General features: G+C 38.7%; 1 long non-coding RNA gene and 1 pseudogene across 1 annotated transcript; both read left to right on the top strand.

Annotated features, from left to right (window-relative positions):
- The first annotated feature begins 26,624 nt into the window (after positions 1-26,624).
- LOC115029398 (uncharacterized) lies at positions 26,625-51,865 on the top strand. The gene is made up of 3 exons (XR_003834948.2): positions 26,625-26,694; positions 43,834-43,966; positions 51,817-51,865. It is a non-coding gene; the product is annotated as an uncharacterized LOC115029398 (long non-coding RNA).
- A 495-nt stretch (positions 51,866-52,360) lies between these two features.
- Positions 52,361-81,920, top strand: LOC147000768 (uncharacterized; annotated as a pseudogene).
- Positions 81,921-137,133: the final 55,213 nt, after the last annotated feature.

Genomic DNA, 137,133 nt, shown 5'->3' with positions numbered 1-137,133 from the left:
GAACTCTGTCAAGGTAAAGCTACATTGGTATAAGCACATTAGAACTCTGTGTTGGTACACAACTGTAAGTGCTTAGGATTTCAGGCCTATTCTCTACAGGAATTCTTTAGTTCTGGGACTATCACTACCTCTCCATAGTACCACACTTTCGAACCAATTCAGGTATTAAACTAATTTACTGATAAGGCTGGGCAAAAGACTTTGTCAGTTGGTTAAACTTTACTGAGTCATTAATGAATGATCCTCTGTGAACGTGGATGGCTGACTTCTCTGGACGATATTGACAGCTGAAGAGTAAGCACACACCTTTCTGTATGTTATATGGGAATTACCTCCATTGCTCTGGGTAATATTCAGTGCCCTTTATTGTACTGCATAGGTCACCCAGGAAACATGTTTGGAACTTCATTTCCCAATTACAGCTTCTGAGCAAATGTTGAATTTTTAACTTAAATATTTAATATAGGAATATTTTATAGAAATATTTCTATACTTTTCCACTAATCCTTAAGTGAAATAATTCATTGATAAGGGAGAATGCCCAGAAAATTTACCAATCAATAAATTTCATGAAGTCACAGATTATACTTTTCTCAATAACCCTGTATGCATCTACCCCTTGATGGGAAAAAGAATCTTATAAAATAACAGCAACCAAAAAAGCTAAAGCCAGACATCTGGAGCTTGAATAAATGGTTCTGACTCTGGGAAACAAAATATCAAAATACATTTTAAGAGGGCACTGTTCCTGCACAGAAGAGTGCAATTCAAAGTCGGGTGTTAATAGCATGAAAACAGTTTTCATACAGCATTTAATTCAGAGCAAATTGCAACCCTACCTTCAGCAGGAACTTTTGCACTTTCCTTCCCAAAGTGATGCCTCGGGCTACAGAGAAAAGGCATCCCTTCTACCCAGAAGATTGGAAACTGCCTTTGAGTGAAATTAAATTTAGAGTGAGGTCTTGTTCCTCATGGTTCTCTGTTCAGATTTACCAAATATGGCTGGAATCACTTACGTTGGGTAAAAAAGAGCAAATGTATTATCTGTTGGGATTCAACACCTCACACTGTGAGGGAAAAAAAAAAAGAGTAGACAGAAGTCTCTCCGTCTCTCCTTAGCATGGTGGCTCAAAACAATAAGGAAACAGGAGGAAACATCGTCAGGTAATGGCTTGCAGGAAACATCCCTCTTACACACCAAATGCTGCTCTAAGCACTTCATTCTGAGCACCTCTAATGGATATTGACTCCGGTGGTATACCATTGTCCCCATATTACAACTGTGTTAAGTCCATGTAAACCAATGATTTATCCAAGTCAGGAAACAAAAACATAATCAGCAGTTTGTTGAATGACTATGTAAATACTTTGACTTTGTGACTGAGAAGCAATAGCTCGAGTGCTGAGGAGCCAGGTTGTCTGCAGACCATCAATCATGCCTTGTAACTCGCGAGGATTTGAGTTCTTCCTTTTGAATTAGATAACTACATGATCTTAAAGGGTTCTACTGACTCATATTCCTTCAATTCGTCGTCACATGACAGCTGTTTTGCTGTCCATTTTTTTTTAATAAAGGTGTTTCTTGGATTGCTTCTAGAAATTTCTAATATCATTGAGAATGTAATTAGACCACATTAATGTAAAGTTAAAGTAATTGTATCATAAGTCTGAGTACCTTCTATGTAGTTAAAGATGCTACCACTGACCTCCTTATAAAGTTTTCACTGTACTAGAAAGAGTGGGTACGGTCCCTGACTCTGTTGTCTGCCATTGGATCTCCTCCCCTCTAGCTGGACGGCTTTGTCTGTCCACAGTGGGAGAGAAGGCACTTAGTTCTGCTGCCAACTTTATGTCTCAGATTGGGATGGTACCCAGTGGAGACCTCCCCTTTTCTGAAGAGAAGGAGGGAGGTAGAGGGGAGAACTTTGTGGGAATGGGACTGGAAGGAGAGGAAGGAGGGATACTGCAACTAAGATGTAAAGTGAATAAACAATGAAAGAAGAAAAGAAGAAGTCATAAAAGCAAGCAAAGAAGTAAAATGAAGCTGGTGAAGATGATTAAAATAAAAGAAAATTCAGAAAACAAAAAAGGTACACAGTATAGGGGAAGGGCAGATCTTTATCATAAGGAGACTGAAAAATCACGCTGACAAAGTGAGAAACTGAGCCACATTGGTAGTAGGAAGAAAAATTGCACAGTCAAGGGCATGTAGTGTAAAGCTGTGGGGAAGAAAAAACAACTTGGTGAGTCGGAGGAGAAAAGGAAAAGGACTGCAGCAGTATGAGTTTAAGGGATGTTGTGTGACATGTACATTACACTGACTGCTACAATAAAACTAGTGTAAGGCCAGGATGGAAGCAGGGTTGCCAGGGTGACAGCCATTCTAATTCCTGCACTGTGGATGGGTTTTCAGGTAGTTGCTATCAGTGACAAGTCCAAAGTTTATCCTAGAGTAGAGTGCAAAGCTTCCGGCGCCTGTCCAGGTAAGAGCTGATCACAGATAATGGAAAGCACACATGGGATTTTTCAAATTTACTAGTAAAAGCAAAAGTCAGTCTCCCCACTTGCTGCTGAAGTAGTCTTTCTACTTTGTTTTGCTCTTTTGGAATCAATGCATCCATCCTAGGACTATTATGTTGCAGTTCATAAATTCCTAATTTGTTGAATCTCAGCCTTAGTCTGTGAGTTTCACATCCATGTGATTGAGATGAGGCTGTGGGCATTAGACTTATGGTCCTTTTCTATGATGAGGCTATCTGCATAGAATAGATATATGTTTCATGTCAGAAAGACTCTGGAAGAGGAAGAGTGAGGGCGGCCTGAATATAGCTCTCCAAATTATATGTAGAATAATAATTACCAAGATACTGTTGCAAGGCAGGGCTGTAGAGAAATGATTAAGTCATGGAGGAGAAGCCCTCTTGAGTGGACTCAGTGGCTTCATAAAGGGGCTGGAGGTAGCACCTTGTCTGGTCTCTGTCCTCTGTCCCTTCTATCACATGGCCACTCTGTGTTTCATTCTTTCCTCACTAGAGCTTCATTAGGAAGCTCTCATCTTAAACTCATTGGTCAGGCCCTTTCTAGGTGCCAAATCAACTGGAGCCTTTACCTTGAACTTTCAGTCTCCAGATTTGCCAGCCATAAATTTCTTATATTTATAAATTAACTAGTCTCAAACATTTTGTTATGGCAACAGGAATGGTATACATAAGCATAGGGCTGCCGTACTGAAACTTTATCTGGATGCAGAGAGTAATAAAGCAGATACATTAAAGTAGGAAATGAGGATTTATCACTTTCCAAAAGGGTTTATAATACCTAAAGAAGGGATATCAACAGTAAACCTTGTGGTCATGGTTTAGACTCAGAGACACCAGGATGATCTAAAATTTCTTAATATAAATACAGATATTAGTGGAAGCATATTTAAGTGTGTGTATACTGAAGATGCATACGTGAATTGTTTCTTAACTCCATTGTTTGAGCTAAATAACAGTTAGTATGCATAAAATTTGGACTTTAGTTATTTCCACCTCTCAAAATTATCAAAAATCACATAGAAGGAGCCTTTAATAATCTGGAATAATTGTGTGCACTGAATAGACAGCAATGGATTATAATCCTTAAAGATGAACATAAATACCATCTGTTTATGTAACGCAAAACTTAGAAAATGCACAACCAATAGAAAAAAATGGAAAACTACTGTAGCTAAATTTTGGTTAATAAATGTAGATGGGAGAAAACATTTGGGGAACAGCACAGTAATGGTTACAAGAATGAACATTAGTGAGCAATGAAATCAGTCTGTACAAGTCTAATGAGAAACAGGCTATATTCACAGCCTCAAAAGATCTCCCCACAAAGTGGTTATTAAACACAAAGAAATTGCAACTATACAACGAAGAGTACTTTTGCAAATATTGTTTTCATTAAATCACTAATACCGTGGCATCAGCCTCATGTCAAATACCTGCACTGCAAATGGGATTCACTGACCAACAGGGCTTCACGTCGCCTTAATGGTGGTGTATATATATACATTTACTAGAAATTAAATCACAGCAATATGCATACTGACTTTTGCTGAATGAATATTCCAAAACAATTAGCACGAACTTGAAAGATGTCCGTTGATGAAAGACAGCTGAAGATCAAGGTGAGAGAGATCTCAGATGAAATTCCCAGCTCCAAGAAGCACAAGAAGACATGACACATAGGCAGAGTCATGAGTGTCTGTTTGGTCATGGCACAGCATGAACATGCATGTGGCACCCAGTGGTCAATGACAATTGTCTTGTGCTGTTACTATCACTGAACTTGGTGCTCCTATTCAGCTACACTGGCTAGCTAAAGCCAGAAGCATCCTCCTATCATCTCCTGCCATTGACAGGGATAACAGTGCTGCTGTTGTGCCTTCTTCTTCTTTTCTTTCCTTTTTTTTTATGTATGTTCTAGATATCCAAACTCAGGTCCTCATGTCTGGTTGACAAATGCTTTACTGACTGGGCCACCTCACTAGCCCTTAGCATTTACTTTAAAAATAATAACGTTCATCATCCAGGTAAAGCTCTCATAATGGCCTATTTATTTTTCCCATCCAAATAATTTTTAATATGAATATTTAAAAGTCTGACATTTACCAAGAATGATTGATATAAGTGATCAAGAAATATTTAGACAACTGTTTTGTTTTGAGACCAAAACTGCTGGCATCTATAAATATATAAATTCTCTGTATGCATTTTATTTTCCATGTTTTAAGCTTTCAGAAATGATTAACAAATGCAATACCTTTGGGACAAGCAAGCATAGAGAACATTTTATAATTTGCTAAGGTAATTAACTTCTAAATATATTTTAACTCAATTATCTGACATTATTTTTTAATTTGAAAAAAATGTAGTATTTTATACATTTTATTTCTGAATGTACTTTACTCACCAGCTCTACTTGTACTGGACTAAATGGCAGAAGAGGAATATTGCTCTCCCATGATTGAAGGCCTGTTTAGAAGTTCTGTTATAAATTACCAAGAAAGCCAAGCCATACACCAAGCTATTGCATGTTTAACTGACTTGACACTTGGGCATGTTTGTATAACATCAAAATGATATGACTTTATAGGTTGTAGCTTACAAAATTCTGTACATACAAGAAAGGGGAGGGACCAAACAAACAAACATGCAGCTAGTGTTTGTAATTTACACTGGAATGACATTATCTGTTTAAATTACTGTTGTGAAAAAAAAAATGATGCTTATTCTTTTTTGTAATTCAAGGAAGTAAACACCAGATAGATTAAGTAGTTGAGTAGTGTTATGTAAAACAAGAACACAAAGTCAATATGTGGATGACTATGATAAGTATGTAGGAATACTTGAATAGACAGAGGTAGTTTTATCAATCCACCCTGAATTTCTCCCATCAAAAATGATAATTTCTTTTCCCTTATACATTCTACTTCTGGATATACCTGCTATATTTCTTTACTGGCCAGAACATTGAGCATTCACATTTGCATTCATATTCTCTCATTCATTCTCATTCTCATTCTCATTCTCATTCTCATTCTCATTCTCATTCTCATTCTCATTCATATTCATTCATTCATATTCATTCTCTCTCTCTCTCTCTCTCTCTCTCTCTCTCTCTCTCTCTCTCTCTCTCTCTCTCCCTCCCTCCCTCCCTCCCTCCCTCCCTCCCTCCCTCCCTCCCTCCGTAGTACCATGCAACTCATAACTATAATACTGACCCTTTCCATTCCATACACTGACTCAGAATTATAACTGAGACAACTTTTGGCTCAGGTTACTATGGGTGAAATATTTTATAGTATGATGAAAGCTGTACCACCTTCCTTCAAGTCACCTCCTTTCCTTTTCTGTAGTCCTTTTAGTAAGTTCTCTCTTTTCACGAATTTTCTACAGAGCCACCAGTAGAGATGGTTTGAGCTGGGCATCCAAGGTCAAAGATCTGTAGCTTATAGCACCTTAAGAATAGAACAGAAAATTCTCTACACAGAGACTATTCACTTCCCCTTCTTCTCCTTGATCCTTTGGTGTTACTGATGTGAGCTGCTTTTCCTACTGTTTGACTCCAACATACACTGGCTATTTATAGACCACTTATGCAATCTGCAGGGACTTTTCCACACAGTAACACATTCCATCTGCACAAGCAGCCTGCAGAGTAATTATTATGAGCCACACTTCAAAGATGAGAACATGCAGGAGGCTCCAAAAGGTGATGATTTGCTCCAAGATCAATGATTCATAAATGGACAGTCATGATCTGACCTGAGAGTTTTGTGTTTTTGAACATACCATGACCTTCTCACTATGGTTACCATGAATGTGACCTATAGTAGGCATCACACACTCAACTCAATGACAGATCTGACTCTGATCTTGGTTTCCAAAATGAACCTTTGACAGAAACTCTCTCTCTCTCTCTCTCTCTCTCTCTCTCTCTCTCTCTCTCTCTCTCTCTCTCTCTCTCTCTCTCTCTCTTTCTCTGACAGGATGTTTCAAGCTATAGGGAAGTTGAAGCTAAGATTGTAATGATTGTAGACTCAGATTGTAATGATTGAGCTAGCGTATGTGATAGCAGCCCTGTGAAAGCACTAGACACACTGACTTTCTCAATGACTAATGCTAATCCTGGATATAATGTGTTTTACTTAGTGCCCTTGATGAAGAGAAGGAAAATAAGTGCACATAGCATTCTGACTTGGAGTTACAGGACCCAGTGTTGCCTTTTGAATTTCATGAGGTCTCTAAGTCATGTGACTATTTAGGTGCCTTGTGCATGAAGCAGGAGAGCCACTGTATATTAGGTGCATCTCCTGCTCTGCCACCCTGGTTTCTGGGCAAACAGCAAGGACTATGCCTCTGAAAGTGTTTTAGCCATGAGTCACTGAAGGCTAAAGAAAAGAAATGAGGGGCACTTAATTAGACTGCCTGACTTCAGTTCAGTTCTTGAATTTTGTTTTAGTCCTAAATTAGTGTGAGCATGTCCCTGAAGGAGCTATAAATCAGTCTCACAAATGGACTCAGCACACAGGAGAAGAAGCACAAAGAACAGCAGACTGTGAGCATGTTAGCATCTGGGCAAGCATGGACCAGACTGATTCTCCTTGGATTTCCTTATAAGGGTATGACTGACCTTAGGAATGCCTGCGAAGCTTAGTTTAGCTCAGCTCAATAGACATTTATTGAGATCCACTATCCTCTAACATCTGATGTGGGATCTGGCAGTAATAGCATGAGAATAATGATAGTAGTGATTGCTCTTTATTTAGCACGTTCTACTTTTAGCCAAGCAATAACAAAAATATTAAAAGTGTTGTCTTATTTATTCATTACAACAACCCTATAATGCACATTCTGTTAATATCACAGGAGATGTAGGATTTCAGCAATTGTCTATGCAAACACATATGCCTAGAAATATAGGCAAGTCCAATTCCAATCTAGATTTTAGTTCTTAATATTATGTGTGAGGGTTTGCCAGTTTGCTAGCTGTTAACCAAAACTCATCTCTACACTTTCCAAAGCACATAGCAAGGCTCCATCTCCTAGCTTATTCTCAATTAGTTCTATTCATTTGTGCCTTCTCTCTGGTGGATCCTAAGTAGGAATGGCAATAGCATGCGTGCTACAAAGACTGAGATTTACAAATGATACAGCTTTATTGCATTCCATATCCTGGATAACTGAAAATCAGTGCTAACAGATAACACCAGAAACCAGGAGCCTGGTGGATTCAATCATAGCACCAAAAATATCCAGACACCAATCAGGAACATTATTTTTGTTATGCCACAGAAAATGGAGGGGTTGTACAAATTTATGAACTATCTAATATGAACAAATCATTATATATATCTTTGATTAAAATAAGCCATCAGATAGTTTTCAATTGTTTATGTTTATTTGCTGTCTGGCAGTGCCAGATTTTGAAGTTAGGGACTTACTCATTCTCACAAAATATCCTGGCATAGAGCTACATATAACTACATAAGAACATGTTTTATATGCTTTTGACACATTACACACACACACACATACACACACACGTACACACACACACACACTATATATATATATATATATATGTATATATATATATATACATATATATAACATATTTGTGTGTGTGTACGTGTATGAATATGTACACAAAATTATATATATATATATATATATATAACATATTTGTTTGACTGCCTTTTCTTTCTTTATACTATTTTATATCACTAAAACCTCACCTCTGAAGACAGAACTTGAACTCATTTTATGAAGCAAGTGCTCTTATACACTAAGCAATCTTGTCAGCCCCATGCAGAGTCATATTTTAAAAGAAATATTCGAGACAATTAGAATACTTGCTTTGGATGAGAAAAAAATGAAGATACCTTTTCAAATAAAGGGCTGCCAAAACTAAGACACATTTTCCAGAATCCCTGTTAACTAAAAAATCAAAATGGGGCCAGTGGATAGAATTTTTAAGGAGTCAAGCTTTAATTTGTTTTGTGAAATATATATGTTCTCTCTATTCAATGTGCTCAGACATAAAAAGGCACCTTTAGGAGACAAAGTTTCTAACACCAACCATCTTGAAGCATCTGTGAGACTGGATAGTCATTCAATCACATACTGGATCAACATGGCAGGGACATGGAAATGCCCACGTCACTGTCTCCTCTTATTAGAATACCTTTAAAGCCATTTAATTTCAAGTATCTGAGTCATATTTCATGGCTCTGCATTCCTAGGTCTCTTGTGAAGAGAAAATAATACAAAATACGTTAATGATTCATTATATTGTTGGCATATTCGAATAATAACATATTTTGACATACAGAGATTCAACACACCATATCAATTAGCTTCAATTGTCATTTTATTTTGTAAATGTTGACTACCTAAAAGTTTCTCATATGCTTTTTGGCATATTTTGGCTGTGTAGTGCTTCTACTAGCACTCCAAAGAGTGGAATGATCTTTCATTCATTCTTATATTTCTAGGTTCAAGTATCAAATAAATGATGTGAAGGAGTGACACAGTGGATGACTGTCTCATTTGATATCTTGCACTGTGACTCTCATAGAAGACGGTCAGTACCCCAGAGCTCTTGACTCTAGCTGCATATGTATCAAAAGATGGCCTAGTCGGCCATCACTGGAAAGAGAGGCCCATTGGACATGCAAACTTTATATGCCCCAGTACAGGGGAACATCAGGGCCAAAAAAATGGGAATGGGTGGGTAGGGAAGTGGGGGGTGCTATGGGGGACTTTTGGGATAGCATTGGAAATGTAATTGAGGAAAATACGTAATAAAAATATTAAAAATAAAAAAAGAAGAAGGTCACTAAATTCTGGGCCATTTGGTTGATATAATATCTACAGTGTTGAATAAGAATTTGTATCCAAAGGAAAGCATCTTTTTTTTTTTAACAGATTTTAATTGGAATAGAATTACAGGGTTTTTACCTCACTTTTCTCCTCTAACAACTCCAAGTGTCCTTTCTTTGAATGACTCTTATGATCTACTTCCTCAGGTCAAAAGCCTTTTTTTCCCTATTACTGTTAGATACTCTCTCTCTCTCTCTCTCTCTCTCTCTCTCTCTCTCTCTCTCTCTCTCTCACACACACACACACACACACACACACAAGTCCATTTCTGTTGGGACTGTGTATATGGTTTTAAGGTTTACCACTCTGCATTAGACAAGCAATAAGAGGCTCATCCCTGAGCAAAACTAATTTTCTTTTTTTTTTAATATTTTTATTACATATTTTCCTCAATTACATTTCCAATACTATCCCAAAAGTCCCCCATAGCGCCCCCCACTTCCCTACCCACCCATTCCCATTCTTTTGGCCCTGGCATTCCCCTATATTGGGGCATATAAAGTTTGCAAGTCCAATGGGCCTCTCTTTCCATTGATGGCCGACTAGGCCATCTTTCGATACATATGCAGCTAGAGACAAGAGCTCCAGGGTTCTGGTTAGTACATCATGTTGTTCCAACAATAGGGTTGCAGATCCCTTTAGCTCCTTGGGTACTTTCTCTAGCTTCTCCATTGGGAGCCCTGTGATACATCCAATAGCTGACTGTGAACATCCACTCCTGTGTTTGCTAGGCCCCGGCATCATCTCACAAGAGACAGCTATATTTGGGTCCTTTCAGCAAAATCTTGCTAGTGTATGCAATGGTGTCAGCGTTTAGAAGCTGATTATGGGATGGATCCCTGGATATGGCAGTCTCTAAATGGTCCATCCTTTCCTCACAGCTACGAACTTTGTCTCTGTAACTCCTTCCCTGGGTGTTTTGTTCCCAATTCTAAGAAGGTGCACAGTGTCCACACTTTGGTCTTCATTCTTCTTGAGTTTCATGCGTTTAGCAAATTGTATCTTATGTCTTGGGTATCCTAAGTTTTGGGCTAATATCCACTTATCAGTGAATACATATTGTGTGAGTTCTTTTGTGATTGTGTTACTTCACTCAAGATGATGCCCTCCAGGTCCATCCATTTGGCTAGGAATTTCATAAATTCATTCTTTTTAATAGCTGAGTAGTACTCCATTGTGTAAATGTACCATAATTTCTGTATCCATTCCTCTGTTGAGGGACATCTGGGTTCTTTCCAGCTTCTGGCTATTATAAATAGGGCTGCTATGAACATAGTGGAGCATGTGTCCTTTTTACCGGTTGGGATATCTTCTGGATATATGCCCAGGAGAGGTATTGCTGGATCCTCCGGTAGTACTATGTCTAATTTTCTGAGGAACCGCCAGACTGATTTCCAGAGTGGTTGCACAAGCTTGCAATCCCACCAACAATGGAGGAGTGTTCCTCTTTCTCCACATCCTCGCCAGCATCTGCTGTCACCTGAATTTTTGATCTTAGCCACTGGTGTGAGGTGGAATCTCAGGGTTGTTTTGATTTGCATTTCCCTGATGAGTAAGGATGTTGAACATTTTTTCAGGTGTTTCTCTGCCATTCGGTATTCCTCAGGTGAGAATTCTTTGTTCAGTTCTGAGCCCCATTTTTTAATGGGGTTATTTGACTTTCTGGAGTCCACCTTCTTGAGTTCTTTATATATATTGGATATTAGTCCCTTATCTGATTTAGGATAGGTGAAGATCCTTTCCCAATCTGTTGGTGGTTTTTTTGTCTTATTGATGGTGTCTTTAGCCTTGCAGAAGCTTTGTAGTTTCATGAGGTCCCACTTGTCAATTCTCGATCTTACAGCACAAGCCATTACTGTTCTATTCAGGAATTTTTCCCCTGTGCCCATATCTTCAAGGCTTTTCCCCACTTTCTCCTCTATAAGTTTCAGTGTCTCTGGTTTTATGTGAAGTTCCTTGATCCACTTAGACTTGACCTTAGTACAAGGAGATAGGAATGGATCGATTCGCATTCTTCTACATGTTAACAACCAGTTGTGCCAGCACCATTTGTTGAAAATGCTGTCTTTCTTCCACTGGATGTTTTTAGCTCCCTTGTCGAAGATCAAGTGACCGTAGGTGTGTGGGTTCATTTCTGGGTCTTCAATTCTATTCCATTGGTCTATTTGTCTGTCACTATACCAGTACCATGCAGTTTTTATCACAATTGCTCTGTAGTAGAGCTTTAGGTCCGGCATGGTGATTCCACCAGAGGTTCTTTTATCCTTGAGAAGAGTTTTTGCTATCCTAGGTTTTTTGTTATTCCAGACAAAACTAATTTTCTTACAACAATTATTAGCTACTGCAGTTCTTTTTCTAGGTATGGAACACTGAATTTTTCCCTCTTTCCACATTAACATCTCGACTGATATTACTCATGTTCTGGACTTACTTATACAAGTAATTTCTAGGAGAGACTATTTCACAGAAGATTCATTGATATTCTGACTCTGACTGGCTTCCTTGCCCCTCCTCTGTCATGTTCTCTGAACCAAAGATGAAGGATCTTTGCTCTAGAAGCTTCTTGTTGAGGGATGGTAGTCACCATTCTCTTCATTATAAGGCTAAAATGTATTCTGGTCTAGACAGGTCACAATAATACATTCTTTTCTAACATCCATTGCCACTTTCTGGTAGACTTGAGTTTTCATCACTTGGAGGGATTATAATGTCAAAGTAATAAAATAAACCACAAGTTTCTATAAGAGAGCTTAGGATTCTTTTCTCCTTTTAATCCAAACTCACCTTGTAACCATCAACCTGCATTACCCTTTTTTGCATGAAAACTTTCCCTTATTTGTATGTCCTACCATTTGCCAGTCTTGTATTATTAGAGGGTGTATTTAACAAGGTAAATAGGTCAAGGAGAGTTAAGGACTGGAGTGATTTAATTAGATGATACATTTTAGAAAATGGATCTGATTCCCTACAAATCTTCCAACAATCAACTCAACACTAATGTAAGTGCCTTTGTAGGGTAATGCATACCAGTTTCTTTCCCTACATCCATCCCTTCTATATATCTGTAGACTCCACATTCACAAGTACTTCGTTACTTCTATGCTTGTCATAAAAGGCTGGAAAATTATTTAGGACATTTAAACTTAAATGCAACTAGTGCCATTTAGGGCCTAGACACTTTGTCTCTTGCATATTTTCTCCTTCTCTTATAGAAAGAAAAGACTTGCCCCACCCATTGGTTGCATAACTTGCACTGGTCAATTAAATATTAGTGGATATTGTATGTGTATACCAAGTCCAAATTGTAAGTAGGTCTCTGCATCTTTGCTTGAGTGGATGCCATCTGTAACTAACACAGCATGTGCCAGATGTCTGTCATTCGTTTTAGAAAGGACCCAAAGTAAGAAGACAACATGTTGAGAATGAAGAAGCAAACTTGGAACAGCTACTGACATGTAATCTAATGCAATAAAGACAAAATGCAAGCCACACTTATCCTTAAAAGCCATTAACATTTGGGGGTTGCTGAACAACAAAACTGTGCTAAGTAGCCTACATCTCACAGACATAGCAGACCTTCTAACTATATTTTGAATTGAAAACATAAGATGCATTTAAGCACTGACTAGACATAAGTTTAGGAAAGACATATAACCATTTAACCCTCCTATTTTAAATGTTAGCCTACTCAATGACAGGCCAAATTTATGAATCAAAACAAAAGATTGGGATTCATCTTGTTCTGAACAAATGTTAAGACTCCATAGTTGCAAAGTGAGCTCCAGAAGTAGTAAGTTTGAAGGCATGACCATTATGACCAAAGCAATTTGAGGCCAAACTTAATAGAAGATGAAAATTTCCCTTAAAATCATCCAGTTTTTAAAACTGATCGTTAGCATAGTGTTATCCAAATGCTTTCCTTGACTGTTTAATTACAGAGGAGGCAGTTAAGCTGATCAAGAGACACCATTAAGAGACAAATCCCAAGCAAATATGATGAAGTGTAATTAGAGGGAGTCAATGGTCTGGAGTTTCCCAGGGCTTCCCAGAACACTGAGAAGGTTCTAAACATGATTTATGCCACCACAAAGTGAGCCTGTCGTTACCATTCATTTTCTCCATAATCTGCTAATTGTGCTAAATAGGGATGCACACTCATTTGGATAAAATAACTGTTCTTTGCACAATGATATAGGACTCTAAAAACCTCTTCCTTCTTTCCACTTGTAGGTATTATTATAATTGGTATCTTGGGAATGATTTTACTTTTTCAATTTATAAAGTGTTGGCCACACATGCTAAAGACCTGAAGACCCCTGAAATAAGGGGAAGAAGCTAGAAAATTAGTGTGATTCTGGTACTAGGAATTTTGACAACCGTTCAGGTTACAGTATTCAGACTGTGGATCAAAGTTGGTTTATAAATAGGCTGGCATTGCTTTTAAGGGTCTCTTACATTAACATATGCATATATATATGTATATATATGTGTATATATATATATATATATATATATATATATATATATATATGTATATAGCAGTGGTTTAGTTCCATGAGAATCAGTCTGCTATCAAACATGGACTTTATAATCACAGGTTTGACTGCAGTTTATTAGATATGGTGGTATCTAAGGTAAAGGGCACAAAGATGTAAAGTCAATTCTAAATTCTTATCCATTTGGTAGCAATTGGGCTCTTATTATATAGCAGGTATCAATTACTGATACTCTAGACAAGAATCTACCCATAAATAAAGTTGGTATGTATACATAGGTGCAAACAACATCAATTAAGAAGAATGAAACTAGACTTTATGTTTCAAAAGGAAGAACAGCTAGAGTCAATCTACTTACTTACATGTCAATATACTTCGCAAGAATGTCTTTCTCTTTCTCCTACTCTACTATATTCCTATGGTTCAAATAGTCCCAGAAGTTACGAAATTAACCCTTGTTGACAAATGCCTTCAGAGCTTACTAAACTTTTGCAGCTGTTTTGTAATATTGGTTTTATAAAACTCATTTCAGTAAAGAAATAGAAGCCTAGAAGCTTTCCCTGTATCATGACTAAGTTATATCAATTTTGGAATCCATACCCCCATCACTGACATAGAAATCTATGAGAGGATATGAAGAGCAACTTCTGCCTCAGTAGCTAATTATAATTATTAAATTACTCAAAGCATGATCTCATTGATTCCTACAGTAAATTGGGAAGAAAATAAAACATGCTAGTTAAACCCCATAGTTCCCTGCCTTCTGCCTGGCATTCACCATGAACATGGAGGACACAGAATGAAAGCTACTTGGAAGGTCCATTTGCAATTCAAAGAAAATTTATTTAATTGAAAATCAATTTTTTGAGACAGGGTCTTGCTGTATAGTTCAAGCCAACATGGAGTTCATGATCTTCTTGTTTCGATATTCTAAATGCTAGAATAGCAGGTACATTCCACAAAGCCCAGGCTGAAAATGACATTTTAAATATTTCCTTCTGATATGAAGCCAACTGCTAAAATAGCATTGATTCTACATTCTACTGAGTAACAAAGAGAGTATTTGAGAAATGTTAGGAGCTATGAATTGGCTCTGCAAGTAAAATGCATGACTTACAATTGTGAAGACATTTGTTTGCATAGCTAGAGCCCATGTAAACACTGGGTAGACCTGAGGTTTGCCTACAATCTCCAAATGGAAAGCAGGAACAAGAAATTTCCAAAGCAATTGCCTCTGGATTTTTAGAATAGATGAGCACTGGAATCAGGCAAAGATCCCATCTCAGTAGATAAGATGGAAAACAATTGAGAAAGACACACAATGTCAACTCTGAACCTTCACATCCATACACACACACTATACATATACATATGCTTATGCATATACATACACACACACACACACACACACACACACACACACACAGAGATAAAAAGAAGTAAGAAACCATTTTTTTTTTCATCCTAGATTCAAAATACATGGCTGTGTTCCTATTTTGCTTCTGGTATATCAATTCAAGTCACAAGTATTTAAAATAACTTTTTTTCAAAAATGAAGAAAACTATAAATGGTGGAAACAGATGTTATTTTCAAGTTTTCTTTGATAGATTTTCTAGCATATATTGAATGGAATGCATTCCTAATCTGACTCATTTAAACCATTGTTTCTTTACTTCAGCAAATAGAGACACATGCATATAATTGTTATGTATTCTAGACAACACAGATCTGACTTTTCAATCAAACAATACAGAGCAAATTAATTGGAAAGATTGGATGAGTGGTCCATACTATATTTTCACATTCATATATACAATTATTTATTATATACTCATATATGCATATACTTAAAAGGAACGTACAAAACAATGAGTATTAATTATACAACCTTTAAGGAGCTAGTCTCTGTCTCCTCTATCACAATTGGCTATGGTTTTTAAAAATTGACCTTAAATTGCTCTTAGACATCTCTTTTAAGTGATGAAAAATTGAAGTAACAGAATAAATTAGAGTTGGATCAAAGGATATTAGATTAGTAAGACCAAGAGGCTTCCTAACTCAGCTCCTTACTTTAAAATCCCTTGTAATTTATCCTTGTAAAATATTTGCTTCTTATTTAAATAGCTGCAATCTTTATCTCATTTGAAGACTACCTTTTCGCTGTAGTATGTTAGAAAGTTCTTTCTTGTGTTGATCCAAGGTCAAACTCTACCTACTGGTATTCTTTATTCATTATAGAATATGTTCTTCTACATTAATTATATTCATCACACCCCCATATTTTGTAAGATGGCTCTGATAATTCTTTAAGATAAGCATAAAATAATCCATTTGCTTTGTTTAAAAATTATATTTGAGGACCCTGTGCTATGTCAAATGGATGATTGTGAGCATCCTATTCTGTATTTGCCAGGCACTGGCAGAGTCTCTCAGGAGACAGCTATATCAGGCTCCTGTCAGCAAGCTCTTGTTGGTATCTGCAATAGTCTCTGGGTTTGGTGGTTGTTTATGGGATGGATCCCCAAGTTAGGGCAGTATCTGTATGGTCATTCCTTCAGTCTCTGCTCTGAACTTTGTCTCTGTAACTCCTTCCATGAGTATTTCGTTCCTCCTTCTAAGATGGATTCTGAGCTTCTGGGCTTATATCCACTTATCAGTGAGTGCATATCATGTGTGTTCTTTTGTGATTTGGTTACCTCACTTAGGATGATATCCTCCAATGAAGGAGCTAGTGAAAGTACCCAAGAAGCTGAAGGGATTGTAGCCCCATAGGAGGGGCTCATAGGAGGAGTTCAATATGAACAAACAAGCACCCCTAAAGCTCCTTGGGACTAAACCACAAATCAAATAAAACACATGGTGAGACTTGTGGCTCTAGCTGTATATGTAGCAGAGGGTGGCCTAGTCTGCATCAATGGGAGGAGAGGCCCTAGGTCCTGTGAAGGTTCTGTGCCCCAGTATAGGGGAATGCCAGGGCCAGGAATGGGAGTGGGTGGGTTGGGGAGCAGGGGGAGGGGGAAGGGGATAGGAGACTTTTGGAGGGAAAACTAGGAAAGGAGATAACATTTGAAATGTATATTAAAAATCTAATAAAAATTATATTTGAATTATTTACAATTTTTTTGAAAATTAAATGATCTCCTTGTAACATACTTTGTAAATTCAACTTGGAAAAATAGAATTTGTCTGTTGAGCAAAGTAATTGCAAGTTTTAAAATTATAACATCACTTCAAAATGTTATCTTCATGTTGCTATAAGAAATGTACAGAAGTTTTTAATAAGCTCTACTCCATTCTCAAATACCCTTTTAAAAACTTGTGGGCAATTAATTCACCTTAAAATTGTGTACAGATAAGCTCCAACTTCTCTGCCTTATAAGAATTAGCAATAAGAAAATACTACAGTATATTTTTACTACAGCAGAAAATACTACAGTAAAGATTTTAAGAAGAAAAAGATACAAACAAAGAAATAGTTGCATTAAAACCTTCCTGAAAGACTAGAGCAGGAGACTCATTTGGGAAGAAGCGCTCTCCTCCCCATTTCTAAGACTGGGATTCTTCTAAAATGAGGAAGCAAAGATCATGGGAGCCTATACTTTATCTCAGAACTAACAGCCATGACTCCAGTTAGAACAAGATATCTGTTTGTATCTGTAAGCTATTCTCAGTGAACACTGTGGTTCAGAGTGCATCTCCCCTGTCCACCAGCTGCTCCTCAATCCCACCAAACTCCAGAATGGATTCTGATTCCTCCACAGTCCTCCTTGAAAACAAGAAAGACTAGACTGCTGCAAGAATGCACTGTCTTCTGCAATTTTGCCTTTCAAATTCCACTCCCAAGTACAAGAGTATACTTCCACCAGTACACTAAGTAACTGAGGTTGAATGTGATACAGATTCTGAACATAGGTTCTAGCCTGTGACATTCAGTAGCATGGGATGAGCCAGGAGGAGATGGTGGGAATGGAAACTGAGAGCAGTCACCTGCCCCCTGAGTAACAATAGCTAAGCATTTGATCTTGCTGGAACAAAACACATCAAACTGAACTTTATCGGATGACAAACATGTTTGAAACATGATGTTTCCACGTCTATCACACAGTTTCACTCCATCAAAAAACTCTATGAAGTATTACTATCACTTTGTAAATAACAAAATAGATTCAAGGACACTAAGTCATTGGTCATTCATTGCTACACTCTCCAGTCAAGTCAACTGGACAAGCCAAGAGGCTTAAAAGTCACTCATGAGGCAAAAGAGTTTCAAGGAAGCTCTCCTCCTGGAGTCTAGCATTCCCTACCCATACAGTAATTTTTCATTCCTGCGTTCCATTCCCGCGTTAGTCTAGTGTATGGATCCACGTGCTCTCTTTCAATATTTTCCTATCATAAGTGTCTTTTAAGATTGAATTCTGACATAGCTAAAGCCTTCTGCCAGTGTTCCAACAGTCCTAGAACGTCCTTGAACCAGACAGTGACATTCAGAATAGCCTCTGGTATTACACTATCAATAAAAGCCAAGTCGCTCCCATATACAGGAATTTACAATGGTTTAGGAAGTAGATCGGGCTGTGGTTTTAGAGTATTGCATTATTCATGAGATGGTTAGCTAGAAAGGAACTCCCTAGTTAGAACCATGACTTGGGTGTGAAAGCCCTTGCCCTAGGAGTGAAAAGTTCTCACACTTGGCTTCTAAGACTATAGCTGACCTTAGATAGGGCTGACTTCGTCTCAGTTATTTATTGCCCAGTTCCTGCCAGTCTTTGCGTTTTCATTCCTCTGTTCTGTGTAAGAGTCATTAAGCATCCGGTTACCTCATTTTGTACCTTGCGAATATGTCACCCGACTTCCTTATTGTCCTCTGCATAAAAAGTCTGATGCTCGATTCAAAAAACACACTCAGATTCCACACGACCTCTCCTGTCTGTGTCTGCTTGTCACTCATCCACGCTTTGCCCACCCACGTCAAGAGACCCGTTCCACGCAGACACAGGGACCCAGAGGGTCTGCAGCAATTCCTTTAGGTTCATTCAGCTAGTTAGTGTCAATCCTTGTTCTCCTTTATTCCATCCATCTTCATGGTCAGGAAAATGTTTCTTCCATCATCTTTTCATTGGGAAAAAGACATTTCTCAAAATGATGATAAACATCCTTTTCCATCCTTGGGGGGTTATATTTTATTAATTATCAATATCAGTATTATTGCTGGTCCTAAGATTTCATTTGTGTGCATGCCACTCTTTGGACACACATTCCATGAACCTTGTGTACCTTCATAGGTAAACATTCCTTGTGAGAGCATACTTTATCAGGCTTGCTGATTTCCTTTCTTTTTTTCCCTGGCTGCTGGGACTACAAATAATTCCATAAATAAATAAGTCCCTACTCAAATGTCTAGCCCAAGTCTACACTTATGAACCAACATTTTATTATGAAGTATGACTGTGCTTAAGGTACCCAACCCAGACAAGAGATATGGATGAGGGAATTTGGGGAGACAATGGATATAAAACAAACCATTGATTTCTTTTGTAGGTTCCTCAGAGAAGATGTATATCTATTAGGCGTCATAGCCCAATCACACCGTAAGCTTCTCCTAGAGGAAAACAAAATGAAAACACACACACACACATACACACACACAAACACACACACACAATGCCATGATTTGTTCCTTAGACAGAAATGCACCCAATACCAGCTGTTGCAATGGGCCGTGTAGATTGCAAGCATCTCTCTCCCTGTAATTATACTGCAACAAATGCTCTAACTAATAAGCAGACAAATGACTGTTGCAATGGTTTTCAGCAGCCTGCATTTTAGACAGAATATTTAAAACCCTGATTCTTTTCTAGGAAGATTTGTTTGAACTTGTGTCCTAAGCCCAGAGCTATTAACTGTTCTTCCAGATAAACACCATCATCACCATATAGCCATCATTTGATTTTTCTGAGACCATTTGAGGCAATGGACTTGCAGCTCAGCCATATTGCTGCTTATGTGCAGACAGCTAATAGAAGCTCTTTATATACTTGTCACCAACAAAAAGGTACTGTTTTGTTCCTCTGCAGCAGAAAAATGTCATTTCCCTTAGATTAAGTGAAAGAAAACAACGGAGATGAAAAGAATAGTCAAGCTTATAGGGGAAAGTCTCCCAAATCAGCCTGTTCTTTACGTTAGCAAGCCATTAAGACTTTCCTTCTTAAATACATCCCCTTACAGCAACTCAGTGAAATGAAAACTGAGTCTAACCAAAGCCCATATTACCTCACACTGCAACATCCAGATTTGTAGAGAAACACTCTAGTTAAATGCAGCATAAGCTCTTGTCCAAAGGGAAATATGGATGTTAAGTGCATGCTTGTCAGGGGTTCAAATTCAGTGAGAGTTTGCAGATTTTTGGATTAGAAAAAAATAAAAGCAAATGCTAGAAGAGAGAGAGAGAGAGAGAGACAGAGACAGAAACAGAGAGACAGAGAGAGACAGAGGGGGGCAGTCAGGCAGGGGGAGCAAGAAGGGTAACTGGACAAACAGGATCTACAGGATGAACCTTCAGAGGAATATGTAGATGTGTTGAATAACCCCTTCAGAAGGTAACTCAAGGGACTTTTTGCCTTGCCTTGTAAGAGAGTAAATCTGGACAATAGAGAAATCAAATTAGAGACTTTCAGACTCTGAACCATGAAAATCCCACACCTGGTGCCTGATCTCTGAGAAGAGCAGTGAGCAGTAGCCTCACTGTGTTCTCCATTATTCTACCAAATATAGCTCACAAGAAGATACACGCATGCCCTGCTGCAAAGGAACTCATGCTAACCTTGTTCAGATGGATTTTCATTTGTATTTTATGTACATAACATCTTTATTTGTATTTTCTGTTTTGCACTGGATTTAAACAACTCTAATTGAGATGGAGAAGATTTTTCTGAAGAAAAAGAAAAATTGTGAATAGTGTGATGGTTTATATATGCGTGTCCCAAGGAGTGGCACTTTTAGGAGGTATGGCCTTGGAATGGGTGTGGCCTTGTTGGATTAGGTGTGGCACTGTGGGCATGGACTTTAAGACCCTTGTTCTAGTTGCTTCTAAGCCATTATCACCTAGTAGTTGTCAAATGAAGATGTAGAACTTTCAGCTCCTCCTGCACCAAGCCTGCCTGGATGCTGCCATGCTCCCACCATGATAATAATGGACTGAACCTCTCTACCTGTAAGTTAGCCCCAGTTAAATGATGGCCTTTTAAGAGTTGCCTTGGTCATGGTGTTTGTTCACAGCAGTAAAACCCAAAGTAAGACAAATAATTTTAGGATTTTTTTTTTCTTGACAACTTTAAAAATAGGTCTGTTGAGAACTTGAAATGAGTTGCTGAAATAAATGAAAAGGTGAAGAATTAGGTTTCCAAAAATGGGTCTAGAGATTTAGTTAGAAGAATCCAATGGGCATTCTCTTCACAATGGCATGAGTAACATGATTCCACAGTGAGATTTCTGGGTATGTATGAGTCCCACATAAGCACAAAACAACAAGGTGGCCTAACTTAAGTTCAACCCACTCCTCCTCCAAAGTCAGGAGAATTTGAATGAATGTCTCTTAATAACACTATGACATGTCAGTGATCCCCTAAGCAATACAAAGTGTGTTTGCAGTGAAAAGGAGAAATAACACTTGGTTAGAACAGCAAAGATGCTGCTAATGAACAGAGGTTATTGCTTTAAAAAAAAAAGTGAAGGAGAAGGAACATCTACATCAGAAAAGAAGTCCTAGTATAGAAAGAGAAGACCTAGAAAATCAAAAGCAGAGTAATAGAAAAGAGGCAGAGTAAATAGAAAAAGAAAACGACAAAGCAGTTGAAAAGAAACCCATTTAGTCTGTCCCTTAAGAAATGTCTGACACCAATGGAATGGCTTCCTTTTGACTGAAGTGCCTGGGGTTTGGTAAGAGTGCCCTGTTAATATATCTTCAAAAGTGTCCACAGAATTGGGTAGCACAGACTTTCTATTGTGAAGTTTTCTCGTTGTAGTCCTTCTTTTCTTTATGATCCATAAAAGAGATCTTCAAGCATCAGGCTATTTGGAGGACCAGATACCCATTTTTCATTGGTTTTATACTGACTAGGAGACAGACCACCCTGGTCAGCAACTGGCTCAGTGCAGTTCTGTACTAAGATACAACAGCTGTTCTAGTGAATTGCTGGACAAGGAAGTGAGATGTCAAACTGGGGCCAGTTAGAGGGAATCAATACAGTAGAATGAGCAGACTACATTCTTTGGATGGCAGCCAGCAGAAACTGACTTAGGCTAACAGAGGGAAAATTTAAAGCCCCAGGGGGATGAATATCAGAGGTCATTTTGCATGTATGACATAGGTTAAGGATGCTAATTGGTGGTTTGGCACCAATACTGAAATTGTACATGTACAATGTACATATGACAAAATGCTATCAGGCCATTCATAGATGAAATGAACTAACAAGAATACTTATGATTTTAATAGCCTTCAAACAACAAACTGAATATGAGAAGGAGTTATGCAGTAGTTGTATGAGTCATAATATCCCATGTACTCTCTGAGACCTCAAGTCTCTGATCAGCCCGACAACATTATCTTGGAACCACAAAACAAAGTCAACTAGCATTCAATTAAACAAAACAAATGTCCATAATGAAGAAAGGGTCTATATCACCCAACAGGAATTCTATTAATTAGCTGCACTTAAGTCCTTTGCAATGATTTGAATAATAATAGCCTATCAATGCCTTAGCACCTTGTCTGTTTATAGTGTAATATCCAACCAAGGACCAAGGATGCAGTGAGCATAAATTTGGCTCCCAAGGAAATCTAATTGGCGGTATTTGTTCCAGAGGCTGCAGTTTGTCTCAAGCACCTGAAATGATTGAATTAACTCTCACTTGAAGAATCTCCTATTTCCTGCCAGTTGTGGAGTATGATCCCTCTGGACATAGAAGAAGAAGGGTCCCAGAGAAGTTATGTCATTTAATCCTATCTTCTCGGAGGAAACGGGGGATTTGAGAGAACTTATTTCCTGGACTGTGTTGAAACCAAAGCTGGAGTTCAGATGTAACTGAGAAGTCGATGCTCTTCCCATTACTTGCCTCTTGCAACAACATCCTCTGACCTTAGCATACTGCCAGCTCCCTGCTTGCTGCTTTTTCTGAGTGTAGACCAACATATATATAGAAACAGCTTCCCAGATTATCCAAGCAGAAGTCAGCACAACAGATTGCCTGACTGTATTATAAGATTTTTTTTCTGTAGAAATTCTTTTCTCTTCTCTTTTCTTTTCTTTTCTTTTCTTTTCTTTTCTTTTCTTTTCCTTTCCTTTCTTTTCTTTTGTTTTTTTCCCTGTTTAGTACATAAAGGCACTTCTCCCATTTGATCAAACTATACGAAATGCAGATTTTCTATCAATGCCCTGGGCTCCAAATAAATCCGATTATATCCAATGGAATATAGGTAGCTCATCTAATGAAAAGCAGGCAGGGGAACTAATGGGAATCAGGAAGCCAGTCTGAAAGAAATGAGCTAGGTTTGTTTCATTTGGGTTTGCATTTCAGTAGAGGTAATGTTTGGAAAGCCACCTTGATCTGCTTCCTGCTGCAAAGTAATAACATGCCTTCATCTCTCCTTGCTTCCCACTCCCTACTGATCCATTCATCTTCCTGGACCTCTGTCATTATTTAGTACTCTCCTTACCTATCATGCCTCCAGGGAAGCCTTCCTGGCTTACATTGGAGGAAGAGGATTTCCTTTCAGAACCTTGTATTTCCCTTTACAGTACTTGTCTCAGTTTTATTTTTATATTATGGCTGTATTGGGGGGAGTATTATTCCTAATACATTTCCCATCTATTCCAGACCAGTGGCGTGAAGGACTGAATCTCTGAGATACCTATTTCCCTGACACCTTGTCTGGTTCCAGGCAAAGTATTGGTAAAGTTTGGAGAGAGTGAATGTTTAGCTGAAAGAGTTAATATGCAAATTAAATATTTTAATTTAATCAACAGAAAACTGTGCCTTAGCTGGAAACCAGTTCGTTTTGCTTAGACCGTGAAAAATGAGAAAAATCCCTGCAAATAGACAGACAGATAATGAACTCAGTCACAAAATATTTAGAAAGCTGTATATTGCAAAGCAAGATTAGTTCTATTATTTTTGCTTTTAGGATGCCAGTTTTGCATGAGCAATATTAACAAACATTTCTTTAGAAAATCTAGTCAGCATTTATTTTGTACCTTGTCATGGTGTCAGCCCCAATACTGCACACTAGGAACACGGAAATGCAAATTTTTCTTCCATATTTGGAAGTTCAACAGGCTTCTCTTGCCATAGGAACGTAAATCAAAACAAATGTCAGCTGTTGCTGAACCTATTATATAGTCAAGTAATATAGATACTTATTAAGAAGAAACAAGGGTTTCTTAGACTCTTCAAAAGGCAAAAGGAATTCTAAGCGTCATGAAAAGTGTTGAGGATGAAGAAAATGGAGACTCCTGTGATCCATAAGTTGATATGAAAAGAGAAGAAAGAGTGGGATAGGAACTAGATCAGGGTTGAGAGATTGACATTTGTCTTTCACAGAAAATCCCCATAGGCCTAGGACACAGTGCCCTATTCATTCATTTCCCTGAGTGGGTAATACAGAGGGAAGCATCACTGTGTTTAGACATGGATGCCGAATAAGCAAGTCACAGTGAGCAAATCCTAAGAGTGTAACACGTATTAAGCACGTTTCTGTCAAAATCACAGTTGCTGCAAAGTGCTTAGTATTTATCCTGTGTACTAACACAGAAATCAAGAGTTCTTCACACAACTTATACAACAAGATTCTTAAGGCCTTTCGGTGGGTTAGAGACCAGCCACAAATTGCATGTTAGATGATAATGACTCTACAGCCTAGGATCCCAGTGGGATGACTTAGCATCAGTTCAGAGATGGTTCTGGTCATGCTACCCAGACAATAAATGCATTCTTGTTCATTTAATCATTCTACAAAGAGTCTGCTATTTAAAAACACTCAAAGTGATAGCACTTTTTTCCTCTTTAAAAATTAAGTTATTGGGACAATTCTAATAAAAGCAAACACACACACACACACACACACACACACATACTTGCCCACGTTGTTGTATTTTCTCTTTTGGAATGGGTATTAAATGGTATAAATAATTCATGGAAGGTGTAAAGAATTGACTGACCTAATAGCTTCCAACATGACCCTCTTAGTCAGCTGGTTCCCTTTCTCCACTTAATTCTCTTTGGCATACAGAGTAAAAGGTCAAGGATAAAACTTGTGGTGTTTGGGGCTAAGGAAAGACTCCATATCTCTTCTGAAAGAATGCTTGCTGACAGCGCAGATGAAGCCACTCGGCTTCCCTTGGATTGCTGCACTGTCACTTCTGATCTTGCTTTCATTTTAAGCCCATTTGTGCAAACTCAGCGCACCGATGTGAAACACATTGTGCTAGCATATTTACTCAATTTTGGTGGGCAAGTCTTACCTGGCAAGGAGTGAAGATGAATTATCTCTCTCAGACTCCAGGAGATTTCAGCCAGTAGTTTGTGTTTATTTGATTTTTTTTCATATTATTTCCTTATTTCACTTATTGCTTTCTGTGTGTTGTTTCAAGAAACTCGATGGGACTAGACCTTGAAGACTTGATCAAAGGTTTTCTCTAGTTTCTTACTCATTAAAATAGTGAAAATCATCCCAGTGCTGTTCTCCATTCCAGAACTGATCTCTTGTAATATAAAGTTAATACCAAATACGGGACTGTGATGATTTCAGAGCTGGGAACAAAACCGAGACATGTATGTACAGTTGACCTCCTGGTTGATATTGAGAAAAAATACAAATCAGAAAGGATAAGACACCTTTCTTTCAGACCTTTGCAGATAATGCCAAGGCCTACATGAGGCAGTGATTATGTATTGGAAGTGTATTATTAGCTAAACACCATGTATGCCAAGTCCATAGGTTATAGAGATTTCTTTGAGTTTAGCAGGAGGGCAACTTGTAATTTCTCTCCATGTCAGATGGACAGTTTTCAGCAAGTATCTTAACACCTAGGCAAAAATTCCAGCATCTATGGGGAGAGGCCTAGAAAACCTTACCCATAGTTGAGAAGCTATTGGGAATTGGTGGCTCCATGGAACAAGAGAAAGTTTTCTTCAGGGATTCAGCCTATAATAGCCTGCTAATGCTCAAGTACATGGCCCTACAGCCATGTACACAGCAGCATTAACAGGACTTGATGGAATTAAAAGGAAGCACATATAGTTGGGAAGAAAAGTGGTAGAAGAAATGTGCGAGGAATGGATTTAATCAAAACACATTGTATATGTATGTGTGTGTATGCATTTATGTGTGTATGTCTGTATAAAATTCACAAGTAAAGCATAAAGGAGATTTTAATGTGGTTACTTAATAGAGTTTACTTTATAAGATTCTCATAACATCTGGCACACTGAAAAGGGTTACAACTCAGTATTTGTAGAACCTGCAGTTTGTCTCTGATTAAAATTATTAGTCCTTGCTAATTGATCAGAAGCAGTCTTTTAGCACTAAAAACATTGAATTTAAAAATGAATACAGCCAAGATTCTGACTGAGTCAGAGTCCAGATTGTGAAATGACCAGTGCTGTTAATGTGTGTATGTGGTAGGTCGGGTTGGGGGAGATAACTGTGCGCTCATTCTGCCTTGCTGAACAGACCCGTGGACACTCTTTGATTTGAATATGAGCTACAGGGTCGAGTGAGGTTAGTAAGGTGGGATAATGACTTGAACTATGGTCTCCTTTGGAAATTCAACTTTTTTATTCCTCTTAGAGCTCGTGAAACTGAAATATTTCTTGTGTAGTTCATCCTTGAAAGTTTCCAGATGTACTGAAAGCAGTGACTCCTTCCCTCTAGGAGTGAGGTGCTGCCCCTTCAAGGAGACACGTCTGGATCTGTGAAAGATATAGTTTAGTTGCCTCATAATCCGGTCCAACAAGCATTTCATGTCTTATCGACAGACTTTCTCTTGTGCTTGGTGGAGTAGCACATTTGCCACAGGTCAACATCCCAAGGCAGCAAGGCTTAGAGTCATAACAGTTGCACAATGCACTGTGCGTCATTGTGACATTTTGAAATGTTAAGGTCCCTCTATCATCTTGCTATTGCTGCTATAGCTGAAGAGTAGCTTTCAAATCTTTATAAATGTCTTTTCCAGTCTCTTCAGGACCTCAAAAAAAAAAAAAAAAAAAAAAAGCCAAGAGGACAGATAGTAAAAGAAAGGTTGGTGGATAGATCTTTAGAGGCATATCAACCAAAACTAAAGAGTAGGGAGTCTCTAGTCAGTCATCAGTGGAAAGAGAGGCCCATTGGTCCTGCAAACTTTATATGCCTCAGTACAGGGGAACGCCAGGGCCAAGAAGTGGGAGTGGGTGGGTAGGGGAGTGGAGTGGTGGTGAGAGCGTATGGGGGACTTTTGGGATAGCATTGGAAATGAAAATGAGGAAAATACCTAATAAAAAATTTTAAAAAGAATTACTGAAAGTGGCCGCCAGACTGAAAGGGCACACACAGTGATGGGAAAAGGAAAAAAAAAAAAAAGGAGTAGGGAGGAAGACATAGGGAGAAGGGCCCACAAAATAGATTTTCAACTAATGTTTAAACATGGATTGACCCTGCTCTGGTATATTAAGTGCTGAAAGAGCAAGATGAGTGAGATAGATATAGGTATCACCTTGACTAGGCCACAGAGAGCTATTTCTGGATGTGTCTGTGTTCCTTTATGTGTTGAGCATGATCCTGTCTCTTACCTTATGAACAGAACTACAGAGTTCCTTAAGTTCATCATTTCACTTCATGTCCTCAAGGCTTAGGTTTCACACCACCGGTTCTTTGCAATTCAAAGCCCTTCACACTCAGGCTAAATTACATCATTGGTTTGCATGGGTCTGTCTGTAGCTTATAGAAATCAGGCCATTATACTTTCAGCTCCCATAAACTAGTTTCTCAGACTAAATATGTGTGGAGCTATTTTTATGTGTGTGAACTACATATAGAGTGCACATTTGAACATTTTCCTACAGACTGTATTGAGAGAAAAAGTGGCTTTTGATGTAGTAATGTTTGAATGACAAAGATGCTAGGCACATAGGCTGCATGGGGAGAGAATACTTCCCTTTCCATTCTAAAACATTACTGTGTGAGAAATGAGATGAAAGAGGCCACTGGGAGAACATAAAAACTGCCTCTACTTGGGCGAATGTCTCTTCAGAAGAGTGCAAGCCTTTGCTAGCCATGTGATCTCAGAATATGACGGCAGAACTATTTCTTTTGGAACCAAAGAAATGAAAGAAGTCTTGAGCCCAGAGTCTGCCAAAGAGTGGCATCCCTCATTTCACATTTTTCTTCCAGAAATCTCTAAATCTGGCTGGAATATAGATATTCCTTTCTAAACGAGAGCTGAAAACAACTTATGTAGCTGAGCATAATAATAATAGCTGTGATGTAGTAAGCATATTCTATGTGGCAAATACTATATCTGGAAGTTCATAGGAAGGATTGCTAATCATAAAAAAAGTGATGAACAAACTATTGTCAGCCCTGACATAAGCATGGGATAATGGATAAACCAAAATCCCAAGGATGGGTCTCAAACTGAGACTCAGTGCACTCCAGGTATTCATTCTTCTCACTGCAATATAGCAGGGAGCAGAACATAATGATAGACCTACTGGGAGATACAGTCCATGATCACAGACCTTTTTGTTTGCCTTAGTTACCTCAACCCTTGGCATAGGACTATAACAAGCTTGCAAGCAAGGTCTACTTTTGGAGCTCATAAGCAAATTTTCAGGAAGTCATTTGTTTTGGCCTATAACAGTGCCAATGAAAAAAGTAGCCAGATAAACCAATGGCTGGCATGGCTTGTTTGAATAGGATGTGACTTACAGGCAAGATTTCACACTAAATCACCAAAGCAGACAGCAAGTCTTTCACAGTAATCATGACTAAATGGATGCTCTATTCATTGAATGGGGATTTAGAGGCACAGAAATGGGACTTGGGCTGGTTGTATTCAAGAGTTAATTAATAAATGAGAAAATGAGCTATTTGTCTCAGTCTAGCAAAACATTTCTGCCACATCCAAGATGGAAAAGTGATTTGAAGGAGCTAGGAATACATATTTTCTGACTCTTCCCTCAGCAAACCAAGGAGGCAAGGAACTGTTGGAGTTGGAGCTGGGATTCCAAGCCCTGTGCATGTTCTGTGACACCACTAATATAGTACAGTGATTGTAGTAATAACATAACAAAATAGGAAAGGGGTAATAATGAGAGCAAGAAGAGGGTGAAGAAGTGATAAGCAGAGGAATATTAAGGATAGAAGGAAAATAAACTATTTATGACTACCATTTAGTGAGTACCTTCAGCCTGCACAGGTGTATACATACCACTTTGTGCAGTGGTCATTTCAATCTTTATTCAAGGAATGAGACAAAGCCAGGATGCTATGTGGTCTATACAAAGCCATGCAACAGGTTATTTGTAGAGCCAAGATTCAGAATACAAAACTGGTGACCTTTGTTTTTTGTTTTTGTTTTTGTTTTTGTTTTTTAAATGCCAACCATTTCAGACTTTTGTTCTGAGAGATCTTGTACTCTAGCTGCCCAAGGGCTTCAACTGTTATGTGTCCATTTGACAGATCAAATGGTGAAGACATAATAGGTCAAATAAGTTTATTAGTTAGTCATGTATACCTAATGTGAGGCCAGGATTGAACAATGGATCAATGTCTACAGTCTGTTCTTTACAGATCTCTTGTCCAACCCTTCTTGTGTAGGAAAAGAACTAAGAAAATACTGTAACTCATCCAAGGTGTGTCATCCTTAAGATAATGCCTTTGTGTAAGCATCTCCTGGAACTGTAGAAACATCAGTCATGGAATGGGAGAGAGAAACCAAGCATAACTCTATCAGGAAATAAAACAAGCAAGCAAACAAACAACAAAATGATACCCTCTTTTATGGAATGAATGGGTGCATTGCTGATTTTCCTAATATATCAGAGCCTCTGACAGGTTGAAAGGAAAGGTTTCCTGAAGCCCAGAAGGAGAAGTCAGATCCCAAAAGTCTCAAAGATGATTCATTACATGGGTAACTCAAAAGGGATGTCTGGCAGTGCCCACAGGGATTAAGTTACAACAACACTGATACTTAGAGTACCTGACTGATTCTAGTGATGGATGAGTGAGCACAGTGGGAACGTGAGAGCAGGAGAGTGTGTGATGTATTCAGAACAGTGGGATACAAATGCCAAAACATCAAGTTTCACTTGGTTGCAACTCTACTCTATGTTCCACCCACCACTGTTTCTACATTTAGTAAAGACGTGAATGCTAGAGATAATACAGTTGGATGGAGGTTGCTAGACTGGGTCTCACATAGAGTCAATTGGATGCAAGGATAAGGACATAACTGTGGTGATTGTTATAAACCAGGTAATCTCCCAGCCTGCCCTCAGGGACTCAGCAACTAAGAGTTACATCATCACTAGATGCCAACCCTTTAAAAGGTCTCAGGTACCCCAGATCTCTCCTTCCCCCCTCTCTTTCCTTCTCTCTCTCTCTCTCTCTCTCTCTCTCTCTCTCTCTCTCTGTATATATATATATATATATATATATATATATATATATATATATACACACACACACACACACACACACAAACATACACATACACACACTGTGTGTGTGTGTGTGTGTACTGTTCATCCTCTCTGTATCCAAGTCTTACTTTCAGTCTGTCTCTGACCATTCTGTCTCTATATTTCTCTCTTACATCCCTACTTCAAAATGGCCTTTCACATTTCACCCCAACAAACCTCTTACATTAGATTTAGTGTGTGGTGTAGCATGATCTCTTTGTAGCACAGCTTTGCCCATACCGTGCCAAAGGTGCCAACAGAGGTAGATGTGGAGAAAGAATGAATTGCTATATTATCCAGCTTCCCATTTGTAACAGAGAACTCCCTTTCTTCTGCATAGTTAAAGCTCTAAGCCCGGTCATGATACTGATCCATTTACTGTCTTATGGACTCTGGCTCCTGTAAGAACTTCACTAGACTACTAAACATTTTTAATATATATATTGGAACCTGTATTTTAATTTCTAGCATGAGTGTTCCTCTCTCCTGCCTCCCACCTCACAATTACAATACTTGAAGATGGTAAGCTGTATCTTCTTTATTGTTTTATCCTAGAATAGGCAAAAATGTAGGCATGCCATTTCTAAGTAAATATACAGATATATTTGCATAGAGTGGTTCTCAAGTATGACTATGATGTATTGTGCATAATTTGACATTATTGATTGAGTTTTCATGTGTGGGCAGGCTTGCTGCAGTGTACAGGTAGAAGACAGAGGAGATCTTGAGTTGGTTTTCTCCTTCCACCATGGGAATCCCAGAGATGAAAGTTAGGTCATCAGGTATAATGGTATTTACATTTACTAACTGAGCCGACTAACTAGCTGAACTCATCAGACCCTGTTACATAATTTTGGTGATTTAGCCTATGGAATAAAATAGCAAGGAACATCCAACAGCATAGCCCAGAGCTTTGCTGAACTTTGTTTTATTGTTAGTGTGCATTCCTCTTTCATGCATCACATGACAAAACATTGGTGAATGGGAGGATAAGGTAAATAAAATATAAAAGTCATGGTGATCAGGGCACAATTTTCTTTCAATATGTAGACATCTTGCAGTCATCAAGTACAACCTACCTTTCAATTAAAGGGAAGGATCTGCGGTAACAACTGAAAATCTATATGAGAACCATTTTGTAGTGCAAGCAGTGCCTATTTTAATACCACCCTGAACTGCAGGTTTTCCAGTGTGTTAACCTAACAGGGAAGGGCATGAGTACAAAAATAGACCCACATAGACAGTTGCCTCCAAATAGAAACATAGGGCAAATGCAGAAAGCTACGTTTGGATCAGACTTTTCATTTTGGTCATTCTGTTCACTGTAGAGGCAAATGACCTACAAAGCCCTATGTATCTAAGGACAAAGCTTATGCCTTATATTCAAAGCTACAAAATGGGATAAAATTAACCATGTACTGTTATTTCTCAGTTAGGATTGTTGCTGTTTTTATTAAGAACCTGGTGTGTTCCTTGCATTTTTAAGTTATCTTATTCTGGCCCGATTTATCTTATTATTTTATGATTAGTGAGTAATTTTGAAGAACATGATGGCTGTTTATTTCACAACATACATACAATGTAATAGAAAAAAAATGGGGTAGCACTGGAAGTTAAATAACAGAGATTGCCAAAGATGGTAAAATTCTTTATAATTAGGATTCCTTCCAAGGATTGTCTTATTAGTGACCCAAAAAAGGATGGTTGAGGAGAAAAATCAAGAGTAGAAGAAATAAAAGACTAGAATATGTAGCCAGCAGCAATGATGGGGTTACTATTCCTACATGACTATGACAAAGAACGATTAATTAAATGAGTCCAGAAACCAAGGTGAAGTTGATGAAATAGTTTGGCCCATGCCAGTTGGTAGAACATAATTATGACTCCCACTCAATTTCATATGTTGGCACACTTACCCTCAATGACTACATTTGTAGAAAGGGGTTCTATGGTGGTGATTAAGATCAAATGAGTTTGTATGTATGGATATGGATAGACCAAGGCTGGCATCTTCATAGAAAGAGGCACATGGGAGCAATTCTTCAATCGGAAGCACTCTGGATGAAGACAGCATAAGGTCAAGAAGAATGTGTCTTCTGCAGAACAGTCACAAGAGTCAAATGACATGATCTCAGATTTTCCAGTGTTTTAACACTGAGAAAGTGAATGTCTGTTCCTAATCCACCGTGGTTCATATTCTGCAATGACAACCTGAACGGACCAACATAATAGCACCTTAAGGCAGTTTGGTTGCCCTGGGATTAGGTATTATTTAAGACATGAATGTGCATTGTCCTTATAATGTTGTATGGGCTTTCAGAGGGGTTCTAATGGGGAGAAGAGGCGAGTATAAAGGAATTTCTTGTAACCTCTGCATCTTGTACTTTTACAGACAGTTGTAAACTACAGTAAATATATAGGGGAGAAACAAGTCATTTAAGCACCACATAAAAGGTACTGAGGGATGAAGAGATGGCTCAGTGGTTAGGAGTATTTGCTGTCTAGTCATGAGGACCATATTTGCTTCTTAGCAGTAATTAACCAAGTCCAAGCCAGAATAAGCTAGTGACTGCTTGGACACCTGTAACTCTAGATTAAAAGGAGGCTATTTGTTCTCTTATGGCCTACATGCATGTATGCCCACATAGACAGACATGCAGATAAGCAGGAGATAATTCATATATGTGTACATATACATGCATACGCACAATAAACCACATACTCTTTTTCAAAAGGCACTGACATATATCTAAGTTGTTACAAAGAAATAGGAGAAATAAGACCTTCTGTAGTATTAATAAAAATCATATAGAAAATTGCATTTTTCTCATTCTTTAAAACATCAGTATGGGGTTGGAATACCTCAGTGGTAGAGAGCTTGACTGGTATATGCAAGACCATGGGTTCAATTGCAGGAACCACACACAAAATTTAAGGCCACTATAGACACATATAAACTTTCTATATACTTAATTAAAGAACATGATCTGCCCATGTATCTTTTTATTGTAAATTAATTTTCATACTAAAATGTGCAGTCACTAAACTTTATATGTATATATGCTCACAGAACTGTCAGCTCGAGTAGATAAAAATATATGGCTCCAATGGTTCTCATAGCTTTCACTGGGGGATATATTCTTAATCATTATTGTTTCAAATTATCAGAGACTAATTTAATTTTCTTCAATATTTATCAAGATTTTGCAACATAATATTCTAACTATTGCAATCAACTATGCTGGTAGGTATCATAGGAGCCACTTCTTTATTCCTGTATAGTTTTCAGTCACATATATATTCATAGCATTTCCAAATAAAAATACACAGGCTTCTACTTTAGTATTGCATTAGTGAAGTGATGTACAGGGACTCTTTTGGCATAAATTAATATTTACCTAACTGAAAATAATGATGGATGGATAGATAGATAGATAGATAGATAGATAGATAGATAGATAGATAGACAGACAGACAGATAGACAGACAGATAGACAGACAGATGATAGGTAGATAATCTTCCAAGGGAGACTACAGGCACATATATGTACTACTACCAAAGAATTGAATGATTGTGTTACATTGTGTGTGTATGTCTAGCTTCAGGAAATACTGCCAATACTAATTCTTCCAGTTATCCTGTATCCTTGGTTACATTTAATATTATCATAATAATGTCAATCATTCCGCACAAGGACAGAAAATGTTTTAAATAGTGGATAAATAGTATATTTGATAGATTTCTTACATATTATAGTACATAATGATATCAAAAATTTTATTAGATCCATCTATACTCATGGTTTGCTTACTATGATGCTTCTTTGAGTATATTTTTAGGGTATTTTCTTAATAATTATTTGGACTTTAGTATAGACTATATTTAAAGATATATATATATTCTATGTAGAATATATAGATCTGAATTTTAAAAATTGTCTTCAAATTGGAATTTTATAAGAAGATCATCTCTAAAGTTTAGATAAATATAGGATTATATGGATTGATTGGTTTTTGGGAATTTAATATCCCAATACACAAGGACAGAACGAATGCAGTGATTGTCACATCCTCAAAATATGTTCTGTTAATTTGCTTCTATGTACAGTACTAAGTCTCTGTTATTGAGATGATTTAAGGCATTCAGCAAAAGACTTTCTCAAGCATCTCAGTGGACAAATCTTCTCTGACCATCAATGATGAGTGGGTGCTCTAAGTGACATGTTTAGGAATGATTAATAGGTCTCAATCCCATGTCCTAAAGAAAAGATGCTCCCTGGCACATTTATTAAGTATTCCAAAGCTAATATTGCCTCTTAGATAAATGGTTGTTCTATCTTATGGTACATTTAGATTTCCATGCCAGTGCCCTAGGTAAGCCATTTAGATACACATCCTAGTGGCCTAGCAAACCATTTAGATTCCCTTCCCAGTGTCCCACTGAAGCCATTTGTTGTCTGTTCCAGTATCCTAGCTAAGCCATATTTTCATAAAGCCAGTCTGTATTGCTGAACCCTGACTACATAGCAAGCACAAGGTTGTATGCAGGAGGTAGTGCACAGATGTAGCTCAGAGAGATAGCAGTTCACATTCCAGGACAAGACAGTTAACTGAGCAGTGTAATATGTGTGTGGGATAGGCTTGAAAGAGCTGGAAAAAAATGTGTCCTCAAAACAAGACATTGTGATTTAAACTCCTGTCACATATAAACTCAGTGTCCTTCAACAAGTTATTTAGGCTCTTTGGAGTATACTTTTATTGACTCTAAACAACAGTGGTGCTGCTTCATAGAGATTCATCAAGTAAAATACCTGGCAGTCGGGTGCCACTTGATCCACAACTGCTCCTATTTTTATGACCAGATGGGACAACCCAGGGATGGCTGTTACCTACATAGGAATACAGCTCCTCCTATCAGGGTGACAGCCACTCGCTAAATCTTCTGACATTTTTATCTTCAACACTGAACTTTCTTGGCCTTCCAGGAAATGAGATGTAGGTTTTGAAGGATACTATGAATGCCAGATCTTCTTAGGTATCATTCAAAGAAGGAAAATGGAGGACATCAGAAAATACTAAAAAGTGGGAGTCTTCAAACCATTCTCAACATCTATGGACTCAATCCTGACTGGATTTCTTAACAGTGCATGGCTTAGCCAGAAATAGGGATTGTCTTATGAAGTATGCAGCACTGACTGTAGACTGGTAGGAAATGGAGCCATACAGAACAGGGCTCTTGCCACTAAAATATCAATCAGTCCTTGAAATCAGATTAAATACTAGAGTCTTTTTTTTTTATTTTAGACTGTTATTCTCTACTTAATATTACTTGAAGTTGTGTGGTACCCAGAATGATGCCTTCCTCTAAAGATGCCCCTCTTCTGATATTTAGAATTTTATATTATAGTAGACTATGTAACAAAGAGAGTTCACATGTAGATATAATTGAGATTGCTAATCTCCTGATGTTAAAAGATAGAGATTACCTGGATCATACAAACATGACCATCATAATCAAAAGTTTGTTTGACAAAGATAGGCAGAAAAGAAGGTCCCAGTTGAATATGGAAGGCAACACAGAGACAGGTAGCACTGTTGATATTAGGCCGGTGCGATGTAGTGCCTACTCCTGACCTTCAGAACTACAAGCTAGTGTACTGGGTTATGTTAAGCAACAGATTTTTGTGAGTGATTATCACACTGTCCAGAAGAAGGAAATACAAAGACAGACAGACTGAAACAAGAATCTAAATTGAGCTCTTTAATATCTCACCTTTCTTACTTTCATCTCTAGGCCTTCTTCTCTCTCTCTCTCTCCCTCTCCCCACCCCCAAGGTGGCCATGGCCAGCCTCTCTCTCTTTTTACCTTCTCTCTTTCTTCTTGCCTTTCTACAATAAAGCTATACAACCATAAAAAAAATCTGTATTGAGTGAATCCTTATCTGTGAATGGCTTGTTTGCTTGGAAATGACACTAGACCTTCATCTTTGGTTTCTCTAGCCAAACCCCTCAACAACAAAGCCATTGGGGCATTTACTACTACTTAATTTACAAATAGTTAAAGGGAGTTTATTAACAAGGTCTCTTTAGTTGTATTTCATTACTATGTCCCCATTCCTCCTTTCTGGAGTGATAATGTATATTCTCTTTCATTGTGAGTTAGAAATGCACAGTATGTTCACTGACTGCATGTTTAGATTTTCTTAAAGTGCTTGCTAGTTTTTTGTATATTTTGTTAAATATTATAAAACTGTAGTTGCTACTAGTTTTATAATTAAGATTTTAGTAAATTAATTTTAGTAAATATTTTAAAGTCCAATTTATCAGTTTTAGAAAATTTACAATGGATATAATTTGCTTTTTAGTTAGTTCCTTTATTATTTGAGTTATGATCAAATAATTCTATTACCTCTCTTATCCTGTGTTTTGTTAAATAATTAATTGAATTTATTTTCCGGTAATGTATATTTTAATTTTTTTGAGAATTTTATGTACGAGTACTGTAAACTTAGGTACCAGTGATACCACGAAGATAATTCTATGTTTATGCTATATTTTAGAAAAATAAAAGTTATACTTTTCATATTTATAACTAAAACCTATCTTGAGGTAACTGCTACATGTGTAGAGGAGACAGAGGTATATGACATTGTTGACATTATTGTAAGTAATAACTAAAAAGTGAGTAGCTTAAAACAGATAAGGTGTTCCTCACATTCTTAGACGTTGGATCCCAAGTGAGGTACTGTCAGGAGCACTTAGGTGTATTCCACTCATGACTTTTCCACTTCTTGGTGGTTCTAGGCATTCCAAAGCTTCTGGTCTTTCCAGAACTTCAATTCCTCACTGCATCTTTCCATGCCCGTATCTCTGTTTTCTCCCTTTGATTTCTCTTATAAAATATATGTTATCAGAGATGATCTCATCTTAATCCCTTAACTTTAGCTACTAAGAAATTTTCCCAACAAGATCACAATTGAAGGTTCTGGGTAAACATATCATTTTGGGTCCACCATTCATGTCACCATGAAGGTTAGATTTTCTTTCACATTTTGAAAGTGTGGAAATGTAATTGCTTTGACCTTTGAGAATAGTCTATGGAGAATATTTTCCCCACATTGACTTTTATTTGTAGCCTTGTCAAGAAGCCACTGATTGTGTATTTAAGCGTCTGTTTCTGCAAGCTAAGAACATTTTGGCATGTTTTAAAATTGTATGGTCATATCATCTAAAAGTAGGAGTGATTTTAGGAGTGATTTTTTTCTTTTCTTATTGTCCTACCTCTTTTATTAGATATTTTCTTCAATTACATTTCAAATGCTATCCCCAATGTCCCCTATACCCTTCCCCCACTCTGCTCCCCAACCCACCCACTTCTGCTTCCTGACCCTGGCAAGCCCCTCTACTGGGGCATATGATCTTCGCAAGACCAAGGGCCTCTCCTCCCATTGATGGCCGACTAGGCCATCCTCTGCTACATATGCAACTAGAGACACAGATTGTTGTTCCATCTATAGGGTTGCAGACCCCTTCAGCTCCTTACGTACTTTCTCTAGCTCCTTCATTAGGAGCCCTGTGTTCCATCCAATAGATGACTATTATTGTCCTACCTTTATTCCTCTCTCTCATATTTTTTTTGGTAAAGACTAAACTGAAGAAAATTAGTGGTAGCACTGACTTTAGAGGAAATGCTTCCAGGACTTTCCCATATAGCATAGTATTGTCTACACGGCCATTGTAATATAATGTGACTTATGTTGACCAGTGAGACTTCTATTGTAAGTTTCACCAGGAATTTAACAAAAGATGATGAGGATTTTGTCAAAAACTATTTCTCCCTTTTCCTGAGGTGGTGATATGGTTCTTTTGTCCTTGGAGCTATTTATATGATACATTATTTATTAATTTATATACATTAAACCATTTTGTATGCCTAGAATAACTTGTATATATTTTAATGTCTCGCTGAGTTACTGTTTTGTGAAAATTGTGCATTTAGTTTCATCATGGAAACTGGTCTGTCTCTTTCTAGTTTTGTTTCTGAGTTTCTATTTGCTTTATCTGTGTAGTAACTGCTTTACACAATCAGTTTCATAGTGTCTCTTCCCTTCAATTTTATGCAGAAATCTAAGAAGTACTGGCATTACTTCTTTTTAAAAGCTCTAGAACAGATCAACAGTGAATCTGTCCATTCATTAATATTTCTTTGTTGGGAAACAGTTACTTCTTCAATTTAATTGATTACTATAGATTTGCATAGACTGTTTATATCTTTTAAATTCAATTTGATAGATTTTATTTATCCAGAAATGTATTTATTCTTTCTAGATTCTCCAGGTTACTGAAATAAAAGTATTTAAAATATGTTGCTTAACTTATGGCACTAAGATTTTTTTGTTTGTTTACAAATCTAAAACCCAGTATTTCTAGAATTCATTTTCTTTATAATATCTATAATATGAGACTGAAACATTGTCTTCAGTTTCATGAACACATATGAGTGAGTTGTGGACTAATCCATCATCCAGGCTTTCATATTCATTACTATTTCCTCATATCTTTTCACTTTTTAATTTGGAACATTCTGGATTCCTTTGTAATCCCACTACTTAGCTTTGGTGAGTTTATAGATATATCTTTTTATTGATGAGCTTAATTGCATATTATCTGATCCACTTACTGCCCCTGTTTATAAGAGATTCTAGTCTCTGGCCTTTCTCAGGAAATCAGGCATATACACGGGACTTACTTTTGTTCGTGGCATGTAAGCTGAAAAGCAACAGAGGCTGTAAGAGAATCTGGTTTTTATTCTCTTCCTCTGTAACAAAGTATGTCACATCCAGATGGAGAACAACTGAACCTGCACTCTAGTATAAAGATACAAAATTCTGGTTTTCGTAGAGCTGGTGAACTGCTAATATATCCCAGCCTTAGTCAACCAACAATGGGAAATTAGATACTGACATAGGATGTAACTTGTTTTATATCTAAAGCCACCTCACAAACAATAGATAAACAAAAAGAAGGCAGATAGAAACCTTATCTCCATTAAAGATTCCACAAGATTGATCAACTGATTAGAATTTCCATGATTGTGGACAGTTAGATTATTTATTTTTTAGACCTAAATTACCCTTAACTATAGCAAGCCCCCTTACTGCAGTTTAATGTAGCTTGCCCATGTCAGAGTATAATTTAGTATTCTTTTGGTTTTAGATTTTTATTTTCATTTTGAACTATGTGTATATGTGTGGTTTTATGCACCTAAGTGCAATGTCTGCAGGGGATGAAGAGGGTCTCTGATCTCCTAGACAGGGATTTACTGGCAGCTAGCTACCTGACATAAGCATTGGGAATTAGATTCAGGCCCTGTGAATGAGCAGCAAGCTCTTTTAAGCTCAGAGCCATCTCCCCAGCCACTAACCTAACAGCACACCAGCCAGTGTTAAGCCCAATTCTAAGAATGTAATTAGACAGCATTTAGGGAGATTCGTCTGCTCTGCTATCATGAGCCTACCTGATTTTCCTCCAAATGTATTTTAAAGGTTTCTTGATTTATGGTTTTCTTCTGGTCAATAACTATAAGAAACTTTATAAAAGTGTGAACACATTGGAACATAGCGCTTGAGGAAACCTGAACCCATGATCACAGACCATGGCTCACTCATATTTGTCCCCAGACCTAAGTCTTACTCCATTGGTGTTAAGACTTGCTTTGGGGTATCAAGGATATGCCCAAGTTTAAAATTATCCCTTTCAAATGCTATGGGTTTTTTAAATTTTTATTTGTAATTCATTTTTACACTCCATATTCCATTCTCTGCCCCTCCCCTCCCACCCTCCAACTGCTTTACATCCTATGCCTCTTCCCCACCACACCCTGTCTCCATATGGATGCCCCCACCCTCCACCCCATCTGACCTCTAAACTCCTTGAGGCCTCCAGTCTCTTGAGGGTTAGGTGCATCATTTCTGAATGAACATAGACCTGGAAGTCCTCTACTATATGTGTGTTGGGGGCCTCATATCAGCTGGTGTAGTTGTCGATTTGGCGGTTCAGTGTTTGAAAGATCTCGGGGGTCCAGATTAATTAAGACTGCTGGTCCTATCACTGAGGCTATGGAGTGCTCACAAAAAGGGACCTAGCATGAACGCACTCCAAAAGACCCAACAAGTATCTGAAAGAGTCAGATGAAGATATTTGCATCCAACCAATGGACAGAAGAAGCTAACCCCTGTTGTTGAATTAGGCTGAAAGAAGCTGAAGAGAAGGTGGATCACATAGGAGGACCAGCAGTCTTAATTACTCTTGACCCCCAAACTTCTATGGATTTTAAAGAATCCATATCCATATCATATTTATATCTTGTAAGGTGTCCTTTCTGATCCAAATGGCCTCAAATTAAATGCCCAGGTAAATGTACGCAAATTTATATGAATGCTGAAATTCATTTTCTATATGTAGGAGTTTCTGGGTCTGAGAGAAAGGATAATGTAAGCCTTTGGCTGAAGGCTGATGGTTTGAAAGCACCTGACTGCTTGTAAATAATCTTCTAAGCCAAATATCCTGTAAGAGCTCAGCGCTGGGACCACCAATAGACAGCTCAGCAGCACTAGACAACACTCTCAGTGTGGCCTAGGATGGCGATTACTAAAGCTCTGGGGATTAGTTCTTAATAGACTGAAGCCTGGAGTCCAAGTTATAAGATGGTTGTCTCTGCAGAGAGATCAATGTTAATGAAGGGATTTATACCTAGCTCCAAAGAATAGAATTTAAACCCTCTCAGTTCTGTGTCATGAATAAACGTATTTCTTTTTTCATGAATTATTCTAAGAGAAGGAAAACAAACAAACAAACAGACTTTCCTCCAGGATGAAGCATGCCTAGATATTTGGCTTTCGTTCATCGAGTCCATCTTGAAATCCTTGTTTAAAATGACTTAAGTCACCACAGAAACACAGCCTCCCTCTGAGCTAATCTGCTCAGGGATGCCCAGAAGACTGCAAGCTGAATAGCAAGTCTGAACGGACTGCCTGGTACAGACGGGTCTCTTGAGAGCATGAAGGCACCAGTTTCCTCCACATAAAAGGGAATGGAACACATTTGCACTGTTTTCTGCTTTTCTGTTGTGAAATATGAGAAACACTTTCAAGAAGTTCCTTAGGAATCCCTAAGAATAAACTATTCCTGGCCCCACACATCCCTTTCTCTTTGTGGAAATCAGATTACAGCCTCCCAGTGATTTCTCAGAAGAAAATCAAAGCCTACTACTCCGGAAACATCCAAAATACTCTCCCTTCCCCAGAACACACTAGTGGTTGCGCTGCTCCTCCAGCACTGTGGGAGTCTGAGTTCATATCCTGGTATTGCCAAGGAGATGACATCACTGCTGCTTTCCATAATGAGTTCTTCCATATGTGCTGTTTGCTGAGAAAAACACATATGTGGAAACTGTAGATGAAATATGCATGCACTGTGAGCCTACTTCAACTTCCTCTCCTCAAGGAAACAACCAAGGATGCTATTCAAACACAATTTAAAGGACACGTTGAAATAACATTCTCTTCTGTGAATTTAAAACAATCCCCAAGTCTGCAAGGACTTAACTCTCTCCAGTGATGCATAAACCTTTTGTGAACTGTGTTTAACACAAGGGGTTGTCTTTATGGGAGTCACTAGCTAACCACAGACAAAAGAATGAGGACTGATTTTAAGGGCTTATATAACACGCTGTGTACTAGCGGAGTGTTTATGCTCATGCTAAAGTTCCTCAGATGGTGTCATTCTTCCCACTGAGAAGGCAACAGAGATGCTGAGTTAGATGACTTGTGCAGGCACAGGCCCCACCGAAAAGCAGGGAACACCTGAATCTCCTTCTACCTCAGTGTATCAGGGAACAGTGCCTGGAATGAACAGTAACTAAGATTGCAGATTGATAAAACAATTTGAAATAGGATTCCTTGCCCAATTTCCACCCTGGAATGCTTCCTAACCTGTTCACTTGATTTTTTTTTTTTAACAGAGGCAGGTACTTTAAAGCCTTTCAGAAGCCCCCACCCCAGAAAGCACATTGAGTTAAGTCTTGGAGCTTCTGTCCTTCTTTAAGCACAAACTGAACTCCCAAGGAAGTTTGCTCTTGACTGAGGTTAAACTTAATGGTAGCAGATCTGTGTCACCGTGGTGTCATTAATACTCGCACAGGTTTATGCATCCCTTTTCTTCTTATCTTTCTTAAGTTCTTGCTTAAGAGCTAGGAGAATGAATGCTGGTTCTCTATTATAAGTGGGATGTGTCCCTTCCCAATCTTGCTAGGTAGGCAATAGGAAGCCACTCCCCTGAAGCCTTTGGGGTTCAGCTGCTGACTGCCTCTTGTTTCCCATCTTTTACATTCCCGGCCCCTTCTCTCATCTCCATTCTGAGCAACTCAGTGAGATTATTTCCCCGCATTTCAATTCTGGGCTGTTTCAGTGTTGCATGTAGTCATGAGTTTTCAGGTTGACCAGTCTCTACAGTTGAATGTGGCTCTTCACCAGGTCTGAAATTAATAGTGTTGATGTTAAAAGCAAATCCTTCTCTACCCTACCCCCCACCCCCACCCCCTGAGAACTGCCATCCAATCATGTTCTCCAGTCCCCAGGAAGATCTGCCCATATCTCTGTGAGCAGGGATCAATACTGAGTCACCACAGTGACACTAATCAACCTTGTAAATATCCTTCCTCATTGTTAAGACTTACTTGGGGAAATGTCAGAGTAAAGAACGTCCTCCCTGCTATCATAGGAGTCCATGCAAAGGAGTTTATTATGTTCACCGAGTATTGCCCAGAATCATTAGAGAGTTCCCAGCTTGATGAGGATCTTTTGTGAGAATCTTCATTTCACTGATTTTTCTAAGGAGCCCTTGGAAATATGCAGGCATATCCTAAACATTTTGAGAGTATTTGTCTGGAGCCAAGACTCCAAAGGAATCTGAAATTTATACTTAACAAAAAACTCCACACTTGCCAGATCCTGAGCTCTGCACCACATGGTTCTGGGGAAGGAAATGAAAGAATCAGCTGAAAGGGAGGGAGGAGGCAAGATTTGGTTGTTAGCAGTGAAGGACAGAAGGCAGAATTAGAAATGTTTTATTCTTCACTCGTTGATGCCAGCTTTTGTTCTATACAAGTTTATTTTTAAAAATGTGGATGCTCCATTTTCAGAGGCTGATCTAAAAATACATGCCTGCATGCTTGAGGCTACAATGTGTACATAAATCCAAACCCACAGAAGAAAGTGGTTGTATTCAGGAGCAAAGGAGACCACAGAACTGAGCTGAAGGATCCCTTCCAGGAGGTGGGTGACATATGAACATATTATACACATTTATATATTGTCAGAGTTGATTTTATGAATGGCTAGAACAAGTTTTGTAGGTGACAAGTTTAAAGGACATGAGAGAAGGGAATCTTACAGGCATGATCCCATTTTGGCCCTTCATCCTTTCTAAAATGACAGCTCCATCATCCTAAATCTATAAGACCAGGGTCACCATTGAGCTGGGGTGATATCTCCATAGATTACTGTTGGTATTCTCTCTGAACTCCACCTCCACAGTTACCTGGCAACAGCCAGGTATGCTCCTCTTCAGTTACCTGGCAATAGCCAGTAGGCCTGGTTCACTATGAAAGGGCCTGATTGCCCCCCTTTTCCCCCTCCCCGTCTCTCTTGTTCTCTTACTCTCTTGCCTCTTTCCCTCTTGCTACCCCTCTCTCCCCATTTCCTTCCCCTCCTCTCCATGTGGTCATGGCCAGACTCTAATTCTCTACTTTCTCTTTCTCTCTGCCTCTACTACTCTCTTAACTTCCCTCCCCATGCCCTAAATAAACTCTATTCTATACTATACCACATGGCTAGTCCCTCATGGGGAAGGAATGTCTCACCATGGGCCAGCTGAGGTACCCCCTTTCCCTATACCTCACCACACCCCATAGAAAATATTCTTATATTTCCCTTATCTTTTTATGATCACAACAATTACCATCATAGTTTGCTTTTATAAGTAGGACTACTTTACTACACATAATGATGATATAAATCAAGTACTGTCATGAACCATATAAGGTATTTGAGGCAATAATGAAGACTATATTACTTAGTGATGTCATAATCATCTTTCCAATGATTTTCTCACTGTAATGAAATCACCTAAGAATATATTTCTAGAACACATAACTGTCTTAAAGAAACATATGTCTCTACTGATATTATAATTTAATAGATGATCAACATAATTAAGGACAATTTAGTAACTTGTCAAGAGCCATACTCATAGAAATAAAATATTTGATTCCAATGCTTATGTACCAGATGAGAGGTGGCATGCATAGAGATTAAGAGTACATCCAGAATCCTCCTTCAGAATTCCTGGGTCTGTGTAACCACTACTAACTTTTTAATTATAATAAAGCTTTTTAAAAGGGATTTTTAAAAAATTTATGTATGTTTTGTCTGCATGTTTTTATGATACCGTGTGTGTGCAGTACCTACAGAGGCAAGAAGAGGGCATTGCATCCCTTGTAACAGAAGTTATAGATAGTGCTATTTGGGAATCAAACCTGGATCCTTGAGTCTTTGCCAGAGTCCTATTTTCAGCCCCCACAGGGAAGTATTTTACTTTTCTGCTCCTTGGCTGCATCATATGAATAAATCAAAGAACAATAATATAAATTTTCTTATAAAAATGTCTGTTGTAAAGTCATGGAGGAACTTAGGCTCTTGGGTCTTGATGGCCCTTCACTTTGTATTACTGAGCCACACAAGTCTACTGGGCTAAATGACTAATGTGCCTTTTATAAATATAGAAAATCTCACAAGTTACATGCTTGGACAGTTTACATCTATATGGATGGATGCCATTTAAATACTCCAGTTGAGACTAGTGAAAGCATAAGGCTTTTCAGGGTTGTGAAAAATTAAACATGGTACATGGAATGATAACAGAGATTGGAGAAAAATGGGATAGTTAATTATGTTATCATTATGACAACATTCCCAAGTAAATCAACTGAAAGGACTTATTTTGCCTTTTACTTTCTGTCCATGTTTCCTTGCCCCAATGGCTTTTGGGTTTTTACTGAAGTAATCAATTATGGCAGAAGCACTTTGGAGAAGAAAGGTTCTCATTTTACGATGGCCAAGAAAGAAAGAGTGAGGAAGATGACCTGGGGTAAAATAGCTCCAACCTATAAGGACTCTTCTACACTTAGGCCCTATCTCTTAAAGTTCCTACCCCACAACATTAATGCTACAAGGTGGAGCCATAGCCTTGTACACATGAGTATGTGTGGGACATTACAGATGGAACAGCAGGTTTCTGTGCCTAACATAGAGACAGCATAAACACTTTGAGCCACTGCAAAGTAGGGAAGGAGTAAGAAAATGGAGATGAGTTCAGATTCCCCCCCTGGAGTTATAATACCCAAATCTACTGAACTAGAATGACAAGGTACAGCTTAATAGGAGAAGAAATATATGCTTTAGTTAACCAGCACATATTCATGGGAGCCTTGCAAAGGTAGACATTCAACAATAGGCACATGGTTAAGGCTTAAATAACCCATGCAAAGGGAAAGAACTGGTCAGGGGTGGTCATCACACACTTTACAGTGATTATAAATAATCTGTTAGGAGAAATGAGAGGCTTGAGATATAGACTTGTGACAAAGTTCGTGAGAACTATAGGTGCTATGTTCTATTTTCAGTTTCTCCCTCTGTGATGGAAGTTGAGACTATTTTGAATCTATCATGAGTCAGAGGATGAAGAGAATCATGTTCCTGTCTGGCCGGTACAGACTTCATGGAGACAGGGCCCTTGGAGATGTTTGCAACGTTTCCTCCTCCCAGATGCTCTCAGTGTGAGGTCTAGAAAGTATCATATTTGGGGGGTGAGTTTTCGTTGCTTTTTGTTTTTGTTTTGAGCCTCAACACTAAGTATGGAAGAGGCTAGTATACTTCTATAACGAAGCAGACAATTTGTACTTTCAAGGCTACAGGCCGTGGGCCATCAGTTACCTCTGTCATTCTACCGCTAAAGCTATTTAAGCACAGGTGTATAATCTGCAAGCAAATGAATGACTGTGGCTGTGCTCCAATGATGCTCTGTCTGTGAACACTAAAGGTGAATCCCACATCACTTTTATGTGGTGTTAAACATCATTCTCCTTTCCCCAGTTACTTAAAAATACAAAAACCATTCTTCATTCAGGTTAGACATGAACAGGCAGTGGGTAGAATCCAACTCATAGAATAGAGTATGTCTGCCTTTTGTGTGGGACCCATAACTGAAGATTCTGCTTCATGGGGTAGAGACAACCCACAGTCACACTCAGGACCTAATCTTTCAGGATCCAGTCAAGAACTAATTCCTTGGGAAAAAAGGAACAGGGGCCTTGAAGTATTTTTGCTTACTGGGGCTCAAGCTGTCATGTTGTAGACTTTATCTTGTTAACATCCCCAAAGTCTCTGAGAAGCATCAGTGCTGATCTCCGCATGGCCCTGGTGGGGACAGAGTGACATGGTTCCTGTCCCTGGAACAGAGGCCCAGTGTGAGCCTCCAAGAGTGTAGATGGCTTCTGAGGAACTAAGGCTTGTTTGTGTAATAATGTACATATTTTCACATTCCCCCAGGAATGTCCTCTCTGTTAACATTAATGATTCCATGATAATCTGACAAAGCAGGAGTCCAAGAGTCAAGGGTGTGGCTAATGTCTTAGCAAACTGGAAAAAAAAAAAAAAAGGACCTTGAGAAAAGCCCTTGAGGCTACGGAAAAGTACTCTAAATACATAAGGTCAAAATATATAATGTTTCTACTATGCACAATATAAGGATGCAATATGAATTATGAGGGGCTTCATGAAGCTAAAGGAACAAAGGCCAGTATACTGTGAGCTAGCTTGTCAGAAAGTTACAAAGATGGCAGATGCCCTAGACCAAGGTTAGCCTTGGACAGAACAAGGTTAGGCCCCTGTATGATAGAAATGGTAATTTCAGGGTAGGGTCCCACCCAACTAGTTTATCATTTGTGTTTAACAAAGGAGGGCTGATCTTTGAATTCTTTTGCGATGTCAAGAGAAAAAAAGGTATGCTTTCAGTCTCTCTTTTATTATTATTATTATTATAATATATAGTGTTATTTTATTATATCCAACATGCTTTCAATGTAGAATTAGGTTGTAGAGATATTTTTAAGTTGACTAATCAAAGCTTGCATTATTTGTAATGACTGCACAGTGTCTGGTGAAATGGAAAATTTTGGTTTCTTTGGAAACTGGGTTGTGTCATGTGATGGTTTTCTGGACACTGTCTTCTGAGAGGAAGTTTTGCTGAAGCAGGCACCTGAGAGGGCATATGATGTTTTGCTGGAGCAAACGCTTGAGAGAGTGCATGACGTTTAGGAAGGGAAAAGCCTCGAAGATATGGGTACAGGGGAAAAATTCCTGAATAGAACAGCAAAGGCTTGCGCTGTAAGATCGAGAATTGATAAATGGGACCTTATAAAGTTGCAAAGCTTCTGCAAGGCAAAAGACACCGTCAATAAGACAAAAAGACCACCAACAGATTGGGAAAGGATTTTTACCTATCCTAAATCAGATAGGGGACTAATATCCAATATATATAAAGAACTCAAGAAGGTGGACTCCAGAAAATCAAATAACTCCATTAAAAAATGGGGCTCAGAACTGAACAAAGAATTCTCACCTGAGGAATACTGAATGGCAGAGAAGCACCTGAAAAAATGTTCAACATCCTTAATCATTAGGGAAATGCTTTCAGTCTCCTAATTGGAGTAAATGACTGGATTGATATGTAAAATAAAAGACTTTAGACCTGTGTTTTGGAGGAGATGAGTTATCCAGAGAATTTTTTAGGATAAAAAGAGAGACCTGCTTAGAGAACAGAGACAGACAGACACACACACACACACACACACACACACACACACACAAGCAAGCAGGACATGGTCAGAAGTCTCTTAGAATAGCAAGCAGGACATGGGTAGAGAGATTTCATAAAATAGCAAGCATGTAGAATATAGACAGAGAAATTCCAGAGAGAAAGCAGAACATAGAGAGAAACAGACTGGAAAAACTGTATCAAGCAGAATACAGGTTATCAGCTGGGATCCATGACTTGACTTCAAGTCATTCTTTTTGCTACTCCCAGAACCCCTTCTCTCAGAACTCCTCTCCATGCTGATGCTACTCCCTGGCACATCAGCAGTGCCTACTGCTTATCCAAGGGCGTGAAGGGCCACTACCATTGCTTGCCCACCATAATTGCCATGGCTGACACTTCTGTAACAAAAACCAGGCAAGTCAGAGAAAAGCATAGCTAATGTATTTAATCAAAATGTTATGGGACACAGAAGCCTTCAGAAATGAATCCCAAATAAACCAGGGGGAAGTGTGTGTTTTTATGCTTAAGTTTGATGAAGAATGGACAGCTGTGCTGAAGTATAGCTGGATTAAAGGCTCTGACTTAAAGTAACAGACTGGTAGAGATGGGAGACCAGTCTGTTCAGATTCCTTTTGGTCTTTGTCGCATTCCTCTCTCCAGGTATGTGGCAAGGCCCCTCTGGGATGAAGGTCTTATAACCTATTATTATATAAGTTCCCTGGGGGACTTTCTTGACAGCAAGCACCTACAAAAAAACATCAGGGGAAGATTAAGATTATATTCTATATTGTCACTTCAGGAGAGGAAGAGAAGCAAGAGAAACAGGATAGGGAGGGTCTGAGCCTCCACACAACATCCTCCACTTCGATATACTCAGTAAAACAAAGTACCACACTTTGGGGCACGGCTTTCTGGGCCTTAACACTTACAATTCAGTCAAGGAAGCTTATTTTATTTTTTTTATTTTTTCAGAAGAACATTCCAACCTGTAGATAATGGCCCATGAGCCTGTGTAGACCAACTCCAAGTCTCTGCTCATAGCAACACTTTTCCAGCATGTTCAAAATGTAAGCCAGGCAGGTCTGTGAATAGTGAATAGTGAATAGTTTTGAAGCTAAAGGAGTGACATCAGTGGATCTCATATATCCATTTCTATTAGGTAATATTGTCAGTTTTATTGGATTAAGGGGGGAACAGGATATCAGTTAGTCATTCTTTGAGTTCATTTGTAAGGGTATTTCCAGCTAGATTAGCTGATAGAAGAATCATCATAAATATGCTTGGTTCCACCCAAGGGTGTGGGATCCCAGACTAAAAAAGTAGAGTGAGAAAGAAGAATGAGACCAGCATTCACCTTTCCTTACATCCCTGCCATCTCATGCTCCCATCATGCCTTTCCCACAATGGACTGTACCCCTCAAACCATGAACCCACAAAAATCTTTTCTTCCTTCAGTCACCTCTTATTATGTGCTTTGCTGCAGCAAAGACAAACATAACCAATACATCTGATGCAATCTGCATACATTTTTCTGGCAATGGGTAAGGATTGCAAAGTGCTGTTGTCACTATATTAAATTTCTTCCAAAGAGAGAAACAAAAGAGAAGAGTCATTGGTAGCCACAAGAGAGAATCCAAACCTTTTTAGCATGATCTATCTTTCATTCTCCAAATGGAAATATATTTCAATGACCAACCAAAATTTATCTTTTAGGCATCTCTGACCAGTTAACCATTACCTTGCTATCTCATCACCTTGATATTTGCTCTGTGTCTATCAGCATTTTTAACCCTATGTTTAGCTCTCAGTGTTTTTCCCACTGTCTTTGATTTAACACAACTTTGTCTTCCACTCAAGCCATGAGATGGCTCTCCAGTACCCACTGCACTCTCTCAGCACTAATAGGCCTGTGATTCAAATCTAAACTCTTATGTTACTGAGATGCTTCCCCTATATGATCTCTGAGTAGCAATTCTATTGTGTGGTACAAGCCTGCTGGGCTCAAAAATGTCTTTGACCATGCCTGTAATACCACATAAGAGAAGCCTATGGATAGACCCCTTGTTTGAGATAGTGAAACAAAGGTCAGGGAAGACAATAAACTGAGTCAAGAAAACTGAAGACCTCATATATAGAAGATTTTCTGAAATCTTGTCTTTGATCTAATGCTGAAGTTGCCATTCATAAAGTATCTTAATAGACTCATGTCATCTGAGAGCCAGAAGACAGAAGCAACTCCACCATGTAAAGTAACCTCTAACCACACCATTCTTTCTACCTGGAGTAATCTGTACTTCATGGAGAGTCCATGAGAGAAACAGAAAGAGTCCTGTCTAGGCACCAGGGGATGGGCAGAATTCTTCCTTCTCTATACAAGAAAGTCAGGAAAGGCTTCCTATTGAGTTGGAAGCAAAGAAAACACTGAAGTGGTTGATTTTGTTATTGTTTCCATACACACACACACACACACACACACACATACACACATATACACACATATGAGAATATATATGTGTATCTGTGTGTGTGTGTGTGTACAGTTGTTTCCATATGTGTGTATGTGTCTGTGTATGGATACATGCATATACAAGGCAAATGTTGTATTTAGTAGCAATTTATTCTTTTTGTTCTTTTATTTTTAAAAGAAAACACGTGTTTTTTTTTAAAGATTAATTTTATTTATATGAGTACATTGTACCTGTCTTCAGACACACCAGAAGAGGGCATTGAATCCCATTACAGAGGGTTGTGAGCCACCATGTGGTTACTGGGAATTGAACTCAGGACCTTTGGAAGAGCAGTTAGTGCTGTTAACTGCTGAGCCACCTCCTCAGCCTAGCCATTTATTCATAAGCAAACAACTCACCATATTTGAATCTCAATTGCTTAGACATCAAATGAGGATGCATTGTGCAGGCTACTGAGAATACATAACATAAATTGTTTTTAAAGCATTAAGTCTGATTGAACCCAAAGGCTTAACAAATGGCAATTCATTTTATTTTGCATATGAAGTGGTTGCCCTTGACTGAAGGAGATATATTTAAGTGAGCTCAGCTGTTAAGTGGATTATTTCCTGTATTTTAAAGCCTCTTTAGTGTGGTCAAGATTGAGCTGGACACTAAGAATGTCTGTTTCATGTTTGCCTTTTGGGACTTGGTAGTCTGAAAGGATATGGCCCCAGCTTCATACAGGATATGTTTGAAACAAATGGAAAACTGTATAATACAAAAATGCATTCCTTTAGGTTTATGGAACAGTGAAGTCAAATGAAGCAGAGGACAGCTGAGGAACCGTTAGAGAGACGAAATCCACTGCCTAACCAAAAGAGTGAGCTGGATGTCCATAGGTGGGAGGATGAAGAACAATATGTATTTTTCATCAGATTTTTTTCATTAAATGAAAAATTACTAGCAAAATAGCATTGCCTCACTTCCCAGGTGGCTAAAGTCTTATTCATATTCTTATAAAAGAAAGCTGAAGTTTCCTGAGTGCTTCAAAAAGATAGCCGTATGCTACACTGCTTTTTTATGAATCAGCCGTTTCCAAACATGACTACATTGCGTGTCTTTTAAAGACTTCTGCTATCACTCTGAAACCCCGGGAAAAGAATCTCTGTGGTTTTACATTCCTTTGCATTTACTCTAGAGGAAAACACACCATGAAAATTTCCATATGTTCATCTTCCCCTGTACATATTTATGTGAACAGTTTCCTTTTTAACAACTTTCAAAACATATGCTCTTTCCCAAGTTATTTCCCCTAAAAGTAATTCAGTGATGGCATGATTCATGGATTATGGGAACCATGAAAAGTTACTGAACCAGGTGTGACATTTGGACTCATTAAAAGTCACTGTACCAGAACACATCAAATGGCACGATTTGCCCCCCACCTTTGGGTGCTCACATCATTCCACTTTCGTCTGTGATGAAGCTGTTACAATTGAAGCAGGCTGCTAGTTTAAACAAGAGATCATCACTATAGTCATTTGTCATATAACATCCTTCAAAATGCAAAAGCTTGGCATCTTAGTGAAAACGGATGGGAGACAGTCAATAAATACAAATACTGAGAGTAGTAGATCATAATTTCCTACACTCAGCCCTGATTTCTACTGAATTGAAGTAAATAACACATGCATAGTTTAAGTTGTAAATATCCAGCCAAAGAACTTTCTAAAGATAAACCTCTGTTAATACCACCTCTTACTCTACGGTCAGTTCCAGTTTTGAAATTAATGTACACATTAGTTTAGTAGTTTGGATAATATTGAAGATCCATTTTATACTATCGCCATGACCTAGATCTGGCCTGAATATTTTCCAGAGATTCACACAGTGGAGTTGGACTGCCATGGAAATTATACTAGATCGGGACTCCAGGTAGTTATTAAATCACTTCTTAAGGGATACCTGTTAGTTTCATATAGTGATTTCTCATAATTGCAAGTTGGGATAAAATCTTCACTCCTACATATGACCCATTATGCACATACTCAATGTCCCTTTCAGAGTCTTCTTGATGTTGCGAAAAAAAATCAATGTGCCCCTCATAGAAGTCCAGACAAATAGGGTAGATTGGTTATCTTAAACTTTGACTTCTAAAACCATAAATCAAATAAAATTACTTCATTTAGATTGAACTTACCAGAAGCATTGAACTTCTGGTATATTTTGTTATAGCAGCACATACTTGACTAAATTGGGAACCATTAGTACAGTGTGTGGTTGTTGGAATAAAAATATTTAACAATACAGAAAACTTTGGAACTAGAGAAGCAGGGCATAAACAACAAGCTGGAAATGGTCTGCTCCATGGTATATGAGAGGCATTCTGAGGGATTCTGGTGATGGCTCAGAATAAAGGGTATATGGAAAGACCTAGATATTTTCCAAGATGATGAGGTCTCAGAGAGAAATGAGGACTGTCCTATTGGAAATTGGAGAAAGGGACATTCTTATTATGATGTAGCAAACAACTGCACTGAACTCTGCCCATGCACGAGGGCCTTATGGAGTGCCGTACTTGGAATGATGGGATTGTTTAACTGGTAAATGAAATTTCTAAACAAAATACAGAAGGAGCTACATGAGTACCCTTGCCAGATTGCAACATGGCCCAAGAATAGAAGGAAATTCGCCAGAGTAATTTGAAAATTCACAGGCCACAGAAAAATATGCACAAGCAAACAAAATACTGATATAGGCAAATAATCACTTGCTAATGAGATTAACATATATAAAAGGAATCTAGGTATCATTTTTCCAAAACAGGGAAATGACCTCAAGGACATCTCATAAATCTCTGAGGCCACTTCTCCTAATGCAACACTGAAGACCTTCTAGGAAAACAAAATGGTTTAGGGAATAAACCTAATGCCATCATCACAAGTTTACTCTCCAGTATTGTCTTGGAATTTGATCTGATCTCCCAAATGGCCAAGTGAAGGCACTGACACGAGTTATAGGGACTGTGCAAAGGGTCAAGCCAAATGTGACATTTTGAGTTTTTATACATCCTTGTCCCCCAAATGTATTGAGTAACAAGATTTTACCACCAAGCTTGAGACATTCCAATTGTAGTCTGTGCTAGTTCTACAGGCTTGTTGAATAAAGAAATTATGGGGTCAGAAGTGACTTCCACTGAGTTTTCGAAGGAAATCTCAAGGATCCTTGCAGAGATACTGTGCAGGTTCTTTACTGGGATGCTTTGTGCAGCCAATGAAGGAGCACTGCTATTCTTGATATCCTAAAATAAGAGCCACTGCCAGCTTTCATTCTTCACCTGGGAGACTCACAGGCTCTATCGTCAACCCTAGAGCATAGCCATATAAGCTGTTATCAGTAGCATTATGGAGGCAAGGCAGCCAGGGCCAAGAAGTGTCTATACACACCTTGACTGCACAGTATGCTAGATCTGGACCTTTAGGATTTGATGTCTGCACTGTTTGCTTTCAAACATACTGAGAGCCAGAAACCCTTTGAATTTGAGCATTATCTTTTTGAATCAGACTGATCCTGTGTCTGTTCTACCATTGTATATTTGAAGCATATAGCTTGTTTTTAATTTTACAAGGTCACAGCTGAAAGAGTTTGCCTTGAGCCTCAGATGAGTCTTTGGATTTGGACTTGGGAGTGAAGCTGAAATGAATTCAGATGTTGGGCACATTGGTGTAGAATATATCTAGTTTATGTTCAGAGAAGAACATGGACACTGGTGGCCACAATGGAATAATGAGGTTTATATTCATCAGTGTCTCTCAACCTTCCGATGCTGCATACCTTTAATACAGTTCTCAACGTTGAGCTGACCCCTAACCATAACTGCTACTTTATAAGTGTAATTTTGCTATTGTTATGACTCATAATGTAAATATCTGATATGTAGGATAGATATCAGGTATGTGATACCCCCCTTAAAGGAGTTGCAATCCACAGGTTGAGAGCCATTGATATGCAGTAAAATCAGTCCCTGCAAAGGTTTTATCTGTTAGACGTGTGGTTCTCAATCTAATAAGAATAAAAGGTGGTAGAACCTTTGAGAGACCTGACCTAATAAAAAGGAATTACTCTTTGGGGGTACCACCTCAGAAGTAACAGTCTCATGCTGTAAGTTGTCATCAACAGAGTTGAGTCTACATGCTTAGCTTCTTCTACAGAGGGACATTAATCTTTTTAATTCTTTACTGTGTTGTAACAGAATAATGGCCCTTAACACATTACACTTTCTTTATAAACTACCTAGTCTTAATTGTTTTGTAGCAAAGTGTATATTAGTAGTAAATGAGATAAGGTTACCATAATTCATACCAGAAAGGACTGAATTTCCCATGGACATTATTTCAAAAGGTCATTATTACATATCAATCCTCTCATTTAGCAGGAGAGGAACCAGAGGATGTAGAGAGGGAATACAGTCTGCTACAAGACACTTGTAAAGCTTATATGACTTAATCCCAGGCCCTTCCTACCCCCATCTCAACTCTGAGGGGTTTCTGACAACCTGAACAGGAAGAAGCTGAGCAGCCCAGGAGCACAGGAAGTGCTCCCTGGGACATCACTGAGATCAAAGTGTTCTACTCTCCCTTATTCTTGAGTGGTCAATTCCATTCAAAGTTTGCTTTCCAGTTTGGCTCATTTACTTTCCAAATAAGAAATATATAAAACAAAAGCTTGGGACTGAAATACTGATAGTCTTATAAAATGTTCTATTAAATTGTTTCATCCAAATTAAGTATTGCGAAGTTTTTGCTCTCTCACAATTCATTTTTTTTTCACCAGTCATTTCACTCATTTGTGGAAGAGCATGGCAGCCAGGCAAAGCCCTATGGAGATTCTAAAGGCAAGAGAATGGCCTCCTTGGGAACTAAGGAAGACTTTTCAGAAGAAGTGAGGTTTGACTATTGTGCTACTTAAGGAGGAAGCTGCTTAGGGTTAATAGCCCAGCTACAGAATAATATACATACTAGGTAAGATGAAATACTGTGTTTCCACAGTGGTAATGAACTCAGAGGGTTCTAGAAAACTGGGCAGTAAGAATGGATTGCTGTTTAGGAGTGAGACAGAAACTGCTAGAGGATAGGAAAAAGTTATTTAATACTTTTATTTTCATTTTTTGTATAACATATTTTGGTCATATTCTTTTTCAGCCATCAACTTCTTCCAGACTCTCCTTACCTCCCTATCTGTGCACTCTCATGCTCTGTCTCAGAAAAAGAAAGAAAAGAAGAGACAAAGAAAGAAAATAAACATGAAAATTACATCAAAGTAAAAAAAAAAAGAAGAAGAAAATCAGACAAAAACAACAAAAAAGTGCACATCGCACACACACACACACACACACACATACACACACACACACACACACTCACATACACACACACACCATGAAATCTATTTTGCATTTGTGAATGACTCCTGGGCATTGGGACCACATGAAAGTGTGGTTGATATACCTAGTGACACCTTATTGAGGAAAACTGATTTTCACTTTACCAAGAAGATAATTGCAAATAGCATCTTGATTGAGGGTGGGACAATGGTAACTGACAAAAAAACATCTACATATAGACAATGTGTAGAATGTGAAGGACTTAGGAGCACTCAGAAAAGGAAATTTTGAGTTACCTGTGAAAAGGTTTGAATAGAATGGAGTAACAAGGTAAAATGAAAAGGGTTTCAAAACACAGGGCACAGCCTCTACCACAGGTGCAAACAAGACAGGCAGACTGGATCCTGTCTCTAAGAAAAGGGAAGCAGTGTTAAGATGATAAACTCTCACTTATGTAATTCATCTTCTTATAAATTAAAATCGTTTCATCAACTTCTATATTTTGGAATTCAGAAGTGATGACACATGTAGATCATCATCTTGGAAGCTTTCCTGTAGTGTCATCTGGAGCACCTCGCTGGACACAGTGACTGTGGATGGCCATAGGAGCCATTCCACTTCCTTTGCTGAACCAGGTCTGTGTGTCTGTACATAATACATCCAGGGGATCACTAATTTTTGCCCCTCTGGAATACTGGCACTCCTTGTCCTTTATATTGTGTTCCTCTTCTTCCCTTTCTACTCTCTTTCTTTCCTTCCTCCATCCCTAACTTCCTTTTCTCCTTCCTCCCTCTCTCCTTTCTTTTCTTCTTCCCTCCATCCCTATCTTCCTTCCTTCCTTTATTCCTTCCTTCCTTCCCTTTTTAGCAAGGCCTTTTTTTGTGAAGACTATATTCCACAGTGCAGATTGATACATAAATATCTAGCCATATCTTTAAAGGCTTTCAATATTATGGAAAAAAACCAGATTTACAGTTTTCAGTAAAAATATAATAAAAACAGGACCGTATAACCACAGTTATCCTAATTGTTTTCCTTACTGTCTAATCTGCAAGGAGCCAGAGGTTCTACTTAGAAGCCCTGTCATACTGCTGTACACATAACCAGGTAAACACCTAACTCTTTGTACCTTCCCTAGAATCTCAGTGACCAGGGTCTGCAGCCCCTCTGCTAAGGGTCAGTGGGACTGAATGTTGTCACTGATGACAGTCTCTTGCTGAATGCCTACATTCTTGGCTTCAGTATCCCAACAACTTTAAAATATTAATCTGTATATGGATAAATGGGTGCTACACAAAATTCATGTTCAAAGTCAAGTATATAGAATCAAACCTAGGTTTTAGGTAGGAAACAGAGAAAGAGAGTGACTCTCTCATGGTTTCTGATTGTTTTCTCTGTACCCTATGATTCCTCCTGAATTATCTTCTGCTATATTTTAGGAAGGAAATATAAAGAGACCATTTATAAAACTTATCATCATAAGTCCCACAATAACAGTATTTTGCAGATATGGCAGAACTCTGCCTAAAGACAAAGTATAAAAGAGTCATAAATAATAACAGTTTTGTGTATTCCTATGAATTTTTCAACTGCCTGAAACACTAGGCTCACCACCTTTTTACAAAAGAAAATTCACTTCCAATATCATCATCTGAAAGATAATGCTAAGTAAAAAGCTTAAACCACCACTTCATGACAGTCAGCGATTTTTATTTCTGTATAAACTTGATTCCCTTCAAGTGTATATAAAATACTCAAAGTTATTGGTAGTGGTGCACACTCTAATCTCCATACTAGTGACTAGAGGCAGGTGGATCTCTGTTAGTTTTTAAGGCAGCATTTGCCAATCAGTGATTTTGAGATAAACTAGTATGATCTGATCTTAATAAAAAATAAGTAAAAAAGAAGTCATTTAAAATCATCTTTAATAATTCATTATGATTTTTATATTGTACAGAGTTCAAAATGGTCATGTTACTGCTTTGTATTATTCTACTCTCCACTATCTTGAAAGATTACTTGGCCTCTTGTTGCTGCCTATTTGGTAAATGTGATATTTTCATTGTTTGTAGAAATGTCATGAAAATCTCATGGAAGCCATTTACTGTGATCTGCTGAACTAGATGCCTCCCCTCTTGAGTCTGTAAACACCTTTAGGGCATCTCCAACTTATTCATCTTTGAAGGACATTTGTCTAGCATAGGTACATAAATAGCATTCTTGAAAAAACATAAATAGTTCAAGGAGTGGCTTTTTAGTTCTTCATATCCATCACCTTGTTTTCTGGAATATACAAAATGTACATATTTCATTAGAGTAAGACAGGTCTGGCTGTGACAAATGCATTGATTTCATTGCTTTTAGTAAAAGATGTCACTGTAGTAGTCTCTGATATCTAATAAGCCTCACTTTGATTCTTACATAATTTTGTCAATTTTTCTTTAAAAATACTTTGCATTTTTAGCAAGAATTTATTTAAAGTGTTTTCTGTCAGCAAACATTTTGATCTGTGAAAAAGAAAAAGAATCAGAAGAGGAAGAATAAGAACAACCCCCCACACACACCCCACCCCCGTCTCCACTTTTCTACTCCAGGGAGATTTTAAATATGTTCCATGCAGGGTCAGCATCTTAACTGCACCCAACGGCATGCAATTTAAAAGCATATCAAGTTCACCTTTTCAAAGGAGATACTGCTAAATGAGGTTAAGGTATTCATGTAAATTCAGAACCTTTAAACTTTGCTCCCAGCATCAAATGCCGAAATACTACAGAGCACACAAACATCTTTGTTCTGCTGAAAATGATATTGCATGGGTCAAAAAGTCTCTATGGCCTATTTCTCACTCAGGAAACTGTTGGAGGTATTCATGCGCACTATGCTTGCAGAATCAAGGGGCTTCCAGGATCCAGTACACCGTTTTCCCAGATTTTAGCTCTTCCTAACTTCACCTCTTATATTAGCTTCTTATAAGAAACATTAAATAGCCTCTGAAAACAAAGCTGATATCACATTTGCTATATATAACAGTGACACCTACCTAAGAAGAGAGCATGTGCTGAGACTGTCCTTAGCCAGCGTCACACGTTTCTTCTGTTACTTAACACATACTGCATTTGAGGTAGCTACTGTTGTCAATTTCAGATATTAAATGAATTGTCCAACGTGACACACGTGTGATCCTCAAAGACTAGAACTGCATAAAATTCTTATGGACCCTAAACACTTTCACATTTTCAGGGGCTGACATGTTGAACAAGTCTCAGCTTATGAGGCAAAATCATCTAACAATTTGCAGACAGGTCTGATTAGCAACAGTGAGATAGGCAAGTTAATAGGGCATATTATACCACGTTTTTCTCTGACCAGGGTATGTAACTATAAACTGTGCAAAAACATCTCATTCATTTCCACTCTCAAAATACATGTCTCTGTTCTGCTTACTTCATCTTTGCCAAGTAATAATTATTATTGCTATTATTATTTTAAACTTTCACCATCATAGGATGTTTTGGATTTTTTTCCTTCGGTAGAAATTTTGTGGGCTATCTTATTTCCATCCATTTTGACTATTATATTTTATAATGCAAATTGATGGTTTCCAAATTCGGACATTGTCTTCCCATTCTCATAACTGAGTTGAGAAAGCATGCGGTCAGTAGAAATAATTTACTTGTGTGATAGTTTTGAACCACAGAAAGGAAGTTCATGACTATTTTTATCATTTGTGAGTTAAGTAAGGAAGTATCTATTTTCTTCCATTGCTTTTTTGGGGGGCAGGATTTAGATTGAGAGATTTTGCATACTGATTTTCCTACTGCAAACAGGTTTTTAAAAGACTAGGCATTGTTCAGGAAATTTCCTCTGATGGTTTGGATATAAAGTGTCTCCCACTTATCAGTGAGAGCATAACATGTGTGTTCTTTTGTGATTGGGTTACTGTACTGAGGATGATATCCTCCAGATACACTGATTTGTCTAAGAATTTCATAAATTCATTGTTTTTAATAGCTGCATAGTACTCTGTTGTCTAAATGTACCACATTTTCTGTATCCATTCCTCTGTTGAGGGGCATCTGGGCTCTTTTCAGCTTCTGGCTATTATAAATAAGGCTGCTATGAACATAGTGGAGCATGTGTCCTTATTACAAGTTGGAGCATCTTCTGGGAATATGCCCAGGAGAGGTATTGCTGGATCTTCTGTTCATACATGTCCAGTTTTCTGAGAAATGGCCAAACTGATTTTCAGAGTGGTTGTACAAGCTTGCAATCCTACCAGAAATGGAGGAGTGTTCCTCTTTCTGTCTACATCCTCGCCAGCATCTGCTGTCACCTGAGCTTTTGATCTTAGCCATTCTGACTGGTGTGAGGTGGAATCTCAGGGTTGTTTTGATTTGCATTTCCCTGATGATTAAGGATGTTGAACATTTCTTCAGGTGCTATTCAGCCATTCTGTATTCCTCAGTTGAGAATTTTTTGTTTACCTCTGTACCCCATTTTTAAATAGGGTTATTTGGTTTTCTAGAGTCTAACTTTGTGAGTTCTTTGTATATTGGATATTAGCCCTCTATCAGATTTAGGATTGGTAAAGATCTTTTCCCAATCTGTTGGTTGCCTTTTTGTCTTATTAACAGTGTCTTTTGCCTTACAGAAGCTTTGCAATTTTATAAGGTACCATTTGTTGATTCTTGATCTTATAGAACAAGCCATTGGTGTTCTGTTCAGGAATTTTCCCCCTGTGCTCATATCTTTGAGGCTCTTCCCTACTTTCTCCTCCATAAGTTTCAGAGTCTTTGGTTTTATGTGGAGTTCTTTGATCCAGTTAGACTTAAGCTTTGTACAAGGAGATAAAAGTGGATCAATTTACCTTCTTCTACAGGCTAACCACCAGTAGAGCCAGTGGATATTAGCCCAGACGCTCAGAATACCCAATGTACAATTTGTAAAACACATGAAACTCAAGAAGAAGGAAGACCAAATTGTGGATATTTCAATCCTTCTTAGAAGGAGGAACAAAATACCCATGGAAGGAGTTACAGAGACAAAGTTCAGAGCAGAGACTGAAGGAATGACCATCCAGAGAATGCTCCACCTGGGGATTCAGCCCATAAACAACCACCAAACCCAGACACTATTGCAGATGCCAACAAGAAATTGCTGATAAAGCTGTCTCCTGAGAGGCTCTGCCAGTGCCTGACAAATACAGAAGTGGATGCTCACAGCCATCTACGGGATGGAACACAGTATCCCCAATGAAGGAGCTAGAAAAAGTACCCAAGGAGTTAAAGGGATCTGCAATGCTATAGGAGGAACATCAATATGAACTAACCAGTATCCCCAGAGTTCCCTGGGACTAAACCACCAATCAAAGAAAACACATGGTGGGACTCATGGCTCTAGCTGCATATGTAGCAGAGGATGGCCTAGTCTATACCCAAGCTTAGGGGAATGCCAGGGCCAGGAAGCAGGAGTGGGTGGGCTGGGGAGAAGGGGGAGGGGGAAGGGGATAGAACATTTTCAGAGGGGAAACTAGGGAAGGGGATAACATTTGAAATTTAAATAAGAAGAATATCTTATAAAAATATTAATTAATAAGAAAAAAATAAAGTGTCTCTCACAGGGTCACTTTATTGGAGGACTGGTTGTGAGCTGGAAGGCAAGGTAATGATTGGATCATGAGATTTCTGCTTTTTTAAATGAATTGTGCGGTCATGTAGTAATCAGCATTGCTGGAAGATAATGGGAACACTTGGAAGTGAGGAAAGAAAGAAGGAAGTAGCCCAGTGAAGATTTGTCTTTAAAGAATTTGTCTCTCCCTCGATCCCCCTCTCCCTCTTTCTTTCTTGCCTGCCATGATCTGAGAAGCCACTGCCACCAACATAGTGTTCTGCTTAAACCTGAGACCAGGATAGCAGACCTAAGAACAGACAGAATGAAACCAAATAAACCCTTAAGTTGTCCTCGTCAGGGGACTGTCACAGCAACAGAAAGTCTGACAGTTACACCATTTAAAGAGAAGTGGACCTTTCATTGTAAGAAACTAGGCAAAGGTTCTTCAGGTCACCACTGCTGTGCATATAAAGTGACTTCCAGTGGGTCTTGTGGAAGATAATTTTTCCACAGCTAGAACAGGATAGAATTGAGGAGCAATGGAATTGTGCATATCTAATAAGAGTATAATTTGCTCACTTATTCTTCACACTCACTCTATTTTTCCCTATATTCAATGCCAGGAGACTCAGATATGTATGATTATAAATTGCTTCAAGATATTAGCCATAAATTTGATCCCTAAGATTATTTTAGTATTTCTACTTTTGCTCTTCCTTTTAGTTCAGTATACTTAATCTGTGAGTTAATTTGCATGTTTTAAAGGCTGTTTTAAACTACTAATGCTTTTTTGAAACAATATATATATATATATATATATATATATATATATATATATATATCTCCTGGGTAGGCCAGGCTTGTCTTAAAGTCACAATTCTCTGGCTTAGGATCTTGAGGGGTGTGATTGAATGGCATTCATCATCATGTGTGGCTCCAATGCAGACATTTTTAAAGCTGATTAGCATTCCTCTTGAAAAAGGTTAAAACTTAAATAAAATAATAATCATAGACAAGGAAGGGCTATGAATATATTTACAACATGCTTTCACTATATCATGTCTTTAAAAACAATGAAATCAAATGTAAAAGTCACAATAGAACACTGACATCCCCTCCCCCACTTCTTCAAAGATACAAGAAAGCTCAGTGAAAGGGCTCTTCACTGCAGTGCTTGATTCCTGAAGTGCTCTCTGGAGTATGAGCCCATTGCCTCTTCTTAAGAAAGAATAGTCTTATTCACAATGTTAGCTGCCAGTGTTTAGAGATCACTTTAGGGAGTTGACTCTTGGTGCCAAAGTTCCATGCCATATTTTAAAATAAGAATGTTGGACTTCTAATGATTCAGAAGCTGAATCTGGTTTCGGGATGTGCTTGCTTGTTCTTTGTCTGATAAATCACTGTATTGGTGTTGGAGAAAAGTAACAATGATCAGATGGATGGCTTCACACAGAGGTCTGGGAACATGATAGAGCTTCTCATTGTTGAAGCCTAGGATGAGGAGACAGCCAAGGAGAAACTTTAGGAATGCTTTTTCCCAAGATGCCAATTCAACTTTGAAGAAGTTATGATGCTAGAAATTATTTCTGAGGGTGTGAGAGATAGCTCACATCTTTTTTTTTTGAATTTTTTTATTATGTATTTTCCTCAATTACATTTCCAATGCTATCCCAAAAGTCCCCCATACCCTCCACCCATACTTTCCTACCCACCCATTCCCACTTTTTGGCCCTGGTGTTCCCCTGTACTGGCACATATAAAGTTTGCATGTCTAATGGGCCTCTCTTTCCAGTGATGGCCTACTAGGCCATCTTTTGATACATATGCAGCTAGAGTCAAGAGCTCCGGGGTACTGGTTAGTTCATAATATTGTTGCACCTACAGGGTTGCAGATCTCTTCAGCTCCTTGGATACTTTCTCTAGCTCCTCCATTGGGGGCCCTGTGGTCCATCCAATAGCTGACTGTGAGCATCCACTTCTGTGTTTGCTAGGCCCCAGCCTAGTCTCACAAGAGACATCTATATCAGGGTCCTTTCAGCAAAATCTTGCTAGTGTATGCAATCGTGTCATCGTTTGGAGGCTAATTATGGGATGGATCCCTGGATATGGCAGTCTCTAGATGGTCCATTCTTTTGTCTCAGCTCCAAACTTTGTCTCTGTAACTCCTTCCATGGGTGATTGTTTCCAATTCTTTTTTTTTTTTTTTTTTTTTTTTTTTTTTACATTTTAAAACATTTAAGTTTTTTATTATTTTTTTATTTTTTTATTACATATTTTCCTCAATTACATTTCCAATGCTATCCCAAAAGTCCCCCATAACCCCCCCCTACTTCCCTACCCACCCATTCCCATTCTTTTGGCCCTGGCATTCCCCTATATTGGGGCATATAAAGTTTGCAAGTCCAATGGGCCTCTCTTTCAAGTGATGGCCGACTAGGCCATCTTTCGATACATATGTAGCTAGAGACAAGAGCTCCGGGGTACTGGTTAGTTCATCATGTTGTTCCAACTATAGGGTTGCAGATCCCTTTAGCTCCTTGGGTACTTTCTCTAGCTTCTCCATTGGGAGCCCTGTGATACATCCAATAGCTGACTGTGAGCATCCACTTCTGTGTTTGCTAGGCCCCGGCCTAGTCTCACAAGAGACATCTATATCAGGGTCCTTTCAGCAAAATCTTGCTAGTGTATGCAATGGTGTCATTGTTTGGAGGCTAATTATGGGATGGATCCCTGGATATGGCAGTCTCTAGATGGTCCATTCTTTTGTCTCAGCTCCAAACTTTGTCTCTGTAACTCCTTCCATGGGTGATTGTTTCCAATTCTAAGAAGGGGCAAAGTGTCCACACTTTGGTCTTCGTTCTTCTTCAGTTTCATGTGTTTTACAAATTGTCTCTTATATCTCGGGTATACTAAGTTTCTGGGCTAATATTAGTGAGTACATATCATTTGAGTTCTTTTGTGATTGTGTTACCTCACTCAGGATGATGCCCTCCAGGTCCAACCATTTGCCTAGGAATTTCATGAATTCATTCTTTTTAATAGCTGAGTAGTACTCCATTGTGTAAATGTACCACATTTTTTGTATCCATTCCTCTGTTGAGGGGCATCTGGGTTCTTTCCAGCTTTTGGCTATTCTAAATAAGGCTGCTATGAACATAGTGGAGCATGTGTCCTTCTTACCGGTTGGAACATCTTCTGGATATATGCTCAGGAGAGGTATTGCAGGATCCTCTGGTAGTACTATGTCCAATTTTCTGAGGAACCGCCAGACTGATTTCCAGAGTGGTTGTACAAGCTTGCAATCCTACCAACAATGCAGGAGTGTTCCTCTTTCTCAAAATCCTCACCAGCATCTGCTGTCACCCGAATTTTTGATCTTAGCCATTCTGACTGGTGTGAGGTGGAATCTCAGGGTTGTTTTGGTTTGCATTTCTCTGATGATTAAGGATGTTGAACATTTTTTCAGGTGTTTCTCAACCATTCGGTATTCCTTGGGTGAGAATTCTTTGTTTAGCTCTGATCCCCATTTTAAATGGGGTTATTTGATTTTCTGGAGTCCACCTTCTTGAGTTCTTTATATATATTGGATATTAGTCCCCTATCTGATTTAAGATAGGTAAAGATCCTTTCCCAATCTGTTGGTGGCCTTTTTGTCTTATTGACGGTGTCTTTTGCCTTTGCAGAAGCTTTGCAGTTTCATGAGGTCCCATTTGTCAATTCTCAGACCAATTTCCCTTATGAATATAGATGCAAAAATCCTTGATAGCTCACATCTTAAGACTGTTTGCCATCTAGCAGAGTACCAGTGCTCAATTCCCAGCACTAACCATTAGACTGCTCAAAATTGACTGCTAATTCAGCTCCAGGTGATCCAACACCACCATCTGGAATCCATAGGCATTCCCACATCTGTGCATTTGTACTCTCTCTCTCTCTCTCTCTCTCTCTCTCTCTCTCTCTCACACACACACACACACACACACACACACACATACACACACACATACACACACACTCACACACATGCATATAAAAGTCAGAAAATTTTATTCTTTTTAAGTAATCATTTTATGCTTGGAGCCTGTGAGTGCTAGGGAGAGTGTGGTTCTCTGCAATCCCTAAGACATCATCATCACAATCTACATTGACTTGAGTGAGGCTTCTTCTAAAAGCCAAATAAACAAAATGTTGTCCTTGAATTGCCTCATACTTCATACATCTGTATAGACTGTACAGAGATTTTAAAGACCATTCTCTTCAGAGTTGTGTGATTCCCCTGATCAAAGGGACTCATTCATTTGTTAACGTACACATGACCATCTTATTCTCTACTTTCCATATTTTGGAATAGATAATGTTATGACAATGAAATTTGTTATTTTTTTAAATTCAAGTACCTTAGCAGATTCCTTAAAATAAGAGTACAACAAATAGCCTTCCCCAGATAAGAGTATACTTGTTGCCTATCCAATACCAAGTGGTCAACCCTAAAAGCATGCACACAAGTAACATTGTACAGACTGAACAAGTTTTTTGTTTTTGATTTGTGTGTGTGTGTGTGTTTTGGGGCATGTGGGTTTGTAGAACAACAATTGAGTTTAAAAGAGGCTATGAATTTGAAAGAGAGCAAAGAGTGGTATATGGGAAAGTTTGAACAAGGAAGAAAAATGAGGAAATGATGTAATTTATACTATAACTTCAAAAAATAATTTATATATTTAAAAAAAACCTTCCTCAAACACAGCCCTTCCATCTTGGGTCTTATATCCTCAAAAACTGTGGAAATAAATCATTTTCCAAAACTAATTATACAATGTATAGTTTACTAAGGCAAATGGAGAAAGAGAGATATACTATCTCTTAAATATTACTGATAGTACCTTTCTCCCAAGTAGTGTAAGAACTGATAGTGGGGTGAGCATGATCTGTACTATAGAGCTAAGGATCTTAACTCCCATGATCACTATATTATTTCATTGCTGTCAATATTATTATTAAGATGTAAAAATCTGGGGTCTCTCAGAGACCAGTCTGCGCAGGAGAGAGCACAGACCACAGAAGCAACAGAGCTTCTTGGACAAGATCCCTTCAGGCCTTCATCCTCAGCCAGGAGGCAAAGCTGAGACCCAGACCTCTGGGCACCTTTCTCACCAGTTGAGACTAGGCCTCCAGGGAGGGCTCTGACCACTAGGACTTAGGTGAGAGTTGGACTCCCAGGAGTGCTGACAGAGGCTAACAGAATCACGGGAGGAACAAGATCCAGCCAGAGACAGAACATCTAACACCAGAGATTACCAGATGGTGAAAGGTAAACATAAGAATCTTACTAACAGAAACCAAGACCAGTTGGTATCATCGGAACCCAGTACTCCCACCACAGCAAGTCCTGGATACCCCAACACACCCGAAAAGCAAGAGTCAGATTTAAATTCATAACTCATGATGCTGGTGGAGGATTTTAAGAAGGGCATTAATAACTCAAAGAAATGCAGGAGAACACTGCTAAACAGGTTGAAGTCCTTAAAGAGGAAGCACAAAAATCCCTCAAATAATTACAGGAAAACACTGCTAAATAGGTAGAACTCCTTAAAGAAGGAGCACAAAAATCCCTTAAAGAATTATAGGAAAACACAATCAAACAGGTGATGGAATTGAACAAAACCATCCAAGATTTAAAAATGGAAGTAGAAACAATAAAGAAATCACAAAGGGAGACAAATCTGGATATAGAAATCTTAGGAAAGAAAACAGCAATAGAATACAAGAGATGGAAGAGAGAATCTCAGGTGCAGAAGATTCCATAGAAAACATGGACACGACAATCAAAGAAAATGGAAAATGCAAAAAGATCCTAACTCAAAACATCCAAGAAATCCAGGACATAATGAGAAGTCCAAACCTAAGGATAATAGATATAGATGAGAATGAAGATTTCCAGTTTAAAGGGTCAGTAAATATTTTCAACAAAATTATAGAAGAAAACTTTCCTAGCCTAAAGAAAGAGATGCCCATGAACATACAAGAAGCCTATAGAACTCCAAATAGACCAGAAAAGAAATTCCTCCTGACACATAATAATCAGAACAACAAATGCACCAAATAAAGATAGAATATTAAAAGTAGAAAGGGAAAAAGTTCAAGTAACATATAAAGGCAAACCTATTAGAATTACTCCAGACTTCTTACCAGAGACTATGAAAGCCAGAAGATCCTGGACATATGTTATACAGACCCTAAGACAACACAAATGCCAGCCCAGGCTATTATACCCAGCAAAACTCTAAATTACCATAGATGGAGAAACCAAAGTATTCTATGACAAAACCAAATACACACAATATCTTTCCACGAATCCAGCCCTTCAAAAGATAATAAAGGGAAAACTCCAACACAAGGAGGGAAATTATGCCCTAGAAAAGCAAGAAAGAAATTCTTCAACAAACCTAAAAGAAGACAACCTCAAGAACAGAATCCCAACTCTAACAACAAAAATAAGAGGAAGCAACAATTACTTTTCCTTAATATCTCTTAGTATCAATGGACTCAATTCCCCAATAAAAAGACATAGACTAACAGACTGGCTACATAAACAGGACCCAACATTTTGGTGCATACAGGAAACCCACCTCAGGGACAAAGACAGATACTACCTCAGAGTAAAAGGCTGGAAAAAAATTTCCAAGCAAATGGTCCAAAGAAACAAGCTAGAGTAGCCATTCTAATATTGAGTAAAATCAACTTCCAACTCAAAGTTATCAAAAAAAAAAAAAAAAAAAAAAAAGACAAGGAGTGGTACTTCACACACATCAAAGGTAAAATCTTCCAAGATGAACTCTCAATTCTGAATATCTATGCTCCAAATGCAAGGGCAGCCACATTCATTAAAGAAACTATAGTAAAGCTCAAAGCCCACATTGCACCTCACACAATAATAGTGGGAGGCTTCAACACCCCACCCTTATCAATGGACAGATCCTGGAAACAGAAACTAAACAGAGACACACTGAAACTAACAGAAGTTATGAAACAAATGGATTTAAGAGATACAGTTTGCAAAACACATGAAACTCAAGAAGAAGGAAGACCAAGTGTTGGTAGTTCATTCCTTCTTAAAATGGGAAGCAAAATACCCATGGAAGGAGTTAAAGAGACAAAGTTCAGAGCTGAGATGGAAGAAAGGACCATCCAGAGACTGCCCCACCGGGGAATCCATTGAATAAACAACCACCAAACCCAGACACTATTGCATGTACCAGCAAGATTTTGCTGACAGGACCCTGATATAGCTATCTCTTGTGAGGCTTTGCCAGTGCCTAGAAAATACAGAAGTGCATGATCGCAGTCATCTATTGGATGGAACACAGGGACCCCAATGAAGAAGCTAGAGAAAGTACCCAAGGAACTAAAGGGATTGGCAACCCTATAGGAGGAACAATGATATGAACTAACCAGTACCCCCACCCCCACCCCCACCCCCTCCAGAGTTTGTGTTTCTAGTTGCATATGTAGCAGAGGATGGCCTAGTAGGCCATCAATGGGATTAGAGGCCCACGGTCTTGTGAAGATTATATGCCAGGGGAATGCCAGGGCCAGGAAGTGGGAATGGGTTGCTTGGGTAGAAGGGCGGGGGAAGGGTATAGGGGGCTTTGGGGATAGCATTTGATATGTAAATGAAGAAAATATCTAATAAAAAAAGAAAAAGAAAAAATGTACAAATCTATGTAGTTATCTACATTGATTCTCTTTTAGTTTTAAATGGCCAGTATATTAAAAACTATTTCCTAAAAAGTTTTCCCTCAGCACTTAGGAGGGGTTCGGTCTGAGGCTCCCAGGGTCTAGAATAAAGCCAAAATCTGTGAATGCTTAAAGTCTCTATGAAAATGGAGTATTATTTCTTTAATTCTTATATACATGTTTCTGTATAATTTAAATAACATCTAGCTTATGATGTAAACAACAGTTATATTGTTGGGAAAAGAGTGTTAACAAGCACAAAGCTGAAAAAAAATCTGTGTATGATCATTATTTGGTTTTTATTCTTTCATCCTATTATTTTTTAAACATTTCCTGCTATTGTCTGCCTCATCAACAGATGCAGAACTCTCAGGTGCATGGTGCCCACTGAGTATATTTTTTAATACCTCTGTAGCAGGTTTAAGTCTTATACCTGCCTAAATTCCATCCAGATGAGCATGTTTGACTTCAATGCATCACTTACTCAACATATTGTCACATAATTTCCACTATGTACTGAGTACTGACTGGAGCCAAGATCCCACTAATGTTCAGTAGTCACACAGGGATTCAGTGTGACCGAAATCTGAAATTCATTTAGCCCTATAACCTTGACCCCATTTGCTTTCTCTCTCTTCATGTAAAAACACATACATCTCAGTAAGATATTCTCATGTTTATCATCCTGTGATTATATAACACAGTATAACAAATAATATCCGGGTGAAAACATCTAGTTCATGTTTTAGGTTTACTTTGTTCAGCCTTAGGAAATAACATGCAGTTTCTAATTCAGAGAGCTAAAATGTTATCTTTGAGCTTTGTGAGCAAGTAACATAATGATTACCAAATACTTTGTCAAGATTTAGGTTCTATAAAAGATTATTCTTTTAACCGTTTGTGATAGGTGAGTTAGGAGACAATGCACAAATCTTCACATGAGTAACTTCTGGATCTTTAAAGGCAACACCCAGGTAGCCTGGTAGAGTGGTGAGTGATTAAGGATATAGACATGGTCCACGGTTTCCTTTACTAATTAACTCCCATGTTTTAAGGTGTCACCTTTAGGAAGAACAAGCACATGGAGTTAGCAAACTTTGCTACAATTTAGTATTTTCTTAATTGTTCAGTAATTGTACATGTTTCCTTAAAACAACTGGAATCCGGTGCCCAGAGGAGGAAGGCTATACCTATGAGGTAGGGCTATCTCTTGCCACGAAAAACAAAAACAAAAACACCCAAAACCCCTGATCTTAGCAAGTCAAACAGCACCTGTTCAGAATCTCATTGGACTGCAGGTAAGAAATCATAGGTAACATAACTAGGTCCTCTGCACAGTGTCTCAGAAGGCAGAGAGGAGGTGTCATCTCACCATGTGGACTTTATGTTCTCCTTCCAACCTCATTCCTGGAAGAACTGAAACCTTGGTGACTGTCAGATTGAGAGCTCTTTTTCTTTACTCTCAATAAAGGTTTTCTCCCAGCTTATAGAGGCTTACTCAAGTCTTTAAACATATCCCTACCATGTTTAACATCAAGACTGGTAGACTCCTTCTCACAGTTAGTTAGTTATCTTGGGCTTGCTTTGTTGCCACCAGCTATTAAGATCTTTTAATAGGACCTGAACTAAGAAAAGTATATTCAAGACAGAGAGAACGAAAGGGCCCATGCTTAAAGCAGGAATAGTTGTAATGGAACCTGAGAGGGAGATCACATCTTTTATTTAGATCAGTTTGTCACATAAGCTGACCGACTAAGAACTTACTATTTTTAAGTTGGATTTTTCGTTTTGGTGATTATTTTACAGTACTGGGAATTCGACTCAGGATCTTATGCATGTAAGGCAAGTGTTGCACTACAAGTGTAGACTCAGTCCATCTACAGTTTAAGATAAGGAAGAACCTGAGACTTGAACAGAAAGACTTTATAGTTTTGTCATCTAGTGCTCTGTTCAACTGGATTCTCTTAACATCGAAGATCACTTTAAAATGGTAAATAAACTCTTCAAGAATTTCATACACGAATATGGGTTTCTACCATATCTACCCTCTATTCTTTCTCTCCCAGTCCTACTGGATCCAACACATATACTACATCCCTCTCTGAACTTCATGTACTCATTTCTCTTTTAAGAGCCACTGTATCCAGTGAGTACTGCACATGTCCTCACGTGTGTGTGTGTGGCCATGCACTGAAGCATGATCAGCCTTCTAAACGGATTCCTTTCTGACTAAGCATGTGAAAATGAAGAGCATGTGGACCTCATAAACATCACAGACATCATAAACAGTACAGCATGCTATGTTGGCCTGGCTTGGTCAGGAAAAGGGAGTGGACATCTCTCATTTCTTCTCTGGTGTCCTTTTCTCCAGCTAATAGTGCAGGCATCTTGTCCATGGACCAAACAACAGCTATTAGTTTCTAACATTTTGTGGGACTGTAATCATGTGAACAAATTAAACTCATATATCCTTTACCCAAAACATACTTAATAAACTACTAAGTTTCTCTTCACAGAGATCTTATTTGAATATTTGAACTTTTTAGAGACTGAGCATATGATTAATGGAATACAGGAAGATCTCAATATACTTACATATTACCACAATGCCAAGTCTCTTATCTTTTCTCCTGACTATTTGCTGCTATTGTTGTGTTTCTTAGCATCTCCTTTCCAAAAATCTTAGAGCTTAGACTAGACTGTTAAATAGAGAAATCTGGTAGATGTAAAAATAAGAGAAATCATCTCAAAGCAATTTTCCATTCCATGAAGCTCAAAGCCATACAGGCCCATTGGGTGTTCATTTTTTCTTGGATGCTCCAATACCAATAGGCATAAAGAGGCAGAGACAAAGGACAAAGGGGGTGGGAGGAATCTAGGTACTGATAAACATCCTTTGAGGAAGGAATCCTTCTGCAATTTGATTAGGATTAGGAGATAGGAATGTTTACTGCTAAAAGGGGATGCATCAGGAAGCAATTTATTCAGGCAGAAAGAATCCAACACAACTCTTGGGCCTAAGTTTGGACTGATTATGTCTGCAGAATACAGGGTAGCAGTTTTCAAATGTCTTGACTAAGACCTATAGTACAAAATCTATTTTTGGTTTATATTCTGGACATAGGAACAAATGTATATTTAAGTGTGTTTTACCAAACCATATTTAGTGTGTGTGGTATGTACTAGAGGGTTTTTTTTTCTTCTTTTCTGTTTCAATTATTTTACATACCAGGTGAAGTCCATTTATAATTAATTGAGTCTGCCAGAGACAATTTCTTGTGTCCCTTAGCATGAAGAACATTGGACTACAGGTGGGTTCTGGAAAGCCTGTGAATTGGTTTTGAACTCTAGACTTCTAGTGTTCCTCTCTCTCCACATCCTCGCCAGCATCTGCTGTCACCTGAATTTTTGATCTTAGCCATTCTGACTGGTGTGATGTGATGTGAATTCCTGAGGAGCAGTTTGCATAACTTTTATGAGCATGTGACTGTCTAAAGAAATGGTAAATGGCTACTATCTACTTGATCAGATAACTGCATTAAAGGAACTAGTTCTAGATGAAATGTAATGTCTAAAAGCTCAGTGGTTGGGTTAAAAGATACTCTTGGCCCATTGACTCTTCCAGTAGGACTGACCACCAAGGTCATCCTTGACAACCAACAATCTTCACACTGGAGTGTACAGACAATAAAAGGTTATTGCAGTTTTTATGGTTGTGTACCTAGGAAACTGTGTGAGCACATATGTGTGTCTATATGCAAAATAGTCACTAAATAGCTACATGCCTATGTGTGCATTGCTTTCAAGTATGTGTGTGTGTGTGTGTGTATGTATGTATATGTATGCTCAATATGTTACTTGGAAAGAGAGTTATAACACATTAGTTTTCTCATTGTCTGCTGAAAGTATCTTAAGGAAAAGAGGCTTATTTGACTAAGTTTAAAGATACAATCTATACTATCTTAGAATACCCAGCAGGAAGAAAAACTCTACAAAAGCACAGACAGCTAGTCCTATTGTGTTTGCATCTGGGAAAAAAAAAGATACACACTGGTCCTCGGTTATATTACCTTTGTATTCAATCTAGAATCCCTGCCCATTAGATGGTGCTCACACTAAGGATGGATATATCCTATGGGTGATTTCAAATCCAGTCTCATTGTCAATGAAGTTAAACCATCAAAGGGCAATACATAAAATTAATTGAATCTTCTTTTATTTAATAACCTCTAAAGCATTTCTGCTGAAATTCTCATGAAATGATTCTCTCAATCGTTACTGAGGCCCTCCTTTGCATGCAGACCGTAGTCTTTCTGTGTCTTTTATACAGTCAGATCCCTTCCATATTTGACTGTATTTACATATGTATTGAGCATATAAAACATCGTGAATAAACTTACTGGGCCCTTTAGAAAAATAGTAAGTACCTTTTCAAACAATGGAGAAGCTAGAGTAAGTACCCAAGGAGCTAAAGGGATCTGCAACCCTATTGTTGGAACAACATGATGTACTAACTAGAACCCCGGAGCTCTTGTCTCTAGCTGCATATGTATCGAAAGATGGCCTAGTCAGCCATCAATGGAAAGAGAGGCCCATTGGACTTGCAAACTTTATATGCCCCAATATAGGGGAATGCCAGGGCCAAAAGAATGGGAATGGGTGGATAGGGAAGTGGGGGGGCGCTATGGGGGACTTTTGGGATAGCATTGGAAACGTAATTGAGGAAAATATGTAATAAAAATATTAAAAAAAAAAAAGAAGATTGCAAAGTTTAGCTATAGTTATATATAGATAGAAGTAGTGATATATTGCTTAGCATGGTTTTCCTTTTCTGGATACATAGATCTCTGTGAGTTCAAGGCTAGGCTGATATAAATAGTGACTTCCAGGATACCCAGAGCTCTATATAGAGATTCTGTCTCATAACAAACAAACAAATAACCACACTTCTGTCATCCCTAGTAAATACTGTCAATAGCCCCATTACACATATCCCTTGCCAAAAGTCATGAAGCCAATGAGTAACATGTTGTGGACACTAATTACTCGTGTGCATATTTGGATATATGTCTTATTGCAAACCCTCTGCAGAAATCTAGGACTGTGAGATTCACATTTGACAACTTCTTAGACTCAGATAGTTTATTTTCAAGTCCACCTTAACTGATTAAAAAAAAAATGAAAAAAAAAAAACAATGCTTTTCAGAAAGTTATAAATAAGCCACTAATTTATATGGCACATTTCTTTATCAATAGAAATCAATATAATCTTCATAACAAAGGTTTACTCATACACATTTATGCATATGCATTCACTCATGTATTTTTATTTATTTATACTTCTGAATGTTATATTTGTATATATATATATGTATATATATATATATATATACATGAATAAGTTTATATGTTCCTATATTCCTATAAAGTCCTATATTTATATATGAATAACTCAGAGCTAAACAAAGAATTCTCACCTGAGGGATACCGAATGGCTGAGAAGCACCTGAAAAAATGATCAACATCCTTAATCATCAGGGAAATGCAAATCAAAACAACCCTGAGATTCCACCTCACACCAGTCAGAATGGCTAAGATCAAAAATTCAGGTGACAGCAGATGCTGGCGAGGATGTGGAGAAAGAGGAACACTCCTCCACTGTTGGTGGGATTGCAAGCTTGTACAACCACTCTGGAAATCAGTCTGGCAATTCCTCAGAAAATTGGACATAGTACTACCAGAGGATCCAGCAATACCTCTCCTGGGCATATATCCAGAAGATGTTCCAACCGGTAAGAAGGACACATGCTCCACTATGTTCATAACAGCCTTATTTATAATAGCCAAAAGCTGGAAAGAACCCAGATGCCCCTCAACAGAGGAATGGATACAGAAAATGTGGTACATTTACACAATAGAGTACTACTCAGCTATTAAAAAGAATGAATTTATGAAATTCCTAGGCAAATGGATGGACCTGGAGGGCATCATCCTGAGTGAGGTAACCCAATCACAAAAGAACTCACATGATATGTACTCACTGATAAGTGGATATTAGCCCAGAAACTTAGAATACCCAAGATATAAGGTACAATTTGCTAAACACATGAAACTCAAGAAGAATGAAGACCGAAGTGTGGACACTTTGCCCCTTCTTAGAATTGGGAACAAAACACCCATGGAAGGAGTTACAGAGACACAGTTTGGAGCTGAGACGAAAGGATGGACCATCTAGAGACTGCCATATCTGGGGATCCATCCCATAATCAGCCTCCAAACGCTGACACCATTGCATATACTAGCAAGATTTTGCTGAAAGGACCCAGATATAGCTGTCTCTTGTGAGACTATGCCAGGGCCCAGCAGACACAGAAGTGGGTACTCACAGTCAGCTATTGGATGGATCACAGGGCCCCCAATGGAGGAGCTAGAGAAAGAAACCAAGGAGCTAAAGGGATCTGCAACCCTATAGGTAGAACAACAATATGAACTACCCAGTACCCGTCCCCCAGAGCTCGTGTCTTTAGCTGCATATGTATCAGAAGATGGGCTAGTCAGCCATCAGTGGAAAGATAGGCCCATTGATTGTGCAGACTTTATCTGCCTCAGTACAGGGGAACGCCAGGGCCAAGAAGTGGGAGTGGGTGGGTTGGGGAGTGGGTGGGGAAGCAGGTAGGGGACTTTTCGGATAGCATTGGAAATGTAAATGAAATAAATACCTAATAAAAAAGATAAATGCACATGAATAAAGTACATGCATGATAAAATATATGCCATGAACGAAAAGCCTGTGCTATGTTACAATAATCAAATGTGTAGTAGGCAAGTGATTCAACCAATGACCTCAACAGTGTCATCCCCATGCCTTGAGTATACCACACTCTGTCCACAGCTAGCATGGTGGCTGGAAACAACCAGATCTGCAAGTGACTTTCCTGCCAAACAAGCTTGAGTATCATTGCATAGTGAATCTGAAATAACACATTGACCTGGGAACCTTATTTACTGATTGCTGACCCTGCCATTAGGCAATGTATTCTGCTGGGGCTAGAAATCTGGGACATTTTGCTTGCAACTCCACAGTAGCATCCTGAGACACGTTAGAGAATATTTATTTTTCACTGAAACCCATGCTTAGCTTCAGGGTAAAAGGATTGTTAAACATAATGCGTATTTACTATGGTGCCTTAAAAGAGGGTTAGTGGAAGAGGACATTAATTCCTTCCATGTGGCTCTGAGTGCGGGTGAATAATTTCCTCTCTGTGTTTTAAGATGCTGTTGTGGTTAAAGAGTTAAAGGCTAATTAGGCTCTCTGTCAAGAACAAGGAAACCTTAGCTCCATAGACTCTCTGTGACAAGAACACCTTCAACTCTGAGTAAGCTTTCCATCCCAGTTTCCAATCCCTGGATGGAGTTTAAGGAGAATGAGGGCTCCTTTGAGAGGGTAGGAGGTTTGTCAGGGTAGAACAGTAGCTTGTGATCTTCTTTCTGTTGGGGTTGCCAGCAGCAGGGAGAAAGCTGCAGCCTTCAGAGGCAATCTGGTAGCTGTGAGAAGCTCCAGCAAGGAGGCAGGTGGGGCACCAATTCATTAGCTCCCCTTATGCATCTTTATTACAGAGAGTTAATTAGAAAACCTGTTCTTTTTTTCCCCACCAAGGATTACATCTTCAGAGGGTAGGAATTTGAATGTGCAAAAACTCCTTGTTCCTAGCTGTATTTCTTTTTCTCTGCTTGTTTTGAGAATGATATAAGCAAGCCCACAAGAACTTTTGCCCAGTGCTTAGGCATAATAAGGGCTTTAATTATTAGTTTCCCAGATTGCCTCCCTCCCCGCTCGTAGGATTTATTCAAAGTCAAGTTCCCTACTTCCCTCCTGAGTGATCATGGTCAGCTGAAAATAAAGATAACATATGTTGAAACCCTGTTGTGTAGAAGGTCCAGGTTTACATAATCTACTTGTATTAACTTGGTAATTACCTTAGTTTCTCTTCTTAAGTATCTACAAAGTTCCTTACGTTTATTTGTAGGGAAAATGATGCATGGAGTTATTGAATGCTTAATGTTATCAGTACATAACTGTTAGCCTTGTTTCTCTGTGCAGAGTTGCAACAGAGAACCCAGTCCTCCTATATCTTAAAGATGAGTAAACAGAGTCGAGGCTGTGGTAGTCACTTAAGATCATAAAGAAAAACCCAGGCACTAGGAGCCTCCATAGTAGAGCAGCATCTCATGGGGCTACAGAGAAAGTTTCATAGACAACAAGTTCTTTTAGAGTATAACATAATTTACAACTTGGAATCTCTATCCCACATATTAAAGAGTAATTTAAATGGCATTAGTTTGGGAATTGGGTCAATGTGGCTGGAGTATGGTGACAACTGATAGTGAGGCTGGGAGACTGAGGTAGTGCTCCCTTATCTCCCTGTTCTTAGATGCTGTTTCCATGGAGACCATTCCAGGTAACAGCACATTCTCACCCATGAAATGGGCTCTGACTTGACTCCTTATTTTACTTTTGTTCATTGAAAAGGATGAGAAGGATTTGAATGACATGAGAGAACCGATGTGGTTTGAAGCAGCCAAAGAACACTCGTATCAAATTCAACTTCCTCTAGGTCCAGGAGGAGCACAAGACCTGTTTGCCTCAGGACTCTCTGCTTTTCCCTCTGCCTATGAGTACCTCCCCTCCCTTCCCTCACACTGTCCATCTTGACCTTGTTCATTCACACTCATTCTCCAGGCTTCAGACAGTCCATCGTCCCATGACTCTACTCATCTCCTAAAACCCATTTTGTGCCCTCTCTGTGTATTTATGAGCCTTACATATTGTATAGACTCATCACACTCCACATCCTTTGTTCATCCTATTCCTCCTCCAAGGATCATGTAACCTCGGAGGGAAGTTGGTCTGCCTTGCGCACTCTGTTGCTCAGCGCTCGGCACCATATGTACCACATAACAGGCACTCAAAACATGTTTATTAAATAAGTTCATAAAAGGATGATTGAGTGTGTGCCAGTGAGGGAGTCAAGTCCGTGTGACTTCACAGGAAGAATATCAGACTGTGTCAGGATGCTTTGCAAACATGCCTCGCTTCCATTTCAATGGATAGAGTGACCTCTGGGTCTCTCTCTCTCTCTCTCTCTCTCTCTCTCTCTCTCTCTCTAATGCTTGTTTAAAAATCTTATATTCTGTTTTCTCAAAGAGTTGTGGGCTCAAAACACAGTGACTTAGTTCTCAGTGTAGGAGAAATTGATGATGGGGATGTGAGATAATGACAGCTTCAATATTCAGCTAGGATTTTATACATCCTTTGTTGGGGCATTCTCCCACTCTGTTCACCACAATGGATACTGTGTAAGATGAGCTTAACCTAGAGAAGCTGATATAGAAGACTATCAAGTCTGAGCACGGAGTTGAAGCTCACTATTCCCTCTGCACAGCATTTGTGGTTCTGCATAGAGGTACTAACCCCTGTGGGGGGAAAAAAAAAGACCTCTTTCAGGAAGGCTCCACTTCTGGTGATCCAAGAAATAAAGGCAATTCATTTTTCTGTTTTTAAGTCTTCTAAGTAACATACATGAACTGTCACAGGCTGGAAGGAAGCCATGGCCTCTCTCGATTCTCAAGTGTCTTTGTTATCTCAAAGAACTCTTAGGGGTACTGTACTACTCCTAGAATTTCTTCAGAAAGTGAATGATATGTACACACAGAAGTCCTCACTCCTCGTACAAGCCTGGGTCTCTTTCCCCACAGCTTGCCAATATGCTGGATCTTTTCCACTGAAATAACCCACACTTTGAAAAAGACAAAATTGTGGACCCAGAGGCAGGACACTTCTGTCAGCACCCTGCATGAAAGAGTTCCTTACCTAGCTCTGGAGTGGGACTGTCACACACAAAGGAACCGGATGCTGGTTCTTCAGCAACACATGCATGTGTTGGGAATGGATGGAGCCTGGGGAACATACCACCAAAATAAACTCTTGCAAGCAGGTCCCTGTAAGGGCTCTTTGGCAGTGGTGGCTGGGGGTGGGGGGTGGGGTTACCCATTTGAAACTGATTTTCTGCTATAGATATGTGGCACTCTGTTCGTTTTCAACTATTTCCCTTTCTGTTTAAGACTTGGTAAAACCTAGAGTATTATTTCAAGTCACACTAATTAGGCTTTACAAACTTGTCCTATGAGTAGCAAGGAAGCTTGGGCTTTAGGGTAAGAGGAAACTAAATGTTTATTCCAAATTTTCATCTTCAAGGGTTCTTCAGATATGAGATTACATGTCTGAAGTACATAGTGCCAGGTACCAGTAAACACCGCGTTGCTCTCTTAGCACAGGCTTATGCATCTGTCAGTTGGTGATTCTATTTCAGGTGGTTGAAGACCCTCTGGAAGGTATCATTTAACTGGGTAAGTGAGTCCCTAGGGAGGATATATAGCCAGTCTTGAGATTTATAGCCCAATTATGACTCCTAGGATTGCTTTCTGGTCTAAGGAGATGTACACAAGAAGCCTCACCCTCCTGCCACCTCACCCTCGGGCCACTGTTCCACCATGGCTTCATAATTATGCCAGACTGGATCCTGGAACTGTGAGCCAAGCCCTTCCTGCCTTAAGTTACTTCGCTTTAGGTGTTTGTCATAGTGACAGGAAAAGGAAGCAATGCATTTTCCTTTCTAACCCTCCTCCATCTCTAAACAGTAACTGAGAGAAATACCCAGCAGAGTGGCTTCCCTGTGCGTAACAAGGTCGTTCAAAGACTGCATTTCACCTCTAGCATGTATGAATACATAATGAAATGTACTACAAATTATTAATAAGTGTAATATTTAAAAGTCATATAACTTATGGTTCACAATTTGGAATTCATACCTGATTTTTGTGTTTGTCTTTCTTTGATAGCCAACAACTTATGGCAGAAAAAAAAATCAAAACACTGAACTAACATATGTTAAGCTTTGGGGACTTGTGTTTAATTTATGTTTTTCATGACTCAAAACAAAATTACATACTCAAAATGATCAATAACATGAAGACTAATGGACAAAAATCCTGCTGGAAGATAACGCAGCTATGTCAATGAAACTGAGACTATATGATGACCACTTGAGCTGCTCTGTTGGAACATGGTCCAATAGTAGAGTCATGTTACGAGAATTCTGAGTGCTTTTGAGAAAACTCCAAAAAAACCACAACAAGGGTTTTGTGACTTGTTTCTTCAAAAACATGGAATTGTTCTTGGATTATGCTTTCATGACCCTCCAAGGTGTAGCAGATAGGAGCAAATTTGCCTCAGATTATTTGTTATAACTGGCTATTGTTATTTGTTTAAATGCCTCTGGAAAAATGTGTTTTTACCCATATGTAGCAAAGTGATTGTACACTTTACTTATGTACAGTCCTTTTAACCCTCAGAGTATACATTATGTGATGCTCTGAATAAAGTTGGCTATTGCATGAGACTGTGGTCAGTCTTGTTTATGGGCCCCACTCTCCCAGGTCACATAGCCACTATGTTGGTAAACACTCCTCCTCTAATAAACACTGATTAAATGAATTCCCCAGAATGTATATCATAATCTAGGAAGTCACATCAACAGTGTAAAATTTGGACCCATTTGTTATAGAATCAACTCCTATATTACACTGCCTTAAGAAAAGCTCTGACTTCAAGACCCTGTCTATCCAACATGTGGAGTGAACTCCACAATGCTGAAAATGACCTGGGAGAAAAATGGTGGAAATCAATGTTTTCTAGATGAAGAAAATAAAGGGGGGACATTAGGAACCACAAAACCCCAAACGTGTGTTAGCAAATGATTATAAGAAGTCATTTAAACATCACAAAGCCCCTACCAGTTAGGATTCAAAGTACAGTGTGGTTAGATACCTTTCTTAGTCTCCATTGCTATCACTGGTAGATCATAGTTCAAGTGAATGGTCCACACCTTCCTGTAGTTCTATGATTAAGATGGAGGGAGTATCTTGTTCTTTCCTGCCCCTACAGAGATGTACCACCTGTGATTGTTACATAGACAGAGAATCCTTAGACTTTTTGCTACTCATGATCTTCAGAGATAGGAAGATTCTACTAAAAATACCCTGACCTGCTGGAGCACAAACTTTTGAAACATAAGAAAGTGTGGGTATCAGCAAGGAGACACCAGTGTACTTTGAGTACTTTCCTAAATAGCATACATGATTTAAGCCATTTAATTTTGCAACTGTTCTCTAATGAAAGGCTTTATGAAAATAAACATGAGATGTAGACAAGTAAGTCAGCAGATGTCCTGACATAATTGAGTAAATGTTGTAACCATTATGCAACCTGGGCTCCACTGTCCAAAATGTCAAGGCCTCCAATCTTATGACAACACTACCTTAATAAAAGCTGTGTTTCATGATCCCACCTATGGGGAATAACGAAATCCATAATTCTTGGAAAAGCCAGGAAGAAGCAAACGTAGTTGGGTTCTTCTGATAAAAGTGAGCTCTGATTGAAACCAAGTTCTTTGTTAGAATCCTTGGCTCATTTCCCAGGATCCATAGCACTGTTAGAGAGAGACTGGACCTCAGGATGGGAAAGACCCAAGGGAGACAAGAATGAGGTGTGAGTCCTCTTGGATAAAAGCACATTTTCTCCAAATTTCCTAAAATTTGCTCCTATACATTTCCAGGAAGTAAGAAGCACACAAGTCAAGCCAGAGTACTGACACTTCTGTCTCTGTATGACCCATGTAATGATCATTACGAATGTACATAGATAGTATGAACTAAGAAAGCCAAAAACACAATGGATTGATTCTGTGCATTTTCTCCCAGTAGCATTCAACTGATCATAAACTTTCTGTGATCGTCTGATGATTACTTAAGTTGAATTCTCTTGTTGCCACTCTAGTTGATTGTTTCATTTTTAATTATTCTTGTTGCAAAAATGTGTTGACTAGTTTCCTTAAAATACAGCTACTTCTGGGGTTTGGGATTTAGCTCAGTGGTAGAGCACTTGCCTAACAAGCACAAGGCCCTGGGTTCAGTCCTCAGCTCTGAAAAGAAAAATACAGCTACTTCTATGTTGGTCCAAGGTAGAGGAGAAAAACAAGGAGGAGAGAATAGATTCAGCCCTGCCTTTCAGCACTGCCTTTCTTTCGGGCATGGTTACACACTTCCTTAACATCAGCACTAGGGAGGCAGAGACAGGCAGATCTGTGAGTTCCCAGCTATCCCAGTTTATATAGTGAGCTCCAGGCCAGCCAGAGCTACATAGTGATAGCCAATTTCAAAAAAACAAAAACAAAAATCAAAAAAGAAAAGAAAACAAAAAACACACAGAGAAATACAGAAATACACACACACACACACACACACACACACACATGGGGGTGGGGTGGGGTGAGGGTAGAGGTAGAGAATGGGTTTTAGATCATAAATTATTTCAGGCATCCCAGAAGTCACTGAAATATAAAACCAAAAATAAAACTAAGGAGATAGTGACACCATTTATTGTCCATGGAAGAATCTTGTTGACAAGTTTATTAGCACATCCTTCCCTAATGTTAACAAAGCCTTAAGCAGGCAGGCAGCATAATCCCTATAACCAAAAGCAGGAATTGCTGAAACAGGAGTTCAGCCCATGACCTATGGCTGACCCAGTGTGCAGATGCAGAACCATGCAGTTCTCGAGGCTGTGTTTCTTTCACTGAAAGATGTTATGCATTGAGAAGCCTTGGTGTAGCTGTAATCTTGTACCTTGAGAAGTTCATTTTGCTCCATTCTCTTTGCAGAGATTCTACAGAAAAATGTGCCAGGCTTTTAATGTGCCTGCATTGTAAAGGGGTATCTGGTAAACTTTGTGTGTGTGTGTGTGTGTGTGTGTGTGTGCACGTGCGTGCATGCCAATGTGTATATGTGAGCTCACACCAAATTACCTTAAGGAAACAATTGCATAGTTTGGCTAAAAATCAATGCATAGGTCTCCTGTATTGGAGGTCCTACAGGTTTTCAAACTAGTTTCTCAGTTCTACCTAGTACTCTCTACCCTGAGCAAATTCAGGTTTTCTTTTCTTTTCTCTTCTCTTTTCTTTTCTTTTTTTCTTCTCTTTTATTTTCCCTTTTTTCTTTTCTTTTCTTTTCTTTTCTTTTCTTTTCTTTTCTTTTCTTTTCTTTTCTTTTCTTTTCTTTTTTCTTCTCTTTTCTTTTATTTTCCCTTTTTTCTTTTCTTTTCTTTTCTTTTTTGTTTGTGTTCTCTCTCCTCTCTCCCTCTCTCCCTCTCTCTCTCTCTCTCTCTCTCTCTCTCTCTCTCTCTCTCTCTGCCAAAATGGATAGTTGCATATTGCATTCTTGTCCCTATTTTGTACTTCTCTGGCAATCTAACTTCTGAAACACATGTTTTCTTTATACTTGTTAGAGGTACTTCTGTGTCCATAGAATACATACTGACACTTTCTCTTGCTCTCCAGATCATTACTTCTATTTTTTTTCCACTTCAACTTTTTATTATTGTTATTAAGAGAAAAGTGATGGGCTAATTTTAAGGTATATTTTCAGAGAAGAGATCCAGGAGATACATTATATGGGTGCCATTGCTTTTCATATCTTACAAAAAAAATCTTTTGTATTATCATCTGCATCCTTTATAAATCATGTAATAAAGATGAACTCATACCATTGTATTCATGATATGGCTACTACTACTGCACATTCTAGGACAAGCATTATCCTCAAGGGCATTGCTCTTCTTGCTTTTCACAACTATTCCTGTGGTAAAATCAGGAAGAAGCTGTGTCTTCATTTAGTCAATGAGAGTCATCTTGCAAAGGTCTTGGGCCAGTGAGGATTCAATTATACAACAATGGGGAATACAGTGCTATCTCAGTGGTAACAGCAGTGGAATCAGTTGGGACCATAACAAAATTAGATAGTTAATTTTCTGTTGCTGTGAGAAACACCAAGACAAAAACCAATTTATAAAAGGAAGAGTTTATTTTGGCTTATGTTTCCAAAGGAATGCAAAGTCCACAGTAGCTGAAAAGGTACGGAAGATCATATTGCGATGGCAGGATCAGCAAGCAGGATACTCACATTTTATCTGCACATAGGAAATATAAGAACCAGGAAGTAGGGTAATGCCATAAATCCTCAAAGCCCACTCCCAGTGATGTTCTTTGTTCAACAAGATTGTACCTCCTAAACATTTCATAAACCCACAAAAGAGTCACTGATAGGAAACCAAGTGTGTAAGTACATGAGCCTATGGGGATACTTCTCATACATCACGATGTGTCTTAGCACAGACTCTACTCCTGAACTTTGCACCGAGCATTATATTGTTGCCTTTGTTTGTACTATATGGCTCAAGTCAACCACATGTGCTGCTCGATAATCTATAGTCTTGCTAAAATCAGAGGCTGTTTTTTTTAAACTGTCGCAATGATTGATGAAAGATAATTTGTAGAGTGGGGAAAAGTACAACCTATCCAATGGCATGGCAGTAGAAAGTAGAGTCCTTCCAAGACTTCAAGTGGAAGATAAAGGAAGCCTTCTCAGATACCTCCCAGGATGTATCAATTCTTTACCTTCATCTCTTTTGATCATGGCCAGACAGCTTGGTTGTTAGTGCCTCTTAGTGATGCTTCTTAGACTACAGGGCTTTTCATGACCCAAGTGATATTAGACGATCTGATCCTTATTTTGTGCAGTTGTTTGTGGTTGTTCTTTTGCCTCTGCTATTGCTATAACAAATCTGGATTGCCCTACAGAAGGATAAATGTCATGTGCGGCAGACCAATATCCTTGCATATAGTGGTGAAATTGATAGTATGTCACTTAAATGGGGTCAACCCAAAACTCGTTAGTGAACCTAGAGAGAAGCAATATATACTAGACAACCAGAAGCTAACTACCAACACTCATAGGAAACCTGGGTAGAACTTGGCTCCTTTCCAGCCTTTTGGATCTTATAAACACAGCAGCAATATGGAATTTTATTGTAATCAGGCTGCTGAGACTTATGATTTTATCACATTCTGTTGCACTAAGAGAGTGATTGACCCCATAAAGAACACATACAGAAACAAACCCGAATGTGGCTGAATGACAGCAGCTCGTCTCACGTGGAAGCTCAGTGAATCCCTGCAGCTCACCATCCTGAAGCATTAAAATGGGAGCATCAAATTTACCAATTATGACATGTCATTCTCTACTTGGGGATGATTATCAGCCTGAAAATTGAAGCATCAAAGATATAAATGCCTGGAATCGGATTTATACAGCAGAAAAGTGGTGGGAGATTGGCCTGGTGACACAAACAAGAGCCAGATGGATGAGTGTGGACATGCTCCTGGCATTATTATGATGCTTGGAGGATTAATGGTGCTGGTTCAATGGATGAGATATGGAAATGAAGGACATTTCTGGTCTAACTCAACTGACGGTGGGTCCCTGTCTTACCTCTGAGGAAAAGCTGGCTCAGGAGTCGATGAAAATGCCACCTGCTACTGAAAATTTCAATAGCCTTTTGCACTTTTCTTCTGAGGAACATTTGCCAGATTGTGTAGCATATAATCACAGACACAGGATACCTTTAGATAGAGTGATTTTTTTCAATGCAGAAAGCCTTCTGTTGTAAAGAAGGTGGGAAGGAGACCACATCAAATAAGAATTCTGAATAATAGCACTACTTGTCCGGTAACAAAGGGCTCTTGATTTCATAATATGTTTTTGCCAAGAGTTGTGCATTCTGTTTTCTTGTTAGCAGTTCTTAAAGACTATGAAATCCACAAAGCCTCTCCTAGCCATTGAATGCTGATTGTCTATCCTTTGTCACTTAGGGACATATCCATAAGGTTCAGAAAAAAACGGCTAAGCTTCCCATCTTGAATGGCACTAATAGTTATTTTTTGAAGGCATTGGAGAATGATGCAAGAAATTAAAAATTTTGTATAAATTAGGTGGCCTGTAGTGTTCCAAAGGTGGAAGATAAGGCACTGGTATTTAATTAACTAGCTTTCAATGACCTGAGTAACATTGGTATTAATAACCAAAATGAATGAAATTATATTAAAACTAGAAATTTAAAGCATTAAGAGAAAAAAGTCAGTCAATAAATGTACTCATTCTTCTGAAAGAGCTAAACACTGTTCTAAACATATGCAAGGAAGCCTTGAGTTGCCCTGCTGAATATGTATGAGGTCCTATAGTACATCCTTTTGCTGAGTCAAACCTTTCTTGACTAGGGAATAGGGATACTATAAGGTTTTTCCTACTAAGAATAACACACTGAATGAGATAAGCTTAACAATGGTAATTAAGGAAACATGTGCTGTATCCATGAATCATTTCTTTAGAGTTCCTAGAAGGTTCTTTGTGATATCTACTGATAGCTACCAATTAGGAGGTCAGTGGACAAACCAGATGATATATACAAAGCACATGTATTGACTCATTTAAATCTTATAATGCTTTGAAGTGCATCCTATTTTAACTCTCACTGTAGATAGAAATTTGAGGGTAAGAAAAACTGAGCATGCTGGTCAGTGACACACAGTGAGGAAGTCTGTTTGGCTTGGGTCACATCCATGGCCAGATGGAGATTAATGACCATACCTGAGAACTAACACTTTCTGAGACCCCCATCTCCTCAGAAGGCAAAATCCTGGTCGCTCAAATTCCAATGAAAGTTGTTAAGGCTGGTTTTCATTGACTCTTGGGACTATTCCAGCTAGATGAAGCAGTCATGGACAATAATTGCATGTAGTCAAGAAGCCTTTTAATTTGTACCTAAGTACTGGTGTTTCTTTAAACTTTGCTATAGTACTTAGCGATTTATGGCTTGTTAAGCCATTTCCCAAATTGGCAAAGCATTATCTTTAATAGAAGAGGCATAATTACCTAAAAGCCTTACAATATTTCTGTTCACTCACTAGAAAGCTTAGCCGGTTAGTTCTTACAGGAAAGAAGCACAGAATGTTAAGGGACTGGCTACAGCCTAGCTATCCTAAATCAACACAATGGTCACAATTACCACACAGAGCTAAGCTCCTTGAATTTATAAGGTCTTCCTTCCCATCAAGAGGAACCATACCAGGATGGCTTTTCATTTTTGTTATTATTTTTTAAGATTTTAAAAATTTCACTTTTAAATTATATGTATGGGAGGTCTGTGTATATGAGTTTCATTGCTCCTAGAATCCAGAATTGTCAAATGTCATTGCTGCTGCAGTTACGGTTGTATGTCACCTAATGTGGTTGTTAAGAATCAGTTAGGGTCCTCTATAAGAACTGTATGTGTTCTTATCCACAGTGCTATCTTTTGAGCTCCAAGGTGGCTTCCCTTGCCACTGTGGGAGTAACTGCTGTTGTGTGGTCTCTTAAACCATCTTCATCCAAACACAAGAGGTAATGCTTTCCCTGGCCTCTAATGACAACCTCACATTTCCTAGAATTTTTAGTTTTTTTAAATGATGCCAATCTCTGAATCTAAATTTGAGAAGTAAGACCTAAGATATTTTAATGGAGGATTTTGTCATTTAGCTATTATGAAGTCAACAAAGGATACAATTTTAATTATAAAGAATGTCTAATACAAATCATGAGGAGATGGAGCACTGTACCATAATTGGTCTCATGAAGGGAGGTAGATGAAGATGTAGAACTGTGGACAAAGGCTCTTTTGATGCTTCTGCTATAAGAAACAGAAGAAGCAGCACAAGGAGATGTGGAGAATTTTAATAACTACAAAAGATGCCAAAGCAAATAGGCTGTCCTTGGTTGACTAGCATTCCAGGCCCTTAGGTGACTCAGAAAGGGAGAGAAAGGTGGGGACTGTGAAAAGACTATAAAGGAGGTAGTCCCAAGTATATACCCAGGAGTGGCTGTCTGGTTTGCTCTTGAAGGACAGGTTTATAGAAGGCTGTTCATGACCTTTAGCTATTTGACTAGACTTGTGATAGGAACCTGATATAGCTGTCTCCTGGGAGGCTCTGACAGAGCCTGACCAATACAGATGTGGATGCTCTCAGACAACCATTGGACTGAGCATTAGGTCGCCAATGGAGGAGTTAGAGAAAGGATTGAAGGAGCTGAAGGAGTTTGTAACCCCATAGGAAGAAAAACAAGCTCAACTAACCAAACTCTCCAGAGTTCCCAGGGACTAAACCACCAAAGAAAGAGGACACATGGAGCTTCCCATGGCTCTAGCCGCATATGAAGCAGAGGATGGCCTTGTCAGGCATCAATGGGAGAAGAGGCTGTGAAGAGTCCCGTGAAGGCTCAAGGCCCCATTATAGGGGAATTTGAAGGCAGGGAGGCAGGAGTGGATGGGTGGGTGAGTGAAAAACCTTATAGAAGGAGGGGGTTGGAGGTGGGTGGGTGGGATGGGATGGAATTTTCTGGAGGAGTAAATGGGAAAGGGGAATGTAAATAAAGAAAATATCCAACAAAATAAAATAAAATTTGAAAACACATTCATATGTTAGTACTAACTCAAGAACTTTTTTTTAAAAAAAGAACTTTTCAGTTGAGAGAAAATATGAACTTTGACTGCTGTCAAGTTACTTAGACATTTAAAATGTAGCTCTCTCATCTTAAGAAAAATAATTATTTTTAAAACTCACATCACAGAGAAGTAGATAAAGTTAGGATTGTTTTCAGAAAACCTGAATACCTAAATTACTTGGCAACTCCCTCAATATTTAATATTCATAGCTATTCTTTTTCATTAAAGTGATCATGGATAGTGGTGTTTTGCAACATAAAGCCCATGAACATCTACACTAAGGAATAGTGAATCACAACATTGATTCTCTCTCTCATTGGGTATACAATACTGGTTAATTCTGTGTCAAAATGAGTGTAAGCTCTTGCAAAGTGATCTGAAGCCTACAGTGAATGTGGGCTTCCTGTAATTTACTATTTTGTGTTTTTATCAGTAATTTGTAACTATAGGGCTGTCCTGTGGTTAACTAATGATCTTGGATCCCAGAGAACTGCACTGTTTCAAGGGCCAGGAAGTGAAAGGATGTTTCCCATCTATGCTACACTGTTTTTCTTGACAGATCTTGAGCCTAGGCCACAGGTTGCTCTTGGTACAAAACGTCTGGGATGCCTCTTTCCAGTCTCTAAGATTTGAGTTTTTACCTGCCTCCTTGCTACCTATGACCAATATTGAAGATGATAGATCAGATTCCAGAGCCTCCTGTATAACTGTGTTTCTAAATACCCACCAGTGGGTTTGTATGACTTGAAGAATGTGTGGTATACAATGAGGTTCTCGGAACCTGGGAGTGTGAAAATACTCAAGGCTAAGAGACATAGGGTCCAGGAAAGAAGGGCAGGCTGAAGGGTCACAACAAGTTCTCTAGGTGTCTGTGGGGGGGACACAACTTCCAGCCCAGTTGAAATGTGCTCAGTCATTTTTCTATGCAGAAGAGCTAAGAAATGTCTGTGTACCAACACAGAGACTAAAAACATGAGAACGCGGAGAGATTAAAAATAACTCTAAAATCACCTCTGTGTTTGAGGGTGGGTTCACCCCTGCCAGTTGGCACCCCTGCCAGTTGTGCAAGCATCTTCTCATCTGTGAACCAGGGGTCATAAACCAGGGACCATTATTGGTCTTGCTTTTGCTTTCTTTGACCACGATCAACACTTTGTATCAATGTTACAGTCCATAACGGAATTTCATTTGACAGTGAAATATTGCTGTCCAAAATGTGGCATTTTAAAACATTGACTATTAACAAATTTAGACATGTAAATGAATATATATTAAATATCAGATCTCTAACTACTTATTCTATTCAGAGACACCATTCCCACAAATTTAGCCTAGAGATACAACAAAAGACTTCTTCATAAATATAGATGCTTTGAGTGCTAGAGTGACTGAGTGGTAGGGGAAAAATCTTTATTCAGTTTTTCTTCAATTAGAGCATGGTTTAGAGTATCAAAACCTACAAATGAGACAAATACCCATCAACAGGGACTGCTTGAATCAAGTGTGGTATGAGTAGATACATCTTACAGTTACCTGGGATACATTTTTTAACAGTGTCTGGAGCCCAATTCCCAGTCAGCTACCAGCCTGTTTCTTTATTGCTTTTGTGGCAGGAATACTAAACAGAGCTATGCTTCCACCTCTCTCCTTTTTCTATAAACTGCTGCCGGTATCTCTGCCAGTTGCACTGGGGCTACCCCTGTGTAGGTCATTAGTGGTGGACCTGTTGTGCAGGTCTGAGAACTCACCCAGGATAATCTCCAAAGGGGACACACTTGGTACTTCCAAGCAGCACTGTCTTCACTGGGCTTGATTTATAGAAAGCTGTGTTTCCTTGCTACAGCCTGGCTGCTGATACTCAGCTTCAGCTTCTAATTTCTTTCTATTGAATTCATGATAATATTAAGGGAGCTACCACCTGGTACTTGGTGTTTCTTGGCTTGAATAAGGTATAGCAAATGAGAGCAACTAGTGAACAGCAGTCTTACAGACTACATACTACATGGTAGAGAAGAATCCATGAGAAGTATAAAGCAGCCCTACCTATGAACTCCACCAAAACGAACAGCAGCACCTTCTATCTCTATGAAAGCTCACTTGACCCTCAGCCCATGAAAGATTCCAGGCACTGGGATCTGATTTGTTGACAAAGTTTACTGTGTGGTAATCAGTATAATATAACATGGCATAATCCTCATATCCATGCTGTGATATAGAGACTGCCATTGCTATTACACAAATTAGATGCTACAGTTTTAGACATGTCAAATTCAAAGGAATTTCCAGGGATCATACAATGTTTATATGCCTAAGTCTTAAATGTCTTATTTTAGATTATGAACTTCTAGGAAGCAGGTACTATTTCTGTCTTCTTTACTACAAAAATTGAAATTCATGTCAATTGTTAAGATATGGATCCCAATATTTCCTTGTGAAGCAAGGGTTATTAAATGAATTGCTAATTAAATAAGTTAAAGGAATGACTTCAACTATCAAATTATTTTCATTGTCTCCTATAAAACCTTTGATAGCTACAGATCTTGGAATTTAACTCATTCTTGGCAAAATACAATACATAATTTCTTTTTTTAAAAAATTGGACATTTTCTTTATTTATACTTCAAAAGTTATCCCTGTTCCTGGTTTCCCCTCTGAAAAACACTCTCGCCCTATCTCCTCCCCCTCCCCCTGCTCACCAAAAGGACCCAAGGAGCTGAAGAGGTTTGCAGCCCCATAGGAGGAACAATAATATGAACTAACCAGTATCCCCCAGAGCTCCCAGGGACTAAACCACCAACCAAAGAGTACACATGGAGGGACTCATGGCTCCAGCTGCATATGTAGCAGAGAATGTCATAATCACTTTTTAAAAATCATTGATTATCTATTCCAATAGGTACATCCAGACAGGTCTATTGAGACTTTTCCTAGTTCAATTTTTTTTTAGAGGTAAGTTATTTAGAAAAGAGATGTTCTGTCCCATATATGGAACTTAGCAAATAATGAGTGTGTGTGTAAACAAAAGTTCATGTGGATACAGTACAACATGCAGAAAAGACAATATGAATGGCTAATATTAAGGGAGAGAAAGGACAGAAAGCAGGTAATAGACAGTAGTTTTAGAGAGGACAGAAAAGTAAGTGTTTTCTATCCTTAATTCTGCAATGCACTTTTTGTTTTGGCTTTGGTGGTAGATAAGTGCTTAAATGATATTCAATGCCATGAGTGTAAAATTTTAAGTTGTATCGACTTTCAAGCTGGCAAATTCTAGTATATGATGCTTTTATCTCTTTGAAAGTTTTTTTTTTAATGTAGTTTATAAATATAAGAGAAGGTAAAAGGGTGTGTTTAAAATAGTTATATTAAAATGGGTGCTTTGAGCATTTAAAAAAATACTGTATTCTGGAGGACTTCAGCGCAGAAAGCTAAGTGCCTCTCCCTGATTAGAGAACATGGTTTCCTAAGCAGCTGCACTATAGCTGCCTTCCTAGCTCCTCCTGTCTTAATCTGAACAACTTTTGTGAACTGATTTTGTCATTCTCTATATTTTTTGACTTTGACTTACTAAAACTAACCTGTTGGCATGTTTTGCCCGAGTAAGTTTTGAGGGTTGGGTGGAGAAAGGAGATTCTTTTTGATTGACAAGAGATTGATTTATACTCTAGCTGTCAAATCCCTCTTCTATTTTAAATAGAGAAGCACACCCAAAGGAAATCAGTATCTTCCTTCTTTTTCACACATCTGTCTGTAACCATTCTAGAATTCCCATTTTCTGTGTGTTGTAAGGAAGAGCATTGGATTCATTTTTCATGCCAAGATGAACAACTGTAGCTCATGCTATCTACTAAGCAAATTGCCCCCTTTCCATTAATTGGCTGCACCAACTTATTCATATATTTAGTTCTCTTGTTAATGAGTCTGTCTCAGAGCTACTTATTATTTTCCATTAGTCAATTTGCCTGGTGTTAGACCAATAAAATACCATTTTTATTACCATGGTCTTTATATATATCTTGATATCTGAAAGGAATAAGCCATCTCTCTTTGTTATTTTTTTAGGTAAATTTAGATAGCTTTAGTCAGTTTAAATTTTAGCATCATTTTATCAAGTATATAAAAGCTATATAATTAGAAGCTTTTATTAGGTTTGGTTTAGATTTGTAGCAGTCTGGAGAGAAATGATGTGTTTTAAATGTTATCACTGGGAGATAAGGAGAGTAACTCACTACTGCTTGCCTAGTATGCATGAGACAGACACTAGATAGGACCAAGACTATAAAGCAAAACAAAACAAAACAAATCAAACACAGTGCTAAATCTCTAAATATTTAAAAATCTTACTTAAGATTATAGAAGTTTGTACATTTACTCACACCATATTTTATGTCTGCTAAGGAGCTTTTGTGATTTATTTAATTTTTAACTTAAAAATTTTAATTAAAAATTGTTTATCTTTTTAGCATGATTCCTGGACAGGTCAATGTTCTGCTGTATTATGGAGTGTTTCATTTTCGAAGCATTTTTATCTAGTTATGTCTAGGTCAAAACATAATGATGGGTTACAATACTGGGCGCCCTTGTTTAATTCGAATTAACCTGTTATTTTGCCTGGTGATTCTCTTAGGACTTCCAATTATAATATTACCTTAATCTCTTTAAATCCTTACTTCTTTTTATTCCCTTATTTCTGGCCTTATAATATTATTGGTGATTAGTGTCAGTGTTGTGGTAAAAATTAATCTCAATTGAGGGTTTCTACCCCACCTTTGATTATTTAGTTCCCAAATAAAAATCACAAAACTTCTATATTTATTAGCCTTTAAATCACTACAGCTGGCTAGATACCTTCCATGCTATCATGTCTATTTCCCTATCAATAACCCTAAGTTATAACTTGCAATGATCCATGTAGGCAGCTATTGACTCCAATTGGCCAACCTTCATGGCCATATTTCTGACTTACCTAAGCCATGGCATCTTCTCCTCTCTCCTCCTTGTGGTCCTCCTCTAACCCCAAGCCCAGGAACCTGAAGTCCTACCTGCTTTTCTTCTGCTCAGATACAGGCCATCAGAATCTTTATTCAACTAACAATGTTAAATCAAGGAGCAAGGTCACATAGGATCATTTAATGTATATGAGGGTAACAAGGGTCAATATTTTTAATTACAATATGTAGCAAAAGATCAAACCTCCACATGTTAGGTTCCTGGGGAGAGAGAGAGAGAGAGAGAGAGAGAGAGAGAGAGAGAGAGAGAGAGAGAGAGAGAGAGAGAGAGAGAGAGAGAGAGAGAGAGAGAGAGAAAGGAAAGAGGGAAGGAAAAAGGAAAGGAAAGGGAGATTTGCTACTGAAGCTTATCACTCTGTGTACTGCCCAGCAAACTTTTGCTGCCGGTTTGGTTGTTTCATTTGGTGTACTGAAGCTTGCATTGAATCAAAGGTTGTTTTTCTTTAGTTTTAATAAATTTAGCCATTATGTCCTGAATTTCACAAGATTTTTCTCATCCCCGTGCTTAATCATAGAGTATTAGTCTGAATACATATTTAGTTTTATTTTGCTAGTATCTTCTTTCAATGTATGATAGTGTGCTTAGAAATTATAAGGGAAGAAAAGAGAAAGACAGCATAGAAAAATGTCCAGGTAAAGAGACTATACAGACTTATGATTATTAGATTTATCATTCTGGTATACAGCCCAAGGGATATATCTCAGCTTCTTAAACAATCAACTTACAGTTACTTATTCACTGTCTTAGGACTTCTATTGCTGTGAAGAGATATCGTGACCACCACAACCCTTACTAAGGAAAGTAATTACAGATTCAGAGATTTAGTTCATTATCATCATGATAGGAAGCATCTCAGCATGCAGGCCAGAATGTTGCTGGAAAAGTTGCTGAGAGCTCTACATCTGGATTGACAGGCAGCAGGAAGAGAAAGACCCTGGACCTTACTTGAGTTTCTGAACCTCAAAGCCCATTCCTGCAATAGACTTCCTGCAACAAGCCCACACATGCTCCAACCTGTTCCCTGATCCCTGTTAAGTAGTATCACTCCCAAACGACCAAACATCCAAATATATGAGCCTATGGGGGACATTCCTATTCAGACAACCACGTTCACTGTACCTCATTTGTGTTGACAGAGAATCAGTAGCCTCCAGGTTGAGCATAAAGTTTCCTCCCTAGGTTCATACAATCGAGCATTTGGTATCCAGTTGACAGTACTACTTTGGAAGGTTATAGAAACATTGGAGGTGGTGCCTAATTAGAGGAAGTAGGCTCCTGATTGAGCAGGCCTTGAGCTTTACCACTAAGTTCCAGGTCTCCTTGTCCCTCTCTCTGCTTCCTAGTCTGTGGACATTATGCTATCTTCTGCCACTGTGAGTATACCTCCTTGTACTTTCAAATAGTCAACCAAGATAAGTCATTTCTTCCTTAGTTGATTCTCATCAGTGATTTGCTCATAGTAGTGCCAAAAGTAACACACTATTTATCATTTGGAGAGTCAACTAGTGAATGTGTAACTGAGGGGCAATATAGGAAGCACTAGGTATCTACCTCCAACCTAGGCAACACTTGCACTGGAACTTTGTAGTCTACTAAAGTTTTAAAGGGAAGGAAGGGAGTTTATTAATTTCAGTTCCTTATGCACTACTCCATGGTAAGTAGATATGCACATATTCTTGGAGCAGCATGAATAAAGCTTTCAGGAAAAAGCCTGAAAAAGAAATCTTGTCCTTCAAGTACTGAGTATCTGTGCTTTGACTGACAATGCTCCTTCTGATCATGAACATAGACTATGAGATATGGCCAGTGTTTTCATCCCTCACCTCCTTCTTGCTAGTCCTACTTTCTATAGCTGAAGGGATTTCCAGAAACTTTGAAGGACTCATGGCTTATTGTCTCACTCATTTTTCTCTGCATCTAAGAGGCAGATATTAACAAGGAGGAAATTAATAATTAACTGAATGTATCAGAAATGGAAACTTACCATCCATGCACAGGAATAAGCATAAACTCAGAAAAACACTGGGAGCACCTGGAGTTTATTCTTCAAGGTCTTCAGCACAAAGAAGAGTTTGCTACAATGAAAACAAATTGGAACAAATCTCAGCAACCAGAAAGCATCCTGTAAGCTCATCTGAAGACACTATATTGTCTCTAGAGATATTAAAGTCTGAATAAGGGAAAGAAGGATAGAGAAGGATGAATACCATCCATCAAGCAAAGCCATGTACACTAAGGAAGACTAAGAAAACTACGAGAAAAGACACAGCAAAGACGTTTGGCAAACTAATGCTTGCACACATCCAAAGTTTGGTAAGGGAAAAAAATTCACTTAAATATAAAGCTCCAAGTTCAGCAAATTCCAAAGAGAACGAACTGAGAGACACACACACACAGATATGCAACTTAGCTGTCAAGAGCCAAATTGAGCTCTTAGAACCCAGTGAGGGCAGGAATTCATCGTAAACAAGGGCTCTTTAACAAGGTCATCAGCTGAATTCTCATCAGAAACATGGGAGACTAGAAGGCAATGGTCTGATATATGAAAAGTGCTAAAAAAGAAACTATCCACACCAAGAACACTGTATTTAGCAAAACTATCCTTCAAAAATGAGAAAGACTTTGAAGATACTCCAAGGGGTAAAAGCTGAGGTATTTCATTGTTACTAGACATGTCCAAAGTATAATAGGCAAAGGCATCCTGTAGATTCAACTACCAGAAAGTGGGTAGTAACTCACATCAGGCTGAAGAAATAAAATTCCCAGTCAAGATGAATACGTACACAATGACAAAAACTGGTATTGAAATACAATGGTATATCACTACATTTTAAAACATTGTCTGCTAAGTGATTGAAGAGACTATCATTGAAACTTTGGCTTCAAATTCCATGTTTTGTTTTTCACTTCTTCTTCTTTTTGACAGGGTTTCTCAATGTAGCCCTGGTTGTCCTGAAACTCACTCTATAGACCAGGCTGGCCTCGAACTCAGAAATTCACCTGCCTCTGCCTCCTGAGTGCTGGGATTAAAGGCATGCGCCACCACACCTGGCTTGTTTTTCACTTCTTCTTAAGGGAAGCAATGTATCCTAAAGTATTGGTTTAATCTTTCTTGGACCTTCACTGAAGGAGGATGTAGTTTTATAATATTAACAAGTAAAAGGCCCTGTCTCAGAAAAACAAACAAACAAACAAACAAACAAGTGAAAGGCATGGGAACAAAGTAATTATATAGCTTGGTGATTATCATGGAAATTAGGCCAATACATGTTTAAGTTAAAATGTTAGAAATTTCAGGTTTTTAAATGCAATCTTCATACTTGCACCAACGAGGGAGTTAAAGATATATGCAAAAGAGAATGAGAAAAGACTCCAGCTATGTCTTTGCAAAAACATCAGATTAAAACAAAGACAGTGATGTGGAGCATCATGAAGGCACAGGAAGGTTCCTTGTCCACAGAGGGCTGCTCTCCTTTCCAGGCTGCAGCCACACTGTTGAGTATTCTAGGGAAGGCTAATGCTGTGTCCTAAAATGGCAGCTCTAAGGTTCCATCTGTAAACACTGGAACAGCAGCAATTATGTTTTAACATATCATTTTAGCATTTATTCATATCATGGCAGCTTCTGGGGAAATTCATTTGCATTTGGAAGACAGGCTTATTTGTTTTGGTTTATGTGTATGCCTGCATGTATGTCTGTGGAGGCATGTGTGTGCTCAGTGCCAGTGGAGACTAGAAGGCGGCATCAGATTCCTTGGAACTGGAATTCTAGGTGGTTATGGGTGCTGAAACAGAAGGAAGAGGACCGGGGTCCTCTGCGACAGAAGCTTCATTTATTTTAATTGTCATGTAAAGGGTTTGAATATGTATACTTTTGTGGTCTATACTGATGCCTTGTCATCTACCCTCATATGAACTATACCAACTTACAACTATACATTTCTACTTTATACCTCAGTGTCCTGGCCACCTTTTCTCCTCTATTCAGAAACCAATAAAGTGAGAAAAGAAATCAATGTATAGTATCCCCACATGAATCCAGAGCTCAGTATTGCTGACAGAGGCCTTCTGTCCATGGGAAGTCCCTTCATAGCGCGCTAGCCTACACCTCTTTAAGTATATGATGGAGAGAATAACAGTACCTGTATCAGGAACTGTGAGTTGTCAGGGCTAGTACAGGTAGAATGAGACTGTCAGCTAGCATAAAGTAAGTGCTGTGGTACCCAAAACCCTTGCTAGTTCCTATTCTATTAATCTCAGTCTGAAGGATGGTGTTAGCCAAGAAATACATAGGACATGAAGTGGTGTTGGTTTTGAGGCAATGTCTTCTGGGTGCTTCCTCCACTCCTGGGCCATGTGAGAACAGAGATGATAGATTATTAATATGAATGAATATTCATAGATATAGTAGATTATTGTAAAGTTGTCCTAATTCAGACCACCATTCCTAATGACTCCAGTAATTTAGATATGTTAACTCTATAGTACATATACATGGGCCTCAAGTTTGCCTTAGGGACATCTTGGGTCTTTTGAAAGTTTGTTGTTGTTGTTTCGGGGTTTTTGTTGTTGCTGTTGTTGTTGTTGTTGTGTTTGGTTTTTTGTTTTTTCGATTTTTTTGTTTTGTTGTTGTTGTTGTTTTGTTTTGTTTTGTTTTTCGAGACAGGGTTTCTCTGTGTATCCCTGGCTGGCTGTCCTGGAACTCGCTCTGTAGACCAGGCTGGCCTTGAACTCAGAGATCTGCCTGCCTCTGCCTTCTGTGTGCTGGGATTAAAGGCGTGCGCCACCACCCAGGCGTTTTTGTTTGTTTTTGTTTTTTGTTTTTTAAAGTGAGAAGAAACTCCAGACTTACTTTCTAAAACAGTAATATTACTAAAAGCAAGGATGCCAGTACAGTGATAACAAACATAAGTCACCTTCTTTGCCAAGAGCTTAAAAGGTCTGGCCTTATTTAACTTTCAAGGCAATCAACGGGACTTCACAGAGTTTAGGTAGCAGAGCTAAGGCTTGGATGTTTGGGGGTGTAGGACTAGAATCAAGGCCAACCCAACCTACACTTATGTCTGTGTTATGCTGCCTCCTCATGGTAAGACTTTGTTCTAGGACAACAGCAGATACTTCAGACTGAACCCTCCAAGTCTCCTCCTTTAGCCTTTGACCTATAAATCCTGCAAGAAAAGCACCTCTGCCTCTGTCAAACGGGAACAGCTCCATCTTGCATAGATGTGGATGTGCCATGCAGCAGAAGCCAGATAAGCCAAGGGGAGTGGGGGGGTGGGGGGGGGCAGGGAGTATCTTCCTCAGGTCACTGAACTGATATAGGTGACATTAATCTGGGACTGTGAGCCATATACTTGTGACCTGATATGAATGGCAAATGACCTATTTAAAAGCTCTAACCTATTTCCAGAGCATGACTTTCCACCCGGGGAATCTGTGCCTTGCTCAGCAGTGGCAGAAATGGTGCGCTGAATTCCGACACAAGCCTGAACTCAAGCCCAGTTAAGTCGCACTGAGTATTTACCTCGGAAGATCTTAACGGGATCCAGAAAATTCATGGAAAGCCCTCATAGGAGAAGATCTGGCACTCTGTATTCCACTCTGTCTTCAATTTCAAGGTGACAAGCACATTCCGGTACTCAAATTTCAGGGTAGTAGGAACATTAAAACTGACTTAGGAAAGCCTCCTGTAGGAGCTACAAGCATTGGAAGATGGTTGCTAAGGGCACCGGTAGGAGGTTTGCTTTTCCAATTCAGAAGTTTAGAAAGTATTGTTCATTAGTTACCTTTGGTAGGCAGCACAAAGTGATGCTGAAAGGCATTATCACGTGGTCATGTGAACTCAGTACTGGAACCTGTTTGTTGGTGACCCAACCCTCATTCCTAATGCTTTTTTCCGTTGACTATTTAGACATAGATGTTCACATGATACTCTTGTTCAAAGAAACGCAACCAGACTTGTTTTTACTGGGTTTATAGAAAGATTTACACTACAGGAAAAAAATTTGTTAGCTTTTAGCTCCCCTCTTTCAACATATTCAAACCTGATTTTCATTGTTGACTGAAACATAGGTGTGAGCTCAGTTACCCAGCCATCCTAGAACCATGAGTAAGTACATTAATATGAAAAAAAAATGAGTGAAGAAAGAATTGGCACAAGCTTAGTTCTAAAGAAATGACAATTATTTGTATTTTAAATAATTCTCATTAATAAATGCTTTATCTTCATTTTTATGAACATGATAATAAGACTTAAATAATAAAGTATAAAACCAAAGGGAAGGAAGGAAATGTCTTGAGTCTGTTACTCACCAGCCTCGACTATTTAACTTTGGGCATTTTGACATGTTTAGCAACAATATATATTTTCATATTAATATCCATCAGATATTATGCTCCCTTGTCAAAACAGTTGCAACCCTAGATTAGGCACCATGGGACTTTAGCTCTTATTTCTTTGGTTACTTAATTTAAAAGAATAGCTAATGCTGACACTCCTAACATCTTATCCAATGGTCAACCAATTTCTGCCTGAACATTTCAGTCACTGGAAACTCACCAGCACAAAGGCCGGCTCTCTGTCTACAGCAGACCTGACGTCAGAGGGTACTTACTTATTCACTATGCTGTGTTAATCTATAGTCCATATAGTTCTACATCTCAGAAGAATTGTCTATTAAGTCTAATGATGCTTTTGTTCATAGCAGACTTCAAGCAATTGGTTTGAAGATTCAATAGTGCAGTACCTTGATTTTGGATGCAACCCAAAAATTTGGACATTGCCTTTCCTTGGTTTCTTTCCATGATTCCCAGAATTATGCCCCAAGCCTGAACTTGTCTCTGACATTAAAGTTGCTGAAGGTAATTTCCTTCTGAACCTCACACTCTATGACCAGGACTCTTTGTTTTTTTAAAGTTTTTAATTAGATATTTTATTTATTTACATTTCAAATGTTATCCCTTTTCCCAGTTTCCCCTCCAGAAGCCCTCTATCCCATCCCCTTCCCCCTGCTTCTCTGAGGGTGCTTCCACCCCCCCTGTCCTGGCGTTCTCCTACACTGGAGCATGGAGCCTTCACAGGACCAAGAACCTCTCCTCTCACTGACTTCCAACAAGGCCATCCTCTGGTACATATTCTGCTAGAGCCATGAGTAGCTCCATGTGTACTCTTTCATTGGTGGTTTAGTCCCTGGGAGCTCTGAGGGGTCTGGTTGGTTGATATTGTTGTTCCTCCTATGGGGTTGCAAACCCCTACAGCTCCTTCAGTCCAATTTCTAACTCTTCCCTCGGGGACCCTGTGTTCAGTCCAATGGTTGGCTATGAGCATTCATCTCTGTATTTGTCTCAAAATATTTTCTGTTCCTACTCTTAAAAAGAGTTCTTCCTCGTTGGATTCATACCTAGTTGAATGTTCTTATTTAATACTAATGTATAAGAGCTGATAATAGTTTTTACCATGGTGAAAGTTTTAAAATACTAATCACTTTAACATTAAGAAATAACATTATAGGTAAAAAACGTGACACTCTGGAGTCTCAATTCAAGTTGGCTTACCTATATACGACACAGTTGGCATATAATTTGAGGGAGCAATGTAAATATCTAAAGAAGAATTCACAGTTGAATGGTATGAATTTAGCCTTGAGCACATGTTTATAATTATGATTTTAAGTGCACGATTATTCTATTTGATTAATGCTCTTAGTAGGAAGTTGGTTGTCCTACAGATGTGCTGAATGAAGGAACTCTAGTATACATACAGTTCTAGTGACATCCAGTACCTGGTGGAAATTAGGCAATGGCATGCAGAGAGAATTAGTTCATCCACCTAAAGTGGACTAAGCAATAAGATTGAGCAGAATACTGCTGGGGAAAGAGAGTGAAAACCTAAGTTGACACACCCATCCAAACAGGTTAATGACAAAAATCAGTATTTTTCTGGCAAGTTTTTTTTTCTCTCCCAAGACTATGGCTTTAACTTTATTTAGTGCTGGCATCTGAAAAAATGTTCCTAGAAATAAAATTATACAGATGAAACAAGTTGTATTTATGTATATATACTCATAGATGTATTTAACAAAAATGAATGAAAAAGGCAGCCATGTATTTGAAAGAGAGCAAGAAGGAAGTATATGGTAAGGGTTGGAGGGAGGAAAGGAAAGGGGGAAAATGATATAATTATATTATAATCTCCAAAAATTAAAGAAACCATTTTAAAATTCTTATCTTTACTATCAACTCCTGATGCAACAATGACCAGTGAGCTGGGACAAAGAGAGATATATTATGAGGGAATAGGAAAGGGTTTCCAAAATTCTTTGAGGAAATGTAGGCAGTATTTAGAGGATTATTATTTTCTCCCTTTTTAATAACCCTCTCTTACATTACTTAAACTTCTCCTCTGATACCATAAGAGACAAGGAGGATATTCTTGGGGACAGCACTCACAAATACAACAGTGTGTGTTATTAGCTGCCAGAAGTTTCTGGGCACAGGCTACATAAGGCTTGCTTTAGTAACACTGTGTGCTCCATGGAAATCATCAGAACTGGAATGGAAGAGTCATTCTCTGAAGTAGATACAGGGAGCTGAGACACCAGGCACGTATCTGGCATCAGGGGTTGCCTAAGAAGCATCTGCTAACCCCCCAGCTGGGGCATCAATCACACAGTTACTGCACTGGTGAATGGGGCTGTCTTTTAAGATACTGTTCTTCTGGTTCCATATTCGAGAGAAGTTCATAGAGGAGAGAAAACAAAATACGTTAGGGCTTTGTATCTGGAACACTCAACAATGCATTTTCTACTCTTTATACACTAATAGATAATCATGCAGCTTTGGGTAATGTTTGAAAGATTCCCTAACTTCAATTTTCTACATATTGCATAGAGAAAATGTTAGTGCTTTCTTTTAAAGCTTTTGGAGACATTAATGATGAGAACTTTAAAGTCCTTAAGCAGTGACAGTCATGATAGTAAATACTCCATAAATACCAGGTACTGTTTGTCATCTATTGAACACTACACGAGGGTCTATACTGCTCAGAGAAACAAGCTATGGTCAGGAAACTGCTGACTCAAACATACAGCATTCTTTGAGCTCACTCTGATAATAGTGTGATGACAAGATAACTCAGACATATTAGAGCAAGGTAATGTCTCACATGTTTCACAAGGTTTTCACAGGGCAGCTATGAGAATCCAAAAAGAACATCGAGCCTATGTAGGAGCCAAGAGACTTTCTGAAGCAAACAAGCATTGATCACATATCAACTTCAGTGGACTGGCGGGGAGTTAAATGATGAAGACTCCAGGTAGATGGTGGACAACCAGTAGGCAGTAAGAGAAACTGAGTGTAAATCAGAGCTGGGCTGTTTTCAGTGGGAGAGGTAGAGTGGGAGAGGTATACTTAGGTGAAAGAAAATGCAGAAGGTCCAGAATTAGTCCAAATACACACATTCAGGAGCATCGTCGTTGGTCATTTTTGTATGGTGTGGGGAATTGCAGGCTGGTATTCAGTTGAGCTGAGATCTGAACCCCAATGGTGATAATTCACCTCCATGACACGGTAGGTGTTTCCTCATGCTCCTGGAACTCTGGTTCCTGCCTAAGGTACCACCTCTCACAGCCCCCACAAGAGAAGCATGGTCAGTAGTCACATAAGCAATGGCCCAAGCTTCTGACTTTCAGGCTAAACTCCTCCCCAGTTACCTAGCAACAGTGAAGACCATAAAAAGGGGTACTCAGCCCCTACTATGCTCTCTTACTCTCTTACTCCTTCACCTCTCACTTCTCTCTCCTCTTCCCTTTCTCTTTTTCTTCTCCTCTCTCCTCTCCTCTCTCCTCTCTCCTCTCTCCTCTTCTCTCTTCTCTCTTCTCTCTTCTCTCTTCTCTCTTCTCTCTTCTCTCTTCTCTCTTCTCTCTTCTCTCTTCTCTCTTCTCTCTTCTCTCTTCTTCTCTCTTCTCTCTTCTCTCTTCTCTCTTCTCTCTTCTCTCTTCTCTCTTCTCTCTTCTCTCTTCTCTCTTCTTTCCCCCTGCATTTCTATAATAAAATTCTTAAGCCATAGAGAGTCTCTGCTCTTCCAAGGCTGCTGCGCACTCTGGTCAGTGTTGGGAACTTCTTTCCCCTATTCCCTTTCTCCTGTAACCCTGGGGTTTTTAGCAAGGTAGCTTGGGGTGGGGGTGGGGGGCTCCCCAGTTGGGGGCTGCCCTTTTCTCCACCCCCAGCTGCGTGGGTCAGGCATGCTCACCTGGGGCCCAGTGGAAAAGCACCTGAAAAATCTCCCCATGTCCACCTGCCCAGAGTACAGGAACTCTGGCCGGACGTGGCAAATTTTTCCTACCCACTTTTCCCCAGGCCCCCCCCCCCCCTCTTTACTTTGTTCCCAACAGTATGGTATGAGAAACTGCTGATCTGATCCCTGTCTCATATTGGAAGGGGAAAGGAGATGCTTCTCAGCTCTGGTATCCTCTAATGCACTGGCAATGTCTTTTCCTTGGTCACCTTTACAGGCCCCAGACAGATCAAGAGCACTTGTAATCCAAAGGAGCAAAGAGAGGGAGGTCTGTGTTGGACTTTGCTTCTTCTTATCCCCAATACCGCACAGACAATTGCTACAGAGCCAGCTGTTCCTCCCTTGTTCCGGGCACCAATTGTCTGAGGCCTTCTCTTCTCATATCTCCAGAGACTGGGCATGGCAAAGCGAGGCTTCACTAATCCAGAAGGAGGTATTATCACCCTCTGTCCATCCTAGCTGGTAGCAAATGCCACTTCCATCTGCAACATGTTTCCGAGTTAAGATTTTGTTTTAAGCCATCCACAACTTCACAAATCATTGCAATAATGTTAAAGACACTAAACAAGTATAATTTTGAGGCTATTCAGACGAAACAAAAACAAATAAAAATAACAAATCACTCCTCTGATCATCAAAATAGTAGTCCTGTTTCTGTCTGTGAGTAATAATCTGGCCTAGTACACACTCAATAACCTTGACCGACCTCTGGTCCCAAGGATGGAAGCTAGAGAGATTCTGTGCCACGTTTCCCAGTATGTTCTCTAATTTCATCTTCTAATTTTAGAGGGATTGAAGGATCTTTTTATACCTTCCTGTGTCAATTGATTAATTACCTAGGATATCAGGGGGAATCTTTGCTATTGTATGACTTAACAAAATGACTCCAGAGTAGCCACCATTTTATATTAAAGATGGAAGAATCTGAGTATAGAATGAGCCATCTTCATGGATCTAGCTGATTTGATATTTCTCTCTCTCTCTCTCTCTCTCTCTCTCTCTCTCTCTCTCTCTCTCTGAGATTTTGTGTTCCTCTTTCCAGTTTGAGTCAATCAAGAAGATGAAATAGCCTGCTCTAAAATTAGCTAGTGGGAGTCCTTTCATCTTGTATTCTTTTGAAATGGGAATTTAAACCCAAGCCTCAAGGAATTGAAAATCTAGTTTTTCTTCCACAGACTTGTGGGATGTCTGGACTTTTGCCCTTACCAGAGCAGCATAACCGTTTCTCAAGTGGGATGCCATTTTTATCTCAAACCAATGAGGGAGGTCACTGTAAATGTATTGGCTATGATTCTGTACTTCAAACCATGTCACGTTTCTTTTATTTTTTTTCCTGGGGTTTCATGTATCAGCTTCTCACATCCTGAGCATCCAGGGAGCTTTGTGGAGAATTCCCTGTGGGCTTATGCTGGATGGACATGAAGTACCAGACTGACAGCACTGCTCATTCCTCAGCCAGGGAATGTGGGTTACTAATGTGCACTTACCAGTCTAAATGCTGAGGCAGTCAGTTCTCTGGTCACCACAGAAGAGCCAACAATCAGGACAGCAGAAAGGAAGCCAGCCCTTGGGATGTACAATATATCCACCCCATGGCTGCAGTTACTGTGCTTGTAGTTTGCAGAGCCTTTGGTGTGCAGCTATGGTGCTTTAGGGAACTGATGGTCCAGTTCAGAGAGGACTACCTAGAAATGATCAGGCTGTTGCTAAACTGTCCTCTGGGAAGGAGGCCTTCCTATGTAAATACTTAGAAATTCAATAGTCTTGCTTGTCAGGCTGTGCTGTTCATGGAGGAATCAGCTATCTCAATCACAAAGTCCTAAGGCGCCCTGAGGATCTCAGCATCACCCTTGAGTTAGCCTATGCAGAACATTTGTCCTTTAATCACTGAAATCAGAATGACTAGTGAATGAATTTAGAGACAGTACCAGTTCTCTAAAATTGCACAGGCTGTGGTTAGCACATACTCAACCTTACAGAAACTTTAAAATATTAGAAATTTATATTCATGTCAATGATGACACAGAGGGTTAGACAGAAAAGTGTTTGAATGCTGCTTCTGCAAACTACAACTCCCCTTTACTTTAGAGTCTTTATTTTTAATTTCTATATTATGTCATTCTGTTATGATAAGATACTTACAGGGAAGGCTTCTTTGAATTTTAGAAATGTTTAAAGGAAACTAACAAACACAGTGCCTACCAAATGTCAGAGGAAGCCAGCCCTTGGGATGTACTGTAATGACCCCTCAACTTATTCTTTGGATACATGGAAGTTGACTTGGGTGATCCAGGAGCTCAGATGTTCAATAAGACTATGTTATTATAGTTCATTACCCCCCAAAGAGCCCCATAAAACACTGCACATGCTCTGATGCTCTGTAAGACCAGGTTCATTAACCCAGAGAGCTGCATAAGGCACTGAATATGCAAAGTGTGCTTTCTCCCCACTTGTCATTACAAGGGGCTAAAGTCCATCAGCCATGCCTTCTGCTTGGTCCATACTTGGTCCTTTCCTTGATCCCTTCATCTTTCTCACTATGTTGTGTCTGCTGACCTCTATGGGATGATGCCTCCTGACTGTTGCACATGTTCATTGAGGCTACACTTTACAAACTGAGCAGGACAGAACTGCCGTGACCCAGTATATTTGTACCACTGGAAGCAAACTAAAGCCCCAATTCCCAGGGCATTCCCAGTTAGATATCCTCTTCCCCCATGTTGAGATACAGAATAAATAGCAAAAGACCTAGTTGTTAATATTTACACCTTACCCAGACTTGGCATCCTGGGGGTTGTTTTAAAATTTGTGGGAGGAGTGGATAAAGATGAACACATTTATATTATGTAACTTTTTCCCAAGAGGATTAACTGTACTGGGGACACACAGCTGTTTTTTTCCACAAGTCTCTTCACAGCAAGCCACAGACCAAGTGCTCTTCTTCTATGGTACTCTGAGCTTAATGAATGTGGTAGGTTCCTTCCACTCTTTCTTCCCCCAAAGACTTCTGAGTGTTTTGTTTGTTTGTTTTTCTCTTCACAGATATGCATGAACCAAGATACTAAAAGGTTTCAGAGCCCTTTACTCTTTCACAGTCACATGCCAAACATTGTGTTTGTGGTTTTAAACTCATTTCTGAATGACATCCTCCTATAAATTATTGAAGTCAGAGACTTTAAAATTAAGATTTCCCTTTGGAAGGTGTGCCTAAATTTTCTCGTGGAGAAAACATAGCCTACTCTTACTTCCTGTGTCTCAAGATTAACCAATCCCATCTCCGAGAAAGGAAACAGCAATCCATCCCATCCAATCAGGTCATTCCTACTTTCTGGTAACAAAGATCATCATCCTAGGGTTAGACAATATCCCAAGTCTATAGAGTGACACTCAAACGTGAAGCTTCATGTCAATTAAACAGGTAGATCAAATAGATTATTTCCCATTGGGGCTAGTAGGAACCCTTTGATCACTGGCACAGGGAGTTTGTCTGAGAATGAAGATAGCAACCAAGAACTAAATAGGGATAAATGTCTAAATTCGATGGTTTGGTGATAATCAGTGCTGGAAAGCAATGGCTCTTAGGCAGTGAATAAACTAGCGGGGATTTTTGTTCTTAATAATGGATATACTGGTAGCATGAGAGTTTGCATATAGTTATATACATAAAGTTAGTGTAATAGAGGACAATATAACAAAATATGAACCTAGAAAATTAACATGGAGAAGATTCTTTACTCTCCTTCAGAGCAGTTAGGTAAGATCTCTGTAATGACTTGGGAAATAAGCAAGGACTAATCAAAATATGGGAATAAAGCTATGAGGAGCAGTGCATAAAGAAATGTAAGCTCAAAGCTTGGTGCAGGAAGGTGAGTAGGGAATTAAGGAGAGCAGATAGGTGGATGGAATAGAGACATCAAGGATCATAATGATAGAAAAGGAGTTTGGGTGAACACTAGGGCTGGAGAAGTTTACAATGCCAATATTTGCAGAAAGAATAGTTAAATTGATTCTAAGAATGGTACAAAGCTCTTGGTGTTTCAGGAAATGGTATAATATGCTAAGCTTCATCTTTTCAAGGATTGCTATGACTGCCCAATAAAGTACAGACTACAGCAGAGTCAGGATAGATGCTGCAAGCCATCTAGTTGATGACCACAGTGGTCCAGGAGACATGCTAGAATATGCAAGGGATCATAGAGTGAAAGCTGGTAGAACATAGATGAGTTCTGGGTATCAGTTGCAGATAGGAGAAACAAGATGTTCTAATTGCTTATCTAATGGATGTGATTGGAATAGAGTACTTGAAGATGGTGTTAGTTCAGGAGGTCCTGTAAATTGAATTGTCCTGAACTAATATTGAGAACACCAAAGAAGAAGCAAATTACTTCTTTTTATATCTTATTTGTTGTTTCTTCAGCATTTACAACTGCCAACCTCTTCTTTCTTAAGTAATCTCTTTTACAGTTTACACCTACCATACTGTGTTATTCATTATCTGTGACTTTTCTAGCCATGTTTACTCATCCACCTTCACAGATCCTCTTCTTTGCCACAGGCAATAGTTCTAATTTAGATTTTTCTAGTTTCTAGCAGCCTTGAGTCTCACCCCAATCTAAATCAAGACTATTAGAATTCTCTTGACAGCTACATATTTTTGCCTTCAATCCATGACACATAGGACAGACCAGTTTTCTGATCCAACTCCTGTGAATACCTGTGAATAGGATCCTCTCCTCATTTAACTGTGAGTGAGTGTGTGTGTGAGTGTGTGTGTGTGTGTGTGTGTGTTGTGTCCAGATACATGTGACAAGGAACCAGATGACAACCACTTGTGTCGTTGGAGAGTCTGCCTGTTACTTTTTGTTTGTTTGAGACAAGGTCTCTCATTGGCATGAAGCCAATTGGACAGGCTTGCTGGGTAACAAATCTCAGGGATGCACCTTGTTTGTATCTGCATGGAACTGGGATAATAACGGTGAGCCATGATGTCTTGTTCTTTTCTGTGAGTTCTTGGGATTGAAATCAGTTACCAGACAGAGATATGTTCCTAGTCCAAATTCTATGCCTTTATATAAAAGGCTAAATGTCCACTTAGCTGCCCTGTTAAATGCCTGAAATCACCCAAAGGCTCCGACTTTTGTTGTTGCTTTTTCAATTACCAACCTCCATCTTTGAACAGTGTGAAAATCCTGCACATTTCAGTTCTTTAATATATTTGAGACCTTGTTTGGCTTTTTGTTTTCTGTCGATCAGCACTCCGATCTCCAGTGTCCCCTTCCACATCCCCTCCAGTGTTGTTAGAATGACATTTTTAAGAAACAGATCTGAGCATGTCATTCCCATTCTCACAGTGAGTGGGTGATTCTTCACAGATCCTAGAATGAAGTCTGAACTTCAGCTTCTGGGTGATCTGTCACTGATTATTACAAGCCTTTCTGGACCACTCTCATCTGGTGTTAAAGGGACTGACATCCAGCATTTGTATTTGAAAGATTTTTTTTTTCTTCCTACAGAATTTGCCTTTTGTCAGTTGGCTAAAACTCAAGCAATGATTTCCTATCTCACACCTGAACAAATGTTGGGTTTGTGTCTTTAAATTGTATTAACATAATGTCACAACACACATGCTCCTGTGGCAATGAAAGATGAGGTCTCAGCCTTTCTTTGTTGCCAATCAAATTCCCTTGGTGGTGTCTGTTTTGTTTTTATTTTTGTTTTTATTTTTTCTCAGATGGTATTACCACATGAATGGAGCTACAAGAGATGGCAAATTCCAGTCATTTTCAGGAAGGGAAGTGTGGCTTCATAAGGCTTTGTCTAAATAATTATATTTATTTGACCATCTACGGTAAAACCAGATTACGACCATTTACCACAGTCATTAATCAGTCCAAAGTTTTAGAACAGTTATTCTAGCCATGCTTGATAACAAGGAAGAGATGACAAAGTTATATAAAATCAGTAAGAATAGCTTAATATAAGCTTTTCTCATTTACAATCAGCATGACTGCTAAAGCATGAAAATAAGGCACAATTAAGATCATAGTTCTTGGCCAAACAAGACATAAACACAAGTCTTTATAATAAGCAATCTATTTTATCTGTGCTAATACTTGCCCACCAATATGCTAGGTGTTAAATTTATCTTCTTGTGGGAGCTACTCTGATTAAATAAAAGATTTTCCTTGTCTTCCAAGGAGCTGAGCCAATGTTTCATGTGCAATTACATCTATAGGTTAAGTCTTCCCGAAAGATGAATATTTCTCTCTGTCTCTCTCTTTCTTTCTGTCTGTCTATGTCTCTCTCTCTCTTTCTCTCTCTCTCTCTCTCTCTCTCTCTGTGTGTGTGTGTGTGTATGCAGTGATAAAGGGCAATGCTACTTGAAGCGATATTTTTAAAGGATAAAATCAGATACACTAAGTTTCCTTTACACTCTGCAAGTCTAATGAAACCTAAATTCCATTTTATTTCTTCACTCAGTAAGGAAAGCCTGAGGCCAAACCTACCCTCCTAAATACTGTTTATCTCCCTGAACAGAGGTCATGATATGGCACTATTTTAAATGGATATTACAGGATGAATGGCAGTGCTTGTGACTGAGGAATTACAATGGCCTTTTGCACATGCCAAATGTCACTGTGTCCTCTAGGCTGTGCCTAACATCTGTGGGAGAAAGTGAGCATGTCATTTGAGGGAATGGAGCCAGATCAATCCCCTGCTCTGTCAAATGGCATGCCCGATGAACGACCTTGCCTCATGGTCTTAGGATGGCAAGAGGAGAGGAACTTCTGAGTGTAATCTGACCTTTAAACAAAAAGAGAAGGGAATGGGAAAAGACAACAATCGCTAAAACAATCAAGGATAAAATATTAAGGAAGTTATAAAAAGCAAATGGTGCTATCCAGAGAACAGGGACCTTGGTGCCAGTGTGGCCCAGGGTTTATATCAGCAATATTACTAATCACTAGCCTCTTTTCTTTCATCCATAAGAGTAGATATTCGCTTATTCTTCAATAATATTGTCTGAGTATATACTGCTAATTAATGTAGTTTTATGAAAAATTACATGAGGTTCTGAACAGTAAATAGAATAGACAGTACAGATGCAATACACAACCAAAGAGAACCAACATTGGGTATATGACAGATCACATGGGCACAGGCTACTTAATATGTTGGTAGCTCTGTGGAACATTGTTTTCCATACCATACAAGGAATTTCTAGTTCAGAGATGTGTTTTTCTTCTTTATCATACTGCCAGATAATGTCAGAAACTACACCCATAAAGTTTTATCAAAATAACTGCCAAATGTGATCAGAACAAGGATAATGCCAATAGACATGCCAAAGTGGATGGGAAAAGCTCTGAAGGCCTCAACCCTCGGTGAAGAACTAAGGTAACTAAGGAATGCTGAAAGTGTGAGAAATAGTTTTCCCTGGGAAAACAAATGCTAGTTAATCATCCAATACCAAATGGTCAGCCCAGAAGTAACATAACAAATACAAGGATATATGTATATACAACATACAAGTAACATTACACATATGGAGATGGTTGTATGTATTCATTTAGGAATATATAGAAGATATAAATTTGAAAGAGAGGACAGGAAGGTATATGGAAAAGTTTGGAAGGAGGGGAGGAAAGGAGGAAATAATATAATTTTATTATAAACTTAAAAAGAACACTAAAGTGCAAAAGCAATGCTACCAGCCTCTTGCCTGATACTTGTTCATTGACTACAGTTCCATTCTGGAATTCTCTTCTCATTCTCTACAGTTCTGTCTTCCTGATAAGATTCTTCTCCTCTAAGATATCTTGTGCCTCCTCTTCTGAATTTTGTCCTCATGACAATGTGGGTTGAATTATTCACTCACCATCCAAACCCACCCAAATCCTAAAGTTCAGTACCTGAGATCCCCTTAGTTGGAAACTGTCATTTGAGATTTATCAAGTTAAAATGATGGCAAACACCTTTAAGATGGGCCCTAGTGCAATAATTGGAAGACTTAAACAATGAGAAAAAAAGGAACGGAGACTCACAGAGATAGGGCCATTTGACAACAATGAGCACAAGGGTTCAAGATATGACCCTACAAAGCAAGGATTACCAGTAACTGGCCTCTCCCAGGGACATCAAAAAAATCAAAATCTTCTAGAACCCTCAGAGACAGCTTGGCTCTGACAGCTTATTGATTTCAGACTTCTAGCCTCCTGAGCACTGAGATAGTAAACACTTTTTGTTTTAAGTCAGTTATGATATGTATTATGTGGCTCTCAGGAGACTAAAACAATCATTTCTCCATGTGAGCTGCATGTATCCCATACATTTCTTCCCTATTTTCCCAAGATACAGCTGGAGCACAAAACCAGACAGTCAGTACTTTCCAACACAGCAAAAACTGTTGTGTGAGATGTGTGTGTGTGTGTGTGTGTGTGTGCATGTGTGTGTGTTGTCACATAAGTCCTCTTTTATTTTATGGGTTTTGTGCTAGTAATTTAAAAGAACCTAACATCCATACAGTACTTACAAAATTTACTCATAATGTATTCACAGTAGCATTTTGAGGCTGGATATGCCAGCGTTATTCTACAAGAACATGATAGTGAAGGAAGACAAGCAAGATGACTCCGGATCCATTATCCATTTATCTCTACAGGCAAATCACAGGCAGGGAGGTGCCCCGGCTCCATGAGCCTCTGCTACTGACACTCTTGTAATCACCTTTGTCAGCCTTTCTTAGTAAGTAGACAGTGATCCTTGCAATTAGTTATAGGGAGTGTAAGCTGCCAGGGTACATTTTAATCATATAGATTTTTTTAAGCTAAGAGCTTCATCCCAAGTTCCAGAACAGATGGAGAATCTCAGATTCATGACTGCCAGGCCTGAGAAAGGCTATGCATTTAGCAAATATGTTTAGGTGGGTGTATTGAATGAACTCTTTGTCATCCTGTGCTAACTGTCTGAGCCTTCTCTTCCCAAAAATACCTGAACAGACTAGTACTGCAGAACTATTTCTCCCCTGAGTCCCCATTAAATGCCTATACCAGCAGAGACAAGGAGAGATGGAGTTTCATTTACACCCCTGCATTACCTGAGTGAAAACCTACATTCAAGTAAAATCCCATTGTCTTTGAGAGGTGACCAAGCAACAGTTGTGGTCAGACTTCCATGTACCAAAATTTAAAGGAGATTGGAGTTTGAGAAGAATTCACAACTCCCTACTCTCTGTTACAGAACAGATGGGAAAGGATTAAAGACCTACACAACTTCTTGTGTTGGCATACAATACAGAAGGCACCTGCTATTAGCAATCTAAGGGATGAATCAATGCCTTTTTCCCAGCTGGAAGCCTTGAAGATTGAAGTTAATCTCTCTCCCTCATGCTCTCATTTTTAAAGTGTCATAATTTTTATCCATAGAATAACTGAGGTTTTGTTTTTGTTGTTGTTGTTTTTGCAAGATGCTCTGTCTTGTTTCCACATTTTGAATCATCCCATTCTCTAAGTCTTCCTGTTGGCCTGAAGGGCCCCTAAAGAGAATCAAATGACAACACCCTTGAAGAACAGTATGTTTCGTCCCTTTCCCAGGGTCAACCCAATCTATATCCTTTGCTTTGTGCCTCATATATATCCTTACAAACTGCTGAAAGCTCGGTTTGGAGCTGTTCCCAGCACATGCTGATATCAATCTGCACATTTGTAGTGTGAGCTTCTCTGGCCCTGCTAGAGGATTATTAACAAGAACAGAGTGTTTGGATGATTGCCTGGGAAGAGGGAACTTCATCCTCAATTCACCACATCAAACCCTGGTTTGTCATGCTATACCCTAATGACACTCAGAAGTCAAGTTCTTAATTTTTCCCAATAGAAACCACCAACTGCCTTCCTGTCAGGTAGGACTGTGAAACAAGGAAGTTTATTTTGGATGGTGGTCTTGGACAAATCTTTCCTGTCAAGGACCACATTTGGAATGTGATTTTTTGCTCTGTTTCCTCCAGCATATCCTCCTGAGCTATATTTGCTGACATCATCCTAAAAGCAGTGCCTTTTCACTCTGGGTTAGGACACAGCATTGAGAGTCACTACTTTTTTTTTTCCTTATTTATATTTCAAATATTATCCCCTTTCCTGGTTTTCCCTCCAAAAAAAGAAATCCCTCTTCCTATCTCCCCACTCCTCCCCCTGCTCACCAACCCACCTACTTCCACTTCCTGGCCCTGGCATTCCCCCACACTGGAGCATAGAGCTTTAATAGGACAAAGGGCCTCTCCTTCCAGTGATGTCTGACTAGGCCATCCTCTGCTGCATATGCAACTGGAGCCATGAGTCCTACCATGTGTGCTCTTTGGTTTGTGGTTTTTGTCCCTGGGAGCTCTGGGTGTACTGGCTAATTCATATTGTTGTTCCTCCTATGAGGCTGCAAACCCCTTCAGCTCCTTGGGTCTTTTCTCTAACTCCTTCATTGGGGATCCTATGCTCAGTCAAGTGGATGGCTGTGAGAATCCACCTCTGTATTTGTGAGGTATTGGCCGAGCCTCTCAGGAGACAGCTATATCAGGCTCCCGTCAGCAAGCACTTGTTGGCATCCACAACAGTGTCTGGGTTTGGTGACTGTATATGGGATGGATCCCCAGGTGAGTCAGTCTCTGGATGGTCATTTCTTCAGTCTCTACTCCACATTTTGTCTCTGTAATTCCTTCCATGGATGTTTTGTTCCCCTTCTAAGATGTATAGAAGTATCCACACTATGGTCTTCCTTCTACTTGAGTTTTATGTAGTTTTTGAATTGTATCTTGGATATTCTGAGCTTCTGGGTGTCTGGGCTAATATCCACTTATCAGTGAGTGCATATCATGTGTGTTCTTTTGTGACTGGGTTACCTCATTCAGGACAATATCCTCCAAATCCATCCATTTGCCTATGGGCTCAACTGACGGTTATCATGTAGAAGGCAGCAAGTCAACCCATTTTTTATTTCCTTGTACAAAGCTCAAGTCTAAGTGGATCAAGGATGTTTACATAAAACCAGATACACTGAAACCTACAGAAGAGAAAGTGAAGAAAAGCCTCGAACATATGGGCAGTGGGAAAAAATTCCTGAACAGAATACCAATGGCTTTTGATGTAAGATCAAGAATCTACAAATGGGACCTCATAAAATTGCAAGTCTCTGTAAGGCAAAGGACGCTGACAATCAGACAAAAAGGCAACCAACCGATTGGGAAAAGATCTTCACCAATCCTACATCCAATAGAGGGTTGATATCCAATATATACAAAGAACTCAAGAAGCTGGACTCCAGAGAATCAAATAACCTTATTAAAAATGGGGTACAGAGCTAAACAAAGAATTCTCAACTCAGGAATACCAAATGGCTGAGCAGCACCTAAAAAATGTTCAACATCCTTAGTAATCAGGGAAATGCAAATCAAAACAACCCTGAGATTTCACCTCACACCAGTCAGAATGGCTAAGATCAAAAAATCATGTGACAGCAGATGCTGGTGAGGATGTGGTGAAAGAAGAGCACTCCTCCATTGATGGTGGGATTGCAAGCTTATACAACCACTCTGGAAATCAGTTTGGCAGTTCCTCAGAAAATTGGACATAGTACTATCTGAGGACCCAACAATACCTGGGCATATTCCCAGAAGATGCTTCAACATGTAATTAGGACACATGCTCCACTATATTCATAGCAGCCTTATACATAATAGCCAGAAGCTGTAAAGAGCCCAGATGTCCCTCAACAGAGGAATAGATACAGAAAATGTGGTACATTTACACAATGGAGTACTACTCAGCTATTAAAAAAAATGAGAGCCACTACTCTTACACTCACCTCTAAGAGCTCCATTTACACACTTACCTGCTGTCTTCTTTATCTCTCTTCTGTAATAATCACAAGGGATAAATGTACCCTAACCATGTCTCCTGGGATCCCTCTTTTTTGAGATTTGGTTATGCCCATGCCCAAGTGCTCTGAGTATTTTAGCTGAATGAACCAAGCAGACAATGTGGTTTCATAAATGTTGGGGGTTTTGTTTTTTTATTAAAAAACAAATGAAAGTGGGAACAAAGTTGTATCAATTGGCTTGATATTTGATAGAAAGTAGGTAACAATAAGGAATTGCATGAATGAGGCCTGCAGTATAAATTGAGGTTGAGGTATGAATATAGGTCCAAGCAATGTCAATTTACTAAAAAAAAGCTCAATAACACAGGGACACAAGCCAGCCTAACTCACAGCAGAACTTTCTGGCTTCCATATTAGATCTTGTAGTTGTTCCTGGGAAGGAGATGAAGTCAGGCCACATTGAGGGCTCTGATAAATAATGTTAGTTAAGTTCTAGGTTAGTAGACTACACGACAGGGCACATCCCTGTGGGCAAATCGGTTTCCTTCTCTACAACATATCATGGGACATGTATCACTTCTCTGGGAGAGGTGACACGAGACCCCATCTTAGCCGGGTATGGTGGCACATGCCTTTAATCCCAGCACTTGGGAGGCAGAGGCAGGAAGATTTCTGAGTTTGAGGCCAGCCTGGTCTACAAAGTGAGTTCCAGGACAGCCAAGGCTACACAGAGAAACTCTGTCTCAAAAAACCAAACCAAACCAAAACCAAAACAAAAACAAAAACAAAAACCCACAAAAAACAAAAACAAAAACAAAAACAAAAACAAACCATCTTCCTTTGGGAAAAGGCCATAGAATGAGATTTCACCAATCTGCTGCAGGTGTCATATGAGTCACCTTCTCATTTGGAATTTATACTAACTCCTTCTGTTGGTGTGAACCATACTTAGCCATATTCTTGACCCCCAGCTCATCTGTAGTTTTCTGTCACCATAGAACCCTGATCTTTTATTCAAAAATTACATTAGTTGCTTCTCCTCTGAATCAATGATATCACATAAATTCCCAACCTTGTGATTTTTATATGCCACTTATTTGCCTTCATTAAAATTCCTTTTCTTCTACTGCATAGCTCTCTCAGACTTGTGTCTCCCTCCTCCTGCTGCTTCATCTTCTTCTTCTTCTTCCTTCTTCTTCTTCTTCTTCTTCTTCTTCTTCTTCTTCTTCTTCTTCTTCTTCTTCTTCTTCTTCTTCTTCTTCTTCTCCTTCTCCTTCTCCTTCTCCTTCTCCTTCTCCTTCTCCTTCTTCTTCTTCTCAGTTCCTCATTCTTTCTGTTTGCCTCTCTTTCTGTCTTGCTGTCTGTCTTTGTCTCCCTCTGTCTTCTCCTGTCCCTCTCATCCCTTTTTCCTCTTCTTACATGCTCATTAGCATTTGAAATAAGGAATGATAAACTATTTTTCACTGAAATTGATGTACTGGAAGTTTTGCACATATTTTCTGAGTTTATTTAATAAGTAAAATAAAAATACAAAAAGTTGTAGATACAGGGGAATAGATCAGAGCCAGCAAAATCTTCTCTGTTTATTTTTAATGGTGTATCTTAATCTATGAAATATCACTTCCTTGGAAGTAGAGAAAAAGACAAGTGAAGATTCAGAGCTGGATAATTGCAAAGTGTGATGACATATATCATGAAAGTGGATATGAAAATATCATAATGAAATTTATCACATTGTATGCTATCTTAAAATAATTTTAAAAGCTTCAAAAATGTGATGATTAGCACTAAAGTCTTTGTGAAAAGACACATGGAAACCCCCTACTTTAGAAGATCCCTACAGCTTCCTACATTTTATGCACAAATGTGCATAAATAGAATCACTTTACAATAGCTTAGACAATGGATCATCTAGGCATCTATGACCCTGAGTGAAATTCCCTTGTCAACAATGGTTTAGATCTCACGGACTCAACGGCCAAATGGGTACCCTCCAAACATCAGAGGCTATTTTCTAAGAATAGCACATAGCTACTCTACATAATAGCACATGGTTCCTCTACATAGCCTGAGATACGGCCATGCTGCTGGAGATACAACTTACTCACAACATCAGATATAGAGAAATCAAGCTAGTATCCAGCTACAAGCTTCACCCCTGTGGACTAGCATTTGTGATACTGGAAGGCATTTTGCTATTAGGAGACTACAGAAGTAAACTAGTCATCATCATTCATGAGCTACAAAACTCTTCAACCTATAACAGTGTCCTGCCTACAAACTCTAATAATGCAATAGTGGCACATATACTGTGAGAGTAACAAGCAACTTTTAAATATTGGATTTAAGGTCTACCTTATGTGATAGAACTCAAAAAATGATAAAGTGGCCAAAACCTGAGACTAGACAGTTCATAGGCTTAGAATAAAATGGACTATTATTATTCCGCTATAGGAACATAGAAATAAAATGATTCCTTATGACATCTTGCTATACACATACATCAGAATATCAATCACTCCTTATGAGAGAAAGCTTTTCTTTTTTTTTTTTTTGCGATTTCACTCTTTTTTTTTAATATTTTTATTACATATTTTCCTCTATTACATTTCCAATGCTATCCCAAAAGTCCCCCATAGCGCCCCCCACTTCCCTACCCACCCATTCCCATTCTTTAGGCCCTGGCATTCCCCTATATTGGGGCATATAAAGTTTGCAAGTCCAATGGGCCTCTCTTTCCATTGATGGCCGACTAGGCCATCTTTCGATACATATGCAGCTAGAGACAAGAGCTCCGGGGTTCTGGTTAGTACATCATGTTGTTCCAACAATAGGGTTGCAGATCCCTTTAGCTCCTTGGGTACTTTCTCTAGCTTCTCCATTGGGAGCCCTGTGATACATCCAATAGCTGACTGTGAACATCCACTCCTGTGTTTGCTAGGCCCCGGCATCGTCTCACAAGAGACAGCTATATTTGGGTCCTTTCAGCAAAATCTTGCTAGTGTATGCAATGGTGTCAGCGTTTAGAAGCTGATTATGGGATGGATCCCTGGATACGGCAGTCTCTAAATGGTCCATCCTTTCATCACAGCTACGAACTTTGTCTCTGTAACTCCTTCCCTGGGTGTTTTGTTCCCAATTCTAAGAAGGTGCACAGTGTCCACACTTTGGTCTTCATTCTTCTTGAGTTTCATGCGTTTAGCAAATTGTATCTTATATCTTGGGTATCCTAAGTTTTGGGCTAATATCCACTTATCAATGAATACATATTGTGTGAGTTCTTTTGTGATTGTGTTACTTCACTCAAGATGATGCCCTCCAGGTCCATCCATTTGCCTAGGAATTTCATAAATTCATTCTTTTTAATAGCTGAGTAGTACTCCATTGTGTAAATGTACCATAATTTCTGTATCCATTCCTCTGTTGAGGGACATCTGGGTTCTTTCCAGCTTCTGGCTATTATAAATAGGGCTGCTATGAACATAGTGGAGCATGTGTCCTTTTTACCGGTTGGCACATCTTCTGGATATATGCCCAGGAAAGGTATTGCTGGATCCTCCGGTAGTACTATGTCCAATTTTCTGAGGAACCGCCAGACTGATTTCCAGAGTGGTTGTACAAGCTTGCAACCCCACCAACAATGGAGGAGTGTTCCTCTTTCTCCACATCCTCGCCAGCATCTGCTGTCACCTGAATTTTTGATCTTAGCCATTCTGACTGGTGTGAGTTGGAATCTCAGGGTTGTTTTGATTTGCATTTCCCTGATGATTAAGGATGTTGAACATTTTTTCAGGTGCTTCTCTGCCATTCGGTATTCCTCAAGTGAGAATTCTTTGTTCAGTTCTGAGCCCCATTTTTTAATGGGGTTATTTGACTTTCTGGAGTCCACCTTTTTGAGTTCTTTATATATATTGGATATTAGTCCCTTATCTGATTTAGGATAGGTGAAGATCCTTTCCCAATCTGTTGGTGGTTTTTTTGTCTTATTGACAGTGTCTTTAGCCTTGCAGAAGCTTTGTAGTTTCATGAGGTCCCACTTGTCAATTCTCGATCTTACAGCACAAGCCATTACTGTTCTATTCAGGAATTTTTCCCCTGTGCCCATATCTTCAAGGCTTTTCCCCACTTTCTCCTCTATAAGTTTCAGTGTCTCTGGTTTTATGTGAAGTTCCTTGATCCACTTAGACTTGACCTTAGTACAAGGAGATAGGAATGGATCGATTCGCATTCTTCTACATGTTAACAACCAGTTGTGCCAGCACCATTTGTTGAAAATGCTGTCTTTCTTCCACTGGATGTTTTTAGCTTTTCTTGTAGTAGATGGTAATTAGTAAACATAACTACAACTCGACAATGGGCAAACAGTAGAAAATTTGGGCACACTTAGCTCTAAATGAAAAGTCTTTATCAAAACTCTCATATCAAGGCTCAGGAATCTACACAGAAGAGAAAGGGGGAAGATTATAAGAGCCAGAGGAAATGGATGACTTCAAGGAAACAGTATATTTTAGACACAACAGACTTATATACATATGAACTCAAAGATAATGAGTTTATCTAACATCATGCACAAGAATTGTACTAGGTTCAAACCAAACAAAATCCCAGGACTGAAAATGGGATGTGGACATAGGGTCCCACATCTAACCAAATATCTATTTCTAATTGCATCTGCTTATCTACTGAGAAAGAAAAAAATCAGTTTTCTCCATTCAAGTGTCACTGGTTATATCAACCACACTATAGGGCATGGCCCATGTCAAGGATTATTTGGCCAAGACAAAAATGACTCTGTGTGTGTGTGTGTGTGTGTGTGTGTGTGTGTGTGTGTGTGTGTGTTTATGTGTCTGTGTGAGAAGGGGGAGGCCCTTCCTGGTTACCAACCAACCCTGGCATATCAAGTCAGTGCAGGACGAAGTACATCCTCCCCTACTGAATCAAGACAAGGCAGAGCAGTTAGGGGAACAGGATCCACAGGTAGGCAACAGATTCAGGGACAGTTCCTGCTCTAGTTGTTGGTGGATCCACATAAATATTATCCTGAATGAGGTAACCCAGACCCAAAGGATAAGTATGGTATGTACTTACTTATAAGTAGACATTAGCCATAAAATGTAGGATAATTCTGTAGTTTTCATTGTTATGCTTGCTTGTCTTCATTTTTAAGAGTATATATAAAAAATTCCTATATAATTGTAACATAGATTGGCTTTTTAAATATTTACATATATAATATATTGGACAAATAATTATCTCAGCTAATATTTCAAAATTTATTTGTGAGATTGTTCTGTGTTGACACAGATACATAATCTATTATGAATATACACAATTTTTTCCTTGTTCTGCTCTCCAGTGGGTTATTAACTCTTGTCATAAAATACCACTTCAGTGAGTATAGTAATGTGTTTTATTGTTTGAAAGTTGTCCAGGGAAGTCATTTTGACCATTCTTGTATTACTATATACTGACACATCATTCATTAATACAAAATTAGATGGTACTCTTTGATGTAGGAACCTGCTAACTTGGAAGAGGATCCTACCTCAACCCACCAGTTGAGCTTTGTGCCAATAAATTTTCTTTTCTCCCTGACTTTTTGATTGCAGGAAATCTTTGAGAAACTTCTCCAGTGTAAGAGTGGGATTAATTAGTTTTCTTTTATGAGCTTCTTAGATTTGTTGATATTTTCAGTTTGGACCTATAAATTGCCATTTGTGTAATATTGAACACATTATCTGTTAGGAAACTTCAAAGATGGTAGTGTATGACTGTAGGTGTTGAGGAAGGAACATGAAAAACCAGGAAGATCAAACACATCCAGAGACAAACTCTATTTTGAACTCTCTTTGAAGTGACATTTCCCACAAATGCTCTGCTTATAAATATGAAAATCACTGGTGTCACTCAGTCATACCCCCCCCTTTACAATTCTTTGACATTCTCAAGTACACTTAGCAGAGGTAAATTCCATAGCAGAAAGTCATAAACTCTTTGAGTATTCTTCAAGTTTAGATCATTCCTACTCAATCAAAAGCCATTATTGTTTTGCAACTAAAAACCCTTCTGTGGCATGTTATAACCATATAGTTAAAAATAGTTCAATATATCACCACATTTTATAGAACTACTGGATCTTTGAATGCTACATATTAGAACTGAAAGATGAAAAGACAACTTTTACAAACAAAGCCCTAGAAAACTAGTCTTTTGTGCATTTGCCTTAATATGTAACCCTACTAAATTACATAATTTCAAACTTATCCAGTTAAAATATACCACTGATTCTTTGGCTTTAAAAATGATATTTAGTTACCATTTACTATACACTAAATTCTGGTCCATCTACAATCTCTCATCAACTATTCTCAGTAAGCCTGTAAGATGAAATCTATTTGCACATGTTTTTTTTCCTTCAAATGTAAAACCTGTCTAGGATTTAAAAAATGGAAGTCTTTCTGCATTCAGAGGTAACTTCTCAATACAGCTTCTTGCTCTCTAGATTTGTGAGTAACTTTTAGTTTCAGAATATCCCTTCTGTCAGAAAAGGAAAGAATTGTCTTGCCTCTAGTAAATGGAGTATCAGGGAGACTGATGGCCTAGCAGTTAGAGGCACAAACTACTCTCCAGTTCCCAGCACCCATAACCACCTATAACTCCAGATTCACGGACTCCAGCTCCCTCTTCTGGTCTCCATGGGCACTGCACTTACATGCTCATATCATCATAAGGACAGCTGTATAGACATAACTTAAAATAAAAATAAATTTAGAAACTAAGAGCGAGCTTTCAAACTTAATCCCACCTGGCTGCAAAGTTGTGCCTAGTTTACATTTTAGCACATCCTTTATTTAGCAGGGTCACTGTGAAAACAAACAATAGAAAAAAAAATCATGTCCTCTTTTTCCCAGCAAAACTTTAGACCCTTAAAATGGGAATTTCTGCTCACCCTCAAATATAAAGCTTTACATCTGATAAACACATTTTTAGAAAAAAAATTAGAGGCTTGTTAAAAGTTGCTTTGTGATCTCTCCTGGGAACATTCTGTCAGATCTGCCTGTATGAAGATCCTACATTCCTCCCTGACTGAGCTGACCAGTATAGGCTGTAGTCCCATAGCAACTGTGCCTAAGTAGACTGGCCAGTTTAGGGCAGCATAGAGGGATGAGAAAGTTTGTAATTCTTATCCTTTCAAATTGTATACTCTAATCTTATTTTTAGTAGCAAGGTTTTATCTTCTGTTGTTGTTGGTGTTGGTGTTGGTGTTGGTGGTGGTGGTGGTGGTGGTGGTGTGTGACCAGATTGAATATAGAAGGAAAAGAAAATACTATGTATAAAGTAAAGACTCCTGGAGTAAATTAAATGATTTTGAGAATTTATCCTCCAAATTCCTACAATGTTAATCTTTGAATTTTTTTTTTGAGCCAGTAAGGAGCTTATTTTTAAAACCCATGTCTCCCCTTCTAATTGGTTCAGCTCAACAATCACTTCTACCTTGCAATTGTGCTGAGACAACTGAGAAAAGTGTTAGTTATTAAGATTGCCCAAGAGGTAACAATATTGACAACAATTTGGTCCCAGTAAAAAATAATGCAATAGTTACAAATTGATTATTATGGAAGTATCATCTGAGATCAAAAGGGTTTTCTGGTATTGTTGTTGTTGCTGTTGGTTATTAGTTTGTTTTTCACTCATGGTGTCAATATTTAATCAACAAAGGCCTGAATTTTGATCTACGTCTCTGTGCCATCAAAGCTGGGAACAGAAAAAAGAAAGTATCAGGGGATTGGATGAGGTGTCCCATGAAGCTACCATCACTCATTTTAATTTCCATGAAAAAGGCTGATTTCCTTTGAGCCCAACATAATTCCTTATAGGGCCCATGAGCCTGAACAACTGTGCGTGAGCATGCCACTGCAGTCGTCCATCTGGCCCAGAAGAAGATGAGGAGCAAGTGAAATTAGACTATGCCTCTCTGGTTTCTCCTAAGAGCTGCCAATGAATGAGAGCATCAGCTGCACCATATTGGGTGAGTCAAACCTCTTTTCCTTCACTTAGCACTCTGCATGCAGGCTGCATGGCACATCCTGTGAATAGGAATGACTCAGCCTTAACAGGTGTCCATTGGCCTTGCCAACCAACCGCCTGTTGCAATAGAGTGCTGCAGCGGCACATTCTCGGTAGCGTACAAAGATTGATAAATAGCAGGTTTGTGCCTCCTCAAACAGGGAAGGGCTTGGGTCGGACGCAGGTGCAGAGACTAGATAAGAATGCATAAATGCACCCTGACAACCCTGGGAGGGTGTCCAGGCAACTGGCATATCAGCAGCCTGTTGGTTTCCATTTGGTAGTTCTCTTCAATGAGATATTTGAGTTCACTAAGTCCTGTCAGTGAAACGAGTTACAGGATCACATCATGAATGTCCCAGGTTTTAACTTTGCAGGATGTTTTCAAAGAGAGAAGCCTGTATCTATTAAACTGTGGGCAAAATTTTACGACACACAAGTGTTGGTGCTGAATATGCCATGTGGATAAGACAAAGCTTAGGGAGTGGCTTCTCAAAGCCACATCATTCGTTAGAGAAGAATCAGTGTAGAATCCAGGTTCATAACTTCCCTTCAGTATGCTTTTAATAATATTCTTTACTGCTAAAATATGGATTAATATGAATTCCTTAGACCTTTTTAGGAACTCCTGACTGAAATGCTGAATTACCAGGTCCTGAAATAGAAGATAGTCTTTGTATTCTTGTATCTCTTGCCTTGCCTTCTTCTTTTACTTCCATCTTACCACTTTTAAAGTTTAAAGTGTTTGTCCTTAGCATTGTAGTCAAGAAGGAAAAGTGATGTAAAAAAATAAAAGCACTTCTTTATCACGTGTGTGTGTGTGTGTGTGTGTGTGTGTGTGTGTGTGTGTGTGTTGCCCTGGAAGTTATACACAGCCCTTCTTCTGTAGCAGGTATTCACACAATCACATCTATCTATTGGGCAGACTTAGAATTTACTTCTCTGCACAGATAATGTTTGGGACTTTTATAATGGGAAGAGTTTGAAACACTAAATTTCAGTAGATAAGTAGTGGTAGCATCCATCAATGTCTGTGCAGTATCTGTGAAATAAAATAGAAAATAAAATGCTACGAAACACAAATAAGAACTGATCATATAAAGAATTTTAAGAGCAAGTAAAAACAAAGTTTATTTTGCCTGAGTGCTTTTAAGGGATGATGCTATGAAATGAGTCACATACACATTTTTATCCTAACATTCAAAAACACAGTAAGGAAGTTATTATTTTCACAAAACTTTATAAGTTAAAAAGCTAAGATATAAGAAAATTGAGATCATTGCCTAATTTCTCCCATTAAAACAATACAGAGCCGTGACTCATTTCAAAGTCATCAGAGCCCCTAATTCTACAGTGATTAACTATGACTTTCATTAGGTATTTTAGTGTCCATTTTTAGCCTTTTCTTGTTGAGACTCAACGTGAAATCTGTTTTACAGATCTTACAAGAGCTGAGGAGACATGTTTGAGTTCACACAAATGAGTGACCAAAAGGAGGCTTTCCCTAGTTGTTTACCCTAATGTGATAGAACGTATAGGTTCACTCATTAACAACCTGAGCATCAATTTACAAAATAAGCACAATACTTGAGAAAAAGAACAGTACAGTGTCTATACCCATCCTTTGCTGGTCATTTCTCAGTGCAGTGATGGCTTTTACCACCTCCATTGAATCTGAACAGAGCTCAATGGACAAATCAATATGCTGCTGACAAGCCTGAAGCAATCATTTGCTTTTCACGTGATTGATTATTCAGTGATGAAACCATGAAGGGCCTGTCTGATCGACCCTATAGAATCAGGCAAAAGGGTATTCTCTGAGATCACCTAAGCATTTTAACCTCATGCAAAGCATGGCTTAACTACATTAGGAGAACATAAGCAACTGCAGCTTAGGGGTGCAAAGGAATCTGGGTATTTTTATAAGAAAACCTTTTACTCAACACCAAGCTATTACATTCCAGTGATTTCTGTATTTTAAGACTTAAGAAGTGTGGCTTTGACTATACTTTCTGCCCTTGATGGAGGCCATAGATATAAAAATATGAAAACTATTGAAAACATAGACAAAAATCTAGATTTATTATTTTGTGACTGTGGGCAAATGTGCTTGTCTTGATATTAGGATACCCCTGTGTAAGTCACGTCACATTTGTGCTCATGCATGCTTAAGAGATGATTAAAGGACAGTTTGATCCCCAGGGAAAGTAGAATACATTATAGAGTTATTGTGTATTAAAAGGAGAAAGAAGAAGAAATTTTCTCACATAACTGGGTTGTGACTTGTATATTTCACTTTATGTAATATTTTTGGTTGTTATACAACAAAGGCCATAACTTCAATCATACAGACATGGAATTTTAGAAGCATTGCCCAGTTTCTCATACATTGCACAAGTTAATATTGTTTCTAAAGATCTTCCCAGAGCCAGAATAGAGTCTCTGTTTTGGATAAATTAGGAAAGGTAACTGAGCAAGGAAATTACATTTTTAAGCCAGAGAGATTAATAACTGCTACAAGACATAAAGAAATTAATGATATACATATAAATGAAACAGTGTATCTTGAGATGTTAAATATATTCAAATGGGTTACCATTTTAAAATATTTATAAGTTACATGTGTGATAGTTTGGTGCATGAATATGGCCATAAGTGAGACCATATTACAGATGACAACAGTTAGCTGATGAAAATGTTTTCAAATAGGATATTTGTAACATAGCTTACAGTTATGTAATATACCAATTATACATTAGTCTATGCACTTTGTTAAAACACTAACAAAAGCCAGATAGTCATAGAAATCTTCATCTATCCTTTTCTTAAGTGTTCAGCATATTCACCTTAATTCAGCAAGCCCTACTCTACTAACCTGTTGTGTGTTAGGAACCACTCTTCATAGCTGGGATTTAATCTCTGACTTTAAGTAGCTTCTATAATGCAACCAACTATAGTTAAAGTTAAAATAACAATGGTAAAGTTTTATTCTGACTTGTGCGACTTATTTCTATAGTTCCTGGTACTCTGGATGAGGACGTTAGAGTTATCACGTAATTTGATTATGAGAAACAGAGAGAGAGATCCTCTCTCAGAAACTATTAAGTGAGTATATTCCTTTATTACTAAGATATTTTATATTCATCACAAAAGTAATATAAAATGAAGACACAGACAATAAATACACACAGAGGTACACATGCACACACAAACACACATTGAATCGTATCATCAATTATTGACATGAGAAACATCATACATATCTATCTGGTGCTTGTTATTTCAGTTATCAGTCTCTGCACTACTGATAATTAGGACAATGAGGCTGTCATGTATACAGAGGATCTTGTATACAGGAGACTATGTAATAAAACCCCATTCGGGGGGAAGGGAGGTTATAGGGGACTTTCGGGATAACATTTGAAATGTAAATTAAGAAATATCTAATAAAAAATAAATAAAACTAAATGCCAGCAGCATCCTTGTTTAGCTCAACAATAGAAAAATAACAACATATTTTCAAATATCCCAAAGGAGCCTAAGTCACCTTGCTTAAGAACTACCAGGTATTAATGTATCAACTACATCATTTCCTTAAAATAACACTGAGAGGTAACTCCGGTTTTAAAATCACAATTCACATGCAAGGAAACTGGGAATCTGGTAGCAAGAAGGGCTGAATAACAAATAACGTGAGGTGGTTCCCTCAGCAGTTAGATGTAAGAATAGTGATTTAAATACAGCTATTACTGCCTTTAAATCTTTCTCTCTTCTTCTTCTTCTTCTTCTTCCTCCTCCTCTTCCTCCTCTTCTTCTTTTCTTTTCTCCTCTCTGGAAATTTCCTTCATTTTTCCCCTCTCGCACTCTGAATTCCTCTCTTTCTCTTTTGGAAAAATGAAATAGCAAAGCATATTATCACAAATCTGTCTTTGTCAGTGCTTACTGTACTCTGTGAGTATTTTCCACTAGAAACTAATCTAGAGCATGACTTCAGTAGTCACATGATGTTCATGGTTGGGGTCTCCCATGTTAACTTATCTGGTTCTTCGTTGCTGAGGAACATCATTTCTCATTTTCAAATACTCAAACTATACATCAGAAAATATACTTCTATGTTTCACTGTGAACATTTCAATCTTTCTGAATGCTCTATTAATTAATATTTCATCCAGGAAATTAATACCCCAAATGTATCATTTCTGATAGGAACAGGGAGAAGATATCAATGCATATACCAGGACAAATATCCTCTATAAGCCAGAATAATCCCACAGAAATTGGCATGTATTTTAATCCAGACTGCAGAAACATTTCCAAATTTGTACATATTGGTGAGATTTCTTTTCTGTTGTTTATATTTGTTTTCTTCTCCAAGAGAAGATAAAATTTCTTATTATAGTTTCTCCAAGACATAGGAAACTTCTCCCCAAATAAGGAAGATGGAAATCTAAAATATAATTTTAAATCACCAGCTCATAATAAATCTTATAATTAAGCACCAATTCCTCCCTCAAAAGGTGTGCTTTTTCCATTTAGGATGGACCAAATTTATGTATTGTTTGTGCTTTTATATTTCCCTTCTTTGCCAAGGCAAAAACATACTACTGCTTTTTGTAGATACTTATTGTAGTCAAAAATGTTTGAACACTCTAGGTCAGACAGCATGCCAAATTCTGAGAATACAAATGTTTTAGTAATTAGTATCATATACAGGGTTTTGAAGCAAAATATGTAGTGTCCCTGTTATTATAGCAATCTAACTGTATAAGAACCCAGTTATGTGAGCTTCCATGCTGCTATTGCCTTGATCCATTAGATAAGCTAAACAGTCTGTGCTGTCCTGCCAGCATCCACCTGCAGGACCACATCTCTTCATTCAAAGTTCAGGCCAAAATTGTGTTTCTGAAAGTTCAGAATCATCTGAATACTTCATTTCTGTGCTCTAATGTCAGCATATTCATCCCTTTTCTAATTCATTGTCTGTTTTTCTTGGGGACCAGACACAATAACCTTTATCCTTGCATCCTAAGAGTCTACTACTATGGTTTCTAGTATATGATAAGGACTCAGCTTATATGTACTGAATAAATGGGCATGGGTGTTTAAAGAACAACATGAGAATACTGCATGGGTATTGACTACATAGTGTCTCTACGAGTCCTTTACCAGAGGACTAGTAGAGAGGGTAATTCACCCAAGAATGAGAGGGTCAATGCTACATGAGCCTACTGATAGCAGAGGCTGTAAGGTTTTTCTTCTAAGAAGCTAAACTATACAACCCCAGAGATCATGCAGAGGGATCCCATGTGTTCAAAGCTTGAACTAGGAAATGTAATGTAAGAGTGCAAATGCTGGAGAGTCTCCATCCTGCTCACCAAATACAGTCTAGAAAGTTTGCAGCATCCAAGAGGGGGTATGGATGAGCGAGAGACAGAAATAGACAGATAAAGAAAGAGACAAAGACAGAGAGACAGAGATTGAGTAGTGTCTGAAAAGCCTAGGAATTTGATGTGGTTAAAAGAAAGGATGTAAACAGAAAACAGTGAGACACATGTTCTTCATCATAGGCCAGTGTTCATGTTTTGTTGTGGTAGTGATGTTAAACCTGGTTATCTTTTCTCCAAGAATGTAAGGAACTTGAGAGGCAGCTCTATGTAATTGATTCCTATATTGACTTAGGGTCTTTCTCAGCGTCTGATGGAAAGCAGGTCCCTATTTAGTGCTAAAGGTATTGAATTTCTGGACAGGTTCCATTTATTCACAGGAAGATTCTACAGGTTAGAGCAAAAACTTCCTTGCTTACCCCCAGACACTTTCCAGAACAGACATCTCAGACTTCTAAAGAATAACGTATTTCCAGAGAGAAACCAGGGAGAATTAATATTGATTTGTAAGAACCAGTTGTTAAATACAAAAGAAGAAGAAAAAGAGGACGGCGACAAGGGTGAAGAGGAGGAGGCTCCAATTGTCCAGGCATGGCAAGTTTAAATTGGGCAATGAGAGGACATCAGTCCCACAGAAGCTGTCAAACACTCCAAATCAGAGCACCCATCTGCCTACAGAGGCAGCTGTTACCCATATCACTACTGCCAACTTCTGAGGAACCAAACTCCAGAGGAAGTTTGTAAATGACCTGCTGGGTTCAGATATTTTGTATCCACAGCTAAAGAAATCTGATACAGATAGTGACTGATAGTTCAGTGAAACAGAAAGGAAAGAAAAATCATGTTTATGATAGGATTTAGTATTATACAGAGTTGTATATTACAATACCCGTCAGAGTAGGAAACAGAAAGGATCACTGATCCCTTTTAAGGATATATATTTAGGATAGGTTTTAGATATGTAGGATGAACAATTGGACTGAGTAATTACAGTTCGCTGGCTTATTACCAATACTTATTACCAATAGTAAACCAGTAATAGACCAATACTAAACTTGACCCTTCCTTGAACATGTAGTTGACTACCGTATATAATCATGACAGATTATTATTGTGAATCTGTCTCTCATACTTTAGAAAGGTAATACATTTTGAACACTGTGGAAAGGGAGATGTGCATGTCAAAAACCCAACTAGGGACTATGGCAGCTCTCTGTAAGCAGACATTTACTATTCTTCAGGGAAACACATGAAGATTTACCCTAAGACTGCAGAGAGCCTCGGGAACTTCAATCCATGTAAACTGCAGACCATGCAGTTAACAAACTGCAAAAACATCTTTCCCTTTATAAGTTAATTAGATTATGAATTGTGATTAGAGATTTGGCTATGTATTATCAATAGTGCTATTAAATATATTCAGTGGTATTATTATATAACCAAAATCTTGTGAATAATTCTGATTCCGACTAAATTCTATTCTCCCTTAAATCATATATATGTTTCAGATCATTTATCTCTATCTCCCAAACTGGATTTCACATCCAGAAATGATCTAAATATGCTTTGTGGGATTCAAAACCGACATCAGCTACTCTTAGCAAAAATTGCTTTCATCTCTCCAAGAGCTGCTTCTGCGGAATGTGTGGTCATTCTTTGTGAGAAGGCATTTGGGAAAGCCACATCAGCCTAAATTCTCATAAGAATTCCTCTTGCCTGTCAGATACTTTATCTTCAAAGCATGGGACTTGAATGTTATCGGCTCCCTCCATCCTCCATGAGAAAATGAGAAAGTATATACCAGTGTTTCAACTGCTTCAGTTATTGAGGTGAATTTATGTGTCACATGATGTGACAGGAATGTCACCATGTTTTATCTGTATTTGTGAAATTAAATGTGTGATCCTTGTTTTCACTGAAGAGACAAGAGCATAAATTTCTGTACCCTCATTCAAAGAAGTGAACCATTCTGTCTTAAATTTCTTAAGGTGAATGGTGAATGAATCTTTTAAAGATGGATAGCATTATAATTATTGGGTAGAATTGTTTATAACTTAGGAATGTGTGATCTCTACCATCAGGAGATGGTGATAGCCATTTACCAGATAGTTTTCCCATTAGGTCATTATGAAACAGATCTGGTTAGAGAGTTGTGCTCTATACCTTATTGGCCAAATTCTTCTTTTTTTTTTCCGAAAGTAACCAAAACATAAGTAGAGCAATTATCAAGCTGTTCTAGGGAGGCAGTTTTCCCATAGATGCCTTGAACCATCACTAGAACAAAAGGGCAAGAAGTAAATCTAAGCACCCGATAATTATTGTCACGAAGAACTTGCCTTTCTGTTGATGTACCAGGCACTGCCCTGAGCATTTTACACATCCATTTATTTAGCTTTGGTTGCCTTATTCTGTGAGCATGGGTATTTTTGCCTACATATAAGTATGTGCAGCACGTGCATGCCTGGTGCACATGGTGACCAGAAAGGACATGGAATTTACTGGAACTGGAGTTACAAGTGGTTGTAAGCCACCCAAATATGTACAAGGAACCAAGACCAGTGCAAGGAACCAGATCACCCATGTAAGTGCAAGAGCAGCCAGTGCTCAACTGCTGACCCATCAATCTACACATTCATTCTTTCTCTTTAAACTGACAACTCAGAGCCAAGTATTGTTAATTTCTGCAGAGGTAAACCTAAGGGTCTTCAGCATTTAAAAGCAGATGAGTCCAGCAACCTAAGAAGTGTTTATTGAAATGCCTTAAAAAAGAACGATGGGGAATAGCATTTAATTAGCATACACTACACCATAGGCTTTTTTTTTTTAACAGGGATGGTATCTTGATGTCTAGAGTCATTCAGAAAATAGATCTTTGTGTTCCACAGCTAAGAAACAGAAGGTTAAAGAGATTAAATCAACTAACACCACAAGAGGAATCAATAGCAATGATTAGATCAAACCCTTGAGCCTGACTCCAAACCCAATGCAATCTGCCACATCAGTTGTGTATGAAGCTGTAGACACTGAGCAATGAATGGCCTCTGTTTCTCATGGCTCACATTCTATGTTGTATCTCAGTGTGTACAGACAAGACTAAGATAAGACTGAAGACAGAACCACTTCAAATGTGTTCTTAAGATGTGTATTTGAGTCCTTTGAGGAGCCGTGCATCATTTAGTTCCTTCAATTTGTAAAGAGATCAGTTGCCATCATATTCCTGGCCCATCTCTAGCTTCTTGTACTAAACTGTTAAGCCTGGAAAAAGGAACTGGGCATATTCAGATCATCCCAGGAGTCCTTTTCCCATTGGATGATGTTTTGAACAGGAAAAGCCTGTATGTTTTATGCTTTCCCCCATTCTAAAATTCTTAGCCACCACTGTCTCTGTACACAACAGTGTATGGAAGTCCTGTTTACAAGTTCAGAACTTGAATGCTCACTTGATCACCATTTTAATATCAGTTCTATCAACAACAAAAGTGATACTTCAACCTTATTTCTGCCTTACTCCCTTCACCCTATTCCTGTTGATTTGAGTTACAAAGACAGGTACTAGTTATTGAACTCTTTCTATCAACAACAGAAACCATATGTGTCATAGAAGCCAGAGCAAATGAAGTTCAATGTTAAAAGACAACTTAGTGGAAGTGGAGAATTCCAAGTTAGAGCTTTAGAAATGTGTTGCTGTCAGAAAGAAGTGCCTTCATATCCACTAATAGAGCATGGTAAATATGTTCCCTCATCAGAAGGATCACTGGTGCTCAGATTGTATTTTCTTGTGAGCCAGGGTCCTAGCTTTACCCATGGTACTTTACCCAAGAATCGATGCTAAATTTATTGTAGTTCCTCTTATTTATACTGTGCTTATCATTCCATCTACATCCATAGTTTCTATCCAAATTCAGGCTGGGGTCCTTTCTGGATATAACAGACATATTCATCAGTCTCTGCTTCCACTCTTGGGGATTGTTTTTGACCAATACTTTGCAATGCAAATGAGTTATTTTCCAAAAAAAAAAAAAAAAACCTACAACTTCATGATTTCAATCCCTTACTTTCACCGTTGAATAACTTCACACTGACCCTAACACAAGGGTGTTTTTCTGGTTTGACTCACTCTTTTCTTTTTACTCCCTGAATCATAGACTTACCTGTCTATTTCCTACTGACTCCAGAGCCTACCCAAATCTGCTTCCCCCTGTCTGGGTCACCGGTACAAACTTCCAGTTTCTAGATGATTTGAGTTCTCATTCATTATATATATAATAATCCTTGCAAGAGGTTTTTCTTGATATGTAAGAACATATGAGGGATCACAATTACCTCTTTAATCTACAATAGTGTGTCATTTTGGAGGTGAATTTGTTGTGATCTGTCTTCATTTTACTCTTCTTTGCATGTAACATAGTGTTGTAGTTAGAGTTTTACTACTGTGTACAGACACCATGTCCAAGGCAAGTTTTATAAAAGACATTTAATTGGGCTGACTTACAGATTCAGAGGTTCAGTCTATTATCATCAAGGTAGGGGTAGGGCAGCATCTAGGCAGGCATGATGCAGGAGGAGCTCAGAGTTCTACAGCTTCATCTGAAGTCTGCTAGCAGAATACTCTCTTCCAGGCAGCTAGGAAGAAGGTCTTAACACCCACACCCACAGTGATGCAGCTACTCCAACAGGGTCACATCTTCTAAAAGCGCTACTCCCTGGACCTTGCCTATGCAATCCATCACACTTAGTGTTAACTGAACATTGAAGATATAAGTTACCTTCCCCCCTAAGAGTATGGCGACCAGGACTTTATTATTATTGGCTATGCCTTTAGCAAAAATATTGAAATAAAGCAAGATGCTTTTTAAAACTCTGATTAGAAGGCAGTCACTTCATGAGCACTTGCATTGAATGTGTCAGGTTCTTTCATCATGACACTCCTGACAGAATGACTCAATGGTGTTAGGATTTCGTTAAGCTCATGTTTTTTTTAGAATTCAGTCTTTTGTGCCAGGCAAGGCATAGTGGAATTCAGGGGGCACTGAAAGAGTAACTCCTATACCAGTCGCAGTTTTACTCCTTTGAAGCCCACTAACATATTGGGGGAGCCTAGCCAACATTCATATTTAATCTTTGCCTATTATTTGCCATTCTATATACCAATATTCTCTGGAAAAAGAAAACCCACAAAACACATTTAGAGGAGTATATTACCAATCCTCCCTCCCTCCCCCCACCCCCTCTGGTCAAGCTGACAATTAAGATTACATGCCATGACGATCTTCAAGAGTTTTCACCATAGTGCTATGCTTCTGCAACACTGAGGGTTTCAAACTCTTGTCTCTCTGGAGGACAGGAAGTAGGCCGTGTCAGCAGACTCTGAGCCATCTGTTCACCATGAAGCTGGAGCCCCCAGACTCTGGACAAAGCCTTTCTATTTTCAGTAGAGCTTAAGGTGTCTCGTGGATCTAAATTGTCTACAACCCTTACTGCCATTCATCTTTCTTGTTAATCAAGGACATATGTCTATTGACTTTAATGGGGTCTTGAGTGCTTCATGAACTACTGAGATGAGAAAAGATCAGTGCTTGGATAGTGAAAGAAAAATGAGAACAGGGGGACTGTGAAAAGTTAATTGAAATAAAGCATGTGTCAGAGGACACAGGGTCACACACATGGGAAGGGCAGTAAATAGAGAGGTTTTGTCCTGGGTGTTTTATAGTCTGTAAGCTTACAAGCTGTAATCATCAGGGTACTCATGATCTCCCTCCAGAATGTATTCATTCTAGGAAAAACAAACAAACAAACAAACAAACAACCCAAAAAACCTGAGTCAGTACGGACATGGAGCAATCAACTTGTTAGTCTTCTGGCTGAATTCTTTCTTAATGAACCTCACCAGAAATACCTTTCTTTAGAAATAAAACTGCTACGGAAAACAAGGAGGATACAGGCTTAGAAGACAGCACATGTCCATCCAGCAAGTGATCCAGAAATTAGGACAGGTGCCTTACCTTTTAAATAGTTAATGTCAATCTCTGCCTTCTACATCTGCAAAATCAATACCTGATGTTTGCACTATTGTTCAAAGACTTAAAAGAGACTTTCACATATAATTTCTTCAGCAAAACTCTGATAATGCCATGATACTGTTGTTATATGTCTAATTTAATGTCATTGATACAGGGAGGTAGGATAAAAGACTTAATCGAAGTCAAGCTCTTGCCATGTTGAATGGCTGTGAACAAAATTCAGAGTCTTCTACAAAGAGTGTGTTATAGCTGCCTTTCATCCATCCATCCATCCATCCATCCATCCATCCATCCATCCATCATCTATTTTTTATGTTCTATGCCCATACACACCTTTCCCACTAGCATGAACATTGAAATTTATCAAATGTATTCAAAAGCCTAACAGTTCTTTTCCAGAGCTCCAATTACATCATTCTTATCCTGGGGGGATTGAGATTGATTCTTACACATGAATAAGGATACAGGAATGAATAGCTATCAAGATTCATGTCTACTGAAAGGTGGTGAGAAGCTTTCTTCCATGAATCTTGAAACAATTTTCCTTCAGTCTTCCAGCATATATACCGTCTTGATGACAGTGGTCACTTACTAATCCATCTTTCTACCTAGGTTTTTGCCCCTTCCTCTATCTCTGCAAACCCATCACTATCCTGCCAAGTTCATAGTGACAGTTTTAAAACACAATATTGGAACTAATCATTTATCTTCTGAAAGCACTGCTAACTTCTCATTATTCATAGGATCAAGCATAAATTCCTTAGCAGAGTATTTTATGTCCTTATTTCATCTGTTCCCACTGTTGTGGATGGGGAAACTAGGTCCTGTCCTCTGGGTCTAGAGTCTTAAAGGGGTTTAGGATACCATGAAGATCAGATTCTGGCCACTAAACATCTCTAGCCTTCTCCCCAATAACCCTTCCTCCTAGTTCTCATGTATGCACATAATATTTCCATTCTCCAGAATGCTACTGTATCTCTCTTACATCCACACTGGAATTGCCAGCCAGAAGATCATCACCATTTTCTGCCTAGTGAATCTTCTTATAAGGCAAATTCAAGTTGTTAACTTCTCAATTCTGAGGAGCCTTTTCCAATTCCAAAGATGGTGCTATATTCTGGTTTTTGTTTGTTTTCTTTTTTTTGTTTTTGTTTATTAACTTTTTGCCTCATTACAGCCTCCATAAGCTTGGACTAAAATAATTTATCTATGTCTTCAAAGTCATTAAGATCACCTGGATATGGGGATTTAAGCTTTCTCTCTT

This window comes from Mus caroli, unplaced genomic scaffold (genome assembly GCF_978045245.1).
Source record: "Mus caroli unplaced genomic scaffold, Mus_caroli_1 scaffold_16, whole genome shotgun sequence".
Lineage (NCBI taxonomy): Eukaryota > Metazoa > Chordata > Mammalia > Rodentia > Muridae > Mus > Mus caroli.
The sequence above is the reverse complement of the archived record's forward strand: the minus strand, read 5'-3'. Positions and strand labels throughout refer to the sequence as shown.